This window comes from Strongylocentrotus purpuratus, unplaced genomic scaffold (assembly GCF_000002235.5).
Source record: "Strongylocentrotus purpuratus isolate Spur 01 unplaced genomic scaffold, Spur_5.0 spur5_scaffold_7, whole genome shotgun sequence".
Lineage (NCBI taxonomy): Eukaryota > Metazoa > Echinodermata > Echinoidea > Camarodonta > Strongylocentrotidae > Strongylocentrotus > Strongylocentrotus purpuratus.
Window position 1 is genome coordinate 3,267,627 of NW_022145613.1, and position 108,669 is coordinate 3,376,295.

At 37.7% G+C, this 108,669-nt stretch overlaps 4 protein-coding genes across 7 annotated transcripts; 2 read left to right on the forward strand and 2 right to left on the reverse strand.

The window, feature by feature from the left end:
• Positions 1-3,335: 3,335 nt before the first annotated feature.
• LOC115919941 (alsin-like) lies at positions 3,336-15,776 on the reverse strand. Of its 2 annotated transcripts, none has more exons than XM_030974675.1 (3): positions 15,331-15,776; positions 5,953-6,890; positions 3,336-4,052 (listed from the first exon to the last, which is right to left on the reverse strand). In XM_030974675.1, the coding sequence occupies exons 1-3, from the start codon at positions 15,339-15,341 to the stop codon at positions 3,493-3,495; spliced, it is 1,509 nt and encodes a 502-aa protein (XP_030830535.1). In that variant the 5' UTR covers positions 15,342-15,776; the 3' UTR covers positions 3,336-3,492. The 2 variants fall into 2 exon arrangements, with proteins under 2 accessions (XP_030830535.1, XP_030830534.1); XM_030974674.1 differs by having other exon boundaries at positions 5,941-6,890.
• A 3,100-nt stretch (positions 15,777-18,876) lies between these two features.
• On the reverse strand, positions 18,877-25,902 carry LOC582335 (vacuolar protein-sorting-associated protein 25). Its single transcript, XM_030974275.1, has 6 exons — positions 25,773-25,902; positions 24,481-24,626; positions 24,034-24,087; positions 23,189-23,277; positions 21,766-21,841; positions 18,877-21,448 (listed from the first exon to the last, which is right to left on the reverse strand). Exons 1-6 carry the CDS (start codon positions 25,820-25,822, stop codon positions 21,336-21,338), a joined length of 528 nt encoding a protein of 175 aa, XP_030830135.1. The 5' UTR covers positions 25,823-25,902; the 3' UTR covers positions 18,877-21,335.
• An 18,992-nt stretch (positions 25,903-44,894) lies between these two features.
• LOC105437946 (cholesterol 24-hydroxylase-like) lies at positions 44,895-71,271 on the forward strand. Its single transcript, XM_030974831.1, has 13 exons — positions 44,895-45,281; positions 48,288-48,362; positions 48,963-49,044; positions 51,923-52,083; positions 52,716-52,854; positions 53,573-53,686; positions 59,882-60,116; positions 63,233-63,305; positions 63,855-63,939; positions 64,380-64,490; positions 68,044-68,132; positions 69,250-69,316; positions 69,744-71,271. The coding sequence occupies exons 1-13, from the start codon at positions 45,148-45,150 to the stop codon at positions 69,888-69,890; spliced, it is 1,512 nt and encodes a 503-aa protein (XP_030830691.1). The 5' UTR covers positions 44,895-45,147; the 3' UTR covers positions 69,891-71,271.
• Positions 71,272-73,988: 2,717 nt separating this feature from the next.
• LOC752332 (dnaJ homolog subfamily C member 22-like) lies at positions 73,989-108,452 on the forward strand. 3 transcript variants are annotated; one of them, XM_030974568.1, is made up of 4 exons: positions 73,989-74,688; positions 94,559-96,512; positions 97,555-97,655; positions 104,573-104,691. In XM_030974568.1, the coding sequence occupies exons 2-4, from the start codon at positions 95,405-95,407 to the stop codon at positions 104,579-104,581; spliced, it is 1,218 nt and encodes a 405-aa protein (XP_030830428.1). In that variant the 5' UTR covers positions 73,989-74,688; positions 94,559-95,404; the 3' UTR covers positions 104,582-104,691. The 3 variants fall into 3 exon arrangements, with proteins under 3 accessions (XP_030830428.1, XP_030830427.1, XP_011661318.1); XM_030974567.1 differs by lacking the exon at positions 104,573-104,691 and adding an exon at positions 102,687-102,833; XM_011663016.2 differs by lacking the exons at positions 73,989-74,688; positions 94,559-96,512; positions 97,555-97,655 and adding exons at positions 102,701-103,418; positions 106,043-108,452 and having other exon boundaries at positions 104,573-104,814.
• The last annotated feature ends 217 nt before the right edge of the window (positions 108,453-108,669 follow it).

The following is a 108,669-nucleotide window of genomic DNA, read 5'->3' on the forward strand; positions in this document are numbered from 1 at the left end:
TTCAACAAGTCCATGAGTAACTTTGGCTCTAGGAATATTTGAAATTGTTCTGTCATCAATATCGGATCAAACTGCACAAATCTAGAAATTCACCTCCAAGTTAAATGAATGCCTGCTCTCTAGGCAGAGGAATCAGGCTTTTCCGTCAAGTCACCGCATACAGTTAGTCTTGACATTAGCTACTGAAGGAGCTCATTACTCATGACGACGACGAAGCTGGCCAGATGGCATTAAGGAATGTGACTCAATTGGACAGGGCTATATTCAGGTCATTCATACCCACAGGCATTCAACTCAATTTAGCCTGCATAACATTAACAAATATGCAGACTGTATTGACTATTGGCAACATGCCTTATGACGACTTGGGTAGTTGCCTGGCTTTTGGCATTAAAACATTTCACTTGAGTTGCAGTGTTGTATCGGTCATAACATTTGGAAGTACAAGAATTTCATTATCTAATTAATGCTTGCTTTTACTGTTGAAGGAGAATAACTGACTTGAATCAAGAAGACTGGCAGATTATTTCATGTACATTGTACATGTACATGTATACATGGTGCGAAACATTCTCGCTCTATCTCTATATACACCCCTGTACATATATATCTCTTTCTCTTTCTCTTTCTCTCTCTTTCTCTTCCTTTCTCCATTTATATGTGTATCTTTTATTATACATGTCTAAATTCCCCCCCCCCCCCTCTTGTACATGTACATCTTTTCTTCTACCATCGCCTGCATTCTACCCTTTAGATTTATATTCTAATTAGCATCGGCATTTATATCGTTACCGGTATATGAAAATTTCGTTGTAATGCCATTACATTTTAAAAAGCAAAGAGTAGTGCTCCAGGATTGTAATTTGATCAATTTGACCAATAGATTCAATTACCAAAGATCCCTGCAAACTTCCTGCATGTCAAACACAATGAATGAACTCATTTGATATGTTTCAGATTGTATCTTTGATGTCTAACGTTCCCATTTGGCATAGCTCCGATTACATTTCAATTTTCATCTGACTGCACTTGATATAAATGTCTGCAAATGAAGGGTTTTCAAGAGATTGAGAAACTGCTGATAATCCCTTTCACAGAGTGCAAATGCACAGTAGTCAAATTATTTATGAACAATCGAGATCGTACATGTGTAGGTGGTACTCGTAGATATATGCAAAACATGCACTCGTCACAGACCTCACAAATTACATGTAAATGTATAAAATACAAACAAATCACTGATTTCCGAGGATTATTTTGAGTATTCCCTTTAAAAAGCTCATTATCTATGTCTCCTCTAAAGTCTAAACATTTCCAGACAAATCCTATCCAACCGCATCTTTGATGAATATTACCCGTCTCCATATGCAATCCCATGTGTTTACACACAAGAGTGATGAATGGGTTGGGTATTGTTTGAAGGACGAACGAACATCTGTCTCGTAGGGAGGGAGGAGAATGAGAGTGTGTGAAAAGTAGTGGCATTAACATAAGAGCTCCCCCCCCCCCCAAAAACAGATAATGTATTAAAAGAAAAGATATTTTCAAAGCAGAAAAAATTCTGAAGAATTGTGCAATCATTAATTTTGGCCTACATGTATACATTTTCTATATCTGTAGAACAAAAAAAAATCAGAAATTCAAGGAATATACATGTAAGGAGATGAAAACATGTGCTTCATGTAATGAGATGACTGAAATTAAACTTAATATTTCTCTCTTGCAGCTACACATGTTAGCCATTTTAAGCCGATTAAGATCACCACCCCTTCCTGCCAGGGTGAACATATGACCCCTATTGCAGTAAATAATCCACATAGGGGCTACTGCACACTTTAAGTGACCACATGTGTCACTTATTATAATTTATATCCACACTGTTGCTATATCTTGTTCATGGATACACACATTTTAACCATTGGCGTTAATCAACAACATGAACTGTGTCCAATGACCACATGCAAAGTACAAATATCAATAACAAATTTCTGAATATATTAAGCTAAATTAAGTGAAAATGAAACAATTATGATCAAAACAGATGCTACTTGTACACTAAAATAAAATCCATCTTATAAACCATGAAATTCAAAAATCCTAGTTTAAAAAATGCTTCTCAATGGCTTGAAAAGGTGAATGTTGAAAAAAGAAGTTTCTTATCTGTAGAAGTGAATAAGATTATTTGTTGTCTGCCCTTTCACATTCATGAGTTTTAATTAACCTTTGGAACAGGAGAGAAAAAATAGCAGTATCAAAAGGATTCTGTTCAGGAGTTCTGTTTACACCATACATATTTTACAAGTAGTACAATGCATACAGGTACATGTACATCACAGTACATTGTAGTCTTTGAAATGCCTTTTTGTTTTTTCTTCAAATGAACATATTGCTAAAACTCAACAGAAAAAGTACTGAGTACTAGTATAATAGACCATGGGAATGACTCCATATTTGATGTGGTTATGCATTCAAGACTTCAAGTCCTTCCTTCTGTCTGTTTATAAATGCGAAGGCGAGACAAAATGGTGCGATCTCCCTAGGGGCATGCCTCAGTTTGGCATAAATTGGTCTGTAGACTCCCTAACCTTTATAACACTAGTAATATCAGGCGACGTGTCTGTACCACTCAATTTACTGCCCACTACCCTATCCCTAGATTAATAATGTGTGTTATTTGAGACTCCTATGGGCTCACCATATGCTTTTGAATGAAGCGCAGTAACTTGAATACATGTACATGTATGTATGGATACAGGTGTCCTATACTGTTAAACATACATGTACATGCATTAAATGTTGTATACTTTTTTTAAACATTGTACTACCATAATTCTTCAGCCTCTATCACTAAATTCTTAAAGTGACATACTATTGCATTACAAATATGATAAGAAATATTTGATGCTGATACAAATTTATTCTTTTAATTTTCTTTTTTATCTCAAAATAATTGTTCTACATCTTAGTTAGATCTTCAAATGCCATTATACATGTACATGTATGTATTTCATCTCCCCCTTTTGAGTGTCAATTTAATGTCATCCTGTACCCTTTCTGACATTTAATCAAATGCATTTACCTGTTTCATGCAGTAAACTATTTGTACGGGAAGTATACATTACAGACAGGCAGGTGTGTTGTACGGCTGTGTATACAATTTGTAGCTCCATAGCATTTTATTTTTTCTCTCTTTTCTATCTTTCCCCATTTTGTATTTTTCATTCTCTATCTTCTCTTTCTTTCTTTCTCTCTCTCTCTCTCTCTCTCTCTCTCTTCTTTCTATCATTCTCTCTCTTTCTCTCTTCTTTCTATCATCCTCTCTCTTTCTCTCTTTTTCCATCATTCTATCTCTTCTTTCTATCATCCTCTCTCTTCCTCACTTCCGCTCTCTTTTTTAAAATTCTTAAACAGTCATATCGTGAGCTACAATAAGCCGAGACATGTACACAAATTATAGCACCCCTACTTCTTGCCTCTATGGCTGTACACAACTTACTTGTCAAGTGTATCTCCCTGACCCAGCTGTCCCATGGTGCCTTTCCCAAAGCTCCAGACCTCTGTCTGATAGACCAGATCATCCAACCCACCCATCAGAGGGGACATCGTCCGTAGCTTCCGATCAGGCAGGTTACAGCTAGACTCCAGGGCCTGAGCATCCTTATCCCTGATGATCAGCTCTGTCTCGCAGATGGAGTTATCACTGCTAGCCCGAGAGATAGTCTCCGTCAGGCTGGTCCGGGGCATCATGATCTTCTCCAGTCGGAGGGCCACAGACTGCGGCAGCGAGGCCAGGATACGGGTACTGGGACCGGGTCGCTGCTGAGGGGCGACACCTTGCGCTGGACTCCCTTGTATATTGAGAGGCTTCAACTGCTCTGCCAGAAGTTCTTTCGTGCCCTTAGAAGTTGTAAAGACATCATCTTCATCTTCCTCTGCGCATCCTCCATCAATGCCATTCTTGGCGACACCGTTGGGTTGGCTACCACTCTGCTCACTTGCTTCTTCTTTGATTCTCTTCAAATTACCGCTCGAGTCTTCCAAAGTATAGGTACCTGCAAAGCAGAAAAGAAGTCAAAATGCCTGGCACTATTTTCAATAATTATTTTGTTTCTACTTTGAAATATATTTTTTGTATTTTAAGGTATATATAAAACCAGAAGAGAAAGAAGGGAAATGAAATGAAATATCAGATTCAGAATAGAAAGGGGTTTATTTTTGTGATTATTGGAATATGTTTTGATTCTATAAGGAGACACGGTTTAGGTATGTCTTTTCAAGCATGTACATGTGTACATAAATTGCTTTAAATTTTAATATTACTTCATGCATGTACATGTTCGTCTTGGGGTACATGTATGTAGGACTCTTTCGCATGTCAGTCGGATAAATCATATTTATTTTTATTTTTTTAAATCTGTAATTTTTAGACAGCATTCCGTAATGACCGTTAATTTCTGTACCAATTACGGGAAATCCGTACTAGTTGGCAGCTCTAGAAACCTCTCACAAAGTTTGGAAAAGTAGCTAATTAATTACATGATAACTTTAACAAAATGCAATATGCCATCATGCTTGCTTTCTTTACCCCAGCCCCCCCCCACACATACACACACACACACACACTTTCTCTCTCTCTCTCTCTCTCTCTCTCTGCTTCTTTCTCTTTAACTCTGTCTCTCATTCTCTATCTCTTAGTGTCTCTCTCAGTGTCCATGTGTGAAGCCTTCATGTAATTATTGCATAGCAGTCATCCATTAAAAAATGTTCAGCATGCTTCCACAAGATGCATATAAATCTAAAGCTTCCTAAAGAGCAGTGTCAAGACATTCCACATGCTGTAAAGTACATACAGTACATGTATAACCCCACTAGAACTTTTAGAAGGCAGAATTTTTTCTTCAAAGTAAAAATATCTGCACCTGAATGTTTCTGAATTGCTAACGTTTCTTTTCATGTTCTGATAAAATGTTTTAAAGATAAGGAACCTTGATGTCTGGTCGTGCAATTGAATTTTGAAAGAAACGTTCTTCTTTTCAGAGGACATTTCTTCTATGATACTCGTCCAAAATGACATAAAACAAATGAGAAAGCTCACATACAGATTAGTATTCACCTTAGCAGGACAAAGTTTCTTTGTACATTACATGTTTTAGTAGAATATTACTTTGGTCAATTATTTTAATGGTACCCTACATGTACATGTAGATGTAAAAAATATAAATCTACCTAGTGCTCAAACCATGCAGTAAAAATTCTTCATAGCATTTCATGGCCTTGTTAGTACGGTTAGATTTTATCAAACAAATTGTATCCTTACATATAGCTGCTTTACTCTGCATCTACAGTGTACAAGCCTAAAGCCAGTGAAAGTATTCATCTAAATGTATATAAATATACATGTACTTCATTTACTGAATTCAGTTCAAGTTCATTTTAAATAGAACAAATGTAAAATTCATACAGGTGTGTATCATTAATTCTTACAAAGTTGTGCCACACGGGTGGAAGTTTGGGATTTCAGGGGTTTAACATACTATAATGAAAAATGGTCTAATTCTACTTTACATGGCCTACAAAGGAAGGCTATAAAACTAATTTACATTAATAATCAGAGTATGAAAAGTTGCCAGTTCACATACCCAGGAGTAACTTTATATGCCCTACATCTTATGGTACATGTTTCAACAGCATATTAGATCTTTCCTTTGTCCTCATTTTTTTAAGGATCTTGAAAGATATCCTGGACCTATTACTGTATGTTGTGAGAATTCACTTTCACTCTTTAAAATGCCCACTGATTTACTCTCTTCATGACAGACTAAACATGGATTGGGTCACAACTACAACTACATGACCTTGTATCAAACTACAACTTACAGCACTGTATGATCTGGTGATCTACAGGAAGTTAGTGGGTTAGTAAGGAGGGGTCATGCATACCTTCACTACTACCTTGTGAAGAGGTTGATCCTCTCTCTCTTCGTTTCTTATCCACTGCCTCTGTTGCAGCCGCCCACTCTGCCTGCTGCGCATGTATGGCTGCCACATCAATGCTATCAGGTGATATACTCCTACTCCTAGATGTGGTGCCCCCGGAATCAGGACACAACAAGGAGTTGTCTGATATGATAACAGTGTCACCTTCATCATGCATTGTGTAGACAGTGTCCTGGCAGGTTAGGCTAGATCCAGACCCTTCCTCCTCAGGCTCGTTGGACTTGTTGCCAGGCGACCGCATCGATTTCAGTCTTTGGACGAGCACAAGACTCATGGTGCCTCCGCAGGCCATTTGGAGTACTTTCCGGCCCATGAGGGCACTGACCTTCTTTGGGGATAACACTGGGGTGGAACCGGTTGAGAGTCCTAGCTGTGGACCAGTACCCCAGGCCCAGACCTCGCCTTGCGTGGACATTGCAAGGGTGTGGGAGTCCCCGCAAGAAAGCTGCGTGATCACCGGGTCACAGTCCGCATCACTTATATGAACTTGCGTTGGAATATTGACCTTCTCTGAGACACCAATCCCACATTGTCCGTTGGTGGAATCCCCCCAGCAAAAGACGATCCCATCTTCGCACACCACTCCTGTGTGGTTGTTTCCGCAGACGACATCTGCAACATTCTCGCTCTTCAGTTCCTGCACAAGGACAGGCTGTTTTGTAACGTCTGTGAATTTCTTATGACCAAGCTGACCATATTCCCCATTACCGTATGTATACACCGATCTCTGGTTTGTTAAAAATGCACAATGCTTGCTCCCGAGTGAGATCTTGATAATGTTCTTTGTCTTTAAGATATCATGGGTGAATGGTGTGGTGTTGCTTAGGAAACCCTTCCACATGTATGGCATACCCTGCAGGGATTTTTCTGGTCTCTCTTTCTCATCTTTTTCCCTGTGAGAAAGACAAAAGATACATGTTAGGAACAAGTAATGTACACAGAATTTATTTCCTGCTGACCATTCTTTCATTCATATTTAGGCTATTTTTCTCATTTTACATAACAACAAGTACGAGATCCGTCAATGCAAAACAAGCAAAATATAATAAATCTTCCTTTTTACAGGAATCATTCCCCCCTCTGTCATATTCAAACTTTACTCTCTATGGCTTGTTTATCAATTCACAAATAATGAGGCATAAAAGCATACAGGTACATGTAAATGTATATTTTATAAAGAATACTTTAAAGTCAGAACCCCCAAATTTTACACATGTTACAATTTACAGTGTATGTTTGTCTCATAACTACAAATACATGTGCATGTGATCATGTACATAGCAATATTGCTCTGAACAGTATGTAGTTCACTCCTCATTATTCCAACAGTAATATAAATATAGATTTATATTGATTTCATTTTTGCATGCCTCATCCCACACCACTGTTTGTGTGAATGATATCGATTAGTATTGAAATACAATTCCCAACTGTCTAGATGTACTAAGAAAAGAATGCCATTTCATTTTCATTACTCATCTGAATTCTGAAATAAGAACAAATACATCAGGAGTATATACTGTACTGTACATGTAAATCCTATTTAACACAATTTGAAAAATCAAGTACTTACAGTTTTTTTTTAGATATGTAATCATTGTCTTAATTTTGTTTTAATCTCTAAACTTGAGAAAAATCTTGAAACAAAAAAAATTAAATTCTACATGCATCTTTTGTGTGTTTTAATATTACATTCAGTATTCATTTTTGGCAAATTATATTTAGTTACATTGCATATTGCGCACTGTACAGTATTGAGTTGTAAATTATGTAATGTGACGAAATGGGAAAAGGAATGACCAATTGCAACACCATTACTGAGTAAGTATTAGGAATTACGCATTACAGGCCAGCCATGTAGAACTAATGTGTCAAGACGATCATGGTGACGACATCGTACGAGTGACTTCATACCCCCATCTACACAGTGCATCTAGATGGAGGGTGAGTCATGCTCCTGTACATAGAGCACGTCATCTAAGACTCGTGGAAGAAGACACCGTCATCAAATCACATATGTTGGGTTTTTTTGTTTGAGGGAGATTATATTTCATGAACTCATGAATTCCAAAAATACACCTCCAAATTCAAACCAGACCCCAATCATGTCATACTCTTGCTTTAATCAAAAAGGGTAGTTTAGGGTACATTAATATAATACCAGTAAGCTTGTAAAACCAAGACCCAACATTATTTCAAAATTCAATGTTAGATTTTACTATCATTTGCAGATTTTAGTAACAAAAATTCTCACCCAAAGTCTTTCTAGTATTACAAAACACTTTATTGATATGTTAATGTAATCAATTTGCTTGCTAAATGTACATGTATATTCTACATGTAGATACAGTATATCACTAGCTCCTCCCAGTGATTTATAGGGAATCTTTTCTTTTCCTAATTATATGATAAATCATTTCACCATTCAAAGCTTTCGTGAAATCAAGATTAACTAATAAAAAATGGACATCAAATTCATAAATAAAGTGATGCTACGACATGTACATTTATACCTATGTAGGCCTAGGTGTACATTTAGTGCGAAATGAGCCTTGTTGAGTGTGTGCAGACTCTGCACACTTTGCTGTGCAGCATTGCTCAGTGCAACCTGTGAAATTGCACACACCCATTTCCCATATGGAGCATGTACCAGCTCTTCAACATGTAGTGCATCATCAATGGAAGGATTGAACAGTACTGTACACTTTCATGGAGTGCATGTTTTTGTGTAGACCTGTAAATCCTTCATTATTATTGTATATAACCTATATTTACAATTATTGTAAATACTTGTACAGGTGTATGTCAGAAAACATTGTGTTGGCTAAAATAATATGAACTGTTTAAAAGGTAAAGACCAGTATTGAAAATGCCCCAATTTCAAAAATTGAAATTGAAGCTCTTATTACCAATCACGTGAAAGAATATGTTTTGAGTAATACATGATGATAAAAAATTTGCTGGGAAACCGCCTACTATTTGATTATATTTGGTAAATTAGTTTATCTATTGGGATATGAGAGGTAAACGCACGTGTCGTAGTCTCATATACATCTTTCTGAGTACAGTGCTTGTAACTTTACGAAGACTGGGCCAAATTTCTGATCATTTTGATGATTCCAGAACCTTGCAGTACACACCAATAAATATGCTACTGTAGATGATCAACCATTTCTGATCGATTCCACAATTTTTCTTTCACAATGCAATCACATGACCATAACTGGTCTTTATCTTTAAAAGTCTATATCTGGAGTAGATAGCAAGTAAGCTGATGTATTTCCTCCATTACTTGTGAAGTGTCCCATTAGCAAAATGTGGTTCATGGACCATTTCTGAACAACGTTGTAAATGTAATGGATGATTGTAATTGATACCATTATCTAATATATACATCAAACATTGCAGACTTGTACACATCTAATATGATACTGTGTATATTTATGCTGGGTTTAAATGCTGATAACATAATCAATCAAAGCAGAATTCAGGAACTGGTATCTCTAGATCTCTGGATTTTTTGGTAAATCAAGACAGACAGGTATTTCAGTCATAAATGAATATGTCCATTATACAATGAATCTTTCTAATCAATTTTTAACTTGCAAATAAAAATGGACAAAAAATATTCTTTGTTCATCAAATCGACAGGTGAACAAACACACAGTGTGACACTAAACAAATTGTTCAGGAATTTCAAAAACTCTAGAGCTTCATGCCCTTAAAAAGGCACGTTTATAACGCATGTTTAAATTGCTGAACAGAGTAGTGCAAAAACCATAACTTGTTACAAAATTAGCACAATATATGAAACCGTAACCAATACAAAAAGGGCAAACCTCATAACCATAACTTGTTACAAAATTAGCACAATATATGAAACCGTAACCAATACAACTAGATGGAATTCGACTGCGCGCAGTCGAAAATGATGCCTCCGTCATAGAGCAATTTTACAAACCAAAACAGAAGAAATTTTTCAAATTCAAGTTCAATTGTAATCCATTAACAGGTTCTCAGAATATCGTGATTACAAACAATTTCTCATATACATATATGACCCTTTGAACTTTGACCTCATGATCCTAATATCTACTCAGCTCATTGCTCTGCAAGATATCCAGAGTTAAATAGTAATCCATCTGTCAGTTCTAATGAGAATGCGTTCACAAGCTATTTTTGCATACATAATGAGCCATGACCTTGGACCTTATGAACCAAGAATCTACACAGTTCATTGGCTCTGCAAGATACATAAATGATCTAAGTTTGGCAGGAATCCATCAATCTGTTCTAATGATAACGCGATCACAAGCTGTTTTTGCATACATAATGGCGCTGTGACCTTTGACCTTTGACCTCGTTACCCAAAATCTAATAAGTTCATCGCTCTGCAAGTAACATACATGACCTAAGTTTGGCAGGAATCCATCAATCGGTTCTTGAGATAACGCGATCACAAGCTGTTTTTGCATACATAATGAGCCCTGTGACCTTTGACCTTTGACCTCGTGACCCCAAAATCTAATCAGTTCATTGGCTCTGCAAGATACATACATGACCAAAGTTTGGCAGGAATCCATCTATCGGTTCTTCAGATAACGCGATCACGAGCCGTTTTGCATACATAATGAGCCCTGTGACCTTTGACCTTTGACCTCGTGACCCCAAAATCTAATCAGTTCATCGACTCTACAAGATACATACATGACCAAAGTTTGGCAGGAATCCATCCATCGGTTCTTCAGATAACGCGATCACGAGCTGTTTTTGCATACATAATGAGCCCTGTGACCTTTGACCTTTGACCTCGTGACCCCAAAATCTAATCAGTTCATCGACTTTGCTAGATACATATATGACCAAAGTTTGGTAGGAATCCATTGATCCGTTCTTCAGATAACGTGATCACGAGAACGGGACGTACGTACAGACGTACGTACAGACTTACGGACGGACGGACGGACGGACGGACGGACGGACAACCCGAAACATAATGCCTCCGGCTACTTCGTAACGGAGGCATAAAAAGGGCAAACCTCTACACGTTCTTAATGTCATGACATTTCCGGCCATCTGACACTGTTTAAAATGAGAATTGGGATTTGTGTGCTAGCATCCTTTTAGCTTAACATCAGGAAGTCTTTGATAAACCTGTACACTGATGTTCAATTATGAGCGGCACTATTGGAAAAAAATTCACTATCCACGTCTCTCCATGACTCATCTTGAATTAAAGATAGCTCTACGATTACAGTATGTAAATGTATGTAATGTACATGTAACTACAGCCTCATTTTTACACTGTACAGCATGAATGATAATTCACCACATGATTGCATCTTTCTTCCTCCTCCTCCTCATTCTTCTTCTTCTTGCTTCTTCTTCTTCTATTTCCTACTACCCCTCCTCTTCTTCCTCCCCTACTTCTCCTCCTCCTCCTCCTTCTCCTCCTTCTCCTTCTCCTCTGTTTTCTTCTATTTCATACTACTTCTCCTCTTCCTCCTCCTACTTCTCATCTTCCTCCTCTTTCTTCTCTTTTTCCTCCTTCTTCTTCTTCTCCTCCTCCCCTGCTTCTCCTTCTTCTCCTCCTCCTTCCTCCTCCTCTTTCTTCTCCTTTTCTTCTTTTCTCCCCCTTCTCCTCCTTCTTCTTCTTCTTCTTCTTCTTCTTCTTCTTCTTCTTCTTCTTCTTCTTTCTTCTCCTTTCCTTCTTCTTTCTTCTCCTTTTCCTTCTTCTTCTCCCCCTTCTCCTCTTTCTCCTTCTTCTTCTTCTATTTTCCCCCTCCTTCCCCTCAGTATCTATTCAAACTAATCAAAGAGCTAAAACTGCAACTATAATTTATATTCACTTAACTAGTTACTTTAGAATTTAACTTGCTACTTGCTGCCTTGCAAGATTGCAAGCCTACATGTACAGTACATGTACCAAATATTGCTTTCTGAATGGCCATTTACTTTTTGTAAGTTTATGTAAGTATGACTGCAAACTCAAATGCTCACAAGCTTACAAAAATAGTGGCTTCTAAGTTCTGATTTAGTTCAATAAATGCCAATAATACATGTAAACACATATTATGTCTTCACCGTTGTAGAACAGCCCACCTTCATGGCCAAGCCTCACAAAGGTTAGATTAACCTCTGACCCCTCAAGTATATTTTTCTAAAATCTCCTGTAACAGTATGGCAACTTTTTATGGACTTTGCTACTTGATGATTGAATATTGCATGTAACCAGAGATGCCAACCTTCTTCAACAAAAAAAAGTATTCTTAAGAGCAAAAAACAGTATTTTTGAAAAAATCTCTCAACTTAACATATCGCCCAATCGAGGAGCTTAAAAAACCAGGCAGTACCACGTATACATACCTGGATCGGAGCGCGACGTGCATACATTACACGTGGGTTGTTCGCAATGTGCGCAGTTTGGGGCCCGTATCACCATCCTGCGCGCATCGTTTTAAGATGTAGGTGCATAATACACTTATGACACAAAGCCCATGATCAGAAATTAAGAAAAACATCACTAAAAAAAAAAAAACATCACTAAAAAAAAATTAAAAAAAATAAAAAAACGTAACAAAACATACAAAAAACGTACTGCCGTATTCATAGCGAAAAAACGGAACAAATACGGCAAAAACGGAACAGTTGGCATCTCTGTGTAACCCATGATGTATATAAATGAGTGGCTGGGTGATCAAATTACAATTCATTCACAACAGCCTAAATAAAAATTTATCCTAAATGAACCTACACTGCATACAATGTGCACAAAGAAAGCTCTAATAAGAACATATTGTACATGTATATGTACAAAACATTTTTCCCTCAAATTTACAACTGTTAAATATTTGGACATACTGCACAGTTGTACTTAATTTCACATTTGAATTAGATGTGGTCTATTCCAATATTTTGCAGAACTGAAAGTGGGAGATACAAGTTTGAAAACTCACAAAATTCTTTTTCATCCTGAATTTATGCTTTACTTTTACGATTTCATCCCATGGATACATGATACATACATATACATGTACAGGTGTATGTACATGTAAAGTTGTACAATGAACATATTAAACTTTGAAAATATTTAACAAATCATACATTACAAGAGCAAGTACATACATGTATGTACTTGTACATATATGTACATAATTTGTTTCAAGCTTAGACTTAGAGGGTGATACATGTAGCTCATAAATTTTGAGTATTAACACAGAACTACATGTAACTACCTTCTAAATCCTAGTAGACAATAGAAAATTGCAGAAGTCTCTAGCTACAGTGTACATGTACAGTATTGCTTAAAATAAAGTAGACACATTAACACCAAGTCACACCAAGTCTATGGCATAATATGCAGTCACCCATGACACAGTGTGAGAGTGTCTACTTTATTTCAAGCAATAGTCACTAAGCAATACTGCACTTATAGTAATACTATATTATAGTATATGTCTACAAATGAACAGGAACTCTGCTTGACTTGACCTCAGTGTAACCCTACATGTATGCTCAATATACTTGTAAAGTACTTCACAAACAATATTTTCGATCTGGTACTCCTACAAATAGTTGTTCCAGAGGGAAAAATTGTACTTTTGGATATACATGTACATGTACTTGTACAGTATGTTTGAAAAACCCAGAACAGAGTATTCTAGTAACTACAAAGTACATGTACCGGTACCAGGCGCGTACGCAGGATTTTTTCAAGGGGGGGGTTTTAACATTTATAAATCGGTCCGAAATTTCGCAACGACTCAGCCAGCCGCTGAATAAGCGGGGGGGGGGGGGGTAAGAGGACACATTTTTTTTTTTTTTTTGGTCTCGAAATTTGGAAATTTGACATTTTGCTCCGTTGGGGGGGGGTAAGGTCACCTTTTTAGGTCGGCCATGGGAATATTTTTTTTTTTTTTTTTTTTTTTTTTAATAATTAAAAAAAAAAAAAAAAAAAAAAAAAAAAAAAAAAATCCAAAGGGGGGGGGGGGGGGGGGGGGGGGGGGGGGGTGGGGGGGGGGGGGGGGGGGGGGTTTTAGGTTTTTTTTAGGGGGGTTTACACACAAAAAATTTCCAAAGGGGGGGGTTTAACCCCCCAAACCCCCCCCCCCTGAGTACGCGCCATGTACCGGTACATGTAATAGAATTTATGAAGCTTACAGTATGTACTGCACATGTACATGCACACATGTAATAGCATCAAGCACATGCATACATGTAGATATAATAAAGAAATTTGAAGGAAAGCCAATCATAGAATGAATGCCAAAGTCATATTTTTATTAGATCATTATAGCCCTTTAATTTCTTAATCTCTAAGCCATGTAATTTAGAAGGAAATTTCAACATCTTTTGGGACGGCAGGTAACTTTTTCATACTTCTCCTCTCATTTTGTATTTAGTGTATTTTCACAGCTTTTTGTCTTTTGAGAGATGCATTGTACTTGTACATTGTACAATGTAGCTCACTGTTTCCATGGAGTTTTACTGATGTCAATTTGCAATCCCTAAATTCCCTAAATTCCTAGGCTATAGTGTAAACAATTGGAATTTTAAAATAAAATTACATCTATCTATTCTTAATTATTATTTTTAATTTCAACAGTTCGACAAAAGCAGACTGAAAAAAAGAACATAAAATTGCCTGTAAGCTTCTTTTTATCAAATTGTTTGTAGATTCATCTGAATTATCTGAAGGAAAAACCTGGAAATCAAATTGTTATCAAAGTGTCTGTAGTAAAAATGGCTACCGTAGACCTATGTATTCGTTGTTATATTTTATGTTATACTAAGATTTTCGATGTTATATTAAAATTACATCTATTTTCTTTCCAATCATATTTTTAAAAATCACACTGTTATTGTCTAGATAAAGAAAAACGGGAGAAAGTTTTTCGACAGATTATGGCTAAAATTGCCACAATTTGCAAACTGTTAGGGGTACCGTCTGTGCATGGGGAAGGTTGACAAATGTCAGTTTTATTAAAGAATTCCCCATACCAGGCGGTTATTTCTGTCTACATGCAAGATAGACCTAAATAAATCAAAGGGAAAAAATGTTTCTTATTTTCCATCAATAAATTGAACACACCACAAAAGTTATTCTTCATCATTTGAAAGAAAGAAATTTTTTTTTTAAAGGTATCACAAATCATTAATGTCAACTGAGATAACCAGAATTCAGATTCTTTTTTCTTTTTGAAATGTCAAATGATAAACAAAAGTTTAAAAAAATATAATTTTGATCCAAAAATATTTAGAATCTAAGGTAGATCTAGACCTAGGTCTAAAACAAAATTTAAAAGAGAAACAACAAAAAAAGATTCTACGTACGCTCTATCCATGTTGCTTAATTGGTGATTCAGCGAGCTGAAGAGAAGGAACGAAGAGCAATTTGAAGGGTTCTACTAGCTTCTAGCTTCTCGACCTAGTAAACTCATTCAGTATCAGCTGATCAGTCACAGTAACATAATGTACATGTAGCTAAGCAACATGTACATATGATGTACGGTAGCTGCATGCAGCTGCACTCGATGATAATGCGAAGGGTCGGGTGTTCTCCAAATCTCTCACGCCAAAGTTCAGGGCAAAGTCACTGCAGAGGAGAGCCTGTGCCAATCTTCACAGTGCACATACAGTGCCGATGATGATCCGTCTGTCAATTCCATGTAATGTTTCCAGCATTGAATCCCTCTTCTCGGGTAATACACAAAACCATCACTTCAGACATTCAAAAGGGAAAGAAGAACTACCCCAACCTCTTAAGCTTCAAATTAAAGTCCCCAAATTGCCTTTCTCTTTCACGGGTGTGGTACTGGTAGCTTCTCTCAGCTCAGAACAGTAATAACAACAAATAATACGGATTATGGTATCTCTCCTGCGAAAAAAATATAGAGTACGGTACTGCGCTGAGAGTTTTTTTTTAAATTTCTTTAGAGGGGGGCGGAGGGTGGTTTTGTTTTCCTTGTGTTTATAGGCCTACTGTGCCGCCACCCAATCGTTATTTCAAATAAAATGGAGCCACAGTGGTAGTATATGTAACAGAGCTTTATGAAGTAGGAGTTCTGGAGGTTCAATACCACCCCAAAGAAAAATGATTGTAACCAAATTTAGGAAAAATTGAGCAGTGGCATATCCAAGGGGAGTAGATCGAGGGGGCACATGCCCTGGGTGACACTTGAAGGGGAGCAAAAAGGCAAAAGAGAGAAAGAGAAAAGGGAGAATAGGAAGGAAAATTATGGTTCTACCTTCTCAAAGATATAGCACCCACAAGGGAGGGTATAACATGCAACAGAAATGATCCTTTAAAAGGTTTAATAAAATAAAAATTATCTAAAGCTGAATCCCTTTGCTGCCTTAATTCCTTATGTTTTTCAGGACTTCTTAAATGCTGCACCCTTAGTAAAGTTCATAGTGTATAAATTACATTTTCCAGGATTCAACATTTTGAAAATCTTCAATCCATAATTTAACTATCCGCCCTGGCGTTTTTCATTTTCAGGGTAAAGGGCATAACATATACACTTTCGAAGCTTCACCATCAAATGAAGTCCAAATTTTAGTTAGCCCTGCTCAATTACTCTTATCTATTTCTTATGTGTTTTTTGTTGTTAAAATCTCAAATCATGTTATCGAAAGCTAGCTGTAGGAAAGGCAGTTTCCTTCTTCCTCTTTTTTCTTTAAAAACAATTTTCCCCCTGTAACATTCCTTTTTATGCATGTATATAGGCCTACATTTCAGATGATGCATAAACTCATGGCAAAATGATTTTCTGCTTTCTTGAGTTACCTTAATTTCTATCTATTCTATAATATTGCTTATCTTTACCGATCTCTTTATGCTTGATAGATACTTACTCTCATATTAAAAATACCAGTACCTGTCTCTCACTCATTCTCTCATCCTACCCCCCCCCCCCCTTCTCTCTCCTTGCTATGTCCGTCTGTCTCTCTCTCTCTCTCTCTCCACCTCTCCCCATTCTCTTCTCTCTCTCTCTCTCTCTCTCTCTCCTACCACATCTTCAAAAAATAAAGCCAGGACATCAAGCATAAAAAGTCATTATAAAGCATGGTGCTAAAAACCAAAAGGAGTACGTGTTTTCAAATAGGTGAATCTTTAAAAGTTTAAAAAGTTGGACCAGAAAACATTCACAATCGCATCCTGAAGGAATTAGTGGACGACATTTCCCGGCCACTTGCCCATCTTTTTAACAAATCGATATCGAGTGGCGTGGTATGTGACTCATGGAAAGAAGCCAATGTGACTCCTATTTGTGAGAAAGGAGATAAAAAGAAACCAGGAAATTATCGTCCAGTCAGTCTAACCAGTTCTCTTTCCAAATTAATGGAGACCATTGTACGTGATGAAATTGTCAAATATATGAATGAGAACTCTCTGTTCACGGAGGAGCAGTACGGATTTAGAAGAAGTAGATCTTGTGCTACACAGTTGCTAAATTTTCTGAAACCTGGACAAAGGAATTAGACAACAAGGGAAGTATTGACTGTATCTACTTGGATTACAGCAAGGCCTTTGACAGTGTCCCACATGCTAGACTTCTGAAAAAAGTAGAGGCCTACGGTATAACAGGTAATCTGCATAGATGGATCAAGTCTTTCCTGACTGGAAGAACTCAGCGGGTAGTCATAAACGGTACCCCATCGAGTGCATCAAAAGTTGTCAGCGGCGTAGCTCAAGGAAGCGTGCTGGGGCCGACACTGTTCTTGTTGTATGTTAATGACATTCCAGATATTATATGTAACACTGCATCTGAAGTCAAACTATTTGCAGATGACACCAAAATCTTCTCACCAATTCACCCTTCATTGGATAGCAAAAATCTACAAGCAGATCTAACAAAGCTCACAAAATGGTCCCATCAGTGGCAACTACCATTTAAGAGAAGTGCAAGGTAATCCACTATGGTCGAAGAAATCCTTGTTATGATTATTTCATATCAGACGAAGATACACCTATTCCTGCCGTTGAAGTAGAAACAGACCTTGGGGTAACCTTTGACCAGCAATTGAAGTTTTCACGTCATGTGGATGGAGTATGTGCTGCTGCAAATCGCAAGCTAGGGATTATCAAGCGGACATTTTCTAATTTGGACAAAACGGGCTTTATACATCTATACAAATCAATTATAAGACCAAGACTCGAGTACTGCTCAACGGTGTGGCATCCTGTATTGAAAAAAGACAGCACGAAAATAGAAAAGGTACAGCGTAGAGCAACTCGCCAAATACACATGCTACGACACTTGAGTTACGAGAAGAGACTAAAATATCTCAACTTACCATCTCTTGCCTACAGACGCCATAGAGCAGACATGATACAGATATACAAAATAATGCATGGCCTAGATGAACTGGATCTAGCACACTTCTTTGACCATCCAACTGATAATAGAACCCGTGACCATCGATACAAGATCGTTAAGAAGAAAGTCTACTCGAAGCTTAGACATGGATCATTTTCACAGAGGTGTATCAATGAATGGAACAACCTCTCCTCTGTAGTTGTGGAGAGCAAGTCACTAAACAGCTTTAAATCGAATTTGTTGAAATTTTGGTCGTCAAGAAAAGATTAATTTGACCCAGAGGAGTCCTTCGCTTGTCCATGTTCGTCAATTGCTGTATAGCGCCACTAAACATGTGCCAAAATATGGATTCTTCATCCGAATGTCAACGAGAGGCAAATAAGTTTTTAACTTTAAATGCCTACTTCCAAGGTATATTTCCAAGGTATATAAAGTCAGACTGGTTGTTTCAAGGAGCTCCTTTTCAATAAGAATGTTTTCATGGAAGAGGCCACTGAAAAAATAAGAAAAATATAATGTCTTGACACAGAATTAGTACAATTGACATACCAATCAGTTGCTGTTTAGTCATACTAAAAGAATATGTACATTTATTCATATATATTACATAAAATAATAAAACGCATTCAACATATGAAGAAAAATAAAGTCTTTTCCCCTCCAAAATACAAGTATTTTCAGAACCATTTTTACCTGCTCCAGTCACTATGTTTTTTGGGGGGAAAATAGAACAGATAACAAAGAAAAAGGAAACTGTAAATCGCTTTTTCCATCTATTGATCACTCTTAAACTTACAAGAGTCACTAATACCGTGGAAATACTGGATAAAAACTTGTTATCTTTCTTTCTCCATTACTAAATTTGTCAAATACAGACAAGAGATGGCGCTAATTCAATATCCAAACTTGAGCCATTAGTATAGCATGTTTGGCAAACTTTTTCCACCTTAGGTGACAGAATAGTGCTTATTGCTATGCTTGGCAAGCATGAGCCATACTTTAAGTATTACCTCACTACCGCACAGAGCTTTGCCTTGTCCATGAAAATACATGACAAACTCTTCAGAACATACACCACAGTGGCAAAGAAGTTCTTTAGACCAATTAAATTAATGTGCATACTCTCATGGAGTGGAAAATTTTCATTATACATCAAGGAGAATATTTTTAACTAAGTTCAATGCTGGGTAAATAAAATTAATGTTTTGAACACTTACTTGTACAGTGTACCTGAAATGTGCCATATAAAAATCATCATTATTTATTATCATCAATCATTATTCCAATTTTCATTCAATATTGCAAATTGTAAGATAGTGGAAGTTCCTTTGAGCGACAAAACTAATGCGCAACTTTCATAATAAATTGTCTCCTTGTTTAATATAAGATATGAATCTGCATACTATTAATCCACACTGGTTATCATAGGCAAGGATATTTCTATTCAGAATTCAGGTTTCATTTTCAAGTTGCTAACACATGATTTTACTGCTATACATTCCATCGTTCTTTTCTTTCTTTTTTAAAATGTATAAAATATAAGCAAGGTCAAATCACAGGTTTGTGATTCAACTTGTGTTGTTCCCTTGATAAACCCTTTTTCTTTCGAGAAAGAGAAAAATAAAAAATTGTAATGCAATGCAACAAGTGAAATGAATTTTCCTGTTTTTTCTTCTTCTATCTCTTGTTTTTTATTCTGAATATAAATTATCTGAAAAATTGTGCACTGCCTATTCCTACTAAATATATTCGGCTACACCCAATTTGTCAATGTGGTTTTACTACTTTATCAAATTACCAAGTGGTCTAAGTATGATTTAGTCAGATCACCAAAAAGGCTATTATTTCTTTACTAACGCTTTTATATGGTTTGTATATTATTCAGGTAAGACAAGGAAGCCCCAAATGACTGTCTTGGATCGTCTCCTAGCAACATAATTCATTTCCCGTCAAGGCCCCACATAGATGATAGAAAAATAAGTATCACACACAATGGGCATGAGATGAACTGAAGTTACACGACACAACATGAGAAATTACACCAAACGAATGATAGATGAACTGGGTGTAGACTAATTTGATTTGACGAGATTTGTAAAAGACAAATTGCTTGGTGACCAAAATTAAAATACTACCCCCCCCCCCCTCCCCCCTTCAAAAAAGATATACACTGTACAACAAAAACATCCTTGCTTAATGCATTAAATACTATTAAAGCATATTATATCTTGAGCTGGAGTGCAAGGGAAAGTATCAATAGATGAATTACATATCAATGGAAAGCTTATAAGCCAAAGATAACAATAAGATCAGTTATATGCTATTTTATGGTTTGTCAGAGCAATGACAGCCCTTTAAAAAAAATCTGAAGCTTTGGAAAATCAGAAGTTGTTCACCATAAAAAAAAACATTGACCTGATGACATCGTGGAGTATGCATATTCACAATGACTTTGCATTAATTAAGCATGGCTCATGGCCTCAGCTATATAGGCGAGCCGATCGGGTGGACGTGTTATGTCGTCACCGTAACTGCGTCAAACCCATATTAACCTGTAATTTGAAGGCTTTTATTTGCTTTAGTGCAACACTGAAAGAGAAAATATTTGTTACTCCTTTATATTTGTATTCTAGGTTCATTCAGCTTTCTATGGATATAAAGTTGCATTTTCATAGGATAAGGTCTTTAAAGCAGGACTACACTACTTGTAGCTACTTGCTTCCTCTATACAGACAACCCATTGATCCTCCATGGTCCCCTTTTCTTATGTTAGTTGAGAGCTGAGTTGATGAGATAACCACCTGCCAGTGACCACGCAGAGAGGTCTAATCCCTTCTGGTCAAACCAGTGTAGATAGGCTTAAAGCAAATCATCACTTCCAGTCCATAAATGCCCACTGAGATTTTTTTTCCAGCTGAGAACTAGAAGGGCATTAACTCATAAACAGTTAAATGGCATTAATGCCCTTCTAGCTATTCATGAGTGACTTCACATAGCTTTATAAGAAATCAATGTTCAGAAGAATTTAACTCCTTCATTCCCATCAAAGGCCATTAGTTCTGCCTTCCTTCCTCTTTCTAGACATTTCAATGATCTCTTCAGCAGCCAGTCTTCTAGTCCATGGAACTCTGGAAGATAAAATCAAAGGTAAATTATATTTTATTCATGCACTATAAATAGTAAATATACATATAAAACTAATAACTTAATCAAACCAAAGTCTGGTTGGTAAATTTCAAATTTCAAAAATTAAAGCGAGTGAAATGTTCTAACAATCTGGGAGGGGGAGTGGGATGGGGTGTTGGATGGGGAGGGGGAGGGGAGATATGCTTGAAGACAAGATGTTATATGCTTCAGTGTAGGTCAGCATATTTCATTTCATTTCATTTCATTTTTTCCCCCATTTTTTTTTAACTCTTGTTTATTCATTCAAAGTCATACATACCTTCATTTGTGGTGTCTTCTCCCTGTGCAATCTCGTACAGTGTACATACAGTGTTGGTCATTCCACTATTGCCGGCCTGAACAAAATTGAAATAAGACAAAAATGTCTAAGATTCAATTACATGATCTGAATATTTATCAAATGGTTTTACAGAAACAATTTAAAACAACTTAAAGTAGTTCTAGCCCTTACAGCATACATGCCAACATTTGAAAATCAGAAATCTGTACACTATGTGCGCAAAACGCACATCACGAGCGCGAAGTCCTTTTAGCCGGGGTCCAGGGCCCGCTTTAGGGCCCTGGAAGCTCTGGGTTTCCAGATGCTCTCTGGTTCAATCTGAGCCTATTTTAGGGACCATTTCCCCTAAAATTCAACCCAAGTTTATGGGTAATTTTTGTGTCATACCAAACAAAAAAGTGATTGAAGTGAATTCCACATTTTAATTTATCCTTGGCAGAGGCAGAGCAGATAATAGACATAGATTTAATTAGCCACTCATGCAGAGTGATGCATTTAAGTCTAGTTACTTTTTAAATAATTATACATGACATAGATCTATGCATAAAATGAGACTGGCAATAATGGTATTCAACTTTCCAGACAACAGTCAACAATCCAAAATTATTGTAACTCATTGAGCTACATGTAAATGAGGTTGTCAAAATCAATGTCAGCAGAACAAGACATCTTGCCGACAAAAAAAAGCAGTATGCATATTCCTCCCCTTTTGTGCTTGCTCTAATAAAGGGAAATCGTTCCTTGTATTCCTGTTTGTACTTCTGAATTCGTCTTGCTGCTGTTCCGCTCATTTTGACAGATTTTCTTCCGAGACAAATCACAAATCACAAAGTATACGGTACCTCGAAACACGTACTTTGCATGGGGACCCTATGCATATACGGTGCGCTAGCCGCGATAGCGAATGCATGCATGCTGATATGCGCATGCAAACGTATAGAAATTATACTTATGAGATTTGCCAGCGCAAGTATTTACGTACGGACATGTTACGTACGGAAACACATATCAGAGTGCACGTGGCGCGCAGCAACACGCTGCCACTGCACTGTACGTACATATCAGTGCACGCTGCATGCACCTTGCGCAATGCAATCCGTTCAGCACTCGATCGGATCAATGCTATGCATGGAAAGCCAAATTCCCCAAAATCGGAACGTTCTGTTTTTAGGGCTATAAAAACTTCAAAAACGGAACAGTTCCGTTAAAATCGGAACGGTTGGCATGTATGTTACAGTGCTGTAGGCAGATTCAACTGTCAATAATCTAACAATGTGTATCAACATTTCCTTCTCATATTAGCTAAGTTTTCTCCTTGAAATTCAAAATGGGATCAGGCATTGTTAAGTTTGATACCACAAAACACTGTCTTTTTGTTCATGATCAAAGATAGAATACTAACCCATTTATAAATGAGGTTTCCCCATTCTTCAGGTGTCCTCCACATTACCAGACATCTGGTCTTGGCTTTATCTGTCCATTCAATGTTTCCTGCAGGTAGAAATAGTCATATGAAATTTTAAAAAATATTGGCTTTGATTGTAAACTGCCTTTCACCACATAAAATACTCCCAAGGTGCTCAAACACTACCCTGACTATCAATTTGCATGCTCTCAGCATTCTTGGAAATTGTTCCTACCAGGTAGCCAAGACGATCCATCTCTTGTCAAGTTATTGTCATATTTTACGCATTACGAATCAATAAAGATGCTTTCAGATATGATGCAATGAACTTCCTAAAGATTTTGAAATAATGCATCAAATCATGGCAAAAATAAATATTAAATGATATAGGTTACCTTGTGAATTACGCTGTAGTGTGTCAATTGAAGTATTTAATAAACATCTCAAAACACACCTTTTTACATTGTAATTAATTGCATTAAATTTTTTATCATATTTTTGTTTAGTTTTAATTCATTGATGTATTTGTTTTGTAAAGCACTTTGATCAGTTGATAATTTCATAAAGTGCTATAAAAGAAACAATTTAATATCATTATTATTATTAAAAACCTAGGCTCTTTTAATAACAATAATTGCCCTTACACATACCAACTAATGATACAGACAAATCAAGTGCAGGACAGTTACAAATCTCATTATAAATAAATAAATATATATATATATATATATATTACGAATCAATAATATATATATATATATATACTGCACCACATGATGCTTATCTGTCATGTTTGAAATTCTGAATGTGCCTTAAGAACGTTCTATCTCATCAGTACTTACCCTTCTGCCTTAATTCTTCCAAGACTAACAATATTCCTTCTCCTGACAACTTCCCTGAAGTCAAAAGGTTAAGGAATGAAACAAACAAACAAAACAACAACAACAAAACAGCTTAGCCAGCTCAAAAATGGCTCAAAATAAACATGATACAAAGATACATTTTTCATCAGCTACCTGGTCAAGCATGGAGCCTGTTCTACCAATCTGTTCAAATAATAACAAGAACGATGATGACAATAATAATAATAATAATAATCATCATAATAATATCAATAATGATAATAATGATAATATTAAAGCACAGGGAAATAAAGGAAGAAAAAAAAGTAGAAATACAAACTGCACATAAGTGTTTTTTTTAATCTAGAAACATATACTTATTCTAAAGATCATTGAAAAGATTCAATATTTTGTTCTACAATCATTTTAAATTTTTTGAAAGGATACTGTTGAGCTTTGTATTGTTAAATAATTCACTGCTTGCTGCTTCCTTCAGATCTACTGTGTATATTCTATGGTGTTTGTGAAATGCTAAAAAGAGATCACACCAAGCTAGTAGCTGCTTTTTCCTCGTTTCCAAATTTGGTTGCAATCTGAAGAAGAAAAAAAATAGGTAATAAATTACCATAGAACAGGCATGACGGGCAGGTGTTTGAAATATTCAAATTAACAAGACTTAAAATACCCAATAAGCCAATAAGAAGGGCCCTTGTCGGCGCCAATTTAGTAAAATGAGGTTGCAATTCGCTGAGATCGGATGAACGTTCTGCGCATGCGCTGAATGTAAGCTAAAGTTCTATGTGCGCTGGCTTCCATTCACTCAATGTTATAAGATGATTGTGCGATTTTTCGCTTTATTAGTTTATTCGATACCAAAATTGTGATATTCCAGTCAAACCCTCTATTTGTTACAGTTTTTTTCAGCATCCTTAAAAGGTTAAGTATTTCACTTAAGTTTAAGTCTTACGTAACTATTTTTCAAGTTTTAACAATTCTCATTTTCGTTTTCGGTTTAAACTGGAAATTTATTATGAAATGTTCGTTGATTTTTCCATTTCATGTGTGTGCAATTTCATGTGTGCGTCAGTCATGTGTGAAGTGCGTCACCCGTTTAAAGCATGACATGTCAAAATCTCTGTGTGGTGTGACGTAATTAGTGACATTGCCATTGAACTTAAGTTGCGCTTAAGTTAAGAAGGCCCTCTCTCACCTAAATTAGTAGCCACTCAACCGGATCGGCCCTACAGCGCCCAATGCGCAAAGTTCTTTGTGCACTAATGCACGCACTACGTGTTAAAAGGCAGCATTTGAATACATGAATAGTCAATACACTCATAAAATTCAGATGTATCATGCCGATACGGCCTGCGGCTGATCAGCAAGTTTGACAGTGGACTCACAATTTGATTTAGAAAGTTGAACAAAATTATATTTTACTGCTATTTAGGTGTCATCAATCGTCACTAACGTACCGATTTTAAGTGAAATCAGCTTTTAATACACAGCCAGAGAGTAAAGCAGCTATGTGTGATTCAGGCTAGCTTGAATACAACCAAAATATAGGCCTAGAGTCTAGACAACACAAAGCTAAACACATGGGACCGTTAACAGTTTCACCGCCCAAATACACGAATCCTTCACCTATCTCACTATTCGTTCTTCGCACAATCTGAACCATAGAAGCATGATTAGAATTCACTACGAATTTGAGAAAGACATAATACAAGAATCAATCTTACGAGAAAAATGGTGGAAATTCATACTGCCATGGCCACTCAAAGTTCCCCATTGCGCCAAACTCAAATGCGAATCACTAGCTGATCAGTGCATGCACCCAGGCGCGGCCGGTGTGACCGATGTGACCGGTGTGACCACGCCGTTTGTCCTACCAGTTTCGTTTGTCCGTCGGACATAATATGCGGGTTTTCTGCTCGCACGGATCGTCCGTGACTCGCACGGATCGTCCGAGGGACGATCCGTGCGGATTGCTATCCGCGCAGTCTTTCCCCCCATTGTTTTACTGTATTGATAAAAGGAAGAAACTCGGCAAATCAATGTATTTAGACTCATTGTAAATCATGTGGTTGGCATTTTTTCTAGAAATTACATAATAATAACTCTCTACAATTTTTTAAAGCAAATGGGCCAGTCCTTTTGAAAGTAGAAGTGAATATTTTCTTTAAAACATTTATTCTATGAAGGCATACTCGTGATATTGGCCCCACAATTACTGTTGTAATCGATTGTACGTGGCTTCGTACTTACGGTCAGATGAGCATATTTTAATACCATATTCATGACACCGGCAGGTCACTAATTGGCGTATGGACCAAGGGGCGGAGCCCCCGAAAGCGCAGGGGTTTTAGGCATTACAATTAAGGTCAGATTAGCATCCAGGGGCCAGCCTTAGGGCCCAAGATGGGGTCCAGGGGGCAGAGCCCCCGGAAATAGCTCAGGGGTATGGGCATTTAATTACGGTTACATGAGCATACTTTCTTTTCTATTTCTTTCTATTTAATTCTCTTTAATATACTTTTTCAAAAGTGTGGGGGTGGGAGGGGGGGCTTGAGCCCCCAAGCCCGCCGTTCTGCGGGACCTGACATGTCGGCCTCTGAATAGTAATTAAGCACTGCCTGACTGTAAATTGTGATATATGTCATTCTCCAACAAACGCATAGAAAGTATAATTTACTAAAAAGCGAGGAAAAATCCCGGAAAATTAGGTTATTTCAGCAACATCTGTATATCACTGGTATCAAATTAGAAAAAAAATAGAAAAATACTTACACCTATGGTGTCGAGGGGCTCTTTCTTCAGTTTTTTGTTCGGTAATAAATAAGGTTAGTTGTGTGGGTGTCACTCAGGCGCGGATATACGGGGGGCGATGGACCCGCCCCCCCCCCCCCTCTTTGAAAAATAAGAAAGGAAAGGAAAAAGTAAAGAAAGGAGGGCTAAAAACACGAGTTAGAAGTAGACCCATCAGGGCACTCACTTATCCGTATCAGGAGGAAAAATACACGGGGGCTCGGGGTGAATTAGCCCCCGAAATGCCAAAAAGAGCCCCCGAAAGTCATCAAAGTAACCCCGAAATGTTTAAAGTATTTTTTCTCTGATCCGTATATAGGAAAAGGCCCTGGGGCAGCTAGCCATACTCCGATATTTGGGTCGTTATCCGATCAGAACTAGCCCTAACTATCATTCCAGGATTTTTTTGTTTCAGAACCTAAAACAAAGTTACCCAATCCCTTTAAGTTTAAAAAAATAGACTTCATTGAACTGTAATTAGGCTTAGGAACCGGGGGGAGGGGGATTGGGGGCGCAGCCCCCCCCCCCCCAAAAAAAAATATTGGAGGGGATCAGAGATCATTGAGCCCCCCCCCCCCCCCCAATATTTTTGGCTTATAGATATCATTAATTGATGGTGGGGCTTACATATCATTGAGTCCTTAGGGGCTAAGATACAATTGAGCCCCCAATATTTTAAGTGGGGCTCAGATATCATTGAGCCGCCCCCGAGACTTATTGCGGGGCTCGGATATCATGAACCCCCCTCCTCCCCAATGATTATATTCTAGGCATGAAACTCATGTATACCTATAATCTACAGACGTACCATTCAAATATAAACATTTTATAAATATTTATTTAGGGAGGAGAGAGGGGGGCTCAGACATCGGATCTCGCATATCATTGACCCAAAAAATATATTTGGTAGATCTCGGATATCATTTAACCCCCCCCCCCCCCCCATATGTTGGTGGGGCTCAGATATCATAAGCCCCCCCCCCCCCCCCTCAAGTGTTTTTGATGGGGCTCGGATAACATCACGGAGCCCCCCTGATATTTTTGAGGGGCCCGGATATCATTGAGCCACCCCCCCCCCCCCCCCCAAAAAAAAAAAATTTCGGCCGGGCTCGGTTATCATGAGCCCCCTCCCCAATATTTTGTTCGTGCTTATGAGTTGAGGGAAGTGTATGCCGGAGATATTGACTTTGTAGCATTAACTCGGCAGCTAACAAGCCTCCAAGACGTGTGCGACGATGAGAGTAAACCTATCAAATATACATTAAAACAATCTGTGAGATTTTCAACAACAGTCCAATCTATAAGAGATCATTCTCAGAGGTGCACATCCTTCTTCTCATTTACCTTACAATCCCGGTTACAACGGCAACTTGCGAGAGAACATTCTCTGTCTTGAAAACTTCTCTGATAAGTACAATGACCCAAAGAAATCTCAACCAAAGCTTAATATTACACATAATAAATCTCGTAAAGATAAACTGAACTTGAAAACTATTGCCCAAACTTTGTTTCCAGGAACACAAGAAGACAAAACTTCTTTGGCACATTTGTCTGAGGCTGCATGAAAAGAAGAAAAGTCTGAAATTTTTCGCCGCGATGACATAGACGAGGAACAAAGAATTTATTTTCAGGTGCAAATTAAAGACAAAGAAGGATCTCAGAATTATATTTGTGGGTGGTGCCACATTTCCGTTTTTAAATATGTCCGATTATAGGCATGTGTGACAATAAAAGTTTTGTTTTTCACGTTCCTGGGGTATTATTTTTTCCAAAGGTGTTAAATGTGTGTTTTGTCATACTTAATAAAATAAACTGAATATCTTATAATTCAACGATTTCTTCAAGTAGGCCTACTTTTATTAATTTCTTCAACTGCTTAAAAGTAAGGCTACAAATGCTTTGTTGTTGTAGAGCTGTAGTGTGAACAGGCTACTTAGTAATTCACATTTATAGAGTGGTGCACATCATTATGCTTGATCATCCTCTCCTGTCTGTTTGTTTTCATTCCTCTGTTAGTCATCCTTTATTTGCTACCTATGATATTTGAATATTCATTATTTCCTTATATTATATAAATGATCATGTAAATCCCTATATAATTATGCAAAATAAACCCTGGAGGTTTAAAGTTGTAAAGCCCATATGGCAGTTCACCACACGCAATCATGAAATAAAGGTGTCTTCATCGAAGTGTCTCTGTAAGTTTAGAACCACGCCCTGTACCTACCCGCTCAGGCCACTCTACATTCAGGGGCGTCGCTAAAGGGGGGGGGGGGGGGTGGGGTTGAAGTCGGTGGTATTTTTTATGTCGGTCGGCCAGCAATTTGTTCCCCTTAGAACTGTGACTTTTTATCGGACAAAGAAACATTTTTGAAAATTCAGACAATGATTTAGAGTCGGTTCAATGAATCGTCTTCTTATTCTAATAATTTAATGAAACGTCGAAGCTCCCGCGCTTCGCGCGAGAGGGGGAGAAACTGAATTCAGACAATTAGGGTTAAGAGTAGAGAACGGTATACAACAAATTGTCTTCTTTCTATAATAATTTAATGAAACGTCTAAGCCTCCGCGCTTCGTGTGAGATTGGGAAACTGAATTCAGACAAGGATTAAGAGTCGAGAACGGTACAACAAATCGTCTTTTTTTCATAATAATTTAATGGAACATCTAAGCTACTGCGCTTCGCGCGGGATGCCTTTCACCCATCCCCTCCCCCACCTAGGGAGCGCTTTGCGCACTCTTTAAGTGATTCGCTTGCTCAATACCGCCCCTCCCTGAAATAAGATCCTAGCTACGCGCCTGCATTAAAATATATAGCTATGATGCTTACTAAGTTGACGAAATAATTTGTATATTGATGTCGTCGACGACAATGACCATTTGTGCATAACAATTTAGCCTTTGGCCCCGGGTTTATAGGGTTAAATTTGTAGATATTGGAACATTTAATTTTGTCGGTAATTAATTGGTGGCTTGTTTTGTCGGGAATCGTTGACCTCTATCCCCCCCCCCCCCCCCCCACTGAAAAAGGACTAGCGACGCCACTGACGACACATCAGGCCTATACTTGCGTTTTGTGAGAGGCTCAAGTATCCGGGCCAGCTATTTATAGTTGAGTAAGTTTTGAAGAAAAAGAAAAACGAGTACTCGCTCTCCAATCGTATTGGTTATTGGGGAATTTCGAATGTCATCAAATATTTTTTTTTCCTTTTAACATAGTAATTGTTTTGCGACTCAATTCAGGCCTGACTAAATATAAACTTTTTCGTAAGGCAACAGACAAGTAATTTAGTCATATACCTGATTAACATTTGAAGATTTCCTACACTAGTGCCTGGCCGTGCGTGTTCCATATTTAATTTTGAACACTAAGTTGCACCTGAAATTGCAACATGTGCATTATAAGCTCCAAACGCTTTCTTTCATACAAATACACCAACAAAAAATCCCCAAAGCTTGAATGCATACTATTTCACAAGATGTAATTAAACAACATGAATTATATTAATGATACACTGACATGTACATGCAAATGCATGATAATTTTTGCGCTTCTTGCTCCCAGCAAGATAGTTTCCTCCTACATTTAATTTTGTTGCTGTTATGAGTTTATGAGTTTATATATTCATATTTTTGTTATCAAACAGGAATAAATAAATGAAAATATAAATACATTTGTACAATGATAATTGTAAAATGATGATAGAAGAACCAATGAAAATCGCAACTGATCTTCCCTAATTCCTTGTCTTTTCTTCCTCTTTGTTTTCTGTCCCTTTCTCTCCTCTTTCCCTTTCACTTCTCTTACTTCTCTCTCTCTCTCTCTTTCTCTCTCTCTCTCTCTCTCTCTCTCTCTCATTTAAGTTTGCTGAGGGTGGCAGGGGCCCTTCGCCCCCTCCCCCCGATCCACGCGATTTTGGTGGGATTAATCGCAACTGATCTCTGCTTCTTTTCACCCTTTTCTTTTCTTCTTCCTCTTTTGTGTTTCATTTTAGCTCTCCTCTTTCCCTTTCCCTTCTTTCTCTCTTTTTTTTGGCGGGGAGGGGGTGGGGTGGTCGGGGAGGGGGCAGATGCATAGGCCTTTCTCCGCGATCCACATCTTGTTTGCAGAAAAATTGCAACTGATATTCCTTCTTTTCTTTTCCTCTTTTGTTTCTTTCCCTTTCCTTCCTTCTCTCTTGTTTTGCGCGGGGGGGGGGGGGGGGGGGGGCAACAGCATGGGCGGCAAGGCCCTTCCGGCCCCCCAATCTCCTTCTTTTCGCTTTTTTCTTTTCTTCTTCTTTTTCTCTTATTTCCCTTTTCCTTCTTTTCCTTTCTTCTCTCTCTCTCTTTGCTAAGGGGGGGGGGGAGGGGTACAAATCGGGACAAATTGCAACTGATCTCCCCTACCTTTCTTCTTCTACTTTCCCCCCTTTCCCTTCCCTTACTACTCTCTCTCTCTCTCACACATTTAAGTTTGCTGAGGGAGGCAGGGGTCTTTCGCCCCCTCCCCCCGATCCACACGATTTTGGTGGGATGAATCGCAACTGATCTCTGCTTCTTTTCACCTTTTTCTTTTCTTCTTCCTCTTTTGTGGTCCATTTTAGCTCTCCTCTTTCCCAACTGATATCCCTTCTTTTCTTTTCTTCTTTTGTTTCTTACCCTTTCCTTCCTTCTCTCTTGTTTTGCGGGGGGGGGGGGGGGAGGCAACAGCATGGGCGGCAAGGCCCTTCCGCCCCCCCCCCCGATCTCCTTCTTTTCCCCTTTTTCTTTTCTTCTTCCTTTCCTCTTCTCTCTTTTTTCCCTTTCCCTTCTTTTCCTTCCTTCTCTCTCTCTCTCTCTTTTTGTTTGCCAGGGGAGGGCAGGCGAAGGCCTTTCGCCCCAGATCCACACCGCGTGGTGGGAAAATTCTCAATTGATCTCCCGTAACTTTCTTTTCTTTCCCTTTCCCTTCTCTTCCTTTCTCTCTCTTTTAAGTTTGCTGTAGAAGGGGGGGCAAAGGGCCATTTGCCCCCCCCCCCCGATCCCCAACTTGTTGGCGGGAAAACTGCAACTGATATCCCCCTTCTTTCTTTCTTTCCCTTTATCTCCTCTTTCCCCTTTTTTCTTTCCCTTCTCTTCCTTCTCTCTTTCTTTTTGCTTGGGGGGGGGGGGGGGCAACAGCCTGGGAAGCAAAGCCCTTTCGGCGGCTCCCCGATCTCCTTCTTTCCCCTTTTCTTTTCTTCTTCCTTTCCCTTTGTCTCTTCTTTCCCTTTTCCTTATTTTTCCTTCCTTCTTTCTCTCTCTCTCTCTCTCTCTCTCTCTCTCTATATCTCTCTTTTGCTGAGGGGAGGGGGAGGGGGTGGCGAAGGCCTTTCGCCCCGATCTCCTTCTTTTCCCCCTTTTCTTTTCTTCTTCCTCTTCTTCCTTTCCCTCCGCTTTACCTTCTCTCTCTCTCTCTCTCTCTCTCTTCATTTTTTTTGTTGGCGGTTTGGGGTCACAACGCCCCCTATCGTCAGAGCATGATCAGAGTAACATGTTAGCCTATGGACGTTTTTTTTTAAATCGTTAAAAATTCATTTTTTGTTTAAACGAAAAGCACATCCACCCCGACGTACGTTATCACTAGCTCTTTCATTGGAGCCCTCATGTCTCATTGACTTTTGAAAGTTCACCCACCGTAATTTTTCAAAATAGGTTGCAAGCTCGTCATTGCCTATAATACACATGTGAAACAAGTCTAACTTTGGACTCAGTTTACCAAGCGATTTGAAGATTATAGGTCGAGCACACGAAACATAAAAAGCATGAATTATCATAGATCACTTCTGCCTATTTCTGCCTGATTTATATAATGGATTTTGAGTAACATTTGCATCTACCTGTAGTTGAAGAATAGATACAGTGTATAACATCAATTAAGTTGGACTTGGAGTTCAATTGGAAGGAAGTAACGAGGAATATTAAAGCAAGGGAGACTGGGTGTGACTGTCTGTGAGGCGAAACGCTGAATAATTACAACGACTCAGGTTTTTACGGGAATGTCAGTTTATTTTAGAGTCATAACCATCAAAGGGAAATGCAACTCTGTCTTTGACGAACGAATCTTTATCTTTACTCCTTTCACTGCTTTATTCCGTTCTTCTTCCCTTCATTCCGTGAAAACTCTGTGCCTCCATAATACTGTAGAAACAGCTCTCAGGAACAAAGGATGCTCCAGAAAACCACAGATTTTCCTCACAAAACAGAAATCATGTTGCAAACATGATCATTTCAAATCAGCCAACAACAGGTGGCGCCAAATAAGTTTCTGACCTTCAAACTAGAAAAACTTTAAAGGGAAAGTCCACCCCAAAAATAAGTTTGTTTCGATAGAGGCAGAATAATAAGAAAATCAGGTCAGTGAAAGTCTGAGCAAATTCCGATTAAAAATAAGGAAGTTAGGATTTTTTAAGTTGTGATCAATCAAACACAAATTGGCAACTCTATGACGTATCATGCGAGCTCAACTTCCATTTTGCTCAGTACTAAAAAAATCTAAAATTTTCATTTTCCCTCAAGAAAAAATTTCAACCATACATGCACCCTAAATATAATAATTGCAAATATTTTTCTATACTCCCCCTGCAAGGAACAAATATATATTCCGTCATCAATAACGAAGAAAACATGATTTTATGGAATATTATGCACAAAGCAAATGAAGGAGAGCTCGTATAATAAGTCACAGAGTTGCCAATTTGTATTTGATTGATCACAACTTCAATAATTCATAACTTTCTTATTTTCATTCAGAATTTGCTCAAACTTTCACTCACCTGATTTTCTTATTATTCTGCCTCTATCGAAACAAACTTATTTTTGGGGTGGACTTTCCCTTTAAATAAGAACTGTCAAAATAATCTTTGACCAAACGCCCTCTGTTGTTCTATTATTGCAATGTCAAGCTAAATCAATAAATACTAAATAAAATGACTTTAACTAGCAAATACAAAATTACAACTTTCACACTGGGAGATGAGGAAAGCAGGAAGTTAGAAATTGAGAGATTACTCGCGGGATAGCCTTGCATTAATGAATCCTTTATATAATGTTGTCTTGAGAGAAAGTAGACGATTTTTTTTTTTAATTGGAGATTAGTGCAAGTATTAGATATATTGGAAATAGAATTAATGAGAAATTTATTTTTTATCGAGATCAATACATGGGGGGGGGGCACCATCAAAATAGGGCACTTTCTGGAATATAAGGTGCACCTACAAAGGGAAACATCAAAATGTAAATCGACCATATTAAGACATTGATAGATGTACGCGCAACGCATGTCACACACAGAAAAATGAGAAGAAAAGAAAGAATTATTTTTTTTTTAAAAGAAGATAGAGGAAAAGGAGAGAGACAGAGAGAGGGAGAGAAAGAAAGAAAGAAAGAAAAAAGGAAGAACATGAAACTTAACTTTACACTTAGGCCTACATATTACATTTCCGACTGAGTTGGCTCGACATGTGCTTAAGTAGTCTGCGGACGAAAGTACAACAATACGAAAACAGAAGTTATATGAAATTGTCTTTAAGAGAGAAAGAGAGGTTAAATTCTAAAATGAAACGAAAGGGGGTATGTGACTCTCAAGGAGGAAATTACAATTTCTATCGCTCATGACGACTATTTGGAATTTCCTAAAAAAATTTAAAGTTCAAGAACTTCCTGGTGCTCCGCCCCATGCAAGACTCCCGGCAACAGCGAATTATTTACACAATTTCTTGCTGTCTGCTGCCTCGAGATCACTGGAGCGAAGAAAGGTAACATTATAGCAAGAATCCCTATTCAGTGAAGGATTTATCCCTTTTATTATTAAAGACTCCCGACAAAGGCTCTCCCCCTGCAAAATTGGAGAGAGTTTTATGTAGTTTAAGCTTCTAACAACCACGCCCGTGGACTTTTTATTATTTACACAAAGGTAAAAGTGTATAGCAAGAATCCCTATTCAGTGAAGGATTCATCCTTTTTTATGCAGATGCTTCTTTTACCATTCTTGACCAGAAGTGCGTTTCAAACTCAATGATATGGGCATCATCCCATTGAATGTTGTGTCCAGTGTTACGGGTTTGTTTTGCTACTTGCTGCCTAATCTGAGGGCTCTGTTGTGCTCTTTAAAAAGAGGACACAATAGGGGCGGCGCAATTTAAATATCAAGGAATGTATTAGAGTTTATTTCTAAAATGAAATGAAAGGGCTATTTGACTTTCAAGAGCGATAAAAACTCTAATCCATCCCTTGAAATTTAAATTGCACTGCCCCCATTCAGTGTGTCATTTTCAAAGAGCACAAAAAGGCTTCAGATTGAAGATTCCATCTCATAAAATTGTCTATCAGAGAGAAAGAGAGTTTATTTCGAGAGAAAAAATGAAATGAAAGGGCTATTTGACAAGAGCCCTTTCATTTCATTTTAGAAATAACCTCTCTTCCTCTCTTATAGACAATTTTCTCTCTTGAAAGTCAATAACCCTTTCATTTCATTTTAGAAATAACCTCTTTTTTTCTCCTAAAGACAATTTCTTTCTTGAAAAGGCTCTACCAAACCCCTCAAGCTCTGCCACGTTGTATGGATCCATTAGAAAGCAAAATAAGCCCACTCAATAATTGATACATATTAAAACGTCATAGCGATTCATCCAAATAAGAAATCCACGTAAGAGGCATTTTGAATGTTTTAAGAAAATTCTTTCAAATTACAGGATATTGGGTGTTCTTTTTCAGGAAACTCTATTTAAACGAGTGGAAGCACTGGCGGTTCTGTTTTTTTTTTAAACTGTAACAATTCTCCTTGGATCAGATATAGACCAAAAACAAGCCTCATTATCTTCAGTATACAAGTGTCATTTCGGACCTTACAGCTTTCATAGAAATCGCTTCTGGACCGTCAAAGAAAAAGTTTGAGAACTCCTGGTCTACGCATTATACACATCAGGACCAACTTGACAACTTGACAAAAATTTGAGGGGGGTTTGACCCCCCCCCCCCTCTCTGCCTTATCCATCGTTACCGTCACTACCATTTGAGTAGGGCCGGCCCCCTCCTTAATAACGACTCCCAAGCCATCAAGAATGACCCCATAATTTATAGATTACCATTCTGCCGTTCTTTGGAGGGGCCGGGCGTTTTTCTACACTAACCTTTTCATGCACTCCGGCTTAACATAAACAAGCATGTTAAGATTGTTTTGAAAAGAAGCATAATTTCGACTCAGTTTCGCATAACCTAAAAATAAGAATACGGCCAGTCACCCCCCCCCCCTCCCCTTAATGCATCCGCCTTCACGCACCCCCTTCCCCTTGTCTTTCCCTTATTCGTCGTTACTGTCACTAATTTTTAGTGCCATTTCGTTGTCTTGCTTTCTCACCGGCTCCTCTCTTCTTTTTCTTTCCTCTTTTTTGAACTCTCTCTCTTTTCTTTACTTTTTGTTCTCTTTTCTTTTATCTTCTCCTTTCCCCCCCTTTTTTTCCCTTCTTTTTTCTTCCTCTTTTTTCCTTCTCAATTTTTTTGCTTCGCCAATAGGGGGGGGGGGGGGCCGCGGCCGTTTCGGCCCACCCCTGGATCCGCCACTGCTGCGGACTGGCGCCATTTCTTATTTGACCTCTTAGGGTCATCAGAGGTCAAATCGAAATGTGAAATAAACTAACTGAAAGGGATTAAGGTGGGTGACTATGCAGGGGAACCACTCCTAAAGAAATTTGAGAACATAAGGGGACAAAAAAATGGGAAAACATTTTGTAACTATTCAAAACTTGCTATGTTTTAATCAATTTTGACCTTGACCTTGACCTAAATGCAAAGCCCCGAGTTCTGGCGATCTCAAAATTATTACCAAAATGAATTGGCATCCCCAGGTTAGTTGAAAATGACACCTTAAACGCTTTTCTGGACTATTTGGTTCATGAGTTAAGCGTGTTTGTACAATTATTAGACCATGCGGCGGACTGGCGGCCATTTTTTATTTGACCTCTCAGGGTCATCAGAGGCCAAATCAAAATGTGACATAAACTCACTGAAAGGGATTAAGGTGCGTAAATTCCTAAAGAAATTTGAGAACATAGGAGAGAACAAATGACAAATAAATGGGAAAACTTTTGTAACCATTCAAAACTTGCTATTTTTTAGTCAATTTTGACCATGACCTTGACCTAAATGCAAAACCCTAAGTTCAAGCGATCTCAAAAGTATTACCAAATGAATTGGCATCCCCAAGTTAGTTGGAAATGACACCTTAAATGTTTTTCTGGACTATTTGGTTCAAAAGTTAAGTGTGTTTGTACATTAGACCATGAGGAATAGCGGCCATTTTGGATTTGACCTCTCAGGGTCATCAGAGGTCAAATCTGACTTCCCTCCACATCTGAAAATAAATCTTATGGTCTAAACTAACTATGCTAGAAGTTTCATGCTTTTCTCAAAAAGTGCACAATTTTCATTATATTGGGAGCTTATCCGCTGTACTATTCCTCCTAATTCGTTGTTACCGTCACTGCCATTTACGTATGGCCGGCCGGCGTATTTTTATTTACACGCTAGCGAGGGGAATTTCTCGATTAATTCCAATGAAACCGCTTAAAATTCCAATTTACATCCAGGAGAAAGTTTTCTTAACTTTTTCTTGAAACACTTGAACGGTTATGGAAACTGTTTGTGTTTCTAATCTCCAAATATTAATATTATTCTGCATCAAATATAAAACATTGATTTCTACTGTGATATGTAAAGGCACGAACTTACGTTAATACATACACATAATTTGTTTGTAACCAAGAAGGTGCACCATGGTAATACATTTTAACAAACACATCAACATGTTACCTAGACAACTCATCACCATAGCCATTGTAAAACCATATATTAATGATACATGTAAAATATAGATTGAAGCAATTCTCGTCGATTGGCTGTATCCTGAGTGTGATTTATATAATGGATTTTGAGTAACATTTGCATCTACCTGTAGTTGAAGAATAGATACAGTGTATAACATCAATTAAGTTGGACTTGGAGTTCAATTGGAAGGAAGTAACGAGGAATATTAAAGCAAGGGAGACTGGGAGATGAGGAAAGCAGGAAGTTAGAAATTGAGAGATTACTCGCGTGATAGCCTTGCATTAATGAATCCTTTATATAATGTTGTCTTGAGAGAAAGTAGACGATTTTTTTTTTAATTGGAGATTAGTGCAAGTATTAGATATATTGGAAATAGAATTAATGAGAAATTTATTTTTTATCGAGATCAATACATGGGAGGGGGGGCACCATCAAAATAGGGCACTTTCTGGAATATAAGGTGCACCTACAAAGGGAAACATCAAAATGTAAATCGACCATATTAAGACATTGATAGATGTACGCGCAACGCATGTCACACACAGAAAAATGAGAAGAAAAGAAAGAATTATTTTTTTTTTAAAAGAAGATAGAGGAAAAGGAGAGAGACAGAGAGAGGGAGAGAAAGAAAGAAAGAAAGAAAAAAGGAAGAACATGAAACTTAACTTTACACTTAGGCCTACATATTACATTTCCGACTGAGTTGGCTCGACATGTGCTTAAGTAGTCTGCGGACGAAAGTACAACAATACGAAAACAGAAGTTATATGAAATTGTCTTTAAGAGAGAAAGAGAGGTTAAATTCTAAAATGAAACGAAAGGGGGTATGTGACTCTCAAGGAGGAAATTACAATTTCTATCGCTCATGACGACTATTTGGAATTTCCTAAAAAAATTTAAAGTTCAAGAACTTCCTGGTGCTCCGCCCCATGCAAGACTCCCGGCAACAGCGAATTATTTACACAATTTCTTGCTGTCTGCTGCCTCGAGATCACTGGAGCGAAGAAAGGTAACATTATAGCAAGAATCCCTATTCAGTGAAGGATTTATCCCTTTTATTATTAAAGACTCCCGACAAAGGCTCTCCCCCTGCAAAATTGGAGAGAGTTTTATGTAGTTTAAGCTTCTAACAACCACGCCCGTGGACTTTTTATTATTTACACAAAGCTAAAAGTGTATAGCAAGAATCCCTATTCAGTGAAGGATTCATCCTTTTTTATGCAGATGCTTCTTTTACCATTCTTGACCAGAAGTGCGTTTCAAACTCAATGATATGGGCATCATCCCATTGAATGTTGTGTCCAGTGTTACGGGTTTGTTTTGCTACTTGCTGCCTAATCTGAGGGCTCTGTTGTGCTCTTTAAAAAGAGGACACAATAGGGGCGGCGCAATTTAAATATCAAGGAATGTATTAGAGTTTATTTCTAAAATGAAATGAAAGGGCTATTTGACTTTCAAGAGCGATAAAAACTCTAATCCATCCCTTGAAATTTAAATTGCACTGCCCCCATTCAGTGTGCCATTTTCAAAGAGCACAAAAAGGCTTCAGATTGAAGATTCCATCTCATAAAATTGTCTATCAGAGAGAAAGAGAGTTTATTTCGAGAGAAAAAATGAAATGAAAGGGCTATTTGACAAGAGCCCTTTCATTTCATTTTAGAAATAACCTCTCTTCCTCTCTTATAGACAATTTTCTCTCTTGAAAGTCAATAACCCTTTCATTTCATTTTAGAAATAACCTCTTTTTTTCTCCTAAAGACAATTTCTTTCTTGAAAAGGCTCTACCAGACCCCTCAAGCTCTGCCACGTTGTATGGATCCATTAGAAAGCAAAATAAGCCCACTCAATAATTGATACATAATTATTAAAACGTCATAGCGATTCATCCAAATAAGAAATCCACGTAAGAGGCATTTTGAATGTTTTAAGAAAATTCTTTCAAATTACAGGATATTGGGTGTTCTTTTTCAGGAAACTCTATTTAAACGAGTGGAAGCACTGGCGGTTCTGTTTTTTTTTAAAACTGTAACAATTCTCCTTGGATCAGATATAGACCAAAAACAAGCCTCATTATCTTCAGTATACAAGTGTCATTTCGGACCTTACAGCTTTCATAGAAATCGCTTCTGGACCGTCAAAGAAAAAGTTTGAGAACTCCTGGTCTACGCATTATACACATCAGGACCAACTTGACAACTTGACAAAAATTTGAGGGGGGTTTGACCCCCCCCCCCCTCTCTGCCTTATCCATCGTTACCGTCACTACCATTTGAGTAGGGCCGGCCCCCTCCTTAATAACGACTCCCAAGCCATCAAGAATGACCCCATAATTTATAGATTACCATTCTGCCGTTCTTTGGAGGGGCCGGGCGTTTTTCTACACTAACCTTTTCATGCACTCCGGCTTAACATAAACAAGCATGTTAAGATTGTTTTGAAAAGAAGCATAATTTCGACTCAGTTTCGCATAACCTAAAAATAAGAATACGGCCAGTCACCCCCCCCCCCCTCCCCTTAATGCATCCGCCTTCACGCACCCCCTTCCCCTTGTCTTTCCCTTATTCGTCGTTACTGTCACTAATTTTTAGTGCCATTTCGTTGTCTTGCTTTCTCACCGGCTCCTCTCTTCTTTTTCTTTCCTCTTTTTTGAACTCTCTCTCTTTTCTTTACTTTTTGTTCTGTTTTCTTTTATCTTCTCCTTTCCCCCCTTTTTTTCCCTTCTTTTTTTCTTCCTCTTTTTTCCTTCTCAATTTTTTTGCTTCGCCAATAGGGGGGGGGGGGGCCGCGGCCGTTTCGGCCCACCCCTGGATCCGCCACTGCTGCGGACTGGCGCCATTTCTTATTTGACCTCTTAGGGTCATCAGAGGTCAAATCGAAATGTGAAATAAACTAACTGAAAGGGATTAAGGTGGGTGACTATGCAGGGGAACCACTCCTAAAGAAATTTGAGAACATAAGGGGACAAAAAAATGGGAAAACATTTTGTAACTATTCAAAACTTGCTATGTTTTAATCAATTTTGACCTTGACCTTGACCTAAATGCAAAGCCCCGAGTTCTGGCGATCTCAAAATTATTACCAAAATGAATTGGCATCCCCAGGTTAGTTGAAAATGACACCTTAAACGCTTTTCTGGACTATTTGGTTCATGAGTTAAGCGTGTTTGTACAATTATTAGACCATGCGGCGGACTGGCGGCCATTTTTTATTTGACCTCTCAGGGTCATCAGAGGCCAAATCAAAATGTGACATAAACTCACTGAAAGGGATTAAGGTGCGTAAATTCCTAAAGAAATTTGAGAACATAGGAGAGAACAAATGACAAATAAATGGGAAAACTTTTGTAACCATTCAAAACTTGCTATTTTTTAGTCAATTTTGACCATGACCTTGACCTAAATGCAAAACCCTAAGTTCAAGCGATCTCAAAAGTATTACCAAATGAATTGGCATCCCCAAGTTAGTTGGAAATGACACCTTAAATGTTTTTCTGGACTATTTGGTTCAAAAGTTAAGTGTGTTTGTACATTAGACCATGAGGAATAGCGGCCATTTTGGATTTGACCTCTCAGGGTCATCAGAGGTCAAATCTGACTTCCCTCCACATCTGAAAATAAATCTTATGGTCTAAACTAACTATGCTAGAAGTTTCATGCTTTTCTCAAAAAGTGCACAATTTTCATTATATTGGGAGCTTATCCGCTGTACTATTCCTCCTAATTCGTTGTTACCGTCACTGCCATTTACGTATGGCCGGCCGGCGTATTTTTATTTACACGCTAGCGAGGGGAATTTCTCGATTAATTCCAATGAAACCGCTTAAAATTCCAATTTACATCCAGGAGAAAGTTTTCTTAACTTTTTCTTGAAACACTTGAACGGTTATGGAAACTGTTTGTGTTTCTAATCTCCAAATATTAATATTATTCTGCATCAAATATAAAACATTGATTTCTACTGTGATATGTAAAGGCACGAACTTACGTTAATACATACACATAATTTGTTTGTAACCAAGAAGGTGCACCATGGTAATACATTTTAACAAACACATCAACATGTTACCTAGACAACTCATCACCATAGCCATTGTAAAACCATATATTAATGATACATGTAAAATATAGATTGAAGCAATTCTCGTCGATTGGCTGTATCCTGAGTGTGATTTATATAATGGATTTTGAGTAACATTTGCATCTACCTGTAGTTGAAGAATAGATACAGTGTATAACATCAATTAAGTTGGACTTGGAGTTCAATTGGAAGGAAGTAACGAGGAATATTAAAGCAAGGGAGACTGGGAGATGAGGAAAGCAGGAAGTTAGAAATTGAGAGATTACTCGCGTGATAGCCTTGCATTAATGAATCCTTTATATAATGTTGTCTTGAGAGAAAGTAGACGATTTTTTTTTTAATTGGAGATTAGTGCAAGTATTAGATATATTGGAAATAGAATTAATGAGAAATTTATTTTTTATCGAGATCAATACATGGGGGGGGGGGGCACCATCAAAATAGGGCACTTTCTGGAATATAAGGTGCACCTACAAAGGGAAACATCAAAATGTAAATCTACCATATTAAGACATTGATAGACGTACGCGCAACGCATGTCACACACAGAAAAATGAGAAGAAAAGAAAGAATTATTTTTTTTTAAAGAAGATAGAGGAAAAGGAGAGAGACAGAGAGAGGGAGAGAAAGAAAGAAAGAAAGAAAAAAGGAAGAACATGAAACTTAACTTTACACTTAGGCCTACATATTACATTTCCGACTGAGTTGGCTCGACATGTGCTTAAGTAGTCTGCGGACGAAAGTACAACAATACGAAAACAGAAGTTATATGAAATTGTCTTTAAGAGAGAAAGAGAGGTTAAATTCTAAAATGAAATGAAAGGGGGTATGTGACTCTCAAGGAGGAAATTACAATTTCTATCGCTCATGACGACTATTTGGAATTTCCTAATTTTTTTTAAAGTTCAAGAACTTCCTGGTGCTCCGCCCCATGCAAGACTCCCGGCAACAGCGAATTATTTACACAATTTCTTGCTGTCTGCTGCCTCGAGATCACTGGAGCGAAGAAAGGTAACATTATAGCAAGAATCCCTATTCAGTGAAGGATTTATCCCTTTTATTATTAAAGACTCCCGACAAAGGCTCTCCCCCTGCAAAATTGGAGAGAGTTTTATGTAGTTTAAGCTTCTAACAACCACGCCCGTGGACTTTTTATTATTTACACAAAGGTAAAAGTGTATAGCAAGAATCCCTATTCAGTGAAGGATTCATCCTTTTTTATGCAGATGCTTCTTTTACCATTCTTGACCAGAAGTGCGTTTCAAACTCAATGATATGGGCATCATCCCATTGAATGTTGTGTCCAGTGTTACGGGTTTGTTTTGCTACTTGCTGCCTAATCTGAGGGCTCTGTTGTGCTCTTTAAAAAGAGGACACAATAGGGGCGGCGCAATTTAAATATCAAGGAATGTATTAGAGTTTATTTCTAAAATGAAATGAAAGGGCTATTTGACTTTCAAGAGCGATAAAAACTCTAATCCATCCCTTGAAATTTAAATTGCACTGCCCCCATTCAGTGTGCCATTTTCAAAGAGCACAAAAAGGCTTCAGATTGAAGATTCCATCTCATAAAATTGTCTATCAGAGAGAAAGAGAGTTTATTTCGAGAGAAAAATGAAATGAAAGGGCTATTTGACAAGAGCCCTTTCATTTCATTTTAGAAATAACCTCTCTTCCTCTCTTATAGACAATTTTCTCTCTTGAAAGTCAATAACCCTTTCATTTCATTTTAGAAATAACCTCTTTTTTTCTCCTAAAGACAATTTCTTTCTTGAAAAGGCTCTACCAGACCCCTCAAGCTCTGCCACGTTGTATGGATCCATTAGAAAGCAAAATAAGCCCACTCAATAATTGATACATATTAAAACGTCATAGCGATTCATCCTGCACGTAAGAGGCATTTTGAATGTTTTAAGAAAATTCTTTCAAATTCCAGGATATTGGGTGTTCTTTTTCAGGAAACTCTATTTAAACGAGTGGAAGCACTGGCGGTTCTGTTTTTTTTTTAAACTGTAACAATTCTCCTTGGATCAGATATAGACCAAAAACAAGCCTCATTATCTTCAGTATACAAGTGTCATTTCGGACCTTACAGCTTTCATAGAAATCGCTTCTGGACCGTCAAAGAAAAAGTTTGAGAACTCCTGGTCTACGCATTATACACATCAGGACCAACTTGACAACTTGACAAAAATTTGAGGGGGGTTTGACCCCCCCCCCCCCCCTCTGCCTTATCCATCGTTACCGTCACTACCATTTGAGTAGGGCCGGCCCCCTCCTTAATAACGACTCCCAAGCCATCAAGAATGACCCCATAATTTATAGATTACCATTCTGCCGTTCTTTGGAGGGGCCGGGCGTTTTTCTACACTAACCTTTTCATGCACTCCGGCTTAACATAAACAAGCATGTTAAGATTGTTTTGAAAAGAAGCATAATTTCGACTCAGTTTCGCATAACCTAAAAATAAGAATACGGCCAGTCACCCCCCCCCCCCCTCCCCTTAATGCATCCGCCTTCACGCACCCCCTTCCCCTTGTCTTTCCCTTATTCGTCGTTACTGTCACTAATTTTTAGTGCCATTTCGTTGTCTTGCTTTCTCACCGGCTCCTCTCTTCTTTTTCTTTCCTCTTTTTTGAAATCTCTCTCTCTTTTCTTTACTTTTTGTTCTCTTTTCTTTTATCTTCTCCTTTCCCCCCCTTTTTTTTCCCTTCTTTTTTTCTTCCTCTTTTTTCCTTCTCAATTTTTTTGCTTCGCCAATAGGGGGAGCCGCGGCCGTTTCGGCCCACCCCTGGATCCGCCACTGATTATATGTAGTTTGCTCCTCTCTTTTGTAGTTACTTCAATGTTATCTTTCCTGTAGTTTTCCTTTTTCTTTATGTAGTCTGCTTCTCTTTTCTATAATTTCTTCATCTGCATCTTTCTTGTAGCTTTTATTTTCTTCTGATAAACATCATTCAAGATTTAGATTCCAGGATCGAACCACATTCCAATAACTATGACTCATACTAGGCCCAAACCCCAGTCACTTACACTCTCCATAGCCACTCCCCATAATACCATGACAACCATAACCATTGACCAATGATAAGCATGAATAAGTCACCCCTCCCGACATTGGTTTTCTCCCCAAACTTTCCTGAATGTAAAGTTGGATAATGATAGGAACTTTGGTTTTAGCGATCACCCGCTGAACAAGGGTTTTGAGATAGACTAGCTACACCTACAGGCAAAGGGAGAGATAATATTGTGTATCTCGGATTCTAGAGTCGTCTACAAGAGTCATTGTGTTATGTATAAGCGCTAGCAAGAGGATTGAATAAATGCTGCTGAAACTGTAAACAAGCTCCTCGCCTCATCCTTTTATGCTCCTCGCCTACAATCACCGATCCGTACACGACAGTAGTAATGGAGGGAAATTTGATTGTATTTGGTTTATGTCTTCTTGTAACGGCATTTTCCTTCATTTTCCTTGGAATTTTCTTCTACGTTTCGTACAACCGGAACATTTACAGTCACATTCCTCATCCGAAACCTCTTCAGTAAGTCATAACGGGAATTTTATGTTAGCCTACCCGGCCCGCACCCTGGCGCGGACGGGCGGCCTTGGCCTTCGTGCGGCCGGTAGTTTAGCCTCTGCTAGCGCTAGCTCTAGCCTCCAGCCTGGCTGTGTATTAAAAGCTGTGCTATTGATTCTTAACATTTCCAAACACCACTGTACAAAACTCAACTAATTTTACTCGAAATCGGTACTTTAGTGACGATTGATGACACCTAAATAGCAGTAAAATACAACTTTTCAACTTTCCGATGTTAGGTACTTAGATCTAGAGGGAGATTAAAAAATTTAAATTCTGTGTCCACTGTCAAACTTGCCGATCAGCCGCATCGGCATGATCGTGTGTATCTGTGTGCTGTGAGTGTATTGACTATTCATGTATTCAAATGCTGCCTATTAACACGTAGTGTAGTGCTAAAGGTCAATACGCATTAGCATTGACTCTCTTTGCTTTGCTTGAGTGCTCGCTCTAGCCTATTCTAATCTAAGCTCTTAGTCTTAGACCGAAAATTTCTGTCTCTTTCGTTTCGTTAGCCTCCTATTTGGGTAGGTAGGTAGGGTCGGCTCCTCTCTTTAGAGACAGGAGCCAACCATAGGGTCTCCTGTGCAAGCTTTGCAAACGTTGTTGCCATTTTTGGCCACTAGAATCTAGTTCTCTACTAAAGACTCTACCATATTTTAGCGGATTCGTATTATAGTAAGATATACAGTGCGTCCCAGAAAAAATGAAACCGAGAAGTATCGATGTTCTATCATAACTTAATCACAACTATAATTAATGAATGATACATATTTGGAAAGCTTAGAGTCTCCTCTTTCATGTGATGCTACTCAGATGATGCATATTTCACGCATGAGTGATTAAAAGCAATTTGAAGGAAGTAAACCAAAAAGACATTTGGCGGGTGGTATCTGAATTTCGAAGAAAAATTCACATTTCTAAAAAGTTGAGTTTCTGCCCTTTCATATGACACCTCAATCAGGAAAAATGAGCAAGGAATGACAAAGTTCTGTTTGTTTAAAGTAGTGCTTGCATTTCCATAATTTTATTAAACGAATTCGTTTTCACTGGCTGCCCGCCGTATCAATAAACGAAATAACAAAAGACTTAACTCCGTTTCGTTGACAATCAGCCGTAGACGAGAGTCTTCATGCATGGCTGATTGTCAACGAAACAGAGTTAAGTCTTTTGTCAAATCTGCTTTTTGCAGGCACCCAGTGAAAACGAATTCGTTTGTTAAAATTATGAAAATGTAAGGGCTACTTTAAACAAACAGAACTTTGTTATTCCTCGCTCATTTTTCCTGATTGAGGTGTCATATGAAAGGGCACAAACTCAACTTTTTAGAAATGTGAATTTTTCTTCAAAATTCAGATACCGCCCGCCAAATGTCTTTTTGGATTCCTTCCTTCAAATTGCTTTTAATCACTCATGCGTGAAATATGCATCATCTGAGAAGCATCAACTGAAAGAGGAGACTCTAAGCTTTCCAAATATGTATCATTCATTAATTATGGTTGTGATTAAGTTATGATAAAACATCGATACTTCTCGGTTTCGTTTTTTCTGGGACGCACTGTATAATAAAATGCAAGACGGATATATATCGGCTCACCTTCTTTCCAAGAACCATACGGGCCTGGAATTTACTTCCCCCCAGCATCTTCGCCTTCGACGCAGTTGAAACCTTCAAAGCCAGACTCTGGGAAGCAATCCAAGGGGGTAATATAATCATAGTCCCTCCCCACAACTGCAATGTGATGGGACTCAATTCTAAAATGTTCTAGAAAGAAGCAGCAAACACTCTCTCTCGAACGATAACGTTCTTATTGGTCATCTTTATATCCCTCTTGAGGATCAGGACCAGGATCAGAACAAATACAGATACAGATAAGATGCATTTATTTTTGAAAATTAGGCCTAGGCTAATATACATCGGTTCCACTTACCAGATTGACTGTATGATGCGAATATAAAATAAGTTTTTTTTTTCCGGATTTTCTTCGTCGAAATAGAGCTCCGTGTTGAAATTCTTGCAGCAGTATTTTAAACTATTAAGCTCCTTTCACACCGGGCCATGCGTAGAGATGGGTAGTGTACCGACTACGCCGAGCGTACGCTGCCCTACGCTAGCCTATACGCTGAGGAACGCAAAGGGGTACGCGAGATGGACGCAAAACATTAAACATGTTTAATTTGTTGGTGTACTTTCGGCGTAGACACTAGACGCAGAAAGTATGCAAGTCTACGCAACTCTACAGTACGCCAAGCCTACGCAATAGTATGCATAATGCTACCCTACGCCAGTCCGATGAAGCAGTAGAAGCTTGCGCACACAGTAAGCAACTGTACGCAACTGTAAGCAAACCTGTACGTCAGGCATACGTAAACGTACGCAACCCTACGCTTGCAAGGCTGTCAACCCTCCCGCATTTGGAGGGAGTCTCACGCCACCACGCTTATTTTCCCGCCGCCCCAACAGCTCGTAGCGGGATATTCCTGCCACCACGCCTTCCTCCCGTTCTCCCGCCAACGATGTAAAATCTCACGGTTTATGAAAAAACCTCCCACCAAACCGTACCGTATACCAACCCCTCCCTTTGTTTAGATGTAGCAAAAATCTGACTTGGACGACGAGCGCACAAATCGTAGGCATAGAAGCCTTATGCCCAGGTATTAGCCTCCCTACTCAAGGGCTAGGTGATAAACAGACAGAAATAATTGTATGGTGTTTGGAATTCTATTATAAATAACTAAGGGTAACAACATATGAGACCTTGCCTCCCTCCCTTCCCCTTCCCCTCCCCACCCCTCCCCCACCCTCCCTCACCCTCCCCCACCCCTCCCCGGACACCACCAGCTCTTTATTCCCTATCTTGACTAGCATTTATCCCAAGACTTCTAAAGAGAAATAGAAAAGTCAAATAGAAGAAAAGAAAACAAATGAATCAATGGCATAATAGTTTCAATTATCTTATTTATGCACAGCTTCTTGCTTGGACATCTACCGCTCTTCAAAGAGGTTGCCAAAAATGGACCAGTGGCGAAAAAAATGGTTGAGTGGTAAGAAATACTCTTCTACCTTTCAATGGGGGTTTTGGATTAAGCATTGCAGTAATAATTACTACTATCACATGACTTTGCCATGGCAAACAAAGTAAATCATAAAACTGGACTACCTACATGATTATAATTGAAGCAGTGTAGAAATTATGGTTTTGTTCCTCGTTCCTATGTATTGGCAAACTGAATGGATACAAAGATTGTTTAAATTTCTCATAATTTATTTGCAATTCAATAAACTGACTGGCAGCTTTATACAGGGCTGTCAACCCTCCCGCGTTTTGGAGGGAGTCTCACGCCACCACACTCATTCTCCAGCCGTCCCAATAGCTTGTAGCGGGAGATTCCCGCTTCGATGTAGAATCTCACGGAAAAACCGCCCGCCGAACATTTAAAAAAAAAAAAAAAAACCTCCCCCGAACATTCAACAACAACAAAAAATGTCCTCTTACCCCCCAAAAAATTTGCCTCCCTCGAAGCATTTCCCCAAAGTTAACAGCCCTGTTTATATACAGGCAGTGCTATAAAGTACTAACCAGAATACCAGATTTTAAAAAAAATTGATGTGTCTCCCCTTTACTTTATATTGATAATATTTAGGAGCAAAGAACTGGGTCCAGTGTACTGTCTCCACATTGTTTTCAGAACTCTCATCATGTGTAATGACTCAACAGTTATCAAGGTAACTTCAGTTTAGAATTAATGACATTTTATGCCATTTTGTTTCTTCATTTGTTGAAGAAAAAAATATGGGAGGACTTGTAATTTTATGTGAAAGTTGTGAGGCATATATGTATACATGGACAAAATTTCTGATTGACTTATTATTGAATTAAGAGATTTTGTTTGTTTTTATTACCCATAAATAGTGCTCCGTCATTTTGCTATCAGTCTCAATTTCGAATGCATATTGATATTTGATTTATACCTCAAATAGGACAATGGTTGTGTTTGCAACTGTGGATAGAATTGTTTCTCGATTGTATAGCTTCCTGAATTTATTGTTAAAATCTTGTCATGATTTATTGAGCCATTTGCTTTACTAATCACTTCATAATATGGATGGAGAAATCCCTGAGTGTCTAAGTGTATAACTTAGTTTTGCCCCCCCCCCCCCCCATATCCTCTAGTACTACTAGCCTTTCTGAAAAGAGAGAGGAGATATATGTATGGCAAGGTTTGAGGTTAAGTTTATACCTGATACTAAAAGATTAGAAATGTGATTTGTCAAAGTTCATGTCAGGAAGGGAAAATTCACATATTATCAGCATTTATAAACCTTCATTGTATTAGAAATTTAGACTAGAAACAAATAACACAGTCGCACATGTATTTCTGACACCAGTTATGACCAGTTTCCCAACATCGATGTACTTAATGAAGTCTGGTCATGTGATTAGATAGAAAATTGAAACCATTTGGGCAGTGGTGATTATGTAGTACTTAAGAATTGATGTATACTGTGAGGTTTTGGTCTGATCGCAATATGATATAAATTGACTCAGTATTGCTGAGAATCACATGCCCTGCACACGGAAATGTGTATTATAAGGCTGCATACACATGACATGAAAGTTTGGTCCAAACGTTAAAGCTACATTTATTTCTCATCATATTTTGAATGTGAGGGCATTTTTTAGCAAATTTCTACCAGGGTTGGCATATTTCCCTCTGCGGAGGCTTATTTCCCGGACGCCGGGAAATAAGCGGTATTTACCGGTATTTACCTCTTTTTACCGGTATTTACCACTTTTTACCGGGAAATATATTTTTCCACTCACTTGTTCATAGGGATTGTCTAATTTTTAACATAATAACGATGGTGGTGAGTATGGTTGCTCTTGTGTGTACTATTTGTGTGTGTGTGTTTGTTCGTGTGTTTGTCTATGTCTGTAATTACATGTATGTAATGCTGGAAAAAAATACAGGAAAAAGATACCAAATATACACCTAATCTAGATATGATGTTCTTCATTAAAGGGAACCAAAACCTTCATACTAAGTTACTTTTATTGTAAAGTTTAAGATATTTGAATAAAATCAGTGAAAAAATTGAACAAAATCGGGCAAGGAATAAGGAAGTTGAAGCTTTTTAAAATGACTTGTCACTAGAGGGCGATATTCAATTTGATGACATCATTTGTGGACAACTCTCCATGCCTTTTGAACATCAAATTTCACAAGTCTTTCGTTTTTTTCCTATTTATTTGTGTTCTTGATCGGATTTCATAACATGTGAAGTAGAAAATCATTTTGCATTCTATTATCTCAATCACAAGAAAGAAGAAAAAACATGAAATTTGATGTACAAAAGGCATGGAGAGTTGTCCACAAATGATGTCATCAAATTGAATATCGCCCTCTACTGACTAGTCATTTCAAAAAGCTTTAACTTCCTTATTCCTTGCCCGATTTTGTTCAAATTTTCACTGATTTTATTCAAATATCTTTAACTTTACAATAAAAGTAACTTGTATGAAGGTTTTGGTTCCCAGTTGCTAATTACCATATTCATGAATACCTATTAATTAGCATATGCACAAAATGCCATTTGTTTGGGTGTGTACAATTTTGTATGCAGTGAGGATTTTATAAATCTGTTTGTGTGTTCCTACTATGAGTATTGTGCTGCTAATTATTTCAGAACAATATTTTCAGTTACGAGGCTAAAAACAAGTAAAATTATTGATAAACAGAGAATTAAAATCATATTTCCCGCTTTTTACATATTTACCGGACGCGCATCTTATTTACCGGACGGTATTTACGGGTATTTACGGGTATTTACCGCCGGTAATTACCGCCACCGGTATTTACCGCCCAACCCTGCTTTCTACAATAATACACTTCGAAACTAACATTAAAAGAACAAGAAAGCTCACAAATTATTTGTCATGTTTTAAAGGTATTATGTCCCATCTGCAGGTCAAAAAAATAAAAAGGTTAAATTCCAATGGCATTTGAAAGACAATACTTATTTAGAACTTCCCTCAAAACGAAAGGGTTTAAAAATGGCTTTTTGTAGGAAAATAACGATTAGTTGTCGAATCAACATAAGTGATTGCAATCAAAGTAATAGTCTGATTTCCAGACCCTTGTACTGAATAGTTGAACGTTTTGTGCTGCACAAAAATTCAATCAGTTTAATTTTGGCCATTACAAGTAGTGGTTTATTGATGTGGACAAATGCTCATGTACCTGTTACAGCTCATTTTATGTTATTACCAAAGAAAAAAAGATGTCAGTCAGTCACTCAATAGTGTCTGACAGGGAAGTCTAAAAAGTAAACAGATTTCCTTGCATAATTTGAATACAAATACACTGATGTTTAAATTTCACAGATACATGTAGGACATACATGACATATTCATAATTATTGTTTTACAGAATTTGATGTTGGCTGCAGAAGGGACATATTATCTTTAACTAACCTATTTAATAACCTTCTATTTAAGCAGAAAAATGAGATGAACATTTCTTGTACAAATGGCACCTTGTGATTTGTAATTACTTTCAATCATGATACAATCTGAGTACGGTAATTATTTTCTCTTGTGAAGGAACTTCTGACACGAAGCAAATACTTGAAGTCGCCTGATAATTACCGTGGCTTGAAGTCTGTGTATGGAGCCATGACCCTAGGTAATGGTCTGCTCAGTGAGATGAATCATGAGGTCTGGATGAAGAAACGTGCTCTCTTTAATCCTGCTTTCCATCGCAAGTAAGAATCCCACATATGCTGGCCTTGCCTCATAAGACGAAAGGGGGGAGGGGGGAACAGTCATTTTATAATTTTTGCCACATTTTACTTTCTGCTTTTTTAACAAGTCTCAACCACAATTCCAACAATGCATATGAACCTGACAACTAGAAATCAAACACAGTTTAATTTCATCCATTGTTAATCAAATGAGAAGGCCTTTTTTGTTTAATTTGTCAAAAGTGAACATGTTGTCTTATGATGAATAGCAAAAGATCTTTTGATTATTGAACAGTTATCATCAATCTGTCCATGCCATTTTCCTGTAATTTGTTTTGATCTGTAGAAACATTGGCAGCATATTAATAGCAATGACTTCTTGATAAAAGGCTTTGTTCTGTCCTGTGATGAGGAATACAAAGTAAAATCATTCTTTGAACATTTTCAAACTCTTCTGTCAAGATAACAAATATGTACAATGTACACCTTCAAAATGTAATGTAAATTACATGTACAATGCAAATGGGGAGTAGAGTGCAAATAGATAAAGTTTATGAAGAAATCAATTTTAATTATATTCTAAATGCATGTTTTTTAAGTTTTTGTGCCACTACATTTTGCTAAAGAATTGATTTGTGATGCCTTTTCTGCAGATATTTAATGGGCCTGATGAATGAGTTCAATAGCTGTTCAGCTAAACTGGTCAATCATTTGATCCCGTTAAGTGATGGTCAGACGGAGGTCGTCATGTTGAAAGAATTTGAAAGGTTGACCTCGGAAATCATTGGAAAGGTCAGTGCACTAAAAGTCCTCATATTAACCTGGGGCTGTTATTTTTCATGTTATTGAGAAATATTTTTTTATGGCAATTGGCAAACTGAAATTGCATGGAATAGACTCTTTAGTGTTGGTGCTTGCACAGATGTTTTTCTTAACTGTACATTTAAACAGCCAGCTTTGTGCACAAATTAACCAATGACTTTTTCTAATTTCAGTTTGTTATGACAGTTGAAATATTTTTTGCTAACATAATAACATAATTTTCAGAATGCTATTCCTTTTTAAAAATGGCTTTAGTTTAATTTCGTTTATTCCTGCATTGTCTGGGCTTTCTTCTCAATATGATAATGTTATCTCAAAATTGCTTAATGACTTCATTTGTGGTATTATGATTACGGAAGCTACATGTATCTAAACCATTGGCTAAGCTTTCTTGGACTTCTTGATCTAGAGCATACTTTGGTGTACTTTGAATCACAGCTACTGAAAAAATCAAATGCTTTTTTTGGTCTCTTTTACACATTTTATTCATATTTTCTTTCATACTTTTAAATCTGCCTTTTATAGGGTACCTGAGTAGAAATACATGTAGTACATGACTTGTGTGAATCAACTGGGACCATTGTCCCCCCATTGCGGTTACAATGGTGATACATGTAGCTTTAAAGTACATATTTTGTGTTGTAATATGATTTTTGTATTGATTTCAAAGTATTTGTGTATTTTTTAGGTTGGATTTGGAATGGAGGATGATATCATTGGGAACCCAGATTCCCCTCTTTGCCAGCTCCTTCCAAAGGTTTTGTCTGGCATGAATTCTGTTTACAGACGTCCACTATTAAAGGTATGTCAATCACAGACCACGTGTCATATAGGGGTCAGAATCCCAAATGATCCCACCCCCCCCCCCCCCCCCCATACGTTTGTTTCCTGGGATGATATTTGTAGTTGATATTTCACAATATTAGATGATGATGATAATAGTGGCTTGTTGTATAGCGCCAGTGCCAACTTCTGCTGGTTGCTCATAGCGCTTACTCTACAATATTTCACTATTTCAATCTTCTTGGTCAGTGTTATTTAGTCTTTGTTAGCATTACAGTTTTATTCAGTTTGGCCAATTATGTAAATGTAGTTGTGAGTGAAGTAAATTCATCTGCCTTCTAGAATGATGTTTCCTATATTTAGTTGAATGCCTTTCCAAATACCCTCCTATTAGGCTCACATCCAACTGTTTCTTTTAGAGTTATCTACTGCTGCAAACAGAATTAGTAAATATCTAAGTTATGATGGGGATAGGGATTCATGTATGACAATGTGATACATTAAAAATGTATCTTTACTCATTAAGGAACAAGAAATTATAGGGTGATATTTAATACAGTGTATGTGTCTCTTTTCAAGGTATTTGGATAAAACAATGGGTTAGCTGTATATTAATAATGTATGTTGCTGCTTGTAAGTGTCGGCTTGCATGGTGATGTAGACAGGGCTCAAATTAATTTTTTGTCCACGGGGGCTCTTCCCCCGAAAAAACAGCCCCCGTGAGCCTTCTCACGGGGGCTCTTTTATTACTGACGGGGGCTCTTTTTTATACAAATATCCATTGAATTGGTACCTATGATACTCCTCAATTATTTGCTATTTCATCATTATCATTTCAATCAGCATTTTCCCTCTTACAAATTTACAAGCTACATAGCTGTTACTGGCCTGTGTATATAATATATACGCATACAACACTAATCTTTATGATGTCTTTAACGTGACATATCTTCTTCTCCCCTTGCAAACGAAAAAGAAAACATGTTCATTAAAAGGGATTAAGCGACAAATAATGATTGTGATTCAAATCGATGCGAATATTTGTTTGAATAAGCACTGCTATTCACCCGAATCTTCTTTGTAAAAATAACTTTTACAAATCTCAGCCATGCTTACTGAGTTAAGACGTTCCATTCAATTTAAAATACCCATTACATAATACACTTCTCCTAATCTCAAAGTGATCTTACAGCACAGTGGCAGAATTGCATGGCTGAGATTTGTAAAAGTCGTTTTTACAAAGAAGATTCTGGTGAAAAGCATTGCTTATTCAAAAAAATCCTTGCATCAATTTGAATCACAATGATTATTTGTCGCATGGTCCTTTTATTGAATAACCTTGTTTTCTGTTTTGTTTGCAGAGGGAAAAGAAGCTATGTCACGTTAAGAAATCATAAAGATGATACCAGAACAAATGTTGATTATCAGAATGTCATTTTGGAATACCTCTATACAAATACCACATTGTCTTTAGCCCGTATCAGTATTAGTATGATCCAATATAAAGCTATTATTCTTTATTTAATTCAGTATAATGCTTTTCCTCAAAAATAGTTTTGCTATTTTTTAGGCTAAGAAATGGTTTCAAATGTACATTACATTACAGTACATTACATTACGAACCCTGAACCATTGCAAAATGATGGTGGTTCTCTCTCTCTCTTTATTTTAATCATGCATTATCAACTACATATAAAGCAGCATCCAAAAACTTAGGGTTATCTGAGATAGGTGAGGTAAGAGTTAAAAAGAAAGTCATGCTAAAATGGCGTTTCACTTCCCCCCGCCCCCTGAACAAAATAAAATAGATTAGTAGTCCTCCTCTCCAGAATCCCCTCCCCCCCCCCCCCCCCCCCCGCTTTAATATCACATTTTCACTTGGCAGCCCAAGGGGGCCGGGGGGCGAATTTTTTTTTCCCAAACAGGTTTACCTATGAGAGTAAAATCCTGCCTCCTGATTGGTTCAGAGGTATACGCGTCATGAATATTCACGAGCTGAGTTCACAGCACTGTGGCTGAGCTGCAGTACCTAGTATATGTATTACGCATGCGCGTGGACTTCAGTTTTGCTGGCCATTTTAAGGTGTACAAAATGTATGTGAGCTAGCTGTGGTGCGAGGGGATTTTTATTGGGGGAAGGGGGGGGGGGTCTGTTTGTTTTTGAACATTTCTGGTTATTCTGGTGCTTGGTTTATATAGTTTTACACTGCGGATTTTTTTTCTCAAAGAGTTCACTTACAGTACACACACTAATATTCCAATTTCACACATAGGCTATACATACAAACACTATCTTTCTCTCTCTCTCTCTTTCTCTCTCTCGCTCTCTCTCTCTCTCTCTCTCTCTATAAACACACACACCCACCCACCCTCATGTATTTGCAAACACATAAGCAACAAATGCACACACTAGCTGTCAAGAATACACAATAGACACACACAAGGGGTATGAATTATCTTATCAGGATGGTCCGACATGAGATGGTTGGATGTGGGTCAAAGCCACTGTGTTGCTCCGAGCATGATATCTTGACAAACATTTAATATTATCACCCGTAACTGAAACCAACACACAATTAATATCACGGTATTAGTCTCTTTTTTGTTCCACCAAGCTAATTTTTGCACCTTGCACAAATGCACTTCTCAACATGAAATATTTCACTAAATTTGTTTTGTTATTTTCACTCAAAATTAATTCAGCCATCAGGGGCGGATCTAGCTTTTTGCTCAGGGGGGGGGGGGTTGACCAATAATGACGATGCGGAGCATCGTCCACGAGCCGCGAAGCGGCGAGCCGATTTTTTTTTGGGTGTTTATTTGAACCCCGTATGTCATGTTTTCCTGGCATCTATTAACACAATGGAGACCATAAAAAGCAGTGCATGATAACGTCTTTTTAAATCAAGTAACAGTTAAATACACAGTTATATCCAGAGTTATCATGTGTTTGGTTAAGTTACCAGATGAGTTGAATATCTTCTCACAATATTTGCACTTGAAAGGGTTTCTCTCCAGCGTGCGTTCTTTTTTCTTTCTTTTTTTTCTTCTTTTTTTCTTTTTTTTTTCTTTTTTTTTTTTTTTTTTTTTAATGTGGGGATTTGGGGGATGAGAATCGGCAACGCTGGCCTAGCTTGTCACTTCGGCGGTGGCCCGTGTCCTCAAAAAAGCTGATGGGGGGGGGGGGGCAAGGGACTCTGTGCCATTTGTTCGCCCAACCCCCCCCCCCCCCCTCCCCCCAAAAAGAAATAATAATAATAATAATAATAATAATAATAATAATAAATGAAATAAATACATAGAAATAGAATAAAATAAAATTACAAGTTTTAAAAAAAAAGATAAGATTTTAAAAAATGGTCCCCGGATTTTTTTTTTTGGGGGGGGGTTGCAACCCCCCCCCCCCCAACCCCCCCCCTCTAGATCCGCTTCTGGCCATGCTCACTTTTAATCACTTCACTTTTATCTTATTTAACATTGAATACAATGCAGTTGCATGGGTTGTTCTTTTATTTTGTTAACTCGGCAGAGGCCACGGTCATGTTCAAGCATGTACGCTTACGACATGTGGTCTCCTGCTTTTTCCTTTTGTATGAAACTTTTATTTTAACTAGAAACAAATTTTGTCAAACTTACATGTTATCCATCATATTTATTTGTATGTTTCTTTGTATTGATATGAAAAAGTGGAAATAAAACAAAACAAACAAACATATCAGTGGTTCTGGTTCCTTTGTGACAGATGAACCTGGCCAAAGAAAACAAAGGACATAAAGTAATATATACAGGCTCTACACACATGTCAAAGACAAGCTTTTATTATTAATATGCATACCAAGTGCACATTACACTGATTCATCTCTTATTTAAACATGAATATCTGACTAAGTCCTTTTCAATCTTTATATCTTCAAACTTCTTTTCTCAAGATTATCTTACTTAAATCAGAATCAAAACAATATTTAAAGGACATCCATTTCATTGCATTAATTTGAGCTTTCAACAATAAATACAAACAGCAGGTTCATAACCTTTGACCTACTTTCATGAATTTAAACTTGATATGACATGCACAGGATATGATTTTACATTTTCTGTTATTAAGATACAATCCCCACACACATTTATTTCACTGCCTCTGTCAACTAAATTTGAGACTCCATATAAATTATATTGCATGCATGTGTCACTGCTTTTGAGACTAATTCAGAATACATAATAACATAACCTACTGACACTATATAGTCTACTGACAATTTCAAAGCATTAACATAAAAATGGGATGGGCCGATTTACAATTTCACAATAATATTGTGGTACTTACATAAAGACTTGTATGGTTCTTGCAGAAGAAATCGGTATTCTCTTCTTTAGAGCGACCAAAATTGCAGAGAGTTGTACTTGTAGACTCCGCCATAATACTATAGCTCATGTAAAAGTTATAACTTAGAGCCAATCACTGCGCATGGCGCATGCATATCCATGTATGCAGTGTATAGCCTACGTACTATAGCTGCGCTGCATCAACGAACTCAAACTTGATTTCGATGAGCTGCATGAGCAGCTTCGCCTGGTGTCACGCGCATGCGTAATACTACTAGTATCTTTCAGCTCAGTCATGAATATTCATGATGCGTATACCTCTGAACCAATCAGGAGGCAGGATTTTACTCTCATAGGTAAACCTGTTTGGGAAAAAAAAATTCGCGGCCGGGGGGGGGGGGGTGGGAGGAGGGCCCCCCTCCTCCCACCCCCCCCCCCCCCCCCCCCCCCCCGCCGTAGATCTGCCCATGTTACCATATCATTCCACGACATTTTGGTCTTCCTCTTCTCCTCAAAAGGGACTTTTAGATTTGCGTGGACGTGGACGTGGACGTGTTACGTCCTTTTAAGGCACTGGCAATCACATGTGACGTCCTTTTAAGCACTGTCAGTGCCTTAAAAGGAGGTCACACGTTGCAGTCCACGTTCTCATCGTGCAAATCTAAAAGTCCCTAATATTGATTTACTGGTCGAGGTTCATTATTTGCTAACAACGAAAAACTTCTCCAGGCCATGACCATGTTTCTGCCCTTGCCCGATCGCCTCCAGCTCCAGCAGACATGGCGCGGCAGCGTGCACACGCACCGCTACTAACGGCGCAGTAGGCCTATAACCACTGCTCACGGGGGCGAATCGCCCACCGCCCCCGTGTATTTTGAGCGCTGGATGTAGATATACAGTAGGCTTGCAGGTGCACCATGTGAGAGAGAGAGAGAAAGGGTTGAGGAGTCCTGAAAAGGACTCTGACTCAGTAATCTTTCTTGGGGGTGTGTAGTCCTGAAAAGGACTGTTTTGTTATCTTTCTTAGCTTATAGTTATAGAACAGGTTGACTATCCGTCATCAGGAGTGGAGAATAGCTGGCGTGCGTGAGCTTAAGTCACCGGGGTGCGGACGTCAGGGGAAAATAGGTAACTGTGTGGGCTTGAGTCATCGGGGGATGGACAAGGATGGTCGGCTTGTTCGTCTGACTGTCCGTCTTGGCTGGAGTCTCCGGGTTGCGGACTTCGGAGAGTTTTCAATCTATGAGTGGGGTTTGTTGTCGGCGAGACGCTGTGTGTGTCCCTGACGTAGGCGGCGTTGTAGTCTGTTGTCGTCTGCTTTCGTTGTAGCAGTGAGGCTGGCGGCTGCTTTGAGGGTTCGACGGGTAGCCAACAAGCCCGCAGCCAACACCACCCCGGAAGAGGACCAACCCGCAGCTACACCACCGAAGCAAATTGTTGTTCTTCCCTATACCGGTCAAGCCTCTCACTAGATTCAACGTATCCTTCAAGCAGCAGACATCCAAGTTCGACACAGTTCCTCCAACAAACTCCATTCGATACTCCACTCCCACAAAGATAAGCATCCAAACCACAAGAAAGCTGGTGTCTACAAAATACCATGCGAAAGTGGAAAAATCTACATTGGTGAAACAGGGAGAAATCTGGAAACAAGACTCAAGGAGCACAGAACCAGCTTCAGACTCAGCGATTGGGATATTTCTCCTTAGAGCTATAAGCTAAGAAAGATAACAAAACAGTCCTTTTCAGGATTACACACCTCCAAGAAAGATTACAGAGTCTGAGTCTTTTCAGGACTCCTCAACCCTCTCTCTCTCTCTCTCCCATGGTGCACCCGCAAGCCTACTGTATGAATAATGTATGTGTTTATTAATGTATTCTTACTTTACAGTACAGCATCCTTCCCAAAGACATCAAATACAAACATGAGGTTCGAGCTGCAGCTAATGAGATCCGAGCGGTGGGTCGGCGTTGCATCTTGGCTCGTATAGATGCTCTTAGACGGGGTGACCAAGTTCCTCAAGACATTCTAACTTACATCCTCCAGGAGTCAAACAACTTGGAAGGAATCAAAGACTTTGACTTAGAAGATATGGTCGATGAGTTCGTTACCTTTTTCGGAGCTGGTAAGTTTTTTTGTGCACCATCTTGCTTTTCTTATTCTTATAATAAACTGATTTAGTGGTCAGCTGTCTGTCGCCATGCACCCTTAATCCAATTCTGATAACTCAAAACTCAAGTTCATCTTTCAGATGACGACTTTAAAGGTTGGTATCCAGACGTGGATGGGATCTGATTGACAATATACAGTATCTATAAAAACCTGATTACACATTTTACGTTTAACACACTTCCACAAATCACCGTTATAGTACTATGCCTACTAAGGATGCATCGGTACTGATTTTCCAAAAGAGATGGTTGACCGCTTTGCATATTATAGGCTATTTCTGAAGTTTATTTCCAAAGTTTATGAGGTAAATCTGCTTTTACAGTATGAAAGGTTAGCAAGGAAGTTGATATAAATGTCAGTGTGAGAAAAATTGTGTTTATGTGAAATAATTCCTACAATACATGCTATCTTAGAACAGACTGCAAATGTAATCCAACTGTTTATATTTTACTTTTTATGCTTCCGCTACAAAGGTAAGGTTCATAAGATAAGGTTCATCTTTATTGTCCATTTAACAATGGAAATTCATTGTGTTACATGGTATTGCGATACACATATATTTAACATAATACGCTCATACAAAAATCAAATGAATGAATTTTTGAGTTGACAGTAAACAAAAATAAACAATTAACAATAAATAAAAAAATATATAGTCATGCATCGAAAATAATATAAATGTATATCAAGTTAGGTGGAATGACTATAGGAGTTTACAAGTATCGATAATGTATAGCATTATTATCATTGCTTTATAGTCTTATTATTATTATGATTAATACTATTATTATTAACAATGGAAATTTGTTGTGTTGCATGGTATATACATATATATATAAATTTTACAAGTATCGAAAATGTATTGCATTATTATCATTGCTATTATAGTCTTATTATTATTATTATTATTAACAAGGGAAATTTATTGTGTTACATGGTATTGCGGTACACATTATATACATATGTATATAACATTTAACCAGTATCGATAATTTGAACTTGAACTTGAGCTTGATTATAATTGTTATTATTATAAATTTTATGATTATTATTATGATTATTATTATTGTTATTATTATTATGGTTATAATTACAATTGTAACTAACATCATTATTATATTATTATTATTATCTTTATTAATTATAATATTATTATTATGAAAAGGTATCGTTACTACGTTATTATGTTTTCGGGTTGTCCGTCCGTCCGTCCGTACGTCCCGTTCTTGTGATCGCGTTATCTCAAGAACCGATTGATTAATTCACGCCAAACTTGAATCATGTATGTATCTTGCAGAGCCAATGAACTGATTAGATTTTGGGGTCACGAGATCTAAGGTCAAAGGTCACAGGGCTCATTATGTATGCAAAAATAGCTTGTGATCGCGTTATTTCAAGAACCCATTGATGGATTCCCACCAAACTTGGATCATGTATGTAACTTGCAGAGCCAATGAACTGATTAGATTTTGAGGTCACAAGATCCAAGGTCAAAGGTCACAGGGCTCAATATGTATGCAAAAAAAGCTTGTGATCGCGTTATCTCAAGAACCCATTGATGGATTCCCGCCAAACTTGGGTCATGTATGTATCTTGCAGAGCCAATGAATTGATTAGATTTTGGGTTCATGAGGTCAAAGATTAAGGGTCAAACATGTATATGAAGCGTAGCTTTCAATCACAATATTCTGAGAACCTTTTAATGGATTGCAATCAAACTTGAATTTTAAAAATTGCTTCTGTTTTGGTTTGTAAAATTGCTCCATGGCGCAGTCCCCCTTTTTATAGAACGACAGCAAACATTCTATTTTAATATTTTAAACAATTTATTTAATTTAATTATTTACGGTATGTGTATAATCAGTCATTTGTCACCATTCATAATCCAAGTTTCTTATGTTTTATAACTGCTGTTGTGTGCAATTTATACTTATAGAGTGTGCAAATGTTATGTATTGTTCCTTTATTATGCCAGGCCCTCGGATAGCACTTTGTTGACGAAGGCGCAACCCTGCTGTAATAAAACTGAATATTGACTGAAATTAAAGAAATCAGACAGTAGATTTTAAGGGGCCTCAAAACAAGACTATAAAGTGCGACCCAGAAACAACAAAACCGAGAATTATCGATGTTTTATCATAACTTAATCACAATTATAATTAATAAATGACACATATTTGTAAAGCTTAGATCCTCTTTCATTTGATGCAACTCATATGATGCATATTTCACGCATGAGTGATTAAAAGCAATTTGAAGGAAGGAAACCAAAAAGTCATTTGGCAGGCGGTATCTGAATTTCAAAGAAAAATTCACATTTCTAGAAAGTTCTGTTTGCTTAAAGTGATGCTTGCATTTCCATAAAGTGATTACACAAATTTGTTTTCACTGGCTGCCTTCCGTAGCAACAAACGGAATTGATAAATACTTAACTCCATTTCGTTGACGATCAGACATAGACGAAAGACTTCATGCGTGGCTGATTGTCAATGAAATGGAGTTAAGTCTTTTGTCGATCCTGCTTGTTGCTACGGCAGGCAGCCAGTGAAAACAAACTTTTTTAATTGAATCATCGAAATGAAAGCATCACTTTGAACAAACAGAACTTTGTTATTCCTTGCTCATTTTTCCTGATTGAGGTGTCATATGAAAGGGCAGAAACTGAACTTTCTAGAAATGTGAATATTTCTTCGAAATTCAGATACCGCCCGCCAAATGACTTTTTGGTTTCCTTCCTTCAAATTGCTTTTAATCACTCATGCATGAAATGTGCATCATATGAGTTGCATCAAATGAAAGAGGAGGATCTAAGCTTTAAAAATATGTGTCATTTATTAATTATAATTGAGATTAAGTTATGATAAAACATCATTAACTCTCGATTTTGTTTTTTTCTGGGTCGCACTTTATATATGAACAGAATTTGTGTAAATATAACATGACAGGGATGTTTTTGGAAGTCAGGTTGATCTCTTTGTAATTTGTAGATTGGTGTTTATATCTACCATCTATTGTTGAATGCTACAATGTTGAAAGATAATACATTTCAATGATATTTGTACCCACCAGGTCAGGAAACAACAGCCAATGTTCTCTCCTTCACTCTTCTTCATCTTGGTAGAAATCCTCAAGTCATGAAAAAGTAAGTATGGTATCTTCAAATAGATGTACCTCCCCTATAAATCTAATGGTACCATATCCTTACATACTATGTACCTCCCTTATAATTTTTTTTTATACCACAAAATTATTGTATATAAGTGCGATCAGGATTATTTTTAGGGATTGAAACAATAATGGTTCAGATTTTTTCTCCTTATCAGACCTCATGTTTTTTAATTTTTTTTGTTAATTGCAATAGCTGATGAAGTTATAAATGATGAATTTTTTGTAGGGGTATCAGAGATTTATATTGACAAATAGAATTGCTTCTTTCGGGCACCTTTGCTGTTTTATTTTCTGATCCAAGTCAAAATTACCTTTATTACAATTTTCTGATATACTACTAAACTCACGTTTAGAAACTTTTTCTGGTATTCATCGATTTGCTTAATTTACCTTCTCAGTTAACAATTATTGTGATTTTTTTGTTCAGTAGAAATATTACTGATACCTGCTGATCCTAAAGAAATCAATTTATTAAAACTAAAGGATATTTATAAATCCTTTTGATCTTTTTATTTTTACACAGACTCCGTGATGAAATTGATACTGTATTGAAAGGGAGAAACTATGTTGAATATTCAGATGTCGGCAAGATGAAGTATCTAACCTTGGTAAGACTGTAATTCTTTTCTTTTTACATCAAGAGGTTAAACTTTTTGTTATGAACTGTAGGACTAAAGTTTCATTCACAAAAACAATGTCCGATGAAGACCCAATACTATGTTGTTGTTTTTTACAATTTAAAAAAAAAGTGGTATCTTACTTATGGCAACCGTTTGTGAAGGCCTTGCTGTAGCATCAATGTTTATAATTTGTTACTGATTAAACTTCTGGATTTCCTAGTTCATAAATATACTTCTCAAACATGCATACTCAGGAGCTTTGAACCTTATTTCATATGCCTGTTACCTTACAGGGCATTTATTTACAGGATATGTATGTATGATTTTTAAGTTTCCCTTCATCTTTGAGGAAATCCATTTTTAATCTACAACGATAGAATGCTGAAAGTTCTTAGCAAATGTATATTATTGACTGTCTTCTTTTTCAGGTTTTGAAAGAGACTCTTAGAATCAACCCTCCTATTGGTCATTTGAATAGACTTTTACCTCATGAGATGGATATATGTGGATACAAAGTACCTAAAGGCAGTGTTGTAATGGTAAGTATGTATATCCACAGTCAATGATGACGATTCACATCATTTGTATGGCGCCATATATCTGTTTTTAAAAAACTTTCAAAGGCGCGATCGAGCTCCTCCAATAAAGTTAACATTTAAATGTCTGAAGGAAGATCCGAGTCTTGAGCGAAGCTTTGAAGTGGTCCTGGTTGTCAATTTCGCAGAGAAATGATGGGAGGGAGTTCTACGGGCGAGGAGTAATAGAGGAAAATGCCCGGTCTCCATATCCCTTGGGATGAGTAATGGGCATCTGGAGAGTAAGGCTAGATCAGCGAAGTCCAGGGCGAAGGTGACGCCGCTCAATTAAAGAGGACACATACAGTATCCTGGGATCTGATAATGAATCGCCTAAGGAGCAGCAGGACCTTGAATTCAATTCTGCTCTTGACAGGAAGCCAATGCAGCTCAGCCAGGACAGGAGAGATGAGATCATGCTTCCTCAGCCCAATAGCTGCTGCATTCTGTACTGCTTGAAGTCTGTTCAAGATTGCAGAAGGAAGGCCAGCTAGAAGACTGTTACAGAAATCAAGTCTTGAGGAAATTAGTGAATGGATAAGGCTTTTTGCTGCCGTCCTCGTAAGCAATGGTCTAATAGATGCAATGTTACGAAGCTGGAAGCAAACAGTCTGACATACCTGTGAAATATGCCTGTCCATTTCCATGGACTGATCGAAGTAGAGCCAAGGTTACAGGTGCTTACCATAGGAGAGACGGACACATTGCCAACTTGGAGGTCCATGAAGCTGATCTTGTTCCTCATGTTTGCTGAAGAGATGATGAGATATTCGGTCTTGTCTTCATAGAGTTTCATGAAATTCTTCACGATCCATTGACGGATATCGGCAAGGCAGGCGGTCATCCAGGCAGCTATGGCCTTTTCATCAGTTGCCACTCTTAGATCAAACAGCTGAGTGTCATCTGCATAGAAGTGGACTAGTAGACCATGTTGACGGGCTACGGAAGTGTGCAACATGAAGATTATAGGTCCAAGGAAGGAACCCTGCAGAACACCATAGGTCAAGGAAGCTTCATCCGACACAGTTCCATTGATTTTCACAGCCTGTCATCTGCAGTGAAGATACGACCTGAACCATTCAGGGGCATCTGCATAGAAGTGGACTTGTAGACCATGTTGACGGGCTACGTAAGTGTGCAACATGAAGATTATAGGTCCAAGGAAGGAACCCTGCAGAACACCATAGGTCAAGGAAGCTTCATCCGATACAGTTCCATTGATTTTCACAGCCTGTCATCTGCAGTGAAGATACGACCTGAACCATTCAGGGGCAGCGTCATCGAGCTTGAAGTCCCGTTGCAGCCTCTGGGGAAGGACTTTGTGATCAATCGTATCGAATGCAGTAGATAAGTCCAAAAAGAATTACTATAGCTGCTTTCTTCTTGTCGACTGCCCTCAAGATGTCATAAGATATTTTCAAAGGAGCAGTCTCCACGCTGTGAAGCCCTTGTACGGAGACTGCATGGTCTCTCAAGGTGTGATGTCAGTCTTTTGGCTACTACTTTCTTCAAGGACTTTGACGAGGAAAGGCAGGTTAGATATAGGTCGATAGCTGCTCATCTCATCACGATCTAGGGATGACTTCCTCAGTACAGGAGTAACATGAGCAAGTTGCAGTTCAACAAATTACTTATGGCCAAAGAAATTACATTCTTGTATCCATTCGCCTGCGTAGTAAAAAGCGAGACATAGGCGCCGCTTTTCCGGTGGCGGCGGCGGCCTCAACATCAAAAACCTAACTTAAGGTTAAGTTTTTGAATTTTAATATAATTTTAGAAGTATACCAGTAAGTTTTTATGCCTCCGCTACAAAGTAGCCGGAGGCATTGTTTTCTGGTTGTCCGTACGTACGTCCCGTTCTCATGATCGCGTTATCTCAAGAACCAATTGATGGATTACCGCCAAACTTGGATCAAGCATGTATCATGCAGAGCTAATGAAGTGATTAGATTTTAGGGTCACAAGGTCAAAGGTCTCAGGACTCATTATGTATGCAAAATAGCTCGCTATCGCGTTTTTTCTAGAACCGATTGATGGATTACTGCCAAACTTGAATCATGCATCTTGCAGAGCTAATGAACTGATTAGATTTTGGGGTCAAAGTTCAAATGTCACAGGGCTCATTATGTATGCAAAATAGCTTGTGATTGCGTTATCTCAAGAACCGAATTATGGATTACCGCCAAACTCAGGTCATGTATGTATCTTGCATAGCCAATGAGCTGATTAAATTTTGGAGTCACAAAGTCAAAGGTCACAGGGCTCATTATGCATGCAAAATAGCTCTCAATAGATCTCAAGAACCGATTGATGGATTCCTGCCAAACGTGGGTCCATCAATCAGTTCTAGAGATAACGTCGTGTATGTATCTTGCAGAGCCAATAAACTGATTAGATTTTGGGGTCACAAGGTCAAAGTTCAAAGGTCATAGGGCTCATTATGTAGCACAAATAGCTTGTGATCACGTTATCATGAGAACCAAAAGACAGATTACTATCAAACTCAAGACATGTATATGTATCTTGCAGAGCCAATGAACTGATTAGATTTTAGGGTCATCAGGTCAAATGTCATGGGGCTCATAAAGAATGCCTATATATAGCTTGTGAATGCATTATTAAAGATGACAGATGGATTACATTTACAATCAAACTTGAATTTTAAAAGTTGCTTCCGTTTTGGTTTGTAAAATTGCTCTATGGCGGAGGCATCATTTTTTACTGCGCGCAGTCAAAGTTCCATCTAGTTATTCAATGAAACTTAGACTAAAAGGTTATCCCCAAGTATCCCCAATCATGTGAGTAGAATTTCAGATCAACAAACTTAGACTATGTTGTGGCATCAACATCAAGACTTAACATAAGGTTACGATTTTGAATTGTTATCATAATTTTGAAAGTATACATTCCTATTCCATGAAACTTGAACATAGGGGTTATCAAGTATCACAAATCATATGATGCAAAGTCCAGGTCAAAGGCCATTTTAGGTCAGTAGACTTGGATTATGTTTTCACAACTTAATATGAGAATTAATAAATCACTTTTTATTATTTGTTCATATGCCATTAAAGTTATCAATCTTGGTACAAATTCTAGTAAATAATTTTCCTGATGATTCTTAGCCGATATTCAGTTCAAAATGCTGATTATATTCAGAGGATTTCATTTTTTTTTTTTGGGGGGGGGGGGGGGCCTGCTAATGGGCCACCCTGCCTATAAATAATTTCCCAACCTCAATTTTTCATCATATCGAATTGCGTAATTCAGGCGAGACCGCCGAGAGCATTTCCCTTGTTTTAAATCTGGGATGAAAAAGAACAGAATACAAATAAATGGGACCAGCAAAATTAACTGATATAACTAGAGGTTGTCATAAGCAGTGTTCATGATAACTTCCTCTGTATTTCCTTTCTGTATTGCTTACCATAATTTTGTATTATAATGTGTAGGATTATGAAAGTAATAAAGATATGGTAGCCTATTAATCAAAGCATGTTTTACAATTTCTATTCAGGTGCCGATATATGGAATGGGTAGGAATGAGAAGCATTTCAAGAATCCAGAGAAGTTTGATCCGGAAAGATTCACAAGGGATGAAGACAGGTAGGAATAAAATCAATCATAATGTGAAAGAAAAACCTGATATGTTCAGGGATATTTATTAGTGTTAGTTGGAGAAGAAAAAAAAAACAATCAGGGAAATTTATTAATATATTTCATAACCATTTCTTTGCTTTGTTTTGATGATCTCTGACCTTCTAAAATTAAATTTAATGAAAAACATATAAATAGAATGGTACTTATATATGTGACCCGGCAACACCAAACCCCAAAACAGTCACATGGTGTGATTTTCAGTTTGGGTTAAATATATATGTATTCCTGCAGGATAGTCAAATTGTACTCTACTTACATTTTGTGAAAGAATGTACTCTTTATCTTATTTCAAAAAGGTATTTTGGCAGTGTGTTGTTGACCTATATTATGTTTGTTTGATTTTGAGTCTGTCTAGTGTTGTAATTTTCATTTCTTTACAACCCTGGCCCACTGGTCTCACTTATATCTCCTATAACTTTGAAATAGAGTAAGCTGTTGTATTGATACATAGACAAAATAGAGAACGGGATGTGCCTAACTGATCTGTTACAAGATTTAGGACAATCCATTATCCCTTTTCAGAAATTTGTATCGAGTTTTAATCCTCTTGTTGTCATCTCACACAATATGCTTTCTCCAAGTAATATTGTTTCAGAACAGACATTTTTCTCTTTTTTAGTTGGGTTAGGGAATTTGATGAATAATAAATATTTGATTTTAAAGCCGAGAATCTTGGCTTAGAATCAGACCTAAAGTATCAAAATAATTTTTTTTTAATCTGGCAACTTTTTGATGGTTTGTTGGTGCTGGGTCACATTATTGACACACACTTGAAAAATGACGTCTCAATAATCGTATTATAAACATGTTAATAAATCTCAAGTCAGACTAAAGGTAAAATTTTGATTTAAAAAAAAAATTCTGGTGATTGGAATGACCCCAACCTATGTTGTACTAATATCTTTCAAAGCCAATAGGAGGAATCTAACCGTAAATATAGTCCTAGTGCAAGAGGATAAACAAGAAAAAAACCAATTTTGTTTTCTCTCCACGAAACCTGTGGCCTTGACCAACTGTCTGTATTATTATCTTATATTATGAACTTTCTTTTTTGATCATGCAGCCCCTTATTTGCGTACATGCCATTTTCTCTGGGTGCTCGATCCTGCATTGGCCAGACGTTTACTATGGTGAGTAAATCAGTCAAAGTAGTTCAATCTACAAGCCGGACCCCCCCCCCCCCCTCCCCTCATGGACAATATAAATCCCATAGCAGTGAATAGTTGTAAAACATGATTTTTTTAAGGAACTTGCATATCCCATACCTCTTTTTTGCATTATGGAATTGTGAATATAACTTGACATTAAATTATCATATTATTTGCGTTTCATATGAATCATGCTTTATGAGGGCTGTCGGCTGGAAACAGTCATCAGATGAACAGAAATGTTTGATGTGTTCATAATCTATATTTGTTTTCCTCTCATCTCTTGTAATGGTATTGAATGAAAAACGAAACAAACATATTTTCAATTGTTTTTTGTATCCATCAACTAGGATATATTTTCAACCATTGATGAAGATTCCTTTTGTAATTTTGATTGTATTCCTATTAGATTGAATTCAAGGTGGTCATATGTAAGCTCATTCAGCAACTGGAATTCCAACTTGTACCCAACCAGAGCTTTGAGTTTGTAGAAGAGACGCTCACTTTCAAGCCCAAAGATGGCTGCAAAAGTTACATCACAATGAGAAACATTTGACATCACAATGAAAAACCTGTGACATCACAATAACAAAACCTGTGACATCAGGATGAGAAACCTGTGACATCACAATGATAAACCTGTGACATCACAATGATATTAGGGCACATTGTGTGAGGACAGATAATATTGTTTTATATTGGGGATTTGATGTATTATTTTTAACTACACTCGCTAATGCCTAGGTCACAAATAAACCGGGCCCCGTACGATTTTCCCTATCCGGCGGCTTGCCGTGGATTTAGAGACCGTACAGGAACCTTCCGATTTACATTCTACGGCATGTGTGGTCACATATTCTGCGGTGCCCGTGAGGTGCCCGGTGAAAAATGGTAGAGTGAAATGCAAGGCACCTCGGCAGGGTGCCGGCCGGTAAGCTTACGGGCTGAATTTGTTGAATTTGTTGAATTTACCCAACAAAGTCATGGGGGGCCCGTCCGGGCACCGTCCGGAGCCCGCACGGAACCCGTGAGGTGCCCTACGGACCCTTTGCAGGCTTTCTACGGCCTAACGGTCAGATAAAAACGCTGGGAGAATTGGGAGCAGCCAACTCAGCACCACGGCGCCTGTACAGCTTAAAAAACTGTCCCGGCCCCCGTAGGAACTTTGCGGCTGGTTTTACTCGCCGTACGGGCCCCGGAGTGTATATGTGAAAGCCCCATTAGGAGCACTCTAACCACTAATCATTGTGCAGTTGTGCACATACTAACTCAAGGTACCATGATATTTGGATCACTCGGGATATGGTACCCTTTATGCACCTTAAAGGAGAAGTAATGTAGATGAAGATGCTTTTTCATGACAACACAAGTATAGTGCCAGAATAGTGCCAGAACTCAAACCTGTGGAGCGCCAGGAGGGTCAAATCTGACTCACATGAGCGCTATACAAGAACCCATTATTATTTTTATTATATGGATCTCTAGTCAAGTATCGCAAAAACTCTCCTGCAATACCTATACACAATGTAAAGGGGGGAGAGAGGGATAGTATGATACCGCAGGCCTCTTTAAGGGTTACTCTAACCCAACTATTGTGGTATAGTGAGAAAACTTGATTTTATCTTTAAGGTCATCTTAGACTAGACAGAGAGGGGCCTGTGTACTTTGCCTCATTACGCATATTCAAAATCCACAAACTAAATAGTTCAAATTGAGAGAGTTGTAATAATACTGAATCTGGATTGCTTATGGAGATGTAGGTTATTGATGGTATGTTTTATTAAACATATCTTTGTTTAGAAATATTCAGGTTGCAGAAAGACTAAATAATTGATTTAGGCGGAAGGATATTAAGAGAGTGATTAGGCAGTTTGGGAAGAAAGTTTAGGGCACTGTTCAACCAACTCAGTGAGGAGAGGTGATTGACAATCAGAGTTTTACCGTAGAGTATCCAAAACATTTCGTAATTCGGTCGAGGTATGTTAATTGATTTTTATGCCTCCGTTACGAAGTAGCCGGAGGCATTATGTTTTCGGGTTGTCCGTCCGTCCGTCCGTACGTACGTACGTCCCATTCTCGTGATCGCGTTATCTCTATAACCGACTGATGGATTCCTACCAAACTTTGGTCATGTATGTAACGTGCAGAGCCAATGAATTGAATAGATTTTGGGGTCATGAGGTCAAAGGTCACAGGGGGTCTGTCATTATGTATGCAAAAATAGCTTGTGATTGCGTTATGTCAAGAACCGACTGATGGATTCCTACCAAACTTTGGTCATGTATGTAACTTGCAGAGCCAATGAATAGATTAGATGTTGGAGTCATGAGGTCATAGGTCAAAGGGCTCATTATGTATGCAAAAATAGCTTGTGATCACATTATCATTAGAACAGATGGATAAAGGAAAGTGAAGGGATCGCATCACTGTTTAGAGGTCATGAACACATACAGTGTGTGGCCTAGTACATAATACACAATGTACATACATGTAGATTGTGTGCATTGATGACCATGTGTCTTTTCGTTGTAGTGACTTGTAAACTATGTAAGGCAGAGTGTCTCAGGCGCGGATCAAGGATTTCTTAGGGGAGGGGGCCCAACTTTTTTTTTTTTGCTCCCAAAAATTTGAAAATCGCACCGGCCGAAAAGTCGCTCAGTGGGGGGGGGGGGGGGGGTAGTGAGCACATTTTTTTTTTTTTTTTTGGTCCTGGGAAATTTAAAAATTTGCACCCACCCCTACACCCCCCCCCCCCTTGAGTGCCAAGGGGGGCCCAACCCCCCAAAAAGGTAAAAATCACGTGTTTTAACATTTTTTTTCTCAAGGGGCCGGGCCCCCCCCCCCCCCCTGGATCCGTCACTGGAGTGTCTTGTGTTTATTTTAATGTTGATGAGTGTATATACATATTTAAATGTACTTTTGTTATTTAGTTATGGTATTGAATACTGTAGCTGGAGTATAATGCACTGAGGGAAGTTTGGAGGGATTTGATTATAGATAGATATGTTTGGGTAAAAGTCAGTCAAGACTGTGTTGTGCTGTGTAAGAGGGGATACTCCATTGTAAACAAATAAGATGACAGCCTCCATGGGAAGGGTTTGATTGACCAGGTTTCGGATTGAGAAATAGTTCTTGTGCTTGTTGGAGGTATGACAAATTAAAGCATTTGTTTACATTTCTATATCTGTTATCTTGATTCCTTTTAATGTCAGAAGTTGAAGTAATATTGTAATTTTACTTAACGTTTGATTCATTTATTTCATTGGTTTGAGTCTTTGATTTAATTGGTTCAGTTATTCTATAATGAAGAGTGACAATTTTAGTTAAGTATAGATACAACATTATTCATCTGTGTATTGATATACTTCATGCATTTTTACGATCATAAATAGGATTTAAATTGTTATGATTAGATTATCGCATTATAATGTTTTGATAATAACAATTTGATGGTATAGTTAACTAGTTATTCATGCGTTGTATATGTAATAAACTCTGGAAAGTAGTTGGTATTTTATTCAAATTAAAACATTTCCCTTATAAGATTTTATTAATGATATACAATGCATTGTTTTTATCACAATTAAATTATTGCAATATTGTTTGGGCAAATTCAAATGATTATTGTATGAATAGATTATATAAATGACAAAAGAAGGCAAAATAGAGCTACCAAGTGTTCCAAGCAATGTTATGTGTAAAATAATATTCCATAAATCCCTTGTGATATTCTTGTAGAAATTCATAAATTTTTTTTTTTTTGATTATGAGACAAAATAATTTTGTTTACTTTAATGTATAACATTTTGTGTGTGAATTATAATCAGGTCTTTTATTTGTGTGACCTAAGGTATGTTGATTTTTATTAAAAGTGTTTTTATTTTAGGGAGAAGCCTGTACTATTGCCCTTTTCTTGTTTTGCTTGTCAGAGAAACTTGTAGCCAAAGTGGCACACATGAAACTTTATGAATTCTAAAAAAAAAAAAAAGGGGGGGGGGGGGTGTCCTGACCAATGAGGCACCGGAGCTTGATATGATCATTCCTAGATCTGCCAGTGTTAATTGTGCAGCTATATCAGCTGGTGTTTAAAGCCCCACTGTCCTACTTAATTGTAGCTACTTGCTCCCTCTATGTAGGAAACTTCCCCAATCGGCATCTGTTGGTCCCCCATGATCCTCTTTTTCTTATGTTAGTTGAGAGCTGAGTTAATGAGATAGCCCCCCCCCCCCAAAGTTTTGTTTTTAAAGACGGGCCCCCACCCCTGGCAACAACAAAAAGCAAAACGATAGATTTACCCTTTCCTCTTTTTTTTTGCTCAAGGGGGAGGGGTGTTGAGTTTTTTTAATAGTGCTCACTACCCTAGATCCGCCACTGATGATGACAATAATGATGATGGTGGTGGTGATGATGGTGGTGGTGATGATGGTGGTGGTGATGATGATGATGGTTACGATGATGACGATGATGATACTGCAATGATAAGGGGTGATGACGATGGTGGTGGTATGGTGATGATGATGATGATGATGATGATGACGATGATGATGCATGATGACGATGATGATAATTGTGATGATGGTTATGATGATGGATATGATGGTGATGACGGATGGTCACTGGTGATGGTGATGATGATAGTTATGACGATGATGTAGATGATGATGATGATGGTGAAGATGGTTATGACATCATGGTATCATGCAGTTTGATGATTTTTTTTCCCTCAAATTTAAGGGTTTTTGAAGTGCAGTTCTTGTGTGACTATTTTTAGGGTACCGGTACTCTTTCTCCCAGGCCAGGCGAAACTGAAAACTAATCAGTCTTTTGCCGCAGATGACGCTGTTGTCGTACGCTGAGTGCCCTGTCAGTTATTATTTTGCATAGTGGCACTCGATTCACGTATAAAACACGGTAGTCCAGCGAAATCAAAATGCGGAAGTGGATGGACATGCGCATAGTATGGGAATTTACATTGACTGCATTTTGTACACAAATGATCAGACAGAACATGACCGACAACATCCACGGTCGACCATGGACTACATGAGAACTGTATTTGGCCAAACGGTAGCCAGATAATTATTAACGGAAGTCTATGCCTAGAATGTCTTGGGCTGACCGGCCCTGGTGTCTGAGAACCTTATTTGTCATTGATGAATTCATTTGAGCATACAAGGCGACGTCGACTGATGTTTTTGAGGAAATAATCTGCTCCAAACGAAGTCAAATCTGGGCTGGCATTGATTGGCACGTTTGTTTGGAAAGACTGGAACTGTGCTAAAAATAAATTTGTCAGTTCAGTTATTATTATGCAGCGGAACATTGATACATGATACTGAGAAGGGTAACAAGAGGTGAGATCCTTTTCTATTTGATCATGTTGATGATACGTCTCCTATATAGCCTAGCCCTAGACCCTAACTGTTAGGCCTAACGTATTAGATCTATAAAGAGTCTAGATCTATCATCTAACTTAGTAGTACTACGCCCTACGGTTGGCTGTCAGTGCAGTGTCAGTCTAGATCTAGGCTAGACCGAATTTCCGTCTCTTTCGTTCGTTAGCCTCTTATTGGGGTAGGGTCGGCTCTCTCTTTAGAGACGGAAGCCGTTTATACACATGTCCTTGCTAACGCCACGGCCAGTCCTGGTCGTAGCGTTTTGCCCCAAAATCCCCAAAATGTCATTTTACCTCGAGCATGTTATATTGTAAATTAGGCCTAAGCTATAATAAATCAGTTTCACTTACCAACTTGACTGAAATAATCAGTTTAATAGTCCCTTTTTAGGAAATTATGGGTCAAAATCGAAATCCATTTTGAAAATCTTTTTCAACATGGATTCCGATTTTGACCCATAATTTCCTAAAAAGGGACTATTAAACTGATTATTTCAGTCAAGTTGGTAAGTGAAACTGATTTATTATAGCTTAGGCCTAATTTACAATATAACATGCTCGAGGTAAAATGACATTTTGGGGTTTTGGGGGCAAAACGCTACGACCAGAACTGGCCGTGGCGTTAGCAAGGACATGTGTATAAACGGCTTCCGTCTCTAAAGAGAGAGCCGACCCTACCCCAATAAGAGGCTAACGAACGAAAGAGACGGAAAATTCGGTCTAGATCTAGGCTAGACAGCAATAACCATCTGATTTGGGTCATTTCTTTAATAAAACTGACATTTGTTGTCATTCCCCAATACAGATGGCAACCCAGAGATCTCGTACCGCGGGGATAGCTATAGCCAACAATGGCAGCTTTTTGTGTCAAAACATTTTCTCCCCGATTTTCTTTATTTATAATTTAGATCTAATTTTCTGATTTCTAAATCAGATGTAAATTAGGTCGGTATGTCATTTGTCCTAATTACAGTTATCAAAATTTGATAACTTAATATTAAATAGACAATTTACGGACTTACGTATATGAATTATCCAATTTGTATCTCAGATCCGCGAAGCAGTACGTTCATGCATTCGAAATATTACCCGGCGGCCGATATATTTCCGGGTCCACCTACCAAAACATAGCCAAATGGCCAATCAGAGCACTCGTTTCGTGGGAGTTCGTTGGTCAAGCTGGGCCGACTCGTATGTAGCTACGGTAGCTATTGGACGTTCGAAAAGAAAAAATGAATATTCATCAACTAAAACCAAGACGGATAATGTTGACGACGAGACTTTCTCGGATTAATCATTAATTTAGGATCTAAATGAGCAAGCTATCGTAAGTCGAATAAGCTATATATATGTTATTTTTAATTTGTGTTGTAATTGCAGCAGTTATGAGGATGTAAAGAGTGAAAATCTCGTTGCATATCTCATTCATCGCGGTCCGGTCGAACCGAACCATTTGTTCCGTACAGTGCCTCACAGAAAGAGGTCCCCAGACTTCAGTCTCTGTAATCGGAGGTCTAGTAGTTACCTGTAGTTACCTGTAGTTACCTGTCTTCACGGGCTCTAATTTAAGACGTAGTCTAGTCCTATAATGCCCACCTTCTTTCATTCAAAATCCACTGCATGTGATATCGCTTCATTATTTGCAGATATCAATCCTAACATGGAATGCAGACAGCTTTGCTGTCTGCTTAATACTTAAGTCTTACATGTAATCAATAATGTCATACATGTTCTTAATAGTCATATTTGTTGTACTTCGCTGAGAAAAATGCATCAAATTGACCTTTGAAGGCGTTGATCGATGCTGCTTCTACTGCCGACTTGGGGAGCATGTTCCAGTGGTCAACTACTCTGTGCGTAAAGCTGTTCTTTCTGATGTTCAAGCGGGCATGTTGCTTCTGAATTTTCATACTATGGCCTCTTAGGTTTATGCTTGCTTCCTTCATAGAAAATAGGCTATCTCTGTCCACGTCGTTGTGACCATTCATTATCTTGAATACCTGGATCATGTCACCTCGAAGACGTCTGTAGGCTAATGTTGGCAGGTCAAGTCTCTCCAGCCGGGTCACGTATGGGAGATCTTTAATGCTTGGGACCATTTTTGTTGCCCTTCTCTGCACTTTCTCCAGCTTTGTGATGTCTTGTCTGAGGAACGGATTCCACACACAATTTGCATATTCCAGGTGGGGTCTGACTAATGTTTTGTGCAGACGTAGTCTCAGTGGAACAACCGACGATTAGAGAGACTGAAGTTTTCGGTCTAGATCTAGGCCTACTGTCTATTTTAATATTTAACTCTTAATTTTTATAAAAATAAAAAATGGGTCTAGAATTAGAATCTAGATGAATAACTCAGACTAGACCTCTGGCTCTAGATCATATCATCTACTTAACTAGATGTAACTCCAGGACTTCAGCGGGTGCACATAGTGCATAGGGTCTTGGAAAACATTTGGCGCTTGTTCAGAAACGTATCCAAAATTTGGATACTTTGAGATACCTAGACCGAATAGAGGTCTAACGAACGAAAGAGACGGGAAATTCGGTCTAGGAGATACCTAGACCGAATTTTCTGTCTCTTTCGTTCCTTAGCCTCTTATTGGGGTAGGGTCGGCCGGCTCTCTCTTTAGAGACGGAAACTGTCTACATGTATACACATTCCCTTGATAACGCCACGGCCATTTCAGGTCGTAGCGTTTTGCCCCCAAAATCCCCCAAAATATCATTTTACCTCGTGTATATCCAAATGTAAATTAGGCCTAGGCTATAATACATCGGTTCCACTTACTAACTTGATTGAAATAATCCGTTTAATGCCTGGTCCCTTTTAAGGAAATTATGGGTCAAAATCGACATCCATGTTGAAAATCTTGCAAGCCGTGTTAAACTCTCGCTGCCGGAGTCATCTAAATCAATCTCATCCCTTCTAGTCTACCCCGAAGGCAAAAATGATTATGAGGGAAAACCTGTGATAACGCCATTACGAACGTGTAGATGGCGCACAGTTTTTCCTTCGTAATCATTTTGCCTTCGGCGTAGACTAGAAGGGATGAGATTGATTTAGATGACTCCGGCAGCGAGAGTTTAACACGGCTTGCAAGATTTTCAACATGGATGTCGATTTTGACCCATAATTTCCTTAAAAGGGACCATTAAACGGATTATTTCAATCAAGTTAGTAAGTGGAACCGATGTATTAGCCTAGGCCTAATTTATATTTGGATATACACGAGGTAAAATGATATTTTGGGGGATTTTGGGGGCAAAACGCTACGACCTGAAATGGCCGTGGCGTTATCAAGGGAATGTGTATAGACGGTTTCCGTCTCTAAAGAGAGAGCCGGCCGACCCTACCCCAATAAGAGGCTAACGAACGAAAGAGACGGAAAATTCGGTCTAGAGTAGGAGATACCCTACTAAAAATGTACCCAAAAATGAAGTAAATATTCATTAAATGTCCAAATTTTCTTGTTATTTTTGGAGTATTTTTCAGATAAACGTAGATATTAGTTTACACCTTTTCACAGATTTCACAGCAAACCGCTGTACAATACAAGTGCATACCGATGGTGGGTTGCGGGCGGGCGGGCCTGTGTGAAGTTATCTACCGTAATGTCTTAGATCCTCATTACGGTAAACAAAAACACAATGAGGATCATGTATATCTAATCTCACATTCTCAAACACAACAAACATTGCAAACTACCTTTTGGTGTTCGCGCTTTGCTGAAGGAGTCTTTTACTCATACAACATGATCATTCAACATCAGTCAATATGGAAATTTATTGGTGGAACCTGTGTAAGAGCTTTGCTTACCTACCACGTGTTCCTGATGATATTGAACTGACATGTGATTTACATGACGAAAACATTGACCACAGCTGAGAATTAACGATTATGATCATGGCTGGAAACGCAAGTAATGGTCTTGTTTATGATAAAGGCTGATTTCACATTGCCAACTCGATTTTGACAACAAAAACAACAGCTGAATTCGTAGCTATTTACAGTAATCTTGCATTACACTAATTGGTGTTGTCCTAAAGTGTGTATGTGTATTATTTGCCTTTTGTCAACTTTAGAAAGTACTTGCTACTACATTTGTAAATACTACTGTACAGTAGTACTGCGTTGAAAGTACATGTTCATTGATTTTGAATATTGATTCAATTTGTGTCATTGCATAAGGGAAGGTTAGATCTAACAAGGTAATCAATATTCCCTGCGTGGAAACATTCAAAGTAACGATTATTATCAATGTTAAAATGGTAAAATACCTCCCCACTTTCACACTTGATGAGCTCTCCGAACACTGCTGACACTTGTTGCGTCACGCATGGTACCAAATTAGCATAAGCAAACAGTGTCCCATAACAATGCACACATTTTCAATGCCTCTTTCGTCATCTCCTTTTCACTAATTTTTCTTACTCGACCAGCATCATTGTATTACTGTTTGAACACATTGTATCAATTTGAATTTTGGACATGGTTTCATTTTGATGAAAAAATGCAGCATTTAAAAAAATTAAGTAATCAGTTGTAGCTTCACTATAGATCATAAGAAAGACGCCATTGTACATTCAGCTGCACTGACACATGCTTAGCATTTCAATCGGGAACAAACATCGTCCATGATTTCTATCATTTGGCGAACTTTGCAGTTCAAAGTACATGTACATGTAGACTGATATTTTGGTGTTTTTTAAACCAATCATTTATCCTTGCCCTGAATGTTTCTAAGCAAAGGGTTATTATTATCAGCATCAGCATCGCTTCCCTTTTAAATTTGTGTGAAATATGTTCAATCAAAATCTTATTATTGAAAAATAATTCTACTGAAAATATGTTCATTAGTTTATAGGACGTCGTCTGATTACACAGGATCAGTGTCTGATGTGATGCCATCAATTCAAAACATCGCTTAATTTTCTGGCGAAGCGCTTGTATTCCAAATCCTGAGAGGTGATCTTATTTGTGTTGTCCGATATGCAGTTGACCTAAAATTTATACGACTGTCATCTGTATTATTATCTTTCTGGTTTTTACTTTCTAGTGATGCATTACTGGCATACGCTGTATCTATGATTTTCTTTGATTGTCTACTGTAATTATCTTTAGGCTTACAATACATGTGAATGTTAGTAAACTAAAAATATGTGTAGGGATTTGTTATGAAATAAAACACCCATCTTCTTTCCCTATGCAATGTAATTGTCAGGAGTATGAGTACTGGCAATGTCCTGGAATCTCCAATGTCTAGCGATGTTGATCTTCTTCACTGTGTATTCAGAACCAAGTGCTTTTGGCTGCCTGATCAAACATAGAATCAGACATAAAATCAGAGTTTATTTTGGCTAGCCTGGTTTCCAGGGTGACTAATCATTTCATACCGGTATATTAAGCCTGAGTCATTACGGTTTTTGTGCTAAACGGATAACCGTTAAAAGTATACGGGCGGTTTCGTTTAACCGTTAAATAATAATCTGAAAAAGTGAAAATACAGTATTTGTAATAGCGATGTAGCTCGGAACGCCTGATGGTCTTCAGACTGTCGCGCTGAGCATTCCGAGCCGGACTTTGGCACAAATTGGGTCATTCTGATAAACAGAGACCAGTAATAAACAACATACAAAATATCTTATTATTCCTCATCTGAATCTGATATCATGATTAGCCTTGCAAAGTTACGCGCGCTGTGAAGATAGCTTGATCTGTGACGTGTTTATATATGCCTTTGCAATGCAATGTTTGCATGTGGTCAGGGAGAGAGCTCCCTTCATGCATGTCCCTGCTGCATGTATCATTGCCATATGAAATTATGTGGAAGTGTGTAACACTCACTACCAAGACACACCCTGCAATGAGCTGATCCAAGTTAGTGACCAATCAGGAAGGTTCTCTAGCTATGTGGGTGGAGTTTGATACCAGCATAAATTACAGGTTGGTGACCGCACGTGCTTTCACACAGTTCAGTGGGAGTTAAGAAGCCATGTGCTCTCCATCTGTGTGTATGTACATGTACAGTGTATTGGGCGCCCATGTTTGAGGTTTGTGTGTACGATGTTTGAGGTTTGTGTGTACGATGTTTGAGGTTTGTGTGTACGTGTGTGTGTATGAAAGAGAGCTGCATGGACCAGGCAGGAACATGAGAGAGAGAAGAATTAAGACAAGTGAGACTAGCTAGATCGAAAGGGTGGCTGTGTGTGATCAAAAACTTAAATTACTCACAATGTCCAAGACTTTGTTGATTGATATTTCTAAAACTTCAATTATTATTGTTATCATTATTTTTGTATTTTATTTATATATGAACATTATTTTAGGGGGGTGAGTCGGCAAGGGATTGATATTAATATTGAGAGAGAGAGAGAGAGAGAGAGAGAGACTCGGGGAGAAGGGATGTGAGAGGAACTGACCATCGAATGTGTAAACATTTAGAACTTTGCTTGTCTGAGAGTGCAGTAATAAGAAAAGGTACATGAACACATTGCAGAGAGAAGGGAATAGAGAGGGTGAGAAAATAGGGAAGAGGGCATGGTTGTTTTATTGTTTACAAATTCATTCATGGAGATTACTGCTGCCAGAAAGCTGGCGCGCAGCGGACAGGGTGTAACATTACACTGCGGTTTCTTTGATTATCTTTATCATTGGCTATTAGCACATTCCAAAATGTATGCAAATAACGGTTAAACGGAGCAAGAAATGCCAAACGGTTTTGATGAATGCGGTCGGATAACCGTCGGTTAAACGGATTGACTCAGGCCTACGGTATATGGTTGTAAGGTACATGTACATGTACAGTACCCCTCAAAATGTTGTTAATGTCTAAGGTGAGGTCTTACTCTTTTGGGTAAAAAAGAAGATATAGCAGTCAACTTACATCTTTAATACATTGTACAACTGTAGGTTTGCTTTGGATGAGTGCATTTAGAGAAACCAGATTTTTGTTTTGAATGGGGTTTTATTGCTTACTACATACCGGTAGTTGGGGAAAAAGGGGAGAAAGAAATTCACGTTCATCCACGATTTCCGGCGCACATGCGATCTATACCGCTCAGCACGCTAGTACAACTAGTAAACACGGAAAACCGGAAATCGTTGTGCATGATGGGATCGGAATATTTGACTCTGTACTTCTGTCTAATGAAGACGGTCGCAAACTATCCCGCTAGTTGGGATATACATGTAGTGGGATATTTTGCAAACTAGACCGAGATACATGTATCTTGGGATATTATCCCGACCAACTATCCAGCTAATTTGCTATTTCGGTCTAATGAAGACGCAAATTAGCTGGATAGTTTCGATCGGGATAGTTCAAATAGCTGGATATTTGGCAATCTCGAGATAGTGAAGACACGCCTAATGAGGTTTTGTACAAAGTACATCCACCACACCTACAGACTGCGTACATTTCAGAGAAGTACAAATGTGCACCGTCCGTTGCCCATCAAGTTTGAATACCATTTTTATTACCTCTTTCCATGAAATGATTGTGACAATATGATTTATATTTATACTCTTGACAACTTGATATAAAGTAAATATAAACGTCAAAGTTGTTTTTCAGATATTAGGCAGTAGATGGTAGTAGATAAGTTAAAATTAAATGATTCAAAGACTGACTTTTTTTGTTGCTGCTTCAGCTCACTTGTTCAGTTTGACCTTCAAAAACAATAAGAAACTTGGTGTTGTATTTGATTCTCGCATATATATACATGTACATCTGGTTACAGTGCGTAAGGAATATTGCTAGAATCACAAGGTTTATTGACCAGTCTGCCTGTCATAATGCTGTGATTTCTTTAGTTCTATCCCGTATTGATTATTTTAATGGGCTTCTCTCTACCATTCCCTCAACTAAATTGGATCGTGTGCAACGGCTACAAAATTGGGCAGCCCGATTGATACTTCAGGTTTCTAGGGACCATCCATCTCAGCCACTCTTGAGCTCATTACACTGGCTTCCTTTGAAACAAAGAATACATTTTGGATTTGAAAATACGCTTGTTTGTCTACAAAATACTCAGTTATAATCAAGCTCCACAATATTTAGATACCTGTTTGAATTATAGTAATATACTCCTACAATGTACATGTACATGTACATTTGAGGCCAGTCAGTGATCCTCTCTGTCTCACATATTCAGTTACTTGCACATTAGCCAGTGATAGGATATTTACTACATTTCTGTACCTGCTTAAAAATACTGGAATGATCTACAACTTACATGTAGAATGAGAGTCTTCATCAGTTATTACCTTCAGAAAGGCCTTGAAAAAACTTTTTTTTTTTGCAGTTTGTAGTTGTATGATTGTTTTTCTTATTACATGTATAAGAACACATTTCCTGAATTATTAATCTGTTGTGCTTTTAAAAAGGTTTAAGAAGCACTTCATACATTATATACTCATCCATCTCTCAGGAAAACTATTGTACTTGAATTGATTGCCCTACGTACATGTAAGGCTGTGCATAACCGTGTAATGAGGTACAGTACTCGAGTACACTCCAAGGCTTACAGGCGAATACTCAGATACTCGGATGCCATGTTTGTTTGTTTTTTTAAAGTTAAAAAAAAATTAAAAATTGCCACCCCCATACTATGGCAGCAGTATCCCAGGTCTGTCTCCGAAAACTCACGCGATTTACATCGATTTGCAGTTGAAGGCGCCGATTTAATATTAATAATAATAGTAAACAATGCTGTTTTAAAAACCAAAGATGACAGACTAATCCATTTTCCTCCCGAGTCCAAACAGGAATCTGGACATTTGGTCCCAGTTTCTGAGTGGTGAGTTGACAGTGATTGACCTAGGAAACATTTTTACCGACGATACAATGCCGGTGCTCTCCTGGGCGCTGGGCATGGGTAAGCGTCGGCCTGGATTGTGCCAGGTATAGGGCGGGGGGGAAAAAAATGGCGCCCGAGTATTCGAGTACGAAAAATCGTACTCGAGTAGTTTTTTGAGTTATTTAAGTACTCTTCGCAGCCTTACTACAATGTATGTGTTTGTCAGGCAAGCAAATTGCAAAATATTGAAATGGTATCCAATATGTACACTGTATTGGACTTTTTTCCCTGAAAATTTATGTAAAATATATATGCAATTGTGATTTCATGAGTGTTAATGGGCCTGCAGCATATCAGACAGTCACACAATGATTTATTTACAAACCCGAGAGCCAGCCGTATTTCACTGTAGCTACAGTATACTGTACACACATGTACTTTAAAACAATTCAGACCGCAGCAGAACATTCTCCTAATATATGAATTAATCCTCTTCATGGAGCCAACAAAATTAAAGCGTTCAATATATGAAACCTCAGTCTGCACGCATACTAAACTAATAGGGGTAAGTCCCACCTTATGTAGCAAGCTGAAAAATGAAATCATAGCAAGGTTTATACTGAAGGATTTATTGATTTAACCCTATTACTCTAACCCACTATTGATCCTAAAGAAGCCGGTTAGCAGTTCTATAGGCTACATATTGCAAAGTGGTACTTGCTTAATTTAATTAGTATCAGTCCGAAATAAACATGTACACGTACATGTTTATTTGCAAACCATTAAAGGCCATTAAACGGGCAATGAACCACTATGAGTAAAAAATAGACCATTTTGTAATTAAATAAAATTTACGAATACCGTAATTGTATTTCAATAGTTAGAATACAAATTACATACATTAAAAGTTGCTAGGTAGGACAAACTTGGGGCTTGTCCTACCTAGCACACAAAATCTATTATGTTTGCAATTCGTATTCTGACTATTGAAGTGCACTTACATACATGTATTCGTAACAGGTGAATGAAATAATTTGTAATGAGGCGCTTTACAAAGATTTGTGCATTAAATTTGATTACATTTTAAAAATGGCGTATCAGCCATACACCTGTATTTGCAAACCATGGATCGGACAACGAACCAAAATGAGTCCAACATTATGTGGGAACACTGAAGAGCAAAATTTCATAGAAATGATCTTTACAAAAGACTTTAAGTTTTATATTGGATATTGAATCCGGTACATGTTCAAACATTTTTTCCCTTCAACATATAACCATAACCATATATACCGTATTTGCCGGCGTATAGGCCGCAGTATTTTTGGAAGAGAAAATATCAAAAAGTCGGGGTGCGGCCTATGCGGCGAAAGAGTAAAAAAAAGTTTTTTTTTTTTTTTTTTTTTTTTTTCGATTTATGGCGCTATGCCTGGCAATGTCTCCCAGCTCAGTAATCAGTGTGTTGACTCACCACTCGGAAACTACAACAACACTAAAATTTGACTGTCATCTTGGTTTGAAAGTAATCTTTCTAATAGATCTCAATATGTAGTTTATAATAATAGTTCCTCAAATTTTTTTCTATAACAAATGGTGTACCACAAGGTACACCACTGGTACCATAAGTACTTTATTGTTTTTAATTCACATTAATGATCTTACACATTCTTCTAAAAACGACATTGTTACTATTATTTGTGACAAGTTTACAAGCACGAATCAGCGCCTTTAACTGCACCTCGATGTTAAATGAAGGTCCTTCCACGCGTGGGTTTTCGGCAGCAAAACAACAACAACAAAACAAAACAAAAAAAACGTTTTTTTTTTTTTTTTTTTTTTTTTTTTTTTTTTTTAAATGTCAAAATCGGGGGTGCGGCCTATGCGGGGGTGCGGCCTTTACGCCGGCAAATACGGTATACACAATGCCTCCCCAACCAATGAATGTATTCTTCACCCCATAATACATGTACAGTATGTAAATTGTATATCTAATTAGGCCTAAATCAAAGGTCTGAATTGATCATGTTCTCAAACTTCTCACATAATGTACATGTACATTGTTGAATATCAAATTGTAAATATATTGGCCATTGTGAATGGTCACATATATTACTACTCTAGGTGTTGTGTTCAATATTTAATGTTTTTCTTGTTTTTGTTAAAGAACATCTGTTTATATTTATTGGCATTTAGTATAAATTGCATAGTGCAGATACTGATATTGTACATGTACATGTTGGATACGTATTTCTGAAAATGTCCCTCCCCCAAACAGGAGTCATTGATTCCTTACAGTGTAAAACAATACCAATGCTCTTTGGGGATTTGCTGTTTGAAATTGAGATTTCCCTGTATCTTTTTTATTTTTTCCCCACTTTTTGCAATTCACAGACCAAAGTACTCCTGTTTATCAGTTTCCTGACTGGCCACAATCATGTGCATATTAGTGTACCTTTGTGTATAAATATAGACGGCTAAATAAATCAGGAAATTAACTCTCTTTATGTAAAGGTCCAAAAATAAACCACAAAAAGTGAGTTTTGTACAGAAACCAAGCAGTTGCTTGCTTTCATCAATAACCACTGTGTCCTGTACAATTATGACTCATCATATTCCATTTCTAATTTTTGAAAAATAACATTGGAAGAATGAAGTGTTTACATATTACACATAATGTACACCTCCGTGGCATTTTGCAATGTTGACTTTTTATGACAAAAGATGAGGTGCTTCCCCTAATACCAATTCACCATGTACAGTAGGCTCAGAAATTGAAAATAGATTGAAAATAAGTATTTTTTTTCTTCAAAGTGACCAATATTGTAACTAACTGTACTTTGTTTCTTTTCTTATCACTTAATACTGATAAAAGATGAGTTTAAGTAGCTTACTTCCTTATACAGTGCATGTACATGTATACTATAACAATTGCCTATCATTTCGACTATCTACATGTACATGTACATGTAAATAAAAAATTACAGAAAATTTGGAATTTTTAATTTTCTGTATAATATTATGATGAATATGTAAAATTTTTCATTTTTACATTTATGTATACATTTAATGCTTTTTAAGGACAATCCTGTATGAAGTGGGTTTCACAAAATTCAGTAAACTACACATACTGTCTGTATGTAGAGTAGAAAATTAGAAATCAAATAAAGCATTTGGGAGACTATACAAGAGAAAGGAAAACAGAAATCTAATGGGTTTAATTCGTTCATTCTCACATTTTCCCGGTCTAAATCAAGGTCACTTTGCGAAGCAACGTGCACTGAGCCAAGATCTTTATTGGATTTCCAAGGCGGGCAAATTCAAGTCTGCGTCAGCGCATTAAAAATTGATTAGAGGTGTTTTGGGGTAACCCTGTCAATCTGGTGGCCTACCAATTTAATTTGCCATTTTCCGCCCTTCTTGCCATTGGAGTTGAATAAAAGATTAATTGAGAAATCAATAGCATGAAGCACTTTGGAAGTGGTCTTCTATCTGTAGTTACCGTACTGTTCAAGTTTGGTTCTAGGGAGGCTTCGATCGCTCTACAGAATGGTGCCCTGTTCTCAAGTTTCTCATTTGAAATCATCTTTTCTAAAGAAAAGAAGTTAACCCTAGGATATTTAGGGTATCATTGGGCATGAGAACAAGAGTTAATTTGCACTTTCCTTTAGATATACATGTATTTACTGCAGCAGATGCAATCATATTATGTAGTATTGTAATTTACAGTTAATCCTACTTTGTTGTTGTGTTTTTTTTTTTGGGGGGGGGAAGCTCAAGAGTATATGGTAGATTGAAATTCTTGTGTTATGAATTATATTTGTAAAGGAAAGTAAAGGAGATGTGTTGCATGTTCTTCAAGGGCCTCCTCATTATCTGTGTGGAGTGACTTGTAAGCCTACCCCTCTTCGCCTCCTCCTAAAAAGAAAATAAATGTGAGTATTTGTTTCTTTTTAGAGCAGGAATACTTGAAGGAGATTGAATGTTTTATTGATCTGTGGCGTAGAAGGGTAGCAAAGTTTGAACAAGAATATCGGTGTCTATTAAAATTCATGGAGATGTGGGATGGTTTATTCAAAAGGAGGTCGGTAAGCTACTTACCGATTCTCAATGATCAACGTTATGGAAAGCCTTCTCATCTCCCATTACTCCTCCAATTTTCGTCGCAGGGATAAGGTTGCCATGGGTACGTTCCCACTTTGGCACTTCACCTTTTTGAAGGGGCCGTTAACACTTAATTGGTGAAAAAACCCAATTTATTTCTGTTTATAATGGCATTTCTACATATGAAGAAGACTCATGGTTGATTAGAGAGGTGATAATGATGATGATGACTAAGATAGGACCTTGAATAAGATCCAGGCTGAGATGTCTTCATTAGTAAAAGAGCGTGAGGAAAAGGAGGGTAGGCTAAAATGAAAGAGAAATGGCTGTTTTTAGGGGTCACTCTTATACCTGTGTGATTAAGTAACCATTTTGGTTTTTACATTGTACATTATTGACAGTGTGTGTTGTCTGACTATCAGATAATACAAATGTAAGTGGTTGTTGCAGAGAGGATATGGTTAGAAAAATGTGGTGATGATAAGTCATATTTTTGTATGATCAAGGGAAAATGTATAGTTCTCAACTTCCCATTTGTATTGACAGTAGACAAAGGTAGCTTCCAGAGGTTGCCCAGAGGTTAACTTTAACAAAAACTTTGGTTTGAAATGGGGATAGCGTTGATTGACAGAAATGTTCTATTCAATTTTCAATTCATTTCAGAACATGGCAAAAGTCTACTGGTGCATTATTGGTACAGTGGATGCCAATAGTAGAATTTATTTTCACAAAAACTCATGTACAGTAAATGGAAAATGAAACAAGTCCATTAATAACAATTTAAACAAAAGGCAATTCAGAAGTCACAAAAAAACGCTTTGACTAAATTGGAGGAACAAAATTCAAAGTGAGGTAAATTTAGATGCTGAGAAATTTGAATATACATGTAAGCCTTTCAATAATTACAATGAAATATACATGTACATGTAGTTGTGTAGAATACACATGTACACATTTTGGGTGTTTTAGTTTTGGTGGTCTTAGGTGTTTTTAGTTTTAGTGGTTTAAACACATCGCTGGATATGCAACAGAGGTGGATTTGAACCTGGCAAAGCACCAAACTCCTTTGGCTAGACATAAAGTTACATTTGCCACTCTTCACCCGGGTGCGGCCATTGGGTGCCTGATACAATTAATTACCTAAGTAAATTTTGCCAGGGCAAAACCCGAAGTAATCATCCAAAAGGCACTTTGGAAGTGAGGGAACACATTTAAATGTATATCACTTGTTCTTTGCATCGTGAAAAGGTACTTCTTATGAGTTGGTAGGGAAAAATTCTAAAATGGTATTATACATTATAAATTGATCTCTGCAATATTGTATCATTGGTTGCCAGGCAGATGGGCTAGTGGGTTTGCAGTAGCCTGGCAACCATTTGACATCCTCTTTCATTTCTTCCAATCTTGATTGTAGAAAATCTACAGTAGAGTGTATCAGTCAAATATCATTCAAAATCTGTCATTCTAGACCTGGGGGTGTTTCAGAAAGATCCTAAGTTGAACTTATCTCCGAGTTGGACTTAACAATTATGGAAAGCCATTAGCATCCTTGAAAATATTTTGTAAAAGTTATTTTAAAAGGCGTAAAATGTTGATTCAAATCATTCATATTTTCTATTATCATGAGAGATTTCATGTTCTTGATGTGGAATTTATGAAAAGTCTAAAATACTTGAATTTTTGCTTTTGAATATATTGAATATATTTCAAAATAAGGCTATAAATGGCTCTCCATAATATTTAAGTCCAACTTAGAGTTAAGTTTAACTTCAAATCTTTGTGAAACACCCCCCAGGATTGGGGTCTGATAGGGGAGATTACTCTGTCTCCTAAGTGCTGCACATCTTCATCAAGTCCAGGCCAATTATTCCAGAGTGTTTGTGTAGAATAGATTGTTCCATTTCTTCTGTTACTCTAATGGACTATTGTTAGCTGTGAATCAAGACCCTTTTCTTCCTCCAGTTTTTATTTATGGAAAGTGTTTGTGTAATATTTTTCAACTGCTTTATAACATGAAGTCGTTGTCTAAAAAACATTCTGCAACAAAAAAAGTAATACAGAGTTTATCTTTGTTGTGGATGAGCTTTCCTTTGTTTAATTTTTTATCAACAAATATTTCTTTTATGAAAGTTATATATTTATTGCACATGTATAGAGATGAGTGACAAACTGACAATATTAAACAGTTACAGTTGTGATCAAACCACATGTATTTGCTTGTGTACATGCACATCAAATCGAGTATGGGCAGATAATTAGGTAATGCATTATGCATCTGAAATGAACTTTGGAAGGTGACTATGCAAAATGATATGTACTGTATAGAACAGTAAAACAGTTTTTTGATCTACGTATTAGCGCCATCGGTCGTACAAAAACGATGCATAATATCTAGTGCATGCTCTTCGAGTCCTATTACTTAATACACACAGAGAGATCGACCTCAAATCAAGACTACTTTTTTTGCACAGTAGTAGTTGGAGCATGTGCGGGCATGAGACTGAGTCAAGTGTAATCTGACCATGCTTATTTTGCCTGTCCCATTAGTACAAATTGGTAGGTGTGAGGCGACTTGAGGCATTACGCAGGTTTTACAGGAACTAGAACGAGCCTTAGTTCGTATGTAGGCTTAGCCAAACACAAAATATTCAGTCGGTTGAGGATATGAGAGAGCTGCACTTGAAAGTGAGAAGATGTGCTGTGTCATTAAGTCATTTTAATGCCTTTATCCTTGATGGTGCTGGTGCCATTATGGTTCTGGGGTTAATTGTCCAACCATTTCTAATGGGCATTCATGTCCATTTCATCCTAATGAGACACAAATCAAAATAACCATTTAAGCGCAGTACTTAATTAATGATGCACACTATGTAGGCCTACATGTATCATTAATTTGTTGAGTGCACTCTTGTTAATTGCATACTGTAGGGAAATACATGCCATAGAGATATGTGGGATACATCATACAGAATCTGCTCCCCAAATATGTTCCTTTTTATGAATATCGGTTAAAGGTAAAACAAAGTTTTGGTAAGGGGTCATTAATTTGGTTCAAATGAACATATTGGAAGCGTACATGTATGTGATTTTACAATATTCAATGATCGTTGTCGCGGTTGAAATCAAGTCTAAAGTGATGAAATCGTAAATAAATAACTCTTTATGTTGTAAAGCGCACTCTCAAAACTGATATTACTTTAGCTTTAAAAAAATGTTTCTTGACTACCAATCAAACCAATTTGCTTTTCCCGTTTGGAAATTATATCAGAACTGCATATATATATATATTCTGAGATTTTCATGGTCGCAGCTACATTTGTACCATGGGATGGCCTTGGGCGCTATTTGAAACATTTGAAACTTACCAGGAGCACCAGTAAATTGGTGATTATCCAATTACTCGAAAGCAGAAGTGTTTTACGGGCCTAATTTTCTAGTGCTTATAATACATCCACAGGGTCATCCAAGTATATCAAAATTGTAAAGAATTACTCTCCTTCCAATTTTCAATATTTCCCAAAACTTTGCAATTACCTTTAAAGGTACTATATCCCTCTTGCAGCCTACCTCAAATTCTGTAGAACTTTGCAGGAATTATGAATTTGTCATGTATGTCCTATCTGTGAAATTAAAACATTAGCAGTGTCCTAATATTCAAATTATGCACGGAAACCCGTTTACTTGCTAGACTTCACTGTCAGACACTATTGAGTGAGTGACTGGCTTTTTTCTTCTTTGGTAATAACATACATAACATGAGCTGTAAAGGGTACATGAGCATTTGTCTACATCAATAACCCACTTCTTGTGATGGCCAAAATTAAACTGATTGAATCCTTGCGCAGCATAAAACGTATGACCATTCGGTACAGGTCCGAAAATCAAGACTATTACTTATTGGCTCTATAGCTCCTAAGTCGATTTGACAACTAACAGTCGTTATTTTCCCACTTGCAGACATTTTCAAGCCCCACCATTTTTAGGGAAGTTCTAAATTAGTATTACCTTTCAAATGCCGGTGGAATTAAACCTTTTCATTTTTTGGGCCTGCAAATGGGACATAGTATCTTTTTTTTTTTCTCAAGTAGTGGTTCAAATTTGCAAAAGACCATTCAGTGAAGCAATCTCAGTTTAGGAAATTTGAAATAAAAAAAACTACAAAATGATGTGGTGTCCCCTTTTTTTATCTGAGGTGCCATAGATCTTGAAGTGATTGTAGAGCTGTGTTGATTATGTTGTTTGCCCTGGAGCCTGCTTGCAGCAGCTAGAGCATCCTTCCTTCCTTCGTTCTAAGAAGCTGAGCAAGAGACATGGTCCTTTCAGGCTTTATAAATTGGCCCGCACCTCACCGTGGCTCATTTCACGCCATCGACAGCTCCCAAACATCGCTAAGATCACGTTTGCCCACCCACACACACCTGTATACAACCCTGAATGGCGGAGCTATTGATTCGCCCCATGCGCTTGTAATTTGATTTTAGACTGGGGGGTTTGCTCCATCTACAAGTTCAGGGTGTACAAGCCAAAGCACTTTAATGCTTACGTCACAGCCACCACTCACCCCCCCCCCCCCCCAACAACAACCACCATCATCACCACCATTTTAACTCAAGACCATTTCTACAGTATAGGTTTGGTTCTCCTTCGTTTTTTAAAGTGTCTATTTTTTCATCTTTATTTTCAAAGACTCGTAAAAGTAAAACTTTTTGAATCTTTAATGATAATTTTCTTGAATTAGAATAAACAGTCTACCAGCAGAAACATGTACCTTAAATTTGGGATAGCATACCAGAATCAAAGATGTGAGGAATAATAATTCATTTTCAGTCAGATTGACTTTTACATTGTGATAATTCAGTAACATATTCTGTAGGCAAAACCATGCTGTATAGGACTTACATGTATTTGGACAATATCCATGAACATATGACATTCAGATGATTTTGAGGGCAAATATTAGTATTTTTGACATATGAAAACACTTTATTTTGGGCTGATTCTTCTTATTCAGAAAACGAGGAAATGGAATTCCAAGCCACTAAATTTTGATTTAAGATATATTCTCATATTTTTAAATATTGCCATATGGACATCATCACTTCCTTGTTTCCTTTTGTCTGCTATTAATTTTCCCTTTTAGTTTTGATTCAAGTAGAAATTCTATTGAAGTGACCATTTATCAAGGCAAGTAGAGCAATAGAAACTGCTGCTATGTCTTTCGAGCTGAGTATTAGCTGTTCTCCAAGTCTTATATTATTAAAAAACATTATCAGTGTATTAAAACTGCTCCTTAAATTGCTGGAGGCTGTGTAATCCAGACAAATCTAGTATTATCAGAAAGGCTAAAGCATGCCTCAAGAAATGAATGAAGCCCAATTTTTTTGTTGAAAGAACATGGAAGTACTGTATGTACAAGATTGACTGAAGAAATGTTAATGATATAGTATGAAATGGTCACTTGAATAGTTGGCATAATATTGAAATTGCAAGGTATTTTCAGCCTTAATGTTAAAGGGAAAGTCCAATCTTAGTTGGCCCAGTTGGGGGGGGGGGGGGGGGGGGCGGGGGGGAATCTTGCAGCTGGTTTGATGTCATTATGACTTGCAGCTGATCTGGCAATACTTTTGACCGCACAATTCATACTATTCATTAAACATACCATGTGTGCCCTCAGTCATGAAGTTTTAATTCTTGAATTATTTCCCTTTTCCTGTCGCGCAAATTCTTTCAAAACTCCAGTCGGGTTGAAAGATATTTGGCAGATTTAATTCTGGAGGTTTATTGATGAGGAAAATAATATCTATAGAGGTTTTGTACACTGTACACATCAGACCGCAATGTATGACAATAATTGTAGGACAGCGCCAGTTACGCTTGATCTGTGAAGTCAGACCTTTTTCTTCTCAAGCTGTACATACTCCACATGGTATGTTCAAAAAGAATTGGACAGTTTGGGTATTTATTTTAAACAAATACCAAATAAATACAAGGAGTTTAAAGCTCCTTCGTAAATGATACTACTCCAATTGCAAAGAAAAGCAGGCTTGTGAGATTTCTATCTTCTATCAAAAATGTAAACAATGAATCTTTAACTCAAGACTAGACCATTGATGATGTGGTCGCTTCTTGTGATGGTTTCGCTTTCCTTTTCATTCTAATTTATAATAACCAATGAGCTAAGATTATTCCAGTGATGACACAGTCACATTAGTCAATGTTGTAGGTTTCCGTCAGCCCAAGCAACTTTATATCAGTACCCTAAACACTGTCGTTGTTTGCTGTTTGTTGTTTGGTAGTCTCCTAGGATTCCATGAGCATTGTTTTTGGTATAAACTAAAGAGCAGCTGTAAATTTTGCACTACCTGCATGAAATCTTGTCCATTGCGACGGAATAATCTGACAGGAGCCCAGTGTCATGGCTTGAAAGGATCTGTGATTTGTGCGAAATTCAGTGAAAGTTGTTATTGTATTCAGATATCTTTGTAGACGCAGCTAGGATGAAATCTGGTAGCCATCGAGAAAAAAGGTAGAACAAGTGAAAGCAATGACATTAGGCTGTTGAAAAATTTGCTGTGAACTGATTTGCTTTCGGGAGGCATTGCTTTTGCACATATTTTTTCTTTGAAATTAAAATCTGTATTACAGTCTGCAGTGGGTATGAACATGATAGACACTACTCTGACATTATCATTTGTTGACAAATAATGACAGTTTTTAAAAATTTATTAAAAAAAATATATAACTGCACTATCTGTATGACATTTAGTTATTTCAAGTTATCACTTCACATGACATGTTTTGAAAAAAGTGTTGTAAGATATTGTTTTTATTTCAGTTTATCTCAAGATCTGTCCAGCTACCGATTTTATAATGCACTTTCAATCAAGCAATATATTATCAAGTTTTTCTTCTTTTCTTGTCATCTGCAGGAACTCTGGGGCTGATGTTCAGATGAGAATGCCCTCAGCTAAGCTTCCAGCTTCCAACAGTCGTGATGTTCGAGAAATATCAGGGAGAAAGGAAGCCACAGGGTTGATGGGAAGGATGAGGCGGACATTGAAACGAGGGGGCAGCAAGTCCCCGAAAGAAGATCCGGTAGGACAGGGGTTGCCAGGAGGATATCAGAAGAACCTGGTGAATGGTGTTGTGGTGAACCCATCTGTTGGGCAGGGTTTCAATGGAGACCTACAGCCATCAAGACTGGATAATGATCCAGAAAGGACCTCACTCAATGGAAGAACAAGCCATTGCATTTATCACAATGGATGTGATATTAGAAACGGGAATGGCCTGGAGAGACGCGATGCTGATATGGATCACTGCGTTGTTAAACATGGAAGGGGAAACGAACATTTGAATGGAAGGGTTTCGCAAAATGGCGGCAGTAGTCCAATGCAGAACATGGATTCTACCATCAACCAGAGTTCTTACAATGGTGTTTCTGTCTTTGACAAGCAAGGGGCGCGTCCGAAGACAGGACTGTACCGCAAGAAGAGCAGTGCGGTTGGCAAAAACTTTGAGCTGGGAAGTGTCGTGTTGAATGTTCAGGCTAATCGCTGTGGAGAGGAAGGGAAAGGGAACAATGTAGATGTCAAGCTTAGTGTTGGAGGTCTGATGGGAGATGAAAGCGAGTCAGAATCCACTGTGCCTTTACAACGGAAGGCATCTGTCATCTTAATGACATCTCAGTAAACATTGTCCCGAGTGGAGGACTGCAGTCCAACTCGGATGTGACGGTCAACTGCTCCGTGAATGTACATTGTCATTTTACAGAGATGGAGGAAGACTGTGAGGAAGTGGAGCAAAATGAAGGAGAAAGTGACGCTGACTCAAGGACAAAGCAGCAGAATAAAATCCTGTCAAGTGCTGAGTTAGAACCTCTGGTGATCCAGATGGGACACCAGCCTGACATGGAGCCTCTGAACAACCCTCGTACACCTCACATAGCTGAGGTCATGATGAAAGATAGCCTGGCAAGTTTAGATAGTGAATCTTCTGATCGACATCACAGAAGTTCATCAGATTCGCTACATAGGGAATCAAAGACACAACGTAAAGGCAACTCAGAACAGAATGGAAATGGGGACACAGACAGAGTTGTGAAAGAGAAGTTGAAAAAGGAAAAATTTGAGCATGTTGTACCCTTGCCAAAGGATAGTCAAATAGTAGATGTATTTACAACCCAGAAAGGTTCAGCATGTGATGAGAGCGATATAAGGTTTCAGTATAACCTTCCAAGATCAGTGTCCGAAGGAGCAGCTATATTAGCCAGCTACAGAAACGATGAGTCCTTCAAAGAAAATAGTATGTATGGACCAGCAATAGATCGAAGAACAAAACCCAAATCTGGTTTTGGAGACTATGCTCAGCCCGAAGGAAGTCCAGGTGATGATGATGAATCACCTCCACCTATCCCACCTCGTATGTCCATGGTGTTAGACCAGGATGCTAAGAAGGCAGAGTGGGAGACCGAACCAACTCACATGTGTTTACCTGCACTCATGAACGGTCTGTACAGCGACAACACAGGAACCAGTGCCTCAATGCGGAGCAAGTCGCTTCCGCGCCACTCCTCCCTCAATGACGTCTCCATTGACCCAAGCATCCCACGCCGTTCAAAGACGGCCCACCTTAAGAACAGAGTGTCCCAGCTCTTTAAGACTCCACGCCGCAAGTCCTGCGCATTCCCAGACAGACCCTTGCCAGATGTCCCTGGCAGCAAATCGGGAGTCCAGTCACGGGAGAATCGAAGGAGTCAAGTCCAAAGACCTCAGTCACTCTATTGCCCTACAGATGGCAGGAACCAAATAGTACCTCCACCGCCTGCTAGACCTAGTCCCCAAAGACCATCTGCTGGTCCAAGACCGCCAAGACCGGGTCAGGGTAAGTATTTGATAAATGATAAGACAAGATAGTTCATGTTTGAACACTTGCATTCGATTCAATCACTTCTGTGCTACATAGTACAACAGTTAGCTATATCGTCCTTGTTTTCACGAAGTGACGGTAGTGATCGTAACGCAAAGTGAATGCAATTTTTTTTCACTACCGTCACTTCAGCGACGATATTTATCCTGTACTGTACATCATAGACCTGTGAAAGTACAACAAACAATTGGCTCATTGAAGACATGTTAATAATAAAATATAATGAGTTGCAACTAACTGTTACTCCAGTTGTAGGTTTTCTTTTATTAGTAGGTTAAAGACTGCAATACATGATCCTGTTTTAATGTTATGTGTAATAGCAAGAAGTGGAAAAGAATGCAGCACGTTAGCACAATTTTTTAAAATCATTAATGAGAAGTAAACAATTGTATTTTGTTAATTTTTTAAACATCGCTGAAGTGGCCCAGATGAAAACTTACAATTGATCCGTACATGAAGGCCATTGGTTAACCATTCAAATATTTGCTAGAGTTTTGAGGTAAACAATATATTGTTTTCACTCAAATGGATGATTCTCCTGTACATGTACATGTACGAGTCTTGAAAACTTGCTTGGCTTTCAACCAACAACACGTTTGTTCCTCTCCCATTGCCTGGAAATATGGTTTTACATGGAGTCATCAACATGAATCATAGAAAGCAAAATACCCAATTATTCTTGGAACAAAAAAAACTTGAGCCAGTAACCTTTCCTCAGTCATGTTGATGTAACGGAATGTTGCAGTGTAATGTCTATAACTTGATGCATCCTGTCGAAAATAGAATTTTCTCTCGTAGAATGCCCAAGGTTTTGGTTAAGGCCTTTACTTCATTTGAGATTAGTTCCTCGTTCTGTTTAGAAAAGTTCATCATTAACTCTTGTTCCACAGTTTACAAACAAAACTTACTCCAGACTTTTGGGTTTCCTCTTTGGAATCCTAAGGATCGAGCACAAGACGTTGTAGCATTTTTGTTTGCTTTGTTTGCTACGTTACAGAGAACATGGTGGTGATTGAGAGAAGAGAGGGGATCCCAACCAAAGATGAAGTTGCTAAATGCCAGGGAATGTTTGCATCAAGTTTACGAAGGATCAGTGAGGTAAGTCTTGTCTTATTTTAATTGTTATTTCATTTGTGCACTAATGTGATGTGTACTGGTTTTGCCATCAGCAAATGATATTGCTTCCTTTAATCAAAGACTATATTTGCTATGCTTTTACACTGCTAATTTGGGCTCCATTTGAATGAATAAACCTGTTGAGATATCACTAGTTAGACCCTATTCACACCAAGGAGACCGAAACCAGACCAACATCAGACCGAATGAAATAGTTTAATACCTAGACTGGCTGAGAATCGGTCGGTTTGGCGGTATGTGTGACTGAGGTATTACAGGGAACTGCCTACCCTGCTTGTTTGCAATTTTCATGAATTAATATGGGTTTCTGCCTTGTTTTTCTTCCTTCACTCATGATTGCAGTAGCTTTCAACTAGATAAAATAGATCAATGGCCTACTGGGTAACATGTATAACTGTATATCCCCAAAATTGATTTATTCTGCCTCTTTTATTAGGCTATGGCTATTTTTTTATTTATTTATTTATCAACCTATGGGATGTATTGCTCTTTTTCAAAGGGATCCAAGCCAAGATAAAACATACAATCAGAATAATCAATGTACTCATAATAATAGGCAATGAACACACACAAAATATAATTTACACAATATGAAAATAGACTAAATGTATCTACAACAACAACAACAATAACATAGATGTGGGAAAACATCTACAAAAAGGAAGAACGTGTCATTACAGTATATAAATTATACCACTGTCTAATATGAAAACATGAAATGTGTTTGTTTTGAGGAAACTTCACATTCCAGTTACTGTACTTTTCTATAATCTGCGCATTTTTTTGCTTATTTCCCCATGATTAGCTGCCTATGACAGCTTTGGGTTTAACTGCATACACATGTATGTTCCAAGTATTCTAAATTTGTTCATTAGTTCATTTCATCTAGCGGCTCCTACAATGTACACTACATGCAATGTGGTATTTTGTTTACATACTGGTAGACCTTAGCCAGGCATTTTCATTGCTTTTTATACCGAACCTACAATGTACAGAGATGTACAGTGATTATAGTAATTTCAAAGTATCCATGCCCTATGCCTGCTCTTTGGGCGGCTCTCAACTATATTGTTACTTTTCCTGTGCACTTTGTACCCCTGTTGTAAAAGTGTACGGTATGTCCTGTATTACTACATGAAAGCATAAACTACATGTACTCTCCCAGGATGCTTCAGATATTGTTCACTCTGTACCTAATGCATTTATTCGTGAACTTGATGAAAGGAAATACTGCACCCATCAAAATTATGCAAACATGGTACTAGTCTGGTTGTCATACACACTATCGACTGACATGACAACTTGAGGCTTTTTCCTTTCATTTTTGTAATATTTCTCCCCCTTTCACAAGCTCTCATCTTGTTTCATCTTATTCATTACCATACATTGTTAAGTAGTTTGGGCACATTCATTATTTAAAGTCGGGTGGGGTTGGGGTTGGGGTGGGTACTAGCAGTCGATTCATGCACTACAGTTCTTTGTTATTATTAGCTCTTTTACTAATACAGAGTGGATTTTCTCTTTCAAATTTCCCTCAACTTGCCTAAGGGAGGGATTTGGCTGTCCAGAAATGACTTTGATTTTTCCCTTTTCTTTAGACATTTAAGCTTTCTAATCTTCATAAAACCTTTTCCAGTGGTTTTGTCTTCCATTCTAATGTTTTCCTTCAGAATTTAAAGATACATGTAATTTCACTACAAAGTTCCTTGAGGGACCGAGTGGCGGATACTGGCATTGTATTACATGAGCTTATCAAATTTTAATAGTATCCTGTCATTATTGATTGGCAACATTTTCTTGCCTCCCCCACATCTTTCATCCTCTGTGTTTGCTTGTGACTACATCCATTTCTTTAATTTATCCTGCATTTTTATCAGCTCTTGACACACCATCAGAATTCTTCCTAACTATGTTTTAATTGTTATGATTTTTTTAAATATATATATATGTAATAAATGAGACTAATGATAAGTGAAGAAAAAAATACATTGAGAAGTAGCAGTTTAGCTAATGCTAATATTTGTATCATACGAAGTGATGAAAGGAAGTAATATGTGTTTATAGTGTATCATATTTTGTATACATTGTAGTTGCAGCCGACATGCGTGTACCAACAAGCTTCTTTTGATTTTGTTGACAAGAATAAAAAAATCTATCTGGAGATATCTCTTTATGATGTTATAATTGTTCAAAGTCCATATTGGCTTGTGACCAGAAAATGTACTTATCATATTATTTGGAATGATATGCATACACCCGTACACTGAATTTCTATCCCGACAAAATTGTGTTTTTAATTTTTGATCGGAGAAAAGTCTAAATTCTTATCTAAATTACTTCCACATTGTAAACAAAAAATGTGATTCTGAGGTTAAGTGATAGTTCTGTATAGTACTTGCACGTGCATTTATAATCTAGGTGTGTAGCCCTTCACAGATTAACTTGTTTGTCTAGGTGTACAGTAAGTAAGGGACTAAACTGTGTGCCAAATCATAAAAATACTCAAAATGCTATTGTACAACTGGCAACTTGTACTACTTTTGCCTACTGGCCCATAGATGTTTTTAATAATAATAAATAATTTTAAAGTCCACTCCAAATTTTATTAAGTAAAACCGAAAATGGAAATTCTTTTTGCCCAATTGATCGTGAGCCCGGCAGCCACTGAGCAGCGCCAGATCGACGTTGCTCTATCCCTTATTGTTGAGCACCAAACGAGGTAGCAGCAACTCCCATCTTAGATTTCATATCCCTTGTTAAGTTCAGATATCATCCAAGACCAAAGAAGCACATTAAGTTTTTCTTGTACATGTACATTACTAGCGTATCATCCAAGTGGTGAACTGCTAAATCGAAAATACTTAAAATACAATTGTAACCAACCACTTGTGCAACATGCACCCTTATTTTTGTCAGAGAATGTGTGTCCCATGTGTGGCTTGCACATTGTCTTTTTTGAGAGCCAGAAGGGCATTAACGTTATGTAAATCCTAAGAGTAAGTGCCTTTCTGGTACTCAGCTGATGATATAGTTCACTACTAACGAATGGCCTGAAGTTGTCCTTGAGTTCACCCATCGCAGCTAAGTGATGAAAGAACTTGGTTGAGATGGTTTGGGGAAGGACCTGTATGTAGAGATGAAGAGCTACTCAAACAGTGAGTGGTTGAAGATGTTGTTTGGGTATACTTCACTCTGACTGTGTTTACCTACATCTCAGCAAATTATGCTAATTGGCTTGATATATTCACACCTCTACACACTCTAGATACATGTAAGCATTTGTTGTCGTCTTGTAAATAGAGGAGGACCGGTCGAGTGGAGGGTGATTAGGATGCATGGGCCAACACTTGTCTGGGTGACATTTGCTCTGGGCTTTGTTTTGTGTAAGGTACAGGGTCAGCCGGTCAGGGTTATAGTTGGAGTTAGTTTTAAGGTTGGGTTAGGGTTGACCATAATTTTTAGTTCATGGTTGAAGTTTGCAGAGGAATTCACCACAGTGCAGTTGTCATTGTAACCTGTATTGTAAGTCTATGGTTCGGCTGGAAAGTGCTAAAAGAGCTTCAGAACTAAAATATCTGAACGAAAATATCACCTTTTTTCAAGAAAAACTAAAATAAACACTAACTGCTTGTGACCAGCAACAGATAATCACTAACACAGAGTTAACACCAATTTGGCTCAGAATAGATGAAATGTATTTTCTACACTGGTGACTACCGTATGGTACATATACAGCTCACATGACCAATCAAAAAATAAAAATTTGCAAGCTCACTTCCAATGATGTCATTCGTGTTATCATGACTTCCTATGAATTGTGAATATTTTCCTCACTGCGTTAAAGAATAGAAGCCGTTAGAGACACCACAAGTTTCCCCATACCATCAGAATGGTACATTATTTTTATAGTCTCTGGTTACCACTGCAATCATCATTTTCTCAAGTGGGGATTTCCGCTTTGTTCTTATGAGGCACTTTTCCTGAGAATGTTCAGATTTTTTTCTCATTCGTTTTGATTAGTGGGAAAACTGACATAAAGACAGGATAAACATGTATGAGGAAATGCAATACTGTAAATCCAGAAATACATGTATATGTGTACATGACACTGAATTTCTCGAGGATTCGTGAAATTAAAATGCTGTGAAATTTTTGCAATACAATGCATTGAATGCCAGTACAATGCTCTGTATATTTGTGAAAGTAAGTTGACAAAAAGAAAAGAACAAAGAACAAAGAAAGACAAATGAAATGGGGTAGACCTCTAGATATAATTCACAATGCCAATTTATATTTATGTGTCTAGACTCTACTCTAGTTTATCATGAAAATTATTTTGAACAAGCTTGCAGTTTTTTAATTTTATGCACTTCGTAATCTTGGTTCCAGAGTTTGATCAGTGGTGCAGGATTTCTGACATTTTATTCATAAAAAATATATATAAACTGACTATCCATGAATTTTGCAATGTTGGATATGCACCACTGATCAAACTCTGGAACCAAGATTATGAAGTGCATAAAATTTAAAAACTGCAAGCTTGTACAAAATAATTTTCATGATAAACTATAGACACATAAATATAAATTGGCATTGTGAATTATATCTAGAGGTCAGTGCGATTATCTTCATCACCTTGAAGCAGCACTTAACTGGAAGAAGAAGAAGAAGAAGATAAAGTTTTAATTCAATCTGTGCCTTGGTTTCATTTGATGATTTAAATTAAACCAGCATTAATTTTATTACATTTTTTGCCAGCCATGATGAGATGAGGTTAGGAGCTTTCTTTTCTCCCCATTTGTCAATTACAGGAGACAGAATTGATTGTGTCTGATTTGATTGGATGAGAGGATGAAATAATAGAGACTCCAACTGTTAAGACTTTTTAAAGTGCATGACTACATGTATAACAGTGATAATCAGTAAGCGAATGAATACCGCCATAAGCATTCATAACAACAATTCCCCTTATAATTCCCCTATATCATACAGATAAAGTACAAATCTATCTGGGTGACATCCTAGATCAGCCACATAGAGCTCAGTTCGTTCCATGTGAGTATGAGCTACCCATCATCATAACTTTGTGAGTTTGCCTGCAGAAGACAAGCCATATGATGGAGAAGAAGAGAAGTATCGCCTATTTCTTATGGATGACAGGAGGATGGTTTGGCCTACATCATTTCTACCTCGGGAGAGACAGACATGCATTTGTGTGGTGGTGTACGTTAGGTGGATTCTTTGGTCTTGGATGGCTCCGAGATCTCTTCTGTATCGGTCGTTACGTCGATACAGCTAATGATGAATCGTCATATGTCAAGTACTACACTGAGCTCTTAAGAACTCGAAACTACCCATCCTTCAGTATATCCAGATTCGCAGGTCAACTGTTTGTCAGCGCTTTCTTTGGGTATCTTGCAACGTGTGCAGTACCGAACGATGTTGCAGACGCCCTCCCCATCTTGCGACCTCTCCTTGCACCATTCGCTGTAGCGCTTGGAGTACATTTAGTCGGGAACATTGGCAGAGAGGAAGGTCCTTTGAAATATGCTCTCCTTGGAGCATACATTCCAGGTATTCTTCTGTATGCCGACCCAAGTAATATAGTTTATCTGTCGATATTCAGTGCCATTGTCTTCAGGAGGGGTGTTGCCTACAGACAGACGCCAGAAAGATGGAAAACAGATGGTGTCTGTAAAAGAATAGTCATCTTAGGATTAGCAGGTACATGTAGGTCGTAGGTTGGTGACATAAATTCATTAGAAGATGATTCACAGAATTTTGATGCCATGAATTGTTCAAATCAGATTGAAATATTTGATTCTAAGTATAAACTTGCTATTTTCAAAAGTTTTGTGCTACCAAAATAGCTGTCATTATCAGTTTGTAAAGTTATCGGTTTTATAGTATTGCCATTGAAAGCAATTTATAAGCAATGTAGAATTGAAAAACGTTATATTTAGGGCTTTTTAACGGTGTATAAATAAAGATATTAATTCAATTTAATTCAATCAACTTCTTAAAAAAACAATAAAATAAGAATGCATTAAACAACATTACATTAGAAATAGAGTGTGGTGAAATAAGCCGTTGGTCTTGTCATAGACCAGGAGGGTGTTTCACAAAGATTCTAAGTAGAACTTATCCCTAAGTTAGACTTAACAATTGTGGAGAGCCACTTGTAGCCTTAAAATAAAATACATTCAAAAGCAGAAATTCAAGGATTTTTAGACTTTTCATAAATTGCACATCAAGAACATGAAATCACCTTGATAATAGAAAATATGAATGATTTGAATCATCATTTTATGCCTTTTTAAATAATTTTTTTACAAATATTTTCAAGGATACTAACGGCTTTCCGTAATTGTTAAGTCCAACTTAGAGATAAGTTCAACTTAGGATCTTTGTGAAACACCCCCCAGGGCTTCTCAAAGGCAGAATCCACCCGGCTCCCTATCTTTTGATACCAAATTTATATAATTGTTACCAAAGGGTACCATTGTTAATGCACAGTGTCAAAAATCCCTGCGCTGTGCATGGCCAAAATGAACATTTCCCCATGCATTACCTGTATGTACTGTTCACAATGCAATATTGTCACTTCGCGACCCATGTGACTAGTTAATTAGTGATTATTCAAAAACCATTTGAGACATAGATATGAAAATTCATGAAGTTATTCTTCATGAGATACTCTATTAAAATGTTAAGTTTGAGAAATTTTTGTAACAATAATAATTGATTAGATAAACTAGATTTGCCCATTGTTTTGCGGGGCTTTTCACTTTCATTTAATACCCATCTGGACCGTTAAGGAAAAAGTTTGTGAACCCCTGTCATAGACCGTAATTGGATAACCTTCATCTCATTTGCAGGAGCTTTAGTTTGTACTGCTTGGGGCTGTGCCATATACTACAACGTATCCGTGACTACTGCTGAAGGAGAGACCATCTATGTGAAGGACGCTCTCGCCCATTTCTTTGAGTCACCAGCCTGGAAGGACTTCAAGGAGGTCTTGGGCCACGTCTGGACCTTGATTCGAGAGCGGGGTTGGAAGGAGGCTTATAATGAGTTTGTCGAAGCCTTAGATCCGGAAGGAGAAGCCTCTGCTCATAAGGTGAGACACCATCACCCTCTTCTTACCCCAGATCAAAATTATAATCAAGTAAGGTAAAGACCAATTCTGGTCATGCAATTGCATTGTGAAAGAAACGTTGTGGAATCGATCAGAAAAGGTTGATCATCTAGCATAGGTGTGTACTGCAAGGTTCTGGAATCATCAAAATGATAACAAATTTTGCCCAGTCTTGGTAAAGTTACAAGCACTGTACATAGAAAGATGTATATGGGACTACGCGACATGTGCGCGATGTCTATTCGGTCCAGATAGATATAATAATTTACCAAATATATAAATTAGAAGGCGGTTTCCGGGCAAAATTCGTATCATCACGTATTATTCAAAATATTCTTTCACATGATTGGTAATAAAGAGCTTCCATTACATTTTTTGAGAGGGGGGCGTTTCCAAAACTGTTCTATACCTTTAATGCTTGCACTTTGTCTCTAAGCGTGAAACCCCCAAAAGAGAGGGTTAATTTAGACCATCTAACAACCTGAGAGTTCAGGTCAGATTTCACCCCTCTGATATTGGAGCAAACAAAAATGTTGAAATTTGGTACTTAAATAGAGTATTAAACGTACAGAATGAGAATATAAATATAAAATTTTGTTTTCATAATTTGATATGTTTGAATAACCACCTAATTAGTGATTCATAAATGTGATCAAGCTTTGTGTGAATTGGTATAGGGAGATTGCAATTTTTTAGTGCAGCACAAAGGTTTTGGATGCTGCTGTATGCCAAATTATTGTTCAAATTTTATTAATTTGTTGTAAAATTATGTGCTAGACTCTGGGCTTATAAGTCATGAAAGCACAGTTATCGTGGAAAATACTACAGGGTGGTAGTGTTGGATTAAGGCTCTCCCACACAAATCATGTAGGCATTCTTCACTCCTTGGGGAGAATCAGGCACGATTTTACAAGTGTGCACAATGCCGACCAAGTTTGTATCACTTCTGAACCAATTCTGTTTGGCCGTCAAATATTGCATTTCTGTACTGAAGTGCCATTTTTGTCGCCAGTAGATTTTCCAAGTAGAAATTGAGTCACAAAATTAAAGTAGGAGAAAATGCTCTTGATTTTGATCGCCATTATCTTAAGAAGCACTTTTGAATGCAATCTTTAGTTTTAATGTTTTGTAAACTGTAAATGATTCACCTCAACGATTCTTATATACTAACAGCATGAGCCTCTTCATTTGTATTTTTATTCGTTTTTAGACCTTAGATTTAAAGAAAGGAGCCACCCAAGAACAGATCACCCAGCGGTATCGTAAGCTTGTCCGTAAGTGGCATCCTGATAAACACAAAGGACAAGGCAAGGAAGAAGCATCTCATCGTTTCATGGAGATACAGGAAGCCTATGAAAGACTATCCACCATCAATGCTCGTAGGGCTAGTCATAGGAAAGAACATAGTTTTGAAGATGAACCAAGAAGGTATTAGATTAAAGTGAATAAAATAATGCACAAACAAATGCAATAACTCAATCTGTTTGTAAGAATGTTACCTGTCAATGAAAAAAAAATCCCACCTGTGCATTAGAAGAATTGGTAAAAAGTTTTATGAATATGATCTGATGATTTGTAAGGTGGAAAATGTCTTCTTGTCCCAATAAAGAAAATAATGCACGTCCATGAAAATTAATAGGTAATTCATGACTCGCTTCATATTTAGCATTGATAATGATATATTTGGCACAATCCACACATAGATTCTGACAATATGATTTATTGGAGGAAAATAATTTATGTCTGTAACTAGTACTTAAATGTGTGGAGCTATATTTTATAGATTACTTACATTTTAACATGTAGTGATTTTTGTTTGTTATACTGTTAATCATATTTGTATGCAATATGTCACCTTTATGAAATTACTTGATAATAGTGTGTACTAATGTTTATAGTTGTAATCATGCACATTTAATTTGTATCGTTAATATCTGTATAATTTATTGTATGATTTTTGAGGTGAGGCTTACAGTTCATCACATCATATTTGTGTATTGATTGCATTTATTTTTGCTATGTATCTTTGTCAGAAACATTCCAAGGAGTATAAAATTATGTATTGTTACTTCAGAATATTGATATAGGGGGGGGGGGGGGTGAATCAAGGATTTTGTAAAGGAGGGCACAATTTTTTAGCTTCATGTCAGGGAGGGTTGTGCCTGCCCCCCCCCCCCCCAAAAAAAAAAAAAATAAATAAATAAATTAAAAAAAATACATATACACTGTATATACACTGAAAGTATGTACTCTTTTAGGACTGTTTTTTTAAGGAGGAGTGTTAAAGAAAAAGAATTTTGGAGTACCGGTATTTCATGAAGTCTGTGCTATCATCAAGCGCAGACTGTGAGCCGAGTTTAGTACCTTTCATTTGTGGGACTAACATGATTCATTCCCATTGGAATCAGTGACAGGGTCAGTTTGATACAAACTTGTCTTATATACAATGATAGTGTATCTTTATTGTTAAAACTCATATAAATGATAAGGTAACGTTCAGGGTATTAGGTTTCTAGGTGAGATCAAGAAAATGATTGTTTGGCAACCAAAATTAAGGCTACAATAATGAATTTTAAAGAATTAAGGAGGAGACATCAAGAACCTCTTGAAGCTATGGTTAATTTGTTAACCCTCTTTTGTTTCTATCTCTCATCTTTGGTTTATTGTTTTAAGTGTTTTTACATTGTATGTTTGGCAAGAAATGAGACATGTAGACCTACCTATGTTAGCACTTTCTCATTGCTTTCAATGTATATTTTAATATATAAAAAAAAAGCATTATATTTAGATTTTGATATATGTGAAACCAATATTTTCATAGTGATTCGTCAAAGTACTGTTTCAATATTCATTGCTATCATGCACATTCCTACTATGCATATCAAAAGCAATTATTTTCTATTTTTAATTTTTATCTTGTCTATGCAGAAATGTTAGTCATTTTTTATTTCATTATGAATCACAACTGATCCTGAATTTGAAAAAAAGTATTACACATGTACCTCAGATTTTCACTTTTAAAGATTTGCACAATTTGGTACAATGCCATTACTCGCCATTTTGCAATGGTAAAGAGGAAACTATATTTTAACATTAGGATAACAGTGCTTTCCAAATATTCTTGTAACTTTTAAGTGAATATAAGAAGATTTCCTTTTCTTTTGTTGAGGGTGGGGGGGGGGGGGGGGGCTCTTTATGAATTTAATTTTGTAAAATTAAGCTTTTCTTTTATTCTGGGAGCCAGGAGGATGTTTACTTTTACATTTTGGAGTCAAAGCACTACTGGCTCTCAACAGATTGATAAAATCACAAAAAATAAATGTATCACAGAAAGTTCTCATTAAAAAAAAATAGCTTAATAACATGCCTTTTTTCTATGAGGGTTAACATTGCTTTTCTTCACAGAGAGAACTATAATATTGTACCCTGTCCTTAGTACATTGGCCCTCTCAGTGAGTGTCAATTCATACTCTGACAGTAGAGAAAAGAAAAACTAGAGTTGGTGAATATTTTATAAGTACTGAATTTTAGGAATAATATGTATGAATTCTATCAAATGCCTTGATCACTTTGTAATCATGTGTCTTGAAGTAGATTAAAATTGGTTGTGCCTTTCAATATGAACAAGTTTGGTTCCTCTTTTGTGCTGTTTACTATAACACTTATGTCCAAGAGTTGCAAAGACGATCCTTTTTTATGGAATTATGGCCAATTTTCTAGACAGTCTTGAATTTGTCCGCAACAAAGGAGTTGCCCTCAACTTTTTATAATCTGACACACCTTTGTGGGTCTCAGCATTCTCTTATTGACGGCTCGAGAGAGAGGAAGAAAGACCAA

Bases quoted from the DNA above. Each gene is read 5' to 3' on its own strand.
- LOC115919941 (XM_030974674.1), bottom strand. The intron at 4,053-5,940 runs GTATGCATGACC...TCTGCTTTGCAG, and splicing joins TTCACAAGGTAGTAGTGAAG to GTACCTATACTTTGGAAGAC.
- LOC582335 (XM_030974275.1), bottom strand. From the start codon at position 25,822: ATGGGGAACTTTGAGTGGCCATGGCAGTATGAATTTCCACCATTTTTC. The intron at 24,627-25,772 runs GTAAGATTGATT...TTTCTTCTTCAG, and splicing joins GAATTTCCACCATTTTTCTC to ATTGCAACCAAATTTGGAAA. The intron at 24,088-24,480 runs GTATCCTTTCAA...TTTTGACTTCAG, and splicing joins TAACAATACAAAGCTCAACA to GGAAGTTGTCAGGAGAAGGA.
- LOC105437946 (XM_030974831.1), top strand. From the start codon at position 45,148: ATGGAGGGAAATTTGATTGTATTTGGTTTATGTCTTCTTGTAACGGCA. The intron at 45,282-48,287 runs GTAAGTCATAAC...ATTTATGCACAG, and splicing joins CCTCATCCGAAACCTCTTCA to CTTCTTGCTTGGACATCTAC. The intron at 63,940-64,379 runs GTAAGACTGTAA...CTTCTTTTTCAG, and splicing joins AGATGAAGTATCTAACCTTG to GTTTTGAAAGAGACTCTTAG.
- LOC752332 (XM_030974567.1), top strand. From the start codon at position 95,405: ATGGAGGAAGACTGTGAGGAAGTGGAGCAAAATGAAGGAGAAAGTGAC. The intron at 96,513-97,554 runs GTAAGTATTTGA...GCTACGTTACAG, and splicing joins ACCGCCAAGACCGGGTCAGG to AGAACATGGTGGTGATTGAG. The intron at 97,656-102,686 runs GTAAGTCTTGTC...TATATCATACAG, and splicing joins GTTTACGAAGGATCAGTGAG to ATAAAGTACAAATCTATCTG.